Source organism: Argopecten irradians, chromosome 2 (assembly GCF_041381155.1).
Source record: "Argopecten irradians isolate NY chromosome 2, Ai_NY, whole genome shotgun sequence".
Taxonomy (NCBI): domain Eukaryota; kingdom Metazoa; phylum Mollusca; class Bivalvia; order Pectinida; family Pectinidae; genus Argopecten; species Argopecten irradians.
The window spans coordinates 58,572,321-58,716,499 of NC_091135.1; the positions used below are offsets into that span (position 1 = coordinate 58,572,321).

General features: G+C 36.1%; 3 protein-coding genes and 1 pseudogene across 6 annotated transcripts; all 4 read left to right on the forward strand.

Moving 5' to 3' along the window:
* The first annotated feature begins 11,306 nt into the window (after nucleotides 1–11,306).
* On the forward strand, nucleotides 11,307–33,276 carry LOC138316750 (transcription initiation factor TFIID subunit 1-like). The gene is made up of 3 exons (XM_069258408.1): nucleotides 11,307–11,400; nucleotides 32,045–32,326; nucleotides 32,462–33,276. The coding sequence occupies exons 1-3, from the start codon at nucleotides 11,307–11,309 to the stop codon at nucleotides 33,274–33,276; spliced, it is 1,191 nt and encodes a 396-aa protein (XP_069114509.1).
* Nucleotides 33,277–37,792: 4,516 nt separating this feature from the next.
* On the forward strand, nucleotides 37,793–110,265 carry LOC138316073 (PH domain leucine-rich repeat-containing protein phosphatase 2-like). 4 transcript variants are annotated; one of them, XM_069257557.1, is made up of 17 exons: nucleotides 37,793–38,041; nucleotides 80,023–80,708; nucleotides 89,576–89,710; nucleotides 91,125–91,306; nucleotides 92,376–92,551; nucleotides 96,017–96,163; nucleotides 96,450–96,907; nucleotides 97,458–97,518; nucleotides 97,969–98,064; nucleotides 98,484–98,642; nucleotides 101,374–101,571; nucleotides 103,297–103,459; nucleotides 103,825–103,955; nucleotides 104,308–104,442; nucleotides 104,711–104,905; nucleotides 105,714–105,945; nucleotides 106,235–110,265. In XM_069257557.1, the coding sequence occupies exons 1-17, from the start codon at nucleotides 38,001–38,003 to the stop codon at nucleotides 108,857–108,859; spliced, it is 5,820 nt and encodes a 1,939-aa protein (XP_069113658.1). In that variant the 5' UTR covers nucleotides 37,793–38,000; the 3' UTR covers nucleotides 108,860–110,265. The 4 variants fall into 4 exon arrangements, with proteins under 4 accessions (XP_069113658.1, XP_069113660.1, XP_069113659.1 ...); XM_069257559.1 differs by lacking the exon at nucleotides 37,793–38,041 and adding an exon at nucleotides 55,812–55,888; XM_069257558.1 differs by lacking the exon at nucleotides 37,793–38,041 and adding an exon at nucleotides 62,867–63,014.
* An 8,502-nt stretch (nucleotides 110,266–118,767) lies between these two features.
* LOC138317036 (tripartite motif-containing protein 2-like) lies at nucleotides 118,768–121,767 on the forward strand. The gene is given in 2 exon segments (XM_069258665.1): nucleotides 118,768–120,432; nucleotides 120,435–121,767. Coding segments are annotated over 2 exon segments (1,947 nt in total). The 5' UTR covers nucleotides 118,768–118,986; the 3' UTR covers nucleotides 120,936–121,767.
* Nucleotides 121,768–125,253: 3,486 nt separating this feature from the next.
* LOC138316074 (N-acetylglucosamine-1-phosphodiester alpha-N-acetylglucosaminidase-like) lies at nucleotides 125,254–142,899 on the forward strand (annotated as a pseudogene).
* Nucleotides 142,900–144,179: the final 1,280 nt, after the last annotated feature.

Consider the following 144,179-nt stretch of genomic DNA (forward strand, 5'->3'; position numbering starts at 1 on the left):
TCAACACAGCTATGTATTAAAAATCTGGCGTCAGATATTTCATTCGTAACGTTACTACTGGCATCATTTGACCAATGCACATTTGTCACAGTGGTATACGTATCATTACCCCGACAACAGTTACATTGAGAACTATTTGATGATAAACCATCTAAAACAAGGAATATTGGTGCATGATCGGAGTATTCCGTAAAGCTACCTACTTCAAAACTTTTAATAGATGACATCGAACCATTATCTGTCAATGCATAATCTATAACAGAACAGCCATTTGAATTCAAAAATGTTAATTTACCATCCAGATCGCCCGAGGTACGACCATTTATAATTTGAACTCCCGTTGTTTTACATAGATGTAGTAAATGACGACCAACAGTATTTACTTGTTGGTCCTCTGAAGTACGTGTAACTGTACATGGATCACGAGGATATAACTAATAAACCCATCAAGCTGACGTTGAATGCTATCATGCAACGAGTCAATAGGTATAAAGTTCGGATCTGTGCCGGTCCTACTGTTAAGATCGCCCATTACAAAAACCTTTCCTAATAAACTATAAGAGCCGATGCTGTTCTCAAGTACCAGGAATATATCCTCTTCGTACGAACGATAAAATACAGAACCTTCGGGAGGTAGATATACAAGCGATAAATAAACACTTTTCTGGTCAGGAAATAGTTTACCATCAATTTTTACCAATACAATACTGTCTAAAAGCACAGCCTCTAGAGTAATATAATCGTGCAGCCATGACTTATATAAACATACCAATCCACCCCCTTTACAATTTGATCTAATAACAGGTTTAAAGCATTTTAAAACCGTTTACATTGAGCTCATCCGTATCGCCTAACCAACATTCTGTTAGACAAACAATATCTGCTTCTCCAAATGTAGTACAGAAATCAGTGTTCTAGACTTTATTTATCAACCCCCTCTGAACGTTCCAACAACAAAGACGAATAGAGGTATTGGCCTCCTCTAACCGCTAATCGACCGATTTGACGCGAGTCTCATCGCGATCTGATGATTGTCCATGATTAGGCATGGGAGCATCCATAGGGCTGACGACTCGTAGAACCCTTCTGCTGACTTTGTTCGCCCTTGTCTGACCTGCCACCATCATTGTTGTCCTGGCGATCTGTGTCGGAACTTGCTTTGGAACCTGGCGAGCGCGGCGTGGAGGATTTCCGACGTCGCTTGGCGTCACGTCGGTCACTATAGTATGTACCAGAACTAGGTTGATCTGCTGCTACCGGCTCTTCACCAATGTATAGAACTCCATCCACATACATTTTATCTCTCACAAATTTAACTTTGTGGTTGAGCCTACGAAGCCGTTTTGCAACTGGATAAAGTTTCTTGCGGATTTCTTCCACAGCGGACGGAAACTGCTCATTTACGCCGTAACGAGTGCCTCTAAGGAGGTAAGTACGAGATAGAACTAAGCTATGCTGACTCTGGTATAAGAATCTGGCTACGATAGGACGGGGCCTGTCATGTTTTCGTTTACCAAATCGATGAACATTTCCAAACTCAACATCTTGAATATCAAGTTCATTATACAGAAACGATCGAATTAGTGCCTCTGTGTCCTCTTGCACGTTCTCACTCAATCCGGTGAAGACGAGGTTGGCCTTCATGGAGCGACATTGGAGGTCCGTTACTATTGACCTCAGCTCCTCTCTATCATTGCACGCCTTGTCTAATTCTAAAGCCATGGCCACAGAATCCGACCTCTCTACTTGGGTTTTGAGCTCACTGATATCATTACTATGCTTATCCGTCCTAGCCTTCACTGAATCAAACATTTGACCAATCGCTTCAGCACTGTGCTCTAGATCTCGAGTTTTACAACTTAATGTCCCAAACTTTTCTTCAATATCACGCACGCGGGATGATAATAAGGTGAGGTCATGTTGAACTTTGTCTATTTTATCGACTTGTTCCTCAATGTGCTTGAGTCTATTTTCTATTCGTGTCATAAAATGAGCAATGTCCAAATTACTAACATCAGTGTCTCTTGAAGCTCCCTCAAACAAAACCTTATGGGCATCGCCGATAACATTGGATGTTGGTTTATCAGTCATTTCGTGATAGAGCGCGTCAGCAGAGCGTGACGAGTTATGGTCGTGGGTCGCTCTTGTTTTATTTTTCAAGACATTTTATAGTACATTACATAATACAGGCATATACACATTCACTCCGACATACCATATACATTATACATGTATGTATAGTAATTGCAATCATACCGTCGACGATCTACACTGGACGCCGCCGATGATTTCTGATTGAACGGAGTGGTTATGATTACATACATACATTTATACATCTACTACATAGATTTTTACATTTTCTGGTTATTTTAACTTGATTATAGCAGTAGTTTTATTTTGGTTTTTTTTTTGTCTGTAAAAAACTGTTTAACATTTCTTGTTCTCTAAAATATATGTATTTGTAAGAGATTGAGTGCCAGCCAGGCGATATTGTGTATTATTACCATTTTTTTTACTTTTTTTTCCCGATAAAATGGGGGTAGCTAGCAGAGACTTTTGCATGATTATTCATGAAAATGCATATTCCAGGCAGCAATAGCAATTATGATGAACTCCTTGCTTAATTGTATGTCATAGGGACAATTATAAAATGCCACATTCAAGTTTTAAGTCTCCCTTTATTTAAGAAAATAGCAGAGTAATAGCCTAATCCTTCTCCATACACCAGGGGTTACTATTACTCAGGGGTTGGTTTGAAGTTGGGTGTCACTTTCTCTGTAATCTTGAAAGGAAGTCTATGCAGGACTCAGTTTTGAGGTCACCTGAGATGAAGTCTCCAGTGACCTAATCTAATTTTGCAGAGACCTTTCAAGGCCAAAGGTCAATCAAAATTGTGAATTATATGGTCCCCTAGGAACCTGAGGGTTGGGGCCAAAAGGGGTCAATTGGGCTAAAACTTCAACAATCTTCTTCTAAAATTCGAGAAATAATGGAATCAAATACTCTTCATAGATGGAATCATGTGGGGAAGGGGTCAAGTTTACTATAGTTTATTTAGGTAAAACACATTTTTGAGCATTATTTTGGTCATTTGTAATAGAAAATGAATCAGAATTATCAGTATGAAATGGTCAATGAATCATATTAACATATTTCCCATAACTGACCCCCAGGGGCCTGAGGGGTGGGGCTAAAATGGGTCAAATAGGATAGGCTTAAACTTCAAAAACCTTCATCTAAAATTGTGGAAATGGTAGAATCAAATACTCTTCATAGATGGAAAGGTCTTAAGGTCCTTTACAATAATTATGAATTATATATGAACCTTGGGGAGGGAGGGGTCAAATTTACTATAGTTTTTATAGGGAAAACACATTTTTGAACATTATTTGGTCATTTGTAATAGAAAATGAGTCAAATGTTGTCAGAATTATCAGTATGATATGGCCATTGAATCCTATTAACAAATTTTCCATGACTGACCCCCAGGGGCCTGAGGATTGGGTCCAAAAGGGGTTTCTTTTAATTCATAAATGTTTTTTAAAGATTTGAACCAACTTTGCAATGTTCTTTCTGTATCAGCACTCAGGTGACCATCAAGGCCTCTTGGGCCTCTTGTTTTCTTCTGAACTGCATCCAATTTTACTAAGAGATATTAGTCCATGGGTGGATATTACGTCAGTGATAGTAACCCCTGGAGTATTGAGGATGTAGCCAAAAATGATTTCTGCAAGCCTGTGATTGGTCAGTTTGTTTCTTCTGAAGTGGCTCCAAGTTACTATGAGATATTCCAAGAGTGGATATTACGTCAGTGATAGTTACCCATGGAGTTAGTATTGAGGATGTAGCTTAAAAGGATTTTTTCATTTTTTAATTACATTCCTTTATTGGTGTTTTTATAGACAATCAATTATGTTGTATCTTTCAGGTTAACTGCCAGTATATATTATACAATGAACTACCAAGGTTGTTTAAATAAATAACCTTGACCTTTATTCAAGGTCACAGGGGTCAAATAGACTAAAATCCTTAAATGACTTCAAGCTCAGGTATATTTTTAGGTCATCTGACCCGAAGGGTCAGGAAGATCTATTGTCATCATGCATCGTCCGTCATCGTGCGCCGTCTGCAGTCTGCAGTGCGAATCTTTTTCATTCAAATGAAAGGCCCAGGGTACTGATATTTGGCCTGTAGCATGCTGGGATGAAGGGCTACCAAGTTTGTTCAAATGAATGACCTTGACCTTCATTCAAGGTCACAGGGGTCAAATAGGCTAAAAGATTTTAAACAACTTCTTGTGAATAACTAAGAGGCCTAGAGATCTGATATTGGGTCTGTGGCATGCTAGAATAAATGGCTACCAAATTTGTTCAAACAGATGACCTTGACTTTCATTCAAGGTCACAGGGGTCAAATAGGCTAAAATCTTTAAATGACTTCATGTGAATAAATAAGTAGCCTAGAGACCTGATATTGGGCCTGTGATATGCAGAGATGAATGGCTACCAACTTTGTTCAAATGAAGGACAATGACCTTCATTCAAGGTCACAGGGGTCAAATAGGGTAAAATCTTTAAATGACCTCTTGTGAAGAGGCCTAGAGATCTGATATTGGGTCTGTCGCATGCTAGAATGAATGGCTACCAAGTTTGTTCAAATGAAGGACCTTGACCTTCACTCAAGGTCACAGGGGTCAAAAATGCTAAAATCTTTAAACGACTTCTTCTCAAGAACCAAAAGTCCTAGGGTACTCATATAGGGTCTGCGGCATGCTTGGATGAAGGGCTATAAAGTTTGTTCAAATAAATTATCTTGACCTTCATCAGGTCAAATAGGCTAAAAAATTTTAACGACTTCGTGTGAATAACTTAAAGGCCTATAGAGACCTGATATTGAGCCTGTAACATGAATGACTACCTTGAGACTGGAAATTGGATTTGCAGCATGGTGGGGATCAAGGGACCTTCATTCATGGTCTAATTCATTAAATATATCAGGACCTTCACTTCTTCTAATAAATGAGTTTTTTTTGGATTGCCTTATAACTGTGTGCCACTTCTTTATTCTTTGAGGTGTTGTATTGTGCCAATAGTCAGATGACCGTTAAGGCCCATCGGCCTCTCGTTCATAACCTAATAGAATTGGTCCCGTTTAAGGGTAACAACAAGAGTTATCTTCCCTTTCTCTTCTCTTCATTTCATCCGCGACACTCCTTCAGGTGTCGCCCAACTAGTAACAAATTGGATGGTCAATTTGTTCAGTACCTTCTTGCATCAAAACAGCACCAACACCTACATCACTGGCGTCAACAAACAGTTTAAACTGTTTATTAAAATCTGGAGCAGTCAGAACTGGTGAGTTTGATAGTATGGCTTTCAATTTCTCAAAAGCAGACTTACATTCGTCTGACCAGACAAATTTGACATTTTTCTTTAACAAAGCAGTAAGTGGAGCTGCTATAACAGAGAAATTTTGACAAAATTTTCTGTAGTATCCAGCCATACCAAGAAATCTCATCAGCTCTCTCTTGCTTCCAGGAGTTGGAAAATCTATAATTGATTCTACTTTGGCCTGAACAGGTTTAACCTGCCCCTGTCCTACAACATGGCCTAAAAATTCAACAGTTGCATGACAAAATTCACATTTCAATAAGTTTACAGTCAATTTCATGGTAGTGAGTCTCTCGAAGAATTCACGAATCCCGCGTAGATGGTCTTCCCACGTGTCGTGGTAGTTGATGACGTCATCAATGTATCCATCACAGCCTTCCAGGTCTGATATCACGCTGTTAAGAAGACGTTGAAATGTTGCCGGGGCATTCTTCATACCAAACGGCATAACTTTGTACTGGTACAAACCTTGCGAGGTTACAAATGCCGACACTTCTTTAGCTCTTTCTGTTAATGGCACCTGCCAATATCCTTTCAACAGGTCAAACTTGCTTACGTACTTGGCTTTGCCAACTTTGTCAATACACGAGTCAACTCTTGGAATTGGATAAGAGTCTGTTTTACTGACAGAGTTTACTTTTCTGAAGTCAGTACAGAACCGGTATGTCTTGTCTGGCTTTGGCACCAGAACACATGGAGAGCTCCATTCACTTTTGCTTGGTTCAATAATATCATTGTCCAACATGTATTGAATTTCTTTCTTTAAGTGTTCTTCTTTCAAAGGATTGACACGGTAAGGATGTTGCTTGACAGGTGGCGCATCGTCTACATCCACGTCGTGATAGATAGCATCTGTTTTGCCTGGTGTATCCGGAAACAAATGTTTATACTCAAGTATCAAATCTTTAAGTTCATTGCGTTCTTTTTCCGATAGATGACATAGTTTCTTGTCCAAGTTCGCGAGCACATCTGAATTCCGTAACTTAACACCACAGTCTAAATCTACATCTTGTACACCACCATCTAAGTCTAATTTACAAATATCAGCTGTACTTTCACTTTGTGATGGTACAGAGGCCAAAGTAGCAATAGGTTGAGAGGTCTTGCTCTCTTCTCTATCTACATATTTCTTAAGCATATTAACATGACATAATTGAGTTTTCTTGCGCCTCCCTGGAGTTTGTACAATGTAGTTAACATCATCAACCTTTTTCTCAACAATATAAGGTCCAAAATATCTAGCTTGCAAAGGCTGACCCGGTATTGGTAATAGAGCCAAAATTTTGTCACCTGGATCAAAACTTCTTGCACGGGCATCTTTATCATACCATGTTTTCATTTTGGTTTGAGAAACGGCCAAATTTTCTTTTGCCAATTCACATGCCCTTGTCAACCTTTGTTTAAAGTTAGACACATACTCTAAGAGATTCACTTTAGAATCTTCGTCCAGAATTTTGTCTTTCAAAATTTTCAAAGGACCACGTACAGTGTGTCCAAACACAAGTTCAAAGGGACTGAAGCCAAGAGATTCTTGTACAGATTCTCTAACGCCAAACAACAACATGTGTATACCTTCGTCCCAATCTCTTTTGTTTTCAAAACAATAAGATCTCATCATATTCTTCAATGTCTGATGAAAACGTTCTAAAGCACCCTGAGACTCTGGATGATAAGCACTAGACTTATACTGCTTGATCTGGAGCTGGTACATAACTTGTTGAAAAATACCAGACATGAAATTCGAACCTTGGTCCGATTGGACAGCTTTTGGAAGACCAACCAATGTAAAGAATTTAACCAAAGCCTTGACTATGTTAGGGGCTTTAATATTCCTGAGTGGAATGGCTTCAGGAAAGCGTGTGGAAGCACACATAATAGTTAAAAGATACTCATTCCCAGACTTAGTTTTGGGTAGAGGACCTACACAGTCTATAATGACTCTACTAAATGGTTCCTCAAATGCTGGAATGGGATGCAAAGGTGCCACAGGGATTTTCTGATTAGGTTTCCCTACCACCTGACACGAATGACAAGACCTACAAAAATCAGCCACATCCCGTTTCAACTTGGGCCAAAAGAAGTGATCTAAGATCCTGTTATAAGTCTTGGTCACACCTAAATGCCCTGCCATAGGTACGTCATGAGACAAACTTAGAATATCTTGCCTATACCTCGGTGGGACAACTATTTGATTGACAACCTTCCAGTCTTCCTCGGGAGACACATCAGGGGGGCGCCACTTGCGCATCAACACGCCTGACTTACGGAAGTAACAAACTGGGACTTTCTCAGCCTCTTCCTCACTCAAAGCCCGATTACACAGTAAGGAGATTTCAGGATCTTTTTCCTGTTCTACTATAAGCTCCTCTCTAGACAAAGATGATTTGCTCATCATGTCAGACAAAGAAGTACCCTTGTTAGGAACAACTCTATCACTATCAAAGTCTACAGGATTGCTCAAAAGATCACACTTGCTCCCGACATCCTCTATTATCATGAGCCAAGAAAGTGTCACCTAACCCTGGACTATAATGATCCTCAACTACTGCAACATCAGAAACCTTCTTACTCATTGAACGAGTTACAGCACAAGAAGGGAAAATACCAGGAAATTCCTGTTGAATAGTCTCAGCATCATCTGTTTTATCAGGGATACTGGACACTAAGGGATCTACCCTAACTTTCTCTCCAGCCAAGTCATTGCCTAAAATGAGCGACACGCCCTCTATGGGAAGTTCCGGTCTAACACCAATGGTGACAGGCCCAGTAACCAAGTCTGACTTTAAATAAACACAATAGAGAGGCACATTAACAAAACCTAACTCTACACCTTGAAGCAAAACACTACTACCAGATGAGGTCTCCTCAGACAAAGGCACTACACCATCTAATATTAAAGAATGAGAAGCCCCAGTATCTCTCAAAATCTTCACAGGTTTCAAGTTGGTGATATCACTAGTAAGTGAAACAAAACCTTCAGAAATGAAGGGAGAGTACTTCTCCAAGACGCTATCAGACTCTGAGCTCCTAATTTCAACAGACACTTTAGAATCTTCCACAATATCACTAAGTTTCTGACTAGGCTTTGACATAGCTAACACAGAAGGAACTGACTGTTTACGCCTTTGCTCCTTACGCTGGAGAGAATAACATTCAGACATAGTATGCCCTACTTTCTTGCAGTAATTACAAACAGGACCAGAAGGAGACCCCACACCCGCCCTATGATCTGTTTTAGAATCAGACTTAGTCTTATCACCTAATTTAGGTTTGTCGTTAGAAGGGCCACTAAAGGTTGGGTTCCTAGGCTGACCAAATTCACTAGTACCTGTGGTACTGTTTTTGTCTTGAGAACTGTTTTTAACAAATGAGCCTTTGTGGGTGAGAGCGTAATCATCAGCCATTGTAGCTGCTTCACTAAGGGTTTCCACTTTTCTCTCATCTAAGTGAGTTTTTATGTTTATGTGGACACAACGTTTAAACTCCTCTATCAACAATAATTGCCTCAATTTACCGAAATCCTCATCAATTTCGTTAGAATCACGCCACCTATTAAACAATTGTTCTTTTTCTCTGGCAAATTCTACATGAGTTTGTTCATCTCTCTTTCTCGAGTTTCAAAATTTCTGGCGGTAAGCCTCAGGAACTAACTCATAAGCTTTCAAAATAGCTTTCTTGACTACTTGGTAATTTGAAATGTCATCAACAGATAAAGAAGAATAAATGTCTCTAGCTTTACCAATCAGGACACTCTGAAGAAGCATTGTAAGCTTATCTTCAGGTCATTTCATACTATCAGCTATTTTCTCAAAATGCAGAAAATACTTGTCAACTTCTTTCTCTTGAAAAGGAGGAACTAACCTAATATTTCTACTGACATCAAAACCTCTGTTTCCTTGTAAACCCCTAAAAGCTAGATTACTTGAACCGTCTTGAGAAGCTAGTTCTAATTCTTTCATTCTAAGTTCTGTTTCAGCTTGAATTTTTTGCTTCTCTAGCTCTAACATCTGATCTCTCTCTTTTTCTTTTAATTCTTTCTCAATTTCTTTTTCTCTTAACTCCTTTTCTATTTCTCTTTCTCTCATTTCTTTCTCTTTATCTATCTCCATTTGTCTTAGTTTCATTTCATGTTCAAGTTCCATTTGTCTAATTTGAATTTCTGAACTGACTGTTTCCTCTATACTATCTAATGCACTAGAGTCAAATTTGCCATTGTCAACAAAATATCTTATAATTACATTCCTAATTTCAGCTTTCCTCAAATTAGTTTTGATAGTAAGGCCTAAATGTTTACCCAATAACCGTAAATCCTTCTTACTAACTTGCAAAAGAACTTCCAGGGATGGCGCTTTAACAAACTGTTCTACCTGCATAGTAGTCATATTTATCTAGCTGTTGGTTTCAAATGTAAACTCAAAGTTTGTACACAAATTTTGAAAATTTGTTAATTAATTTTTCAAAGTTAGATTTCACAAATTGAATATCGATCCCGGACGAGCCCCCAATTCCTGTTACATGAACGAATAACAGAAATGAGAAACCAGCAGCTAAATTCAAAACACAATTTAATTATATATACAATATTATACAGAGATGGATTACAATGTCTAAAGTAATTGGTGGTGGTACAAGACTAGTACGATGATTTAAAGTGTTACTTATCTGTATGCGAATGTCCTGGTATAATCCTTGATCCTTCCAGGTTTCAAATTAACAATAATCACAAATCCACAAGGAAATTGAATGTCCACCGATGATTTGTAAAGTTCCAGGCAATATGAATAAATCCACACAAAGTGTTGTAATAATCCACAGATAAAGTCACAATAGCTCTCCCAATAGAATCTTATATGGCGCTGTACAATTCTTGATATGTCTTATTACAGGTCTCATTACAGTTCTGATTAGCCTTGGGCAGCTGGAGTATATATAGCTTAACCCTAATTCAAGAATATTGGAGAACCTTCTACTTCTAGAAATATCTAACTAAAAGCAGTAAACAAATAAACACACATAACTTTCTGGAAATAGATCATTCTAGATCTCTACTTAAAATCAACATGTTTACAAACATATTTGTTTATATATGATTATATTCTAGAAAGTTCTATAACCTAGACTAATGATATGACCTTTATAGGATGTATTGATACAAAAAGCTATAGGAGTTATCTCCCTTATCTCATAACTACATGTATTTAGTGTCATACATAACAATTGGTAATACCATTTGTTACGTTCTAACACATTAACGTTAGATGGTGTTTAGGATTTGTAACAAACCAAATAATACAATTGCTGACTGGAATTCCTTATCAACTTCAGTAGCAATGTACATTGTATTTACTGTGTAATCTCTGTTATATTAAAGAAATATACATACATTACAAGTATTGCCAACTCACCCGATTTCCCCGGGTTGACCCTTTTTTTTAGACATTTTAGAATGCATAACCCTATTGACCCGGCGGTCATAACGTTATGATACTCACGTGTATGTAATCATGTAACCAGCAATAAATTGCATGCCACCTCCCGGAGTCAAATGCACTCAACCTTTGAGAACAGGAATGGATGCGCAATAATATGAGGCCAATATCTGGGCCTAAATATGCAAGCAAATCTAAAATGGGACACTCATGATCAAATTCGAGAAATCTGTAATAAAGCCATTTCCACTCAGGCTTCCAGTGGCGTAGCTACCATACATACTTATGCTTTTTCCCTTTCAAGTCGGTTCAACTTATTCAAAAAATAGTTTAACACATTCTGATAATTTTACCAAAATAAGGCAAATAAATATAAATAATTAACTTTATGAACATTGCACAGGATATACAATTTTAGTAAAAAATAGAAAAAGAAGACTTACAGAAGTAGAAGAATTTCCTCCTAGACAAATCCAAATTTCACAAAATGTCTGAGAGACCAAAACACAACTACTCATTAAACTCTCTCTGTGAACTGCCCACAGACAAAGGAAAGTCCTCCAAAGATTTTTGGAGGGAAAGTTTGACCAATAAAAACATACATTATTATATCTATAAACCAATAAAATCAATAAAAACAATCAGCTGACCAGCCAGGTAAGTCACCTGACTGGTACCTATCCACACCTATAGACAAAGAATGTGCTCATCCATCCATGCACTCTCTCACTCTTAACTTATAACTATTCATAAATACACTAATACTAATAAAATAAACTAATTAATTACTTAATTAATTACATAATTGATTACCCTGCCACACTAAGGCCCTTTAATCCGAAGGCCCAATAGTCCGAAGGCCCGTTAGTCCGAAAATTAGTAAATATTGCAAGTTATAAAGTTGTTATAATTAATGTACAGTTGTATTTTCATGAAAACATTTTTCTGCACTGCTTGTTGCCATTTCTTCATGGAGCATTGCAAGGTCAAAATTACATAAAAAGAAAAATAATAATAATAAAAAAGTTTATATGTTATTAGCTCACCTGGCCCGAAGGGCCGGTGAGCTTATGTCATAGCAGGCGTCCGTCGTCCGTCCGTCCGTCAACATTTCCTTTAAATCACTACTAGTCATAGAGTTCTGCATGGATTGTAACCAAATTTGGCCACAAACATCCTTGGGGGGAAAGAGAACAGAACTTTTATAAATTTTGGCTCTGACCCCCCAGAGGCAGGAGGGGCGGGGCCCATTAGGGGAAATATAGGCAAATCCTATAAATCGCTACTTGTCCTAGAGTTCTTCATGGATTGTGATCAAATTTGGCCACAAACATCCTTGGAGGAAGGGGAACAGAACTTGTATAAATTTTGGCTCTGACCCCCTGGGGGCAGGAGGGGCGGGGCCCAATAAGGGAAATAGAGGTAAATCTTATAAATTGCTACTAGTCATAGAGTTCTACATGGATTGTAACCAAATTTGGTCACAAACATCCTTAGGGGAAGGGGAACAGAACTTGTATAAATTTTGGCTCTGGACCTCCGGGGGCAGGAGGGGCGGGGCCCAATAGGGGAAATAGAGGTAAATCCTTTAAATCGCTACTAGTCAAAGATTTCTACATGGATTGTAACCCAATTTGGCCACAAACATCCTTGGGGGAAGGGGAACAGAACTTGTATAAATTTTGGCTCTGGACCTCCGGGGGCAGGAGGGGCGGGGCCCAATAGGGGAAATAGAGGTAAATCCTTTAAATCGCTACTAGTCATAGAGTTCTACATGGATTGTAACCAAATTTGGCCACAAACATTCTTGGGGGAAGGGGAACAGAACTTGTATAAATTTTGGCTCTGACCCCCCAGGGGCAGGAGGGGCGGGGCCCATTAGGGGAAATATAGGCAAATCCTATAAATCGCTACTTGTCCTAGAGTTCTTCATGGATTGTGACCAAATTTGGCCACAAACATCCTTGGAGGAAGGGGAACAGAACTTGTATAAATTTTGGCTCTGACCCCCTGGGGGCAGGAGGGGCGGGGCCCAATAAGGGAAATAGAGGTAAATCTTATAAATTGCTACTTGTCCTAGAGTTCTACATGGATTGTAACCAAATTTGGCCACAAACATCCTTGGGGGAAGGGGGACAGAACTTGTATAAATTTTGGCTCTGACCCCCTGGGGGCAGGAGGGGCGGGGCCCAATAAGGGAAATAGGGGAAATAGAGGTAAATCCTTTAAATCGCTACTAGTCATAGAGTTCTACATGGATTGTAACCAAATTTGGCCACAAACATCCTTGGGGGAAGGGGAACAGAACTTGTATAAATTTTGGCTCTGGCCACCCGGGGGCAGGAGGGGCGGGGCCCAATAGGGGAAATAGAGGTAAATCCTTTAAATCGCTACTAGTCATAGAGTTCTACATGGATTGTAACCAAATTTGGCCACAAACATCCTTGGGGGAAGGGGAACAGAACTTGTATAAATTTTGGCTCTGGCCCTCCGGGGACAGGAGGGGTAGGGCCCAATAGGGGAAATAGAGGTAAATCCTTTAAATTGCTACTAGTCATAGAGTTCTACATGGATTGTAACCAAATTTGGCCACAAACATCCTTTGGGGAAGGGGAACAGAACTTGTATAAATTTTTGGCTCTGACCCCCCGGGGGCAGGAGGGGTGGGGCCCAATAGGGAAATTTGATGTTAATATTCAAATTTCTTCAGAAAAGAAACAATGAACCTGTATTCAGAACATTACTTTGCATTACAAACCAGGTGAGCGATACAGGCCCTCTGGGCCTCTTGTATTTTATAAGATATCTCACAAGCATACGTTAGAATTATCTTACAAATATACAAGCTTTAAGATGTCCGATTGACAGGCGATTGTGTATAAGCCTATGTACACTGTAATTTTAATGCATTAGAATTAACGTTGCTCCATGAATTAATGATGTATATAATCAAATCTTATCGAAAAATGACCTTTATTATACCTACATGTAAACAACATTCGCAACATTTTTCGTATGAAATCTATAGAGTCACATACATGAAAGTATAATACCTTAGCAAATTTACAACAAATCTTTTGCATCGAAAACTGTAATAAATGTTTGTTTCATTTCGAGAATTGTTCGCATATAAATTCCAGTTGTATTATCTGTTTTTCGGACTATCGGGCCTTTGGACTCGTGGGCCTTCGGACTAGCGGGCCTTAGGACAAATGGGCCTTCGGATTAATGGGCCTTAGGAGTAATGGGCATTCGGACTAACGGGCCTTCAGACTATTGGGCTGTAGGGATATAAGGCGGTCACCTTATAGAAGAGGTCTTTCCATGTTTCTTTGTATAGAACATTGGTACCTTAAATAGCTGCTATGTGGCCCATCTAAGATTTTTGTTAAATTGGATAAATTTTTTTATTCCTATAATGGATCTTTCGTATTTGACACAATGAGCGCCCAGGGTGTTTTAAAATTTGAAAAAAATGAAAAGAGGCTAATAAGATAAAATTACTGCAATCTATGCAGTTTTGGTCTTAATTTATGCCTGGCCAATGGAAATCAAGGCCTCAAAAAGGGTGAGGGGCGCTTATTGGGTCAATGTATGTTGGATTCCCTTTGTCCTTACACTCATGCATTTTGAAACCTATCTCAAAACAATTCATGGCTTTAATACGACCATCTTTGATTATAATGTCATTTCTGAGAAAGCACTGAAGGGATATCTTTTCTCAAATTTTACAGGTTATCTCCCCTAGTCCAAAGCAGACAGCAGCTGGTGGAAATTGGAAAATTGGAAAATATACAAGCATTTTGAATTTTGGTGAGCTTTCATGTACAATTTCTCCATGTTTTCCTATATTTCAACGGAAAAGTTAAAAAACTGAAAGCAGAGAAAATGTCCTCTTTCATTTAAGGCCCACTATCTTTCCGAAACAGCATGTAAAACGAGATCGATAATTTTGTGAAGTCGTAAACGTTATTACCTACATTTATTATCTGATCACCTTCTGAACATGTTAATTAGAATTAATAAAATGTTAATTTTCATAACTCAGGTCATCTCATGTTTCCCGCCATCATCCTAAATACCACACTATAGTTGACTATCACTGGGCCAAACAGCAAAACAGCGAAATGACTCTCCACTGTTTGCATATATTACGCAAGAAATCTTGCATAAGTTTGATGTTGTAACATCATCTTAGGCCATCGGTATATATTTTCTGATGTTATTAATGATATTTAAGAAACCTTTATATTTCTTTATATTTATATTTATAAGATTCTCCAATGCTGATGAATGGCATTTTAAGCCCACCATCATCAGATGGTGGGCTATTCAAATCGCCTTTCGTCCGTGGTCCGTCGTCCGTCCTTCCGTCCGTCCGTCCGTCCGTTAACAATTCTTGTTACCGCTATTTCTCAGAAAGTACTGAAGGGATCTTTCTCAAATTTCACATGTAGGTTCCCCTAGGGCCCTAGTTGTGCATATTGCATTTTGGGACCAATCGGTCAACAAGATGGCCAACTGGCGGCCATCTTGGATTTTGATAGTTAAAGTTTGTTACCGCTATTTCTCAGAAAGTACTGAAGGGATCTTTCTCAAATTTCATATGTAGGTTCTCCTAGGGCCCTAGTTGTGCATATTGCATTTTGGGACCAATCGGTCAACAAGATGGCCGACTGACGGCCATCTTGGATTTTGATAGTTAAAGTTTGTTACCGCTATTTCTCAGAAAGTACTGAAGGGATCTTTCTCAAATTTCATATGTAGGTTTCCCTAGAGCCCTAGTTATGCATATTGCATTTTGGGACCAATCAGTCAACAAAATGGCCGACTGACTGACGGCCATCTTGGATTTTGATAGTTAAAGTTTGTTACCGCTATTTCTCAGAAAGTACTGAAGGGATCTCTCTCAAATTTCATATGCATGTTCCCCTTGAACCCTAGTTGTGCATATTGCATTTTGGGAGCGATCGGTCAACAAGATAGCTGACCGACGGCCATCTTGGATTTTGATAGTTAAAGTTTGTTAACGCTATTTCTCAGAAAGTACTGAAGGGATCTCTCTCAAATTTCATATGCATGTTCCCCTTGAACCCTAGTTGTGCATATTGTATTTTGGGAGCGATCGGTCAACAAGATAGCTGACCGACGGCCATCTTGGATTTTGATAGTTAAAGTTTGTTACCGCTATTTCTCAGAAAGTACTAAAGGGATCTCTCTCAAATTTCATATGCATGTTCCCCTTGAACCCTAGTTGTGCATATTGCATTTTGGGAGCGATCGGTCAACAAGATAGCCGACCGACGGCCATCTTGGATTTTGATAGTTAAAGTTTGTTACCGCTATTTCTCAGAAAGTACTGAAGGGATCTTTCTCAAATTTCATGTGCAGGTTCCTGAAGGGGTCTTGTGCATTTTCGGACTTATCGGTCATCAAGATGATCGACTAGTAGCCATCTTTGATTTTAATAATTGAAGTTTATTACTGTTACATATCTCAGAAAGTACTGAAAGGATCTTTCTCAAGTTTCATATATAGCATGTAGTAAAAGTTTGAAAAGCAGGGAAAAGATCCCTCTTTCTGTTATCAGACATAGATCATTCTTTGGTGGGCGCCAAGATCCCTCTGGGATCTCTTGTTAGATCATCTGATCTTCATTTAAGGTCACAGTAGTCAAATAGGCTAAAATCTTTAAACAACTTCTTATAAATAACTAAAAGGCCTAGAAACATGATATTGAGCCTGTGACATGCAGAGAAGAATGGCTACCAAGTTTGTTCAAAAGAATGCATGACCTTGACCTTCATTCAAGGTTACCGGAGCCACATAGGCTAAAATATTTAAACAATTTCTTGTGAATAAAGAGGCCTAGAGACTTGCCGTGCGTTCCATTTGCAGATACAACTGGAATGAACCCGCTGTATCTGTAATGGAATGCGCTGTACCAACCGAACTGAACTGGTACAAGTGGTTCGTTTTCAGAAGCGTATCACTTGTATCCAAGATGGCGGACCGAGATTCTTCATTTGTCACCGGAATGTTTTCTTTGTTGAAAACAAGGCAGAGCGTATTTATATCCGATAAAATTACATGGATTGTTTATTTCAATGTGTGCTGAAACTATTTCGGTATTATTTTGATATCCATTTCATTGTTAACACTGAAAATATTTATCTTTTATATTCGAAGCGTATCTTTCATATGGGTGCCGCCATCATGAAAAAATCCAAACGCTTTCCATTTGGTGGTGCCGTATCACTTTGGTGCAACTGGTACGAATCCGCAAATGGAACGCACGGATGATATTGGGCATGTGACATGCTGAGATGAATGGCTGCTAAGTCTGTTCAAATGAATTGCCTTGACCAACCAAGGTCACAGGGGTCAAATAGGCTAAAATCTTTAAACGGCTTCTTGTAAATAAGTAAGAGTCCTACCAGAAACATATATACATAGAGATTGGCAACTCCGCCATTTTTACGATCGGCAGATGTACCTCTGTATGTGCTTAGGGGTTTTTAGATAAACTCTTAAACAGTTAAATACAACAAAATAAATTTGATATGTTATAAACGTTAACTAATTTTCAGATGGTTTGAGTACGATTTTGGATAGAAAATTTTTTTTTAACTTATATTTTAATAAAATAAAATGCACTTCCGATTTTGAATGTCTGATTTTCGAAAAACCAGGTAAAATTGCTCATTTTCATGCTTTCAAAAATCATATTAAATAACATCAATCGAGAAAACTGGTCACATCAAACAATGATATAATGTTTAAACCTTGAGTTGATACAAAAATATTATGTTTAAAACAATATACTTAAAAGTAGTTAGCCAAGGGGAAATGCCTATAAACCAGAGGTCCCGGTGCCTGTCAACAAAGACAAAGAAGGAGTTTCCAATCTCTATGTATATATGTTTCTGGTCCTAAAGACTGGATATTGGACTTGTAGCATTGATGGGGACCAAGGGACCTTCATCCATAGTCTAATTCATCAAATATATCAGAACCTGAACTTCTTTTATTAAAAGAGTTCTTTGTATTGCCTTAATTGTTTTCCACTACTATATTCTTTGAGATGTTGTATTGTGCCAATAGTCAGATGACCGTTAAGGCCCCTGGGCCTCTTGTTTCTCTATCAAAAGCAGGAGCAGATGTTTAGGATTTTCTTCAGTTGCAAAAGTTACTTACTTTACACCATTACCACCATGGGAAAGTTTGAGCTTCTAATTTTACTTCAAAATAAAAATATTAAAAATAATTAATTACGCCCCGAAAAAATTCTGTTGCACTATGTCCTATATGGAATGAAATACTGATTGTACATGCATCAAAAGCAAAATAAATAATTTTATATTATATTTTGTGTTAATTAGACATATATAGACATGATTAAACACCAGTTACTACCGGTATTCAAATGATGAGTATTGTTTATGTTCTGTCGGCAGTGGAGCATATTTATAAGAACATTTGACTGATATATATATCATTCAATGGTGGGTGCCCTGATGGGATTTCTTGATGAGTGATTGCAGGGACTATAAAAGGACAATAGGTATAAACATTTACCCCTTAGATGCAGACTTAGATGCAATAGTCTACCATTGTCAGGCATTCGCCATCTGTCAACGTTTCCTATAAATTCCTGCTTCAGTTATACATGTAAGAGCTTTGGATGGATTTAAACTGATAAGGTCACAAAGACCTTTGGGCGAATGGAACCAGATTTTGTCCCTCCAAATATGTCCCATAAAGAAAAAAGGAAATATGGATTCCTTTAGTTCTTAGCACATGTACAATACAGAACATTTTAGCCTAATTTTGCTCAAAACATAATTGAGGATGATGATAACCTTTCTGCTTCCCCTCACCCACGGGTCTAAATAGTTCCTCACCCACAGGTCTAAATAGTGGCATGTGTATGACCCCTTTCTTTTCATCGTAATAGAAACACTTCAAGGGACACCTAGCAATGCTACATCTTCATTTCCACATTGCATGTTGTTACATTAAAAGTACAACATAAAATTTGTTGAAGAAATCTCTTTATTTTATAAAATGAGATTCAGTTTCGTGAAAAATGAAAGTAGATCAATGTGAAATAAGTGAATTTTCTTCTGTAGAAAAGCAGATAGTAGTGCAAATAGTACCCATGTGTGCAGCCAATCAGAATCCAATATTCTGTCACATGATGCACTATCCATATTTACTGGTCATCTCTCTTAATCCATTTGAGTGATGGAGGCCACTTGAGCCTTTTGTATTTAGACACAATATGTGCATTGTATTTGAAATCAAATTTTACAAAACAAAACATTACAGTACTAATGCAGATGATCATAAGGATACTACAGTACTTACATGCATGCTTGAGTGATCATAAGGATATCCTTTGTCTATTACAGATAACTTACAGTACTATGCTTGATGATCATAAGGATATCCTTTTGTCTATTACAGATACTTACAGTACTAATGCTTGATGATCATAAGGATATCCTTTTGTCTATTACAGATACTTACAGTACTAATGCTTGATGATGATAAGGATATCCTTTTGTCTATTACAGATACTTACAGTACTAATTCTGATCATAAGGATATCCTTTTGTCTATTACAGATACTTACAGTACTAATGCTTGAATGATCATAAGGATATCCTTTTGTCTATTACAGATACTTACAGTACTAATGCTGATCATAAGGATATCCTTTTGTCTATTACAGATACTTACAGTACTAATGCTGTGATCATAAGGATATCCTTTTGTCTATTACAGATACTTACAGTACTAATGCTTGAGTGATGATAAGGATATCCTTTTGTCTATTACAGATACTTACAGTACTAATGCTTGAGTGATGATAAGGATATCCTTTTGTCTATTACAGATACTTACAGTACTAATGCTGATCATAAGGATATCCTTTTGTCTATTACAGATACTTACAGTACTAATGCTTGAGTGATGATAAGGATATCCTTTTGTCTATTACAGATACTTACAGTACTAATGCTTGAGTGATCATAAGGATATCCTTTTGTCTATTACAGATACTTACAGTACTAATGCTGATCATAAGGATATCCTTTTGTCTATTACAGATACTTACAGTACTAATGCTTGAGTGATGATAAGGATATCCTTTTGTCTATTACAGATACTCAGTACTAATGCTGATGATCATAAGGATATCCTTTTGTCTATTACAGATACTTACAGTACTAATGCTGATCATAAGGATATCCTTTTGTCTATTACACATACTTACAGTACTAATGCTGAGTGATCATAAGGATATCCTTTTGTCTATTACAGATACTTACAGTACTAATGCTGAGTGATCATAAGGATATCCTTTTGTCTATTACAGATACTTACAGTACTAATGCTTGAGTGATCATAAGGATATCCTTTTGTCTATTACAGATACTTACAGTACTAATTGATCATAAGGATATCCTTTTGTCTATTACAGATACTTACAGTACTAATGCTTGAGTGATCATAAGGATATCCTTTTGTCTATTACAGATACTTACAGTACTAATGCTTGAGTGATATAAGGATATCCTTTTGTCTATTACAGATACTTACAGTACTAATGCTTGAGTGATCATAAGGATATCCTTTTGTCTATTACACATACTTACAGTACTAATGCATGAGTGATCATAAGGATATCCTTTTGTCTATTACAGATACTTACAGTACTAATGCTTGAGTGATCATAAGGATATCCTTTTGTCTATTACAGATACTTACAGTACTAATGCTTGAGTGATCATAAGGATATCCTTTTGTCTATTACAGATACTTACAGTACTAATGCTGAGTGATCATAAGGATATCCTTTTGTCTATTACAGATACTTACAGTACTAATGCTTGAGTGATCATAAGGATATCCTTTTGTCTATTACAGATACTTACAGTACTAATGCTTGAGTGATCATAAGGATATCCTTTTGTCTATTACAGATACTTACAGTACTAATGCTATGAGTGATATAAGGATATCCTTTTGTCTATTACAGATACTTACAGTACTAAGCTTGATCTAGGATATCCTTTTGTCTATTACAGATACTTACAGTACTAATGCTTGAGTGATCATAAGGATATCCTTTTGTCTATTACAGATACTTACAGTACTAATGCTTGAGTGATCATAAGGATATCCTTTTGTCTATTACAGATACTTACAGTACTAATGCATGAGTGATGATAAGGATATCCTTTTGTCTATTACAGATACTTACAGTACTAATGCTTGAGTGATGATAAGGATATCCTTTTGTCTATATATTACAGATACTTACAGTACTAATGCTTGAGTGATCATAAGGATATCCTTTTGTCTATTACAGATACTTACAGTACTAATGCTTGAGTGATCATAAGGATATCCTTTTGTCTATTACAGATACTTACAGTACTAATGCTTGAGTGATGATAAGGATATCCTTTTGTCTATTACAGATACTTACAGTACTAATGCTTGAGTGATGATAAGGATATCCTTTTGTCTATTACAGATACTTACAGTACTAATGCTGATCATAAGGATATCCTTTTGTCTATTACAGATACTTACAGTACTAATGCTGATCATAAGGATATCCTTTTGTCTATTACAGATACTTACAGTACTAATGCTTGAGTGATGATAAGGATATCCTTTTGTCTATTACAGATACTTACAGTACTAATGCTGATCATAAGGATATCCTTTTGTCTATTACAGATACTTACAGTACTAATGCTTGAGTGATGATAAGGATATCCTTTTGTCTATTACAGATACTTACAGTACTAATGCTTGAGTGATGATAAGGATATCCTTTTGTCTATTACAGATACTTACAGTACTAATGCTTGAGTGATGATAAGGATATCCTTTTGTCTATTACAGATACTTACAGTACTAATGCTGATCATAAGGATATCCTTTTGTCTATTACAGATACTTACAGTACTAATGCTTGAGTGATGATAAGGATATCCTTTTGTCTATTACAGATACTTACAGTACTAATGCTTGCTGATCATAAGGATATCCTTTTGTCTATTACAGATACTTACAGTACTAATGCTTGATATAAGGTGATACTACAGTACTAATGCTTGAGGATATAAGGATATCCTTTTGTCTATTACAGATACTTACAGTACTAATGCTTGAGTGATCATAAGGATATCCTTTTGTCTATTACAGATACTTACAGTACTAATGCTTGAGTGATCATAAGGATATCCTTTTGTCTATTACAGATACTTACAGTACTAATGCTTGAGTGATCATAAGGATATCCTTTTGTCTATTACAGATACTTACAGTACTAATGCTGATATAAGGATATCCTTTTGTCTATTACAGATACTTACAGTACTAATGCTTGAGTGATATAAGGATATCCTTTTGTCTATTACAGATACTTACAGTACTAATGCTTGAGTGATGATAAGGATATCCTTTTGTCTATTACAGATACTTACAGTACTTACATATCTTACAGTACTAATGCTTGAGTGATCATAAGGATATCCTTTTGTCTATTACAGATACTTACAGTACTAATGCTTGAGTGATCATAAGGATATCCTTTTGTCTATTACAGATACTTACAGTACTAATGCTTGAGTGATCATAAGGATATCCTTTTGTCTATTACAGATACTTACAGTACTAATGCTTGAGTGATCATAAGGATATCCTTTTGTCTATTACAGATACTTACAGTACTAATGCTTGAGTGATCATAAGGATATCCTTTTGTCTATTACAGATACTTACAGTACTAATGCTTGAGTGATATAAGGATATCCTTTTGTCTATTACAGATACTTACAGTACTAATGCTTGAGTGATCATAAGGATATCCTTTTGTCTATTACAGATACTTACAGTACTAATGCTTGAGTGATCATAAGGATATCCTTTTGTCTATTACAGATACTTACAGTACTAATGCTTGAGTGATCATAAGGATATCCTTTTGTCTATTACAGATACTTACAGTACTAATGCTTGAGTGATGATAAGGATATCCTTTTGTCTATTACAGATACTTACAGTACTAATGCTTGAGTGATCATAAGGATATCCTTTTGTCTATTACAGATACTTACAGTACTAATGCTGTACTAATGCTTGAGTGATGATAAGGATATCCTTTTGTCTATTACAGATACTTACAGTACTAATGCTGATCATAAGGATATCCTTTTGTCTATTACAGATACTTACAGTACTAATGCTGATCATAAGGATATCCTTTTGTCTATTACAGATACTTACAGTACTAATGCTTGAGTGATCATAAGGATATCCTTTTGTCTATTACAGATACTTACAGTACTAATGCTGATCATAAGGATATCCTTTTGTCTATTACAGATACTTACAGTACTAATGCTTGAGTGATGATAAGGATATCCTTTTGTCTATTACAGATACTTACAGTACTAATGCTTGAGTGATGATAAGGATATCCTTTTGTCTATTACAGATACTTACAGTACTAATGCTTGAGTGATCATAAGGATATCCTTTTGTCTATTACAGATACTTACAGTACTAATGCTGATCATAAGGATATCCTTTTGTCTATTACAGATACTTACAGTACTAATGCTTGAGTGATCATAAGGATATCCTTTTGTCTATTACAGATACTTACAGTACTAATGCTTGAGTGATCATAAGGATATCCTTTTGTCTATTACAGATACTTACAGTACTAATGCTTGAGTGATGATAAGGATATCCTTTTGTCTATTACACATACTTACAGTACTAATGCTTAAGTAATAATGATCATAAGGATATCCTTTTGTCTATTACAGATACTTACAGTACTAATGCTTGAGTGATGATAAGGATATCCTTTTGTCTATTACAGATACTTACAGTACTAATGCATGAGTGATGATAAGGATATCCTTTTGTCTATTACAGATACTTACAGTACTAATGCATGAGTGATGATAAGGATATCCTTTTGTCTATTACAGATACTTACAGTACTAATGATCATAAGGATATCCTTTTGTCTATTACGATACTTACAGACTAATGCTGATGATATAAGGATATCCTTTTGTCTATTACAGATACTTACAGTACTAATGCTTGAGTGATGATAAGGATATCCTTTTGTCTATTACAGATACTTACAGTACTAATGCTTGAGTGATCATAAGGATATCCTTTTGTCTATTACAGATACTTACAGTACTAATGCATGAGTGATGATAAGGATATCCTTTTGTCTATTACAGATACTTACAGTACTAATGCTGATGATAAGGATATCCTTTTGTCTATTACAGATACTTACAGTACTAATGCTTGAGTGATCATAAGGATATCCTTTTGTCTATTACAGATACTTACAGTACTAATGCTTGAGTGATGATAAGGATTATCCTTTTGTCTATTACAGATACTTACAGTACTAATGCTTGAGTGATCATAAGGATATCCTTTTGTCTATTACAGATACTTACAGTACTAATGTGATCATAAGGATATCCTTTTGTCTATTACAGATACTTACAGTACTAATGCTGATGATATAAGGATATCCTTTTGTCTATTACAGATACTTACAGTACTAATGCTTGAGTGATCATAAGGATATCCTTTTGTCTATTACAGATACTTACAGTACTAATGCTTGAGTGATGATAAGGATATCCTTTTGTCTATTACAGATACTTACAGTACTAATGCTTGAGTGATGATAAGGATATCCTTTTGTCTATTACAGATACTTACAGTACTAATGCTTGAGTGATCATAAGGATATCCTTTTGTCTATTACAGATACTTACAGTACTAATGCTGAGTGATCATAAGGATATCCTTTTGTCTATTACAGATACTTACAGTACTAATGCTGATCATAAGGATATCCTTTTGTCTATTACAGATACTTACAGTACTAATGCTTGAGTGATGATAAGGATATCCTTTTGTCTATTACAGATGCTTACAGTACTAATGCTGATCATAAGGATATCCTTTTGTCTATTACAGATACTTACAGTACTAATGCTGAGTGATCATAAGGATATCCTTTTGTCTTTGTCTATACTACAGGATATTTTGTCTATTACAGATACTTACAGTACTAATGCGTGATGATAAGGATATCCTTTTGTCTATTACAGATACTTACAGTACTAATGCTGAGTGATCATAAGGATATCCTTTTGTCTATTACAGATACTTACAGTACTAATGCTTGAGTGATGATAAGGATATCCTTTTGTCTATTACAGATACTTACAGTACTAAATGAGTGATGATAAGGATATCCTTTTGTCTATTACAGATACTTACAGTACTAATGCTGATCATAAGGATATCCTTTTGTCTATTACAGATACTTACAGTACTAATGCTTGAGTGATCATAAGGATATCCTTTTGTCTATTACAGATACTTACAGTACTAATGCTTGAGTGATGATAAGGATATCCTTTTGTCTATTACAGATACTTACAGTACTAATGCTTGAGTGATGATAAGGATATCCTTTTGTCTATTACAGATACTTACAGTACTAATGCTTGAGTGATCATAAGGATATCCTTTTGTCTATTACAGATACTTACAGTACTAATGCTTGAGTGATCATAAGGATATCCTTTTGTCTATTACAGATACTTACAGTACTAATGCTGAGTGATCATAAGGATATCCTTTTGTCTATTACAGATACTTACAGTACTAATGCTGAGTGATCATAAGGATATCCTTTTGTCTATTACAGATACTTACAGTACTAATGCTTGAGTGATGATAAGGATATCCTTTTGTCTATTACAGATACTTACAGTACTAATGCTTGAGTGATGATAAGGATATCCTTTTGTCTATTACAGATACTTACAGTACTAATGCTTGAGTGATGATAAGGATATCCTTTTGTCTATTACAGATACTTACAGTACTAATGCTTGAGTGATGATAAGGATATCCTTTTGTCTATTACAGATACTTACAGTACTAATGCTTGAGTGATGATAAGGATATCCTTTTGTCTATTACAGATACTTACAGTACTAATGCTGAGTGATATAAGGATATCCTTTTGTCTATTACAGATACTTACAGTACTAATGCTGAGTGATCATAAGGATATCCTTTTGTCTATTACAGATACTTACAGTACTAATGCTTGAGTGATCATAAGGATATCCTTTTGTCTATTACAGATACTTACAGTACTAATGCTTGAGTGATGATAAGGATATCCTTTTGTCTATTACAGATACTTACAGTACTAATGCATGAGTGATGATAAGGATATCCTTTTGTCTATTACAGATACTTACAGTACTAATGCTGATCATAAGGATATCCTTTTGTCTATTACAGATACTTACAGTACTAATGCTTGAGTGATCATAAGGATATCCTTTTGTCTATTACAGATACTTACAGTACTAATGCTTGAGTGATGATAAGGATATCCTTTTGTCTATTACAGATACTTACAGTACTAATGCTTGAGTGATCATAAGGATATCCTTTTGTCTATTACAGATACTTACAGTACTAATGCTTGAGTGATCATAAGGATATCCTTTTGTCTATTACAGATACTTACAGTACTAATGCTTGAATGATCATAAGGATATCCTTTTGTCTATTACAGATACTTACAGTACTAATGCTTGAGTGATCATAAGGATATCCTTTTGTCTATTACAGATACTTACAGTACTAATGCTTGAGTGATCATAAGGATATCCTTTTGTCTATTACAGATACTTACAGTACTAATGCTGATCATAAGGATATCCTTTTGTCTATTACAGATACTTACAGTACTAATGCTTGAGTGATCATAAGGATATCCTTTTGTCTATTACAGATACTTACAGTACTAATGCTTGAGTGATCATAAGGATATCCTTTTGTCTATTACAGATACTTACAGTACTAATGCTGATCATAAGGATATCCTTTTGTCTATTACAGATACTTACAGTACTAATGCTTGAGTGATCATAAGGATATCCTTTTGTCTATTACAGATACTTACAGTACAATTGACATAAGGTATCCTTTTGTCTATTACGATACTTACAGTACTAATGCTTGATGATCATAAGGATATCCTTTTGTCTATTACAGATACTTACAGTACTAATGCTTGAATGATCATAAGGATATCCTTTTGTCTATTACAGATACTTACAGTACTAATGCTTGAGTGATCATAAGGATATCCTTTTGTCTATTACAGATACTTACAGTACTAATGCTTGAGTGATGATAAGGATATCCTTTTGTCTATTACAGATACTTACAGTACTAATGCTTGAGTGATGATAAGGATATCCTTTTGTCTATTACGATATTAAGTACTTTGTCTATACTTACAGTACTAATGCTTGAGTGATCATAAGGATATCCTTTTGTCTATTACAGATACTTACAGTACTAATGCTTGAGTGATCATAAGGATATCCTTTTGTCTATTACAGATACTTACAGTACTAATGCTTGAGTGATCATAAGGATATCCTTTTGTCTATTACAGATACTTACAGTACTAATGCTTGAGTGATGATAAGGATATCCTTTTGTCTATTACAGATACTTACAGTACTAATGCTTGAGTGATGATAAGGATATCCTTTTGTCTATTACAGATACTTACAGTACTAATGCTTGAGTGATGATAAGGATATCCTTTTGTCTATTACAGATACTTACAGTACTAATGCTGATCATAAGGATATCCTTTTGTCTATTACAGATACTTACAGTACTAATGCTTGAGTGATGATAAGGATATCCTTTTGTCTATTACAGATACTTACAGTACTAATGCTGATCATAAGGATATCCTTTTGTCTATTACAGATACTTACAGTACTAATGCTGATCATAAGGATATCCTTTTGTCTATTACAGATACTTACAGTACTAATGCTTGAGTGATGATAAGGATATCCTTTTGTCTATTACAGATACTTACAGCTTGAGTGATGATAAGGATATCCTTTTGTCTATTACAGATACTTACAGTACTAATGCTTGAGTGATGATAAGGATATCCTTTTGTCTATTACAGATACTTACAGTACTAATGCTTGAGTGATCATAAGGATATCCTTTTGTCTATTACAGATACTTACAGTACTAATGCTGATATATTAAAGGATATCCTTTTGTCTATTACGCATACTTACAGTACTAATGCTGCTGATCATAAGGATATCCTTTTGTCTATTACAGATACTTACAGTACTAATGCTTGAGTGATGATAAGGATATCCTTTTGTCTATTACACATACTTACAGTACTAATGCTGATCATAAGGATATCCTTTTTTCTATTACACATACTTACAGTACTAATGCTGATCATAAGGATATCCATTTGTCTATTACAGATACTTACAGTACTAATGCTTGAGTGATGATAAGGATATCCTTTTGTCTATTACAGATATTAGTCAGTGGACCATGGTGTGCACTTACATCTCTGGGATCTTGTATCATTGACACGTCCTTGTGATGATTCCAGCATTTGGGGATGGAGACAGAATACAGTTAATACAGAGTTTTCATTGGTAAGGAAGAACTTATAAAAATCTCAACGATAGCCTTGTAATTTGCAAGCACATACATCTTGACAAACATGCTGTTTATTTAACTAATGTAGAATGATTTGAATCATTTTTTTGGTTGTCCTCATTGTCACTGAAAAGAAGGATATTAATTGAGTTTGTCTGTATTCCTTTTGTTCTCTAAAAACCATTTGATATTTTAGGCCTATTAAATTGGCTTACAATTTTCATCCTTGCTTATAATATATGCATACTGCTTATAGTACATGCAATTATGAACCTTCAAATCTGATTGGCTGATTTATTTCCAACTAAATTTCGTATATATTTAAATTTTAAGGAAACCATGTAACACTTAATGTATAAAGAGGTTTATAATTACAAGTCCCTGTTTTATCCCATTTATTCTCAAATACTAAAAAGCTGTCAAAAGACCGATAAAAAAACTTTAGAAAGATGAAATTAGCACCATATTTCTGTATTCCAAGTAAATGAATTGTCCCAAAGTTGCCTGAATTTTCTGTAATACATGTATAGACTTTATCTTGTTTGATTTATTTAAAACATATCACACATTTTATTAAAAAACAGCTTTGATCTAATTTTCCTATAGAACAACCATACTGTGGTGATATATTGCTAATGTGTTTTTTGTCAGTTCATGTGTGAAAAATATTAAAAGTTTTTAGAAGATTTTGAAATAATTTCTGAACCTGTTTTACTAGTGTTAATTTTATTGCTGATTTGAATTATATAAGAAGATGTCTTGAGGGTGCATCTTCAGGATAAAACAAGGTATTTGATGTTACAGAACTTGTTATACTAGTATGATAAGTAATAAGTATACAAGTGGTTAGTGGCACTTAAATCATATCTCAACAATAGAAACTGCTTCGGTCACGAGGTGCGGAACAAATGGAGACATTAAAGAAAACACTATAAATCTAAAGTAATGATGATGTAGCATTAATACCAAGTGAGTTTTTTTCATGACATATTAATATTATTTTATAAACAGGTCCATCATCTTGGTGAAGCTAGTTTCATTTCTTTAATCTAATATAATACAAGATGACCTCGCCCATGTTTATATATAAAGTGGAACTTCCCTTAACCGATCATGGTCGGTGCATAGAATTTTGGCCGTTTTAGAGAGGGTTCGGTTTGGAGAAGTGAACAGAATATCGATCATTACAATCAGGATTTTATTGATCGGAAGTCATTTTCTACACTACACTGTACTGCCTAGTGTTCGTTATAACCGACCAATACTAATTGTTAATGTAAATGTTATCAAAAAAGAGAAAATCATACGATTAAAATAAATGGATTACAACAATCTTGACCTTGTTACCGCATGAATGTTCTTGTCTGAATTAACCTACATATAGCCGCTTCCAGTTAAGTCAAGAATCAAATCAAATATGGTCTTATTACACGATGATCAGTCGATGCCGGGCATTATATGAGAAAACAATATATGGCTTCGGCTTCTTCATACAGATACTTTTAGTTATTTGACAACTATATAAATAAATAAATAACCCGTGTGAGACTCTCAGAGTTGGATAAGAAACTTTAATTTCTGTTTATTACTAGCTCTGCTTATTTTCCTACAGTAAACGAACGGCCAGTGGTAGACCTTCGTTAAATATCTAAACAATAGACATGATTAAATAATTACACCACCATCTCTGGTATAATTACCGTGTTCATATAGCCTTCACACCTGTTAACATGCCCCAGGACATGCGACAACTATGGATACAGGTGCTTTGAATTCACTAATATCAAAATCTAATGTTAAGGGTTGTGCAAATTTATTAGGGTACTTTTATTTATAACATAATTGAGGCATGAATTACAGTTTTTAGCTCACCTGGCCCGAAGGGCCGGTGATTGATGAGCTTATGTCATGGCGCGGTGTCCGTCGTTCGTCCGTCCGTCCATCCGTCGTCAACATTTCCTTTAAAACGCTACGAGTCATAGAGTTTTCTATGGATTCTAACCAAATTTGGGGGAAGGGGAACAGAGTTTATATAAATTTTGGCTCTGAACCCCTGGGGCCAGGAGGGGCAGGGCCCAATAGGGGAAATAGAGGTAAATCCTTTAAATCGCTACTTGTCATAGAGTTCTGCATGGATTCTAACCAAATTTGGCCAGAAATATCCTTGGGGGAAGGGGAACAGAGTTTGTATAAATTTTGGCTCTGAACCCCCTGGGGCAGGAGGGGCAGGGCCCAATAGGGGATATAGAGGTTAAGTATTTAAATCGCTACTAGTCATAAATTTCTGCATGGATTCTAACCAAATTTGGCCAGAAATATCCTTGGGGGAAGGGGAACAGAGTTTGTATAAATTTTGGCTCTGAACCCCCTGGGGCAGGAGGGGCGGGGCCCAATAGGGGATATAGAGGTTAAGTATTTAAATCGCTACTAGTCATAAATTTCTGCATGGATTCTAACCAAATTTGGCCAGAAACATCCTGGGGGGAAGGGGAACAGAGTTTGTGTAAATTTTGGCTCTGACCCCCTGGGGCCAGGAGGGGCCTGGCCCAATAGGGGAACTAGAGGTAAATCCTTTAAATCGCTACTTGTCAGAGTTCTACATGGAATGTAACCAAATTTGGTCAGAAACATTCTTGGGGGAAGGGGAATAGAGTTTGTATAAATTTTGGCTCTGACCCCCTGAGGACAGGAGGGGTGGGGCCTAATAGGGGAAATAGGTAAATTCTTTAAATCTCTACTAGTCATAGAGTTCTCCATGGCTTCTAACCAGATTTGGCCAAAACACCCTTGGGGGAAGGGGAACAGAGTTTGTATAATTTTTGGTACAGACCCCCTGGGGGGCAGGAAGGGTGGGGCCCAATTGGGGAATTAAAGGTAAATATTCAAATTCCTTCAGAAAAGAAACAATGAACCTGTATCCAGAACACTGCTTGGCATTACAAACCAGATGAGCGATACAGGCCCTCTGGGCCTCTTGTTGGCTCACCTGCCCGAAGGCCCTTTGTTTTGAAGAATGCTGTATTGAATTGTTTCACCTCATTCTTACTTCTAAGATATAACATTAAGCAAGAGAACTCAATGGCAGGAACCATTTAACAGTAGAACTCAATGGCAAGAACCATTAAACTGTATAACACAATGACAAGAACCATTTAACAGTAGAACACAATGGCAAGAACCATTAAACTGTATAACACAATGACAAGAACCATTTAACAGTAGAACACAATGGCAAGAACCATTAAACTGTATAACACAATGACAAGAACCATTTAACATTAGAACACAATGGCAAGAACCATTAAACTGTATAACACAATGACAAGAACCATTTAACAGTAGAACACAATGGCAAGAACCATTAAACTGTATAACACAATGACAAGAACCATTTAACATTAGAACACAATGGCAAGAACCATTAAACTGTATAACACAATGACAAGAACCATTTAACAGTAGAACACAATGGCAAGAACCATTAAACTGTATAACACAATGACAAGAACCATTTAACAGTAGAACACCATGGCAAGAACCATTAAACAGTAGAACAAAATGGCAAGAACCATTTAACAAAAGAACACAGTGACAAGAACCATTTAACAGTTAAACACAATGGCAAGAACCATTTAACAATAGAACTCAATGGCAAGAACCATTTAACTGTAGAACACAATGGCAAAAACCATTTAACAAAAGAACACAGTGACAAGAACCATTTAACAGTAAAACACAATGGCAAGAACCATTTAACAAAAGAACACAGTGACAAGAACCATTTAACAGTAGAACACAATGGCAAGAACCATTTAACAAAAGAACACAGTGACAAGAACCATTTAACAGTAGAACACAATGGCAAGAACCATTCAACAATAGAACTCAATGGCAAGAACCATTTAACAGTAGAACACAATGGCAAAAACCATTTAGTAGAACACAATGGCAAGAACCATTAAACAGCAGAACACAATGACAAAAACCATTAAACAGTAGAGCACAATGACAAAAACCATTTAACAGTAGAACACAGGGACAAGAACCATTTAACAGTAGAACACAATGACAAGAACCATTTAACAGTAGAACACAGGGACAAGAACCATTTAACTATAGAAAACAATGACAAAAACCATTTAACAGTAGAACACAATGGCAAGAACCATTTAACAGTTGAACACAATGACAAGGATTATTTGACTATAGAACACAAAGACAAGAACCATTTAACTATAGAGCACAATGACAAGAACCATTTAACAGTAGAACACAGGGACAAGAACCATTTAACAGTTGAACACAATGACAAGGATTATTTGACTATAGAACACAATGACAAGAACCATTTAACTATAGAGCACAATGACAAGAACCATTTAACAGTAGAACACAGGGACAAGAACCATTTAACTATAGAACACAATGACAAAAACCATGTAACAGTAGAACACAATGACAAGAACCATTTAACAGTAGAACACAGGGACAAGAACCATTTAACAGTAGAACACAATGACAAGAACCATTTAACTATAGAACACAATGACAAAAACCATTTAACTATAGAACACAGGGACAAGAACCATTTAACAGTAGAACACAATGACAAAAATCATTTAACAGTAGAACACAATGGCAAGGATTATTTGACAGTAGAACACAATGACAAGAATCATTTAACTATAGAACACTATGACAAGAACCATTTAACTATAGAACACTATGACAAGAACCATTTAACTATTGAACACAATGGCAGGAACAATTCAACAGTAGAAAACAATGACAAGAACCATTTAACAGTAGAATACAATGACAAAAACCATATAACAGTATAACACAGGGACAAGAACCATTTAACAGTAGAACACAATGACAAGAACCATTTAACAGTAGAACACAGTGACAAGAACCATTTAACTATAGAACACAATGGCAAGAACCATTTAACATTAGAACACAATTGCAAAAACCATTTAACAGCAGAACACAATGACAAGAACCATTTAACTATTGAACACAATGACAAGAACCATTAAACAGTAGAACACAATGGCAAAAACCATTTAACAGTAGAACACAATGACAAGAACCATTCAACAGTAGAACACAATGACAAAAACCATTTAACTATTGAACACAATGACAAGAACCATTTAACTATTGAACACAATGACAAGAACCATTTAACTATAGAACACAATGACAAGAACCATTTAACTATAGAACACAATGACAAGAACCATTTAACTATAGAACACAATGACAAGAACCATTTAACTATTGAACACAATGACAAGAACCATTTAACAGTATAACACAGGGGCAGAAACCATTTAACAGTAGAACACATTGACAAGAACCATTTAACAGTAGAACACAATGACAAAAACCATTTAACTATAGAACACAATGGCAAGAACCATTTAACAGTAGAACACAATGACATGAACCATTTAACAGTAGAACACAATGATAAGAACCATTTAACAGTAGAACACAATGACAAGAACCATTTAACTATTGAACACATGGACAAGAACCATTCAACAGTAGAACACAATGACAAAAACCATTTAACTATTGAACACAATGACATGAACCATTTAACTATAGAACACAATGACAAAAACCATTTAACTATAGAACAGAATGACAAGAACCATTTAACAGTAGAACACAATGACAAAAACTATTTAACTATTGAACACAATGACATGAACCATTTAACTATAGAACACAATGACAAGAACCATTTAACTATAGAACACAATGACAAGAACCATTTAACTATTGAACACAATGACAAGAACCATTTAACAATAGAACACAGGGACAAGAACTAATTAACAGTAGAACCCCAGAAAGAGAAACCTTCAGCAATAGAATGTACAGGGACAAGAGACATTTAGAATGGACAAGAAATATTGAGCAATATAACACAGGTGAGAAACTTTTAGCAACAGAACACAGGGATGAGAATCATTTAGCAACAGAACTAAAGGACAATAAACCTTTTAGCAATAGAACAGAGGGGCAAGAAACATTAAGCAATAGAACAGAGGGGCAAGAAACATTAAGCAATAGAACAGAGGGGCAAGAAACATTAAGCAATAGAACAGAGGGGTAATTTAACAATAGAACACAGGGGTGAAAAGCATTTAATAATAGAACACAGGGATGGGAAACATTTAGCAACAGAACACAGGGATAAGAAACATTGGCAAGAAAATATTTGTTGCTGGTGTTTTCTCCTATCACAACTATTTAATATGATGTGGTGCTGTAGTATGTCCAGTTCCATCATATTTCTTTTTCCCCCTAAATCTGAATATTTATCTGATTACTTATCCCAGAAGATCCATACAATTTATAATCAAATGTCTGGACTGAAGCTGTGTATCAGGTTTTGCTTCATTGCATTTTAAAAATGAGCAAGCCTAAAATGAACATATTGATGCAAGTTGAATTTCCTATATATGAAATTCCATCAGCCTTCAATCAGCTAGATGTTGGTGACTTTCTCTTTTCAATTTGATCCATCCTTGTACTTTGTCATGTAAGTCAGGGGTCGATTTTGTAGCAATGTAATGATACTTTGTAGTATATCAAATGGCTTGAGATACAATGTCAAGATATTATGAGTCACTTTCAACAGTTCATTTTGTGTCTTATTTTTAACTGTATGAAATTACATGATGACACATAGGTGTTTTTCATATTCATGTTTGTATTAATCAACAACTCATTGACTTGAAACATTGCATGCTGATGGAATTTAATTGGCTTAAGGTTTAGTTTGAACTAAGAAACCTGAAGGTGTGATACACGACTAGTGTATTGTGATTATTTAGACTGCCATATCTAATTTTGCAAAATTCATTTGAGAATACTTAGTATCTGTAAAAATGAAAAGAAATTTGATGCTAATCTACAATCAAACCTTTAGGAGTACAAGTAGATTTGTTATGGCTATTCTTGACTTTTGTATCTGAGTGATAATTAATTGAGAGTCTTCTACCAATAGTAGATTTGCCTCGTGTAATAACAGTAAGGGGTACAAATAGATATGTGACAGCTATTCCTTATTTTCGTATCAGTGATACTGATCTAGAGAGTATCAATAGTTGATTTGTCCTGTACTACAACTTCTCTTTTATATTAGGCTGTAATACTTTACTGATGTTTGATATTGTAGGCTGCCACTCTGGGAAGGTGTGAACATATGTTGGGGCCCGAGGCTACTCATCGTCCAATCAAATTAATTCATGATGCGTGGAACACGGTAATTTCTCCTGACAAAGTTTAGATATTATGAATGAAAATAGTCGCTTTTCTGATCAATCTTGTGTCGTTGTTCATGGATGTCTCACTCAGAGGTCTCTGAATGGTGTCGGCGGTGGGAATAGTTCCCAATGCTATATTGATGTGATTTAAATGTATTGTGGTAAAGTTGTGTAGAAGTTAGTCCATAAAGATATCACTACCCAACAACAACACATACCAGGAGGACCATAGGTTTTCATTGTAAATTAGGGTTTTCTTCTTTAAAAGATATTTTTTTAGTTTTCTCAATTATCCAATAGTTACACATTTGTGAGGCACTGGTAGGGGATGTATAAGTATCAGTAAATTGGTCATTAACTTCAATCAGAAATATGATATTAATTGTCTTCACTTCAGAATCAGGAATAATAGGTTTGCATCAAGAGAAAAAAATATTTCATCCTTCAGTCAGTGTTTATAATTTGACCTATATACTTAAAGTGTACAGATACAGATATCATTAAGATTAGATATTATTTGAAACAATCTTTTTTTTTGTGGAAAAATCCAAGTTTGACAGAAAATGTTGAAATTTGTGTGTTGTCCTTTAGTTTACAGTCATGAATGAAAATAGGGTTTGTTATGGTTCAGAGCTGATTAGAGAAGCCAAACATTAATGTGATCGTTATGAAGGGAACACCAATAAAAGGAATCCTTTGAACGACATTTAAGTTGTAGTTAATGTTAGATAATAAAAAAATTGTTTACCGCCTTGTCACATGTGATATGCTTCAGATTCCTGACATAAATTTGCAAATATCTTTATATCGATGCTAATATTGGCTTTGCCTAGGGTGCATGTACTCTTATAACTCAAACACCTGTTTCTGGTAGAAAGATAGAATCAAGATGTATAAGAGAACATTAGTTTTCTCCCATGTAGGAGTCAGGAACAATATTAAGCCCTTTTATATATAAGATATTATTACACTACATATTGCCATATACAGGTTTACTCCACCTTCTAACTTAATTGGCATGTTCTTGAATGACCTTGGCTGTAAAATGAAATAAACCAAATCCCATCCTGTTGATTTTTTAACAATGGTTGAAATCTAAATGTATAAATGCATATACATTATATTGTATGTCTAGCTACTAGGTTCTAGTAAAAAATATCCTTCCATTAATATTGTCAACATTCGATCATTTGTCATTGTAATAACCTATTCAGTCAAATTTCTTGATTGTCGTTTTCTTCCAAAAATTTTATCCAGTGTAACATCTGTGAAATTTTACTTTTTAGAATGGCCACATTTTCACAAAATCACAGTATAGAATCTGTGATTAGTCTATAATGAAACAATCCTTATGTACAAATTACATTACTTTTAAGTTAAATTGATCCAATATTATTACAGGAAGTATGTTAACGTTTGGATAAAATCTACATAATTTAAATTCCTTGACATTAAATCACATTGCAAAAGTGGATGATCTTGATGTCGCCTGTATTTAAATTAGGCGATCATGATGTCACCATGTATTGCCAAAAGCTAGTTTGTAGGTGTTTTTTTTGTTATGTCTGTATAAATCGCTACCGTTGAATGAGAAGAGATGATAATCACCAAAATGGCATTAAATCAAGACTTGTCAGCTTACTAACAATTTTTGGATAATTTTAACTTTTGATGATTTCAAAATTTAAAAAAAAACATAACAGGATTTACCATTCTTTAAAAAAAAAAATTGACAATTTAGATGAAACCATAAATTTATATTGGAACAAGTTCTTTAGATTTAAAGAAGTAGTTGAGACATCTTTTCTTTGAAACCTGGTCAAGTTTGCTGATCTCTGATTTGATGAGAGTGATGTATAATGAGTATTAAATGTCTATGGGAACTATATAAGGTAAAACTTTCCTTTCTGGTAACTCCGACATAAAGTGTGAATGGTTAATCACAAACTGAATTTTATACAGAATTTATTCAGATAATGGGAATACTTGTGAGCTGTTGCCCCATCAGTGTTTATTTATATAGCTATTGTGGGTAAGAACACTGTACACCTGTATCATGTGACCAGGTAAATACTGCTACTACTCGACACTGATGACGGTCGCGGGTATGTAGATGCCTTTATATCCGTGTTATTGTGTTGCGTGACGGAGAGTAATACATTTGTCTGTGACCTGAAAACTCAATGAATTTGAGGGATATTTGTTGAGTATAATTTCTAACTGTATAGGAGCCATGTTGAGGTGCCTGGTACCACAGATATTGTAAAGCCCTGGGTATGGCCACAGAGGAGATGAGGTCAGAATCAGAGCTAGAATTGTAAGTAATCAGCATTATCTAATAGTTTCAGCTCATTATTGATGACATGTGATTATACAGCAACAGAATTATTTCAGCATCATTGATCTGGAGGTTTGTATCCGAAGTGTTATTTCAATACTTCTGTATGGCAGTAAACGTTACCAGTATCTACAGTAGTTCTACAATTATTTAAAAAAAAACATCACTTCCGGAGTAATGAAAAATGGCAGAAGTTATGTGTGAAAATTGGAAATGTTCAAGAAGATTGATAATCTTCTACATTATAAATCAGAAATGTTAACTGTGAAGTAATTAGGCCAATTAAAATTTTAGAAGTTAATCTTGATTATTGATGACCCTGTGGGTGTATATGTTTTGTGAGTTTATCATTAGGCCTATAATGAAACTAATTTATCAATCATGATGCAGGAGCAATGTTTAAGCTAGAAGAAAACTGGATGGTAAAATAAAAACAAAAAGATTGAAATATTGACGTTAACTGATGTAAAAGGTATATTCCTATCTAAACTTCTCTCAGGAGATAAAATCCTTGTGTTGCGTTTAGAAGTGTACACAATGTCTGTCGATTTTATGCATGGCTAATTTTACGGCTATTTTTACACAGGCTGTCTGCATATCACAACTGTAATTATTCATTCAACTCTTTCCAAAGGAAGGATTATTATGTTTGTTTGCAGTGTAGAGTATTCATTATTATTCTTAACATAAGTTAGAAAGAGCACCAAGCTTAAATTATTGTTTATGTGGTACATAACACCTGCATCAGTAGAGGAGAGTTGTTATTCATTATAGACAAATTATATCCTGATAGTCCTTAAAGTGTTAAAAATACATGATTATCCCATAAACTAGAGTCTTCTGTCCTGATCCTAAAGTTCATAGAATCATAGTGCTTATAATTGCAGGGTAAAACGAAAATGAATTCAAAAACAGTTTTGGGAATGATAACAGATCATCTTGGTACTAAAAGTGGGGTTTTGTTTATTCTCTTATTTGGTTGTAAAAATTAAGGTATCCCCATTATCTTCAATAAGATGATCTTCTCTTCCCTTGGGTTATACTCCCTTGGCCGATCTTTCCTTCCCATGGGTTATCTTCCCTTCCATTGGATTGTCTTTCCTTCCTTTGGTTATCATTTCTTTCATTGGGTTATCTTTTCTTCCATGGGGTTATATTCCCTTCCATTGGGTTATCTTCCCTTCCATGGGTTATCTTTCATTCTATTTGCTTTTCTTCCCTTCCATTGTGTTATCTTCTCTTCCTTTGAGTTATTTTCCCTTCCATTGGGTTATCTTCCCTTCCATTGGGTTATTTTTTCTTCCATTGGATTATTTCCCTTTCCATTGGGCTATCTTGCCTTCCATTAAGTTATCTTGCCTTCCATTGGGTTATCTACCCTTCCATTGGGTTATCTTCCCGTCCATGAGATTTTTCATTCTATTTGCTTATCTTCCCTTCCATTGGGTTATCTTCCCTTCCATTGAGTTATCTTCACTTTCATTGGGTTATCTTTCCTTCCTTAGGGTTATCTTTCCTTCCATTGAGTTATCTTCCCTTCCATTGGGCTATCTTGCCTTCCATTAAGTTATCTTGCCTTCCATTGGGTTATCTTTCCTTCCATTGGATATCTTTTCTTTCATTGGGTTATCTTCCCTTCAATTGGGTTATCTTGCCTTCCATTGGGTTATCTTTCCTTCCATTGGGATATCTTTTCTTTCATTGGGTTATCTTCCCTTCAATTGGGTTATCTTCCTGTCCATGAGTTATCTTTCATTCTATTTGCTTGTCTTTCCTTCTATTGGGTTATCTTTCCTTCCATTGAGTTATCTTCCCTTCCATAAGGTTATCTTTCCTTTTCCTTGGTAATCTTCCCTTGAATTATCTTCTTTTGGAAGGAGATGTAACTGCAATTAAAATAAGGAAAATGCGATATTGATTAAGATGCTAAGCTGATGTTTTACAGTTACTGTCAACAAAGATCACAACATACATGACATATATCATCAAAGGAAAAAATATGTATATCTGAGGTTTTGTATTCTCATGTTACCTCTGCAGGTTTAAAGTGTGGAATTTTCTTTTACTTGATCTGAGGTCATGGATGTAACTCCTGATGATCCTGGACAGTAATGTGAGTCACGACAGAATAATTACTGGGTAGATGTGATAATTGGTGCCAAAGATTAAGGATTTGTTTGCTTGATTAACATTCTGGTATTCCACGGTAAAAGTTACCTGTAGCGACAGGTGAGATTGTAACCTGTTAAAGGTATAGACAACATTAGTAATTAGTAAGAGCTCCCAGTATGGAGTATTTTCATGCGTAATGCAGATCGAGTTACCTTCCCTTGGAAACAAGTATTGTTTGTTACATTTTTTCACAAATTAATGATGCAACTTATGAATGGATTAGGAGGACTGGACTGGTTTGCTATTTGTCAGTATAAAATTATTTGGTGGAGTGTAATGTTTGGTATCTTTAGCAGTGAGATATAACACTAGAAAATGGGATAAAGTTTTACTATCACAAAAAGACAACATGAATATACTACAGTCTCGTAAATCACAATAACTCACTGCATGCAATGTAGCCTACATGCTTCATGTATACATGAGGCCAGCATTAAGTGACCTTAGCTATTAATGTTTAGTATAACCAACCAATCAATTGATCTGACAACCTGCTGACTATTAGGCATTGATACTTTGTTGAACATGTTGAAATCAAGGTGAGAATTAGATGAGGAAATGAAAGTACTGTACGGTAGCATTATAACAAGTATGGAAATGGAGACAAACATACTGTATTTAAATTGCAGGTTCCAAAAGCACACACTCACAATATGTAATAATTTTCTCATATTTTAGCTCATTATGAAGATTCCTAGTTGAACAGATATTCCTCTTTGGAAGCTGAGAATTTGTGAACCAACTGAATGTTCCACTGCTTGAGCTACCCTGTCACTGATGATTTATCCAGTACAATCCCTGTACATACTTCTTTGTACTTTTTTCAAGGACTTGCCCTCAAAGACAAAACCACTGGAAACCCAAGCTAGAGTATCCCCCTGTACTGTAAAATGTTCTCCCTATGCTTGAAAAAATGTCTGGGACTCTAACTTATTCTGTAACAGGAAAATACAGCAGCTAAATATATTGATAAACAGGATTCGAACCTAGAACCTCCAGCTGTATGATCTGCAAATTATCATAACAGGTCAACAATGATTGACCCAGTCTTATGATTCTCTTCTACACATAGGTATATTACGATGACCAATATTGCAAAATGAACAAAAAGAGGTTATAGACCCATTTCATATGATGTATAGACCAGTCTATTTATAAAAATACATCACGATCTCTTTGTGGAACATTTCAATCAATTTAGAAATTTTGATGTGTCATTCAAGGTAAAAAAAAAGTACATCATGCATTAATAGGTCCGTGAAAGTAAAAGGCGATTGAATTATGGTCTCTGATATATATGATTTATATGTATAGATCAAACTCCAAAAACTATACAGTAATTCAAGATAGTCACAGTTAGATTTAGTACTTCAGAAAATATATGTAGGTAAAAATGAAAAGATCGACTGTCAAGTAAATAGGCATGCTGGGCCATTAGTGGTTGTAATGACGAAGACATTTTTTTTTTTTTACAAAATTGGAATTTTTTCTGACTTATTGACGAAAGCTATACTGATTTATTGCAAACATGATTTTGTCATCTGTTTATTGAAATAATTATTGAGACGTCATTTGACTTTGATGACGACTCAATGACACAGTACAAATTATTAGGTAGAATCGCCCAGGGACATCTAACCTTTATCGATGTGAAACACCTCTATATTTAGTACTGTACTACTTCATGCTTGACCAGTCCCCTACAATACCTGCTACACATTGTATACTTGTAGGTGGTCAGATAAAATCAAATTCCTGGCCTACTGTAAAATCTTTTGTTCGCTGAACTGTATAATTGAATTGTTGTCTACAGTTGTTTAGGAGATAAAAAGTAGTTAATAAGATCAAGGGAGATTACTCAACAAGTCCCACTAACTCCCAGGGGCTCCAAAAGTGTGTTTACCTTGTTCAGTGAGCTGTTGATGGGGTGTCCCAGACTGGTATAATCACAGACTTAGTCAGATGAGAAACAGGCAGTAAGTTACCTGTGTACACCTATACATCATTAAAACTCCATTTTATCACATATATTCATGTGGTCAGTTATTAAGGAAAACATTCTCAGAAATACCTCGATCTACATCAATTTTGTTTGGGTAGTTGTTTTTTGTATGGTATAATTGTTTTGCAGTAATGTTTGTTCAGTTGGGAAGTGAAAATATTATTGAAAATCTTGCTTAATTGACATAAATGCTTAAAAGCAAATTTTCTGGTTCCAATTAGCAAGGATATGCAGGCATTTTTCTGGACTTTTTAAAACTGTTTTTAAACAGTTGATCATCCAAAAAGTTCTCTTATGACTACTGCTGATTTCTTTAAAGATGATAATTAAAAAATGTAATGATTATGAAGTTTGGTTTTTGACTGAGAAATGTTTAAGAAAGTGTAATGTTTCATGTATAAGATTGTGTACTTATCATACTTAAGTGATGAACCTGTCCATCTGTATCTGTAATTAGATGCTTCGTGTATAAGATTGTGTACTTATCATACTTAAGTGATGTACCTGTCCATCTGTATCTGTCATTAGATGCTTCGTGTATAAGCTTGTGTACTTATCATACTTAAGTGATGTACCTGTCGATCTGTATCTGTAATTAGATGCTTCGTGTATAAGCTTGTGTACTTATCATACTTCAGTGATGAACCTGTCGATCTGTATCTGTAATTAGATGCTTCGTGTATAAGCTTGTGTACTTATCATACTTAAGTGATGAACCTGTCGATCTGTATCTGTAATTAGATGCTTCGTGTATAAGATTGTGTACTTATCATACTTCAGTGATGTACCTGTCGATCTGTATCTGTAATTAGATGCTTCGTGTATAAGATTGTGTACTTATCATACTTTAGTAATGAACCTGTCGATCTGTATCTGTAATTAGATGCTTCGTGTATAAGATTGTGTACTTATCATACTTAAGTGATGTACCTGTCGATCTGTATCTGTCATTAGATGCTTCGTGTATAAGCTTGTGTACTTATCATACTTCAGTGATGTACCTGTCGATCTGTATCTGTCATTAGATGCTTCGTGTATAAGATTGTGTACTTATCATACTTTAGTAATGAACCTGTCGATCTGTATCTGTAATTAGATGCTTCGTGTATAAGATTGTGTACTTATCATACTTAAGTGATGTACCTGTCGATCTGTATCTGTCATTAGATGCTTCGTGTATAAGCTTGTGTACTTATCATACTTTAGTGATGTACCTGTCGATCTGTATCTGTCATTAGATGCTTCGTGTATAAGCTTGTGTACTTATCATACTTTAGTAATGAACCTGTCGATCTGTATCTGTCATTAGATGCTTCGTGTATAAGATTGTGTACTTATCATACTTAAGTGATGTACCTGTCAATCTGTATCTGTAATTAGATGCTTCGTGTATAAGATTGTGTACTTATCATATTTAAGTGATGTACCTGTCGATCTGTATCTGTCATTAGATGCTTCGTGTATAAGCTTGTGTACTTATCATACTTCAGTGATGTACCTGTCGATCTGTATCTGTAATTAGATGCTTCGTGTATAAGATTGTGTACTTATCATACTTTAGTAATGAACCTGTTGATCTGTATCTGTAATTAGATGCTTCGTGTATAAGATTGTGTACTTATCATACTTAAGTAATGTAGCTGTCCATCTGTATCTGTAATTAGATGCTTCGTGTATAAGATTGTGTACTTATCATACTTAAGTAATGTACCTGTCCATCTGTATCTGTAATTAGATGCTTCGTGTATAAGATTGTGTACTTATCATACTTAAGTGATGTACCTGTCCATCTGTATCTGTAATTAGATGCTTCGTTTATAAGATTGTGTACTTATCATACTTAAGTAATGTACCTGTCCATCTGTAATTGGATAAAACTTTGATGAAATATAACACCTGGGAATGTCACACATAAATCTCCCACCATAACTTACCTGGCAGGTAGATAGACAGGTATTCATTAAGGTTAATTAACCAATAAAACCATACTGAAAAAAGTAATTTCCTCCAAAGAAAACTCATCAACAACTGTCAACAATGACAGATTATCTTCGTTTATTTACAGGCCTCTATAAATCATTGTTTTCATTTAAAATGACTTTTAATTAAATGATAACAAGTGTTTCTAAGGTAAATGTATCGATTTTCATTTTTTTGTAAGAATTTTCTGATTATAAACTTAAAATAATGAAGAAGAATTACATGTACATGCACAAAAAGCCACTTACCGGTAAATGGATTAATTAGATTGTTGCTGATTTGGATGTAAGGTTTTAGCTGGTATGGGGAGATGGAATGGCTGTAATATGCTGATCACTGAGGGTGGGAGCTAGATTGCTAGTGATGTTTGGTCCATTTGCTTTAGGTTGGATGCTGTACGTGGTGCTTTACACTAAGAGGTTGAAGAAGGAGATGCTGCTTTGAGTTAAGATTTGAGGGGATGCAATTCTTTTGGTTACAGATCGGTAGGGATACGTAATATAGATCAGTGTTCCCAGGGAAGGAGGGGAGGCGCTTTCTTCTTTGGGTCAGATATTAAATACACTTCTTGGAGTATGAGTCTTTAGATAAGAAATTTTAGGGGATATGGTTTGTGCATCTGTGATTTTTGGTGCTTCTTATCAGAGTTAGGAATATTGTAGGAGAGATGGAGAGGTGGGGTTGCTATATTAGGTTAGAGATTGTGGTTATGGTGTATTCTTTTTGTAGGGAATTTGTGTCTGGCATGAAATTGAGAGGGGCTGCTTTGGGTAAGACATTTAAGACAATGTTCTTTATATCATAGTATGCTTATAGAGTGGGCGCATCATTACATATCTTAATTAGTAAGTTTCAGAACAACATGTACCTCTATTGGACAGATTAAGTTGTCTAAGTGTTTGTTGTTAGCGCATCTCAGGGAGAGAGGATATGGTTGAAGGCATCAGCATCTGTTAATTGTCATTATATGTTGAAATACTATTATCCTTTAAACAACTGATAGTGATTACTGCAGTAGTGCAGGATGACAATTAGTTTGTGTTGTCATTTCAATGTAGAAAACACTGGATTTCGCGAATTTCAAGATGCCTAAATAAACTAGCTGCTTAAAGCAGGTTTTAAGCAGCTCTTGCTTATTCATTTCATATGAACCTGTTTGAAATATCTATTTGGAACTCTTTAAGAATTCTTCCATTAGGTGATCATGAGTGACATATCAAATTGTTGAACTTGTTTAATAGTAAATTCCATATTACATAGTAATATATTGGCAAAACTTTCAATTTTGTTTTAATACAGTTGCAATGTGCCGTTTCCATTGACCGAGACAATCATACAACATTATGTTACATGTATATTGGTGATAATGACGTCATATTGAATTATAATGTCACAATAGTGTTATTACGCATGTATGAGATATATGACTTGGTTAAACAGGCCAGTCATGTGATAAATAGGTGTGCAATGTCAACAACAACCTGTGGTGAGTGTTTATTTCTAAACCCTTATAGCTTCTATAAAGGTATGTATCATGGCTTCTACATACTGAGACATTGAGATGTGGAAAGATTTGATACTGTATACAATATGTCACTGTAAAGGTTCATGTAACCTGGTCTAATGGAAACAAAGGACAACTGGCAGACCCTAGCTTGACATGGCGTGAATGTCAGTCATTACATGTATCAGAGACGAGGTCGGGAGTCCATTAATTCCCCATTTGATTTGGTGAATAGACAATTATTTGTTACTAAACAATTGCGCCAGACCTACCTGTTTTGATTCTTTGTCAGCTTCACAGACTCCTGGTGTCCTTGGTTTAGGTCGGATTGAATTCTGATGAATATCATAGATCTGTTAGTTATGGTGTTACCCCAAAACAAGCAATAAATATGCTATAAATTTAGTTATAAAGAAAAAATTACTTCAAAATAAAAATTTATTTCAAAAACAAAATAGATTAAAGAACATGCAGCTAAAGCTGTGATATTATTTCTTTAAATAGCTTCTTTTTAAGGCAAAGCCAGATACTAGAAATTTGGACTTCTAGCATACTGTGTAGAAAGGCGTTTTATTTAAAATGACTGCAGACCTTAAGCCTTCATTCAAGGTCATGTGACACATTTTTAGCTCACCTGGCCCGAAGGCTTATGTCATGGCGCGTCGTCCGTCGTCCGTCCGTCGTCCGTCCGTCCGTCAACATTTCCTTTAAATCGCTACTAGTCATAGAGTTCTGCATGGATTGTAACCAAATTTGGCCACAAACAGCCTTGGGGGAAGGGGAACAGAACTTGTATAAATTTTGGCTCTGACCCCCCGGGGGCAGGAGGGGCGGGGCCCAATAGGGGAAATAGAGGTAAATCCTATAAATTGCTACTTGTCCTAGAGTTCTGCATGGATTGTAACCAAATTTGGCCACAAACAGCCTTGGGGGAAGGGGGAAAGAACTTGTATAAATTTTGGCTCTGACCCCCCGGGGGCAGGAGGGGCGGGGCCCAATAGGGGAAATAGAGGTAAATCCTATAAATCGCTACTTGTCCTAGAGTTCTGCATGGATTGTAACCAAATTTGGCCACAAACATCCTTGGGGGAAGGGGAAAGAACTTGTATAAATTTTGGCTCTGACCCCCGGGGGCAGGAGGGGCGGGGGCCCAATAGGGGAAATAGAGGTAAATCCTATAAATCGCTACTTGTCCTAGAGTTCTGCATGGATTGTAACCAAATTTGGCCACAAACAGCCTTGGGGGAAGGGGAAAGAACTTGTATAAATTTTGGCTCTGACCCCCGGGGCAGGAGGGGCGGGCCCAATAAGTAATCAAATCGGGGACAAATAGAGGTAAATCATGGGATGTCTATAAATCGCTACTTGTCCCAGAGTTCTGCATGGATTGTAACCAAATTTGGCCACAAACATCCTTGGGGGAAGGGGGAAAGAACTTGTATAAATTTTGGCTCTGACCCCCCGGGGGCAGGAGGGGCTGGGCCCAATATGGGAAATAGAGGTAAATCCTATAAAACGCTACTTGTCCTAGAGTTCTGCATGGATTGTAACCAAATTTGGCCACAAACATCCTTGGGGGAACAGAACTTGTATAAATTTTGGCTCTGACCCCCTGGGGGCAGGAGGGACGGGGCCCAATAGGGGAAATAGAGGTAAATCCTATAAAACGCTACTTGTCCTAGAGTTCTGCATGGATTATAACCAAATTTGGCCACAAACATCCTTTGGGAAAGAGGGAAAGAACTTGTATAAATTTTGGCTCTGACCCCCTGGGGGCAGGAGGGGCGGGGCCCAATAGGAGAAATAGAGGTAAATCCTATAAATCGCTACTTGTCCTAGAGTTCTGCATGGATTGTAACCAAATTTGGCCACAAATATCCTTCGGGGAAGGGGAACAGAACTTGTATAAATTTTGGCTCTGACCCCCCCGGGGGCAGGAGGGGCGGGGCCCAATAGGGAAATAAAAGGTAAATATTCAAATTCCTTCAGAAATGAAACAATGAACCTGTATTCAGAACATGACTTGACATTACAAACCAGGTGAGCGATACAGGCCCTCTGGGCCTCTTGTTAAAATAAATTTTGACTTGATAATCAAAACGTGTTTCATAGACCTAATATTGCCAAGTTTTTAACACATTTAGAGAATTCTGATTGTCTATATACTGTCATGGTAGACCTGTTAATGATATTAAATAAAAACTTCCTGGGAAACATGCAATATGTGGGAAATTCTGTAGAAAATGACATATATGTAGATGATATCAGTAACAATTACGACCTATTATGGCACTTTTTGTCAATGTTGACCTCAAAACTAACATGTAGATAATATTTATATCTACATTTTGATGACAAGAAAGAGATAACATTCTGGTCACTGCATGAATGCCCAGGGTAAATAAATTAAATTTATCTTTCTAGAAGAATCAGTCAACTTTTCGTAGGGTTAACATGGATTGTAAAGTATGGTAGCTTTACTACACTAAATATTTCACATATATTGATTAATATTGATTTATTTAGCATAATACACACTTTTTTGCTGATACTTTTTCAAGATACCATCTTTAACATTATTTTCAGATTTTTTTTCCAAATACGAAAAAAATTGGGATAATTTTCATTATACTTATAGGTTAAGCTAACAATACTTTTTAAAGCAAGGAACCTGTAGTTGATTTAGATAGATAGGGATCTTTCATAGACAGATGTTGTCATCCTAACATTACATGTGTGTATTGTGTGATGTTATCTTTGTGATGTAACCTCTCATCACTCTGTATAGATGTAGGAGAACAACACTATCAACAGGGGGACGTCAGGGGGACGTTTTAATACCATCATGATTGTAAATAGTCTGGCATATAATTATTAAGTTAACTAGTGGGCAGTGTCTTGTATACCAAAAGTAGGTCACTGTGACCTACATTTTGATTTGAAAATGTTTGTCTAGTAAGAATTTTATAGCAATATACACTAACTTTAACTAATAAATGTTGAAGGCTAAACTATTTAGGTTCTTCAGTGAGTATGGTACTTAAATTGATGATTAAGATAATTGAATTTATCTAGAATAGATGTTGGCTCAAATGGACTTTTTAGTGGATATTTGATGGTCATTTATATTTGTTGTCTGTCGTCCATTATCTGTTGGCAAATACTTCAGTTTTTTGGCCATGCAAAGCGATTCCAAATTTGCTTCTTGCAGTGAAGCCCTAGCTATCATAATTATTTAAATCAATTTCCCTGAACATCAAGGTAGGAGTTCAAAATATGGTAACATCTTTTAACAACTTATTCTTAATAACTAGAGACAGTCAAAGATTTTAGCTATGAGAGAAACTAATAATTTGCTGATTACAAAGAGGACATACTGTTTAGTTTTTTTCTCACCCAAAGCTAAACTTGCTGCATTTTGTTGTAGTGTTAAAAAGTTCATTGTTTTTTTATCAAAACTTTTTAAAGCTTGTTTCAGAACTAGCCTTTTCTTACATTTTGGAATTTTGTGTACTGATTTCCGAGGTAAACAGATACTCCGGTATGAGGAGACCAAACAGATCTGTGATAAAGAGATGGATCGGGGCTGTACAAAGACTAGAACTTACACCCAAGCTTTGGTGAACATTAGATAAATGCATAAACAGGTTTGAATATTTCACTAAAGAGAAGCTTGGTTTGGGTACCATGTAATTCTGTAGTACAGTCTACATTATGTCAATGAAGGCTAATTAATGTTAAATCTCTGTGACAACAGTCTATGTTGGGGATGCTATAGTCTCCTAAATACCCAGTCTATTCAGCATTTAGTCTGGCCCTATATGTCTATAGCCTTACCCATATATTGTCTCTCTAGTTTCATTAGAGTAAACATGTCCACTTTTAAGCCCACTCCGACTCTCATTGTATCACAGCACACAATTTCAATGCCTCTGAAGATACTGTGGTTGAATGTGAGGATTCTGGACTCCAATGAGATTCATATGAGGCGATCTCTTTAACTGAGAGGTAGACTGCAGTTACATGTAGGACACAGCGGGCACTTCATTTGGAAAGTGTAAGTAAGTCGTGTTAAACTGACATCTGTGTGTCTTCACCATGAAGTAATAATTTGGGGGGAGAGGACATACATTCTGATCTACCAGATGTACTTTGATGCCTTTACAATTGTTTCTGTCCTACTTCCCTTCCTTACTGTCCTTTGTTTTACTCTGTCACTAATGTCTGTCCTAGACCGTATCCTTACTGTCCTTTGTTCACTCCATCACTCCATCACTAATGTCTGTCCTAGATCCTATCCTTACTGTCCTTTGTTTCACTCCGTCACTAATGTCTGTCCTAGATCCTATCCTTACTGTCCTTTGTTTCACTCCATCACTAATGTCTGTCCTAGATCCTATCCTTACTGTCCTTTGTTTCACTCAGTCACTAATGTCTGTCCTAGATCCTATCCTTACTGTCCTTTGTTTCACTCAGTCACTAATGTCTGTCCTAGATCCTATCCTTACTGTCCTTTGTTTCACTCAGTCACTAATGTCTGTCCTAGATCCTATCCTAACTGTCCTTTGTTTTACTCTGTCACTAATGTCTGTCCTACATCCCTTCCTTACTGTCCTTTGTTTCACTCTGTCACTAATGTCTGTCCTAGATCCCTATCCTTACTGTCCTTTGTTTCACTCTGTCACTAATGTCTGTCCTAGACCCTATCCTTACTGTCCTTTGTTTCACTCTGTCACTAATGTCTGTCCTAGACCCTATCCTTACTGTCCTTTGTTTCACTATGTCACTAATGTCTGTCCTAGACCCTATCCTTACTGTCCTTTGTTTCACTCTGTCACTAATGTCTGTCCTAGACCTATCCTACTGTCCTTTGTTTACTCTGTCACTAATGTCTTCCTAATCCTTACTGTTTCCTTTTTTCACTCTGTCACTAATGTCTGTCCTAGACCCTATCCTTACTGTCCTTTGTTTCACTCTGTCACTAATGTCTGTCCTAGATCCTATCCTTACTGTCCTTTGTTTCACTCTGTCACTAATGTCTGTCCTAGATCCTATCCTTACTGTCCTTTGTTTCACTCCATCACTAATGTCTGTCCTAGATCCTATCCTTACTGTCCTTTGTTTCACTCTGTCACTAATGTCTGTCCTAGATCCTATCCTTACTGTCGTTTGTTTCACTCTGTCACTAATGTGTGTCCTAGATCCTATCCTTACTGTCCTTTGTTTTCACTCTGTCACTAATGGCTGTCCTATCCCATCCTTACTGTCCTTTGTTTCACATAGTCACTAATGTCTGTCCTAGACCCTATCCTTACTGTCCTTTGTTTCACTCAGTCACTAATGTCTGTCCTAGATCCTATCCTTACTGTCCTTTGTTTCACTCTGTCACTAATGTCTGTCCTAGACCCTATCCTTACTGTCCTTTGTTTCACTCTGTCACTAATGTCTGTCCTAGATCCTATCCTTACTGTCCTTTGTTTCACTCCGTCACTAATGTCTGTCCTAGATCCTATCCTTACTGTCCTTTGTTTCACTCTGTCACTAATGTCTGTCCTAGACCCTATCCTTACTGTCCTTTGTTTCACTCCATCACTAATGTCTGTCCTAGATCCTATCCTTACTGTCCTTTGTTTCACTCCATCACTAATGTCTGTCCTAGATCCTATCCTTACTGTCCTTTGTTTCACTCGTCATATTCTGTCCTAGCCATCCTTGTCCTTTGTTCACTCTCACTATGTCTGTCCTAGATCCTATCCTTACTGTCCTTTGTTTCACTCTGTCACTAATGTCTGTCCTAGATCCTATCCTTACTGTCCTTTGTTTCAGTCACTAATGTCTGTCCTAGACCTATCCTTACTGTCCTTTGTTTCACTCTGTCACTAATGTCTGTCCTAGATCCTATCCTTACTGTCCTTTGTTTCACTCTGTCACTAATGTCTGTCCTAGATCCCTATCCTTACTGTCCTTTGTTTCACTTCACTAATGTCTGTCCTAGACCTATCCTTACTGTCCTTTGTTTCACTCAGTCACTAATGTCTGTCCTAGATCCTATCCTTACTGTCCTTTGTTTCACTCCGTCACTAATGTCTGTCCTAGATCCTATCCTTACTGTCCTTTGTTTCACTCCATCACTAATGTCTGTCCTAGATCCTATCCTTACTGTCCTTTGTTTCACTCCATCACTAATGTCTGTCCTAGTCCTAGAATCCTATCCTTGCTGTCCTTTGTTTCACTCCGTCACTTATGTCTGTCCTAGATCCTATCCTTACTGTCCTTTGTTTCACTCCATCACTAATGTCTGTCCTAGATCCTATCCTTACTGTCCTTTGTTTCACTCCGTCACTAATGTCTGTCCTAGATCCTATCCTTACTGTCCTTTGTTTCACTCTGTCACTAATGTCTGTCCTAGATCCTATCCTTACTGTCCTTTGTTTCACTCATCACTAATGTCTGTCCTAGATCCTATCCTTACTGTCCTTTGTTTCACTCGTCACTAATATCTGTCCTAGATCCTATCCTCACTGTCCTTTGTTTCACTTCATCACTAATGTCTGTCCTAGATCCCATCCTTACTGTCCTTTGTTTCACTCCATCACTAATGTCTGTCCTACTTCCCTTCCTTACTGTCCTTTGTTTCACTCCATCACTAATGTCTGTCCTAGATCCTATCCTTACTGTCCTTCACTCCATCACTAATGTCTGTCCTAGATCCTATCCTTACTGTCCTTTGTTTCACTCCATCACTAATGTCTGTCCTAGATCCTATCCTTACTGTCCTTTGTTTCACTCCGTCACTAATGTCTGTCCTAGATCCTATCCTTACTGTCCTTTGTTTCACTCCGTCACTAATGTCTGTCCTAGATCCTATCCTTACTGTCCTTTGTTTCACTCCCGTCACTAATGTCTGTCCTAGATCCTATCCTTACTGTCCTTTGTTTCACTCTGTCACTAATGTCTGTCCTAGATCCTATCCTTGCTGTCCTTTGTTTCACTCCGTCACTTATGTCTGTCCTAGATCCTATCCTTACTGTCCTTTGTTTCACTCTGTCACTAATGTGTGCCCTAGATCCTATCCTTTCAGTCCTTTGTTTCACTCTGTCACTAATGTCTGTCCTAGACCCTATCCTTACTGTCCTTTGTTTCACTCCATCACTAATGTCTGTCCTAGATCCTATCCTTACTGTCCTTTGTTTCACTCCTCACTATGTCTGTCCTAGATCCTATCCTTACTGTCCTTTGTTTCACTCCTCACTATGTCTGTCCTAGATCCTATCCTTACTGTCCTTTGTTTCACTCTCACTAATGTCTGTCCTAGATCCCATCCTTACTGTCCTTTGTTTCACTCCGTCACTAATGTCTGTCCTAGATCCCTATCCTTACTGTCCTTTGTTTCACTCCATCACTAATGTCTGTCCTAGATCCTATCCTTACTGTCCTTTGTTTCACTCCATCACTAATGTCTGTCCTAGATCCCATCCTTACTGTCCTTTGTTTCACTCCATCACTAATGTCTGTCCTAGATCCTATCCTTACTGTCCTTTGTTTCACTCTGTCACTAATGTCTGTCCTAGATCCTATCCTTACTGTCCTTTGTTTCACTCCGTCACTAATGTCTGTCCTAGATCCCATCCTTACTGTCCTTTGTTTCACTCTGTAACTAATGTCTGTCCTAGACCCTATCCTTACTGTCCTTTGTTTCACTCTGTCACTAATGTCTGTCCTAGATCCTATCCTTACTGTCCTTTGTTTCACTCTGTCACTAATGTCTGTCCTAGATCCTATCCTTACTGTCCTTTGTTTCACTCCATCACTAATGTCTGTCCTAGATCCTATCCTTACTGTCCTTTGTTTCACTCTGTCACTAATGTCTGTCCTAGATCCCATCCTTACTGTCCTTTGTTTCACTCCGTCACTAATGTCTGTCCTAGATCCTATCCTTACTGTCCTTTGTTTCACTCTCATCCCATCCTTACTGTCCTTTGTTTCACTCGTCACTAATGTCTGTCCTAGATCCTATCCTTACTGTCCTTTGTTTCACTCCGTCACTAATGTCTGTCCTAGATCCCATCCTTACTGTCCTTTGTTTCACTCCGTCACTAATGTCTGTCCTAGATCCTATCCTTACTGTCCTTTGTTTCACTCCGTCACTAATGTCTGTCCTAGATCCTATCCTTACTGTCCTTTGTTTCACTCCATCACTAATGTCTGTCCTAGATCCTATCCTTACTGTCCTTTGTTTCACTCCGTCACTAATGTCTGTCCTAGATCCTATCCTTACTGTCCTTTGTTTCACTCCATCACTAATGTCTGTCCTAGATCCCATCCTTACTGTCCTTTGTTTCACTCTGTCACTAATGTCTGTCCTAGATCCTATCCTTACTGTCCTTTGTTTCACTCTGTCACTAATGTCTGTCCTAGATCCTATCCTTACTGTCCTTTGTTTCACTCCGTCACTAATGTCTGTCCTAGATCCTATCCTTACTGTCCTTTGTTTCACTCTGTCACTAATGTCTGTCCTAGATCCCATCCTTACTGTCCTTTGTTTCACTCCGTCACTAATGTCTGTCCTAGATCCTATCCTTACTGTCCTTTGTTTCACTCAGTCACTTATGTCTGTCCTAGATCCTATCCTTACTGTCCTTTGTTTCACTCTGTCACTAATGTCTGTCCTAGATCCCATCCTTTCTGTCCTTTGTTTCACTCCGTCACTGATGTCTGTCCTAGATCCTATCCTTACTGTCCTTTGTTTCACTCAGTCACTAATGTCTGTCTTAGATCCCATCCTTTCTGTCCTTTGTTTTACTCCGTCACTGATGTCTGTCCTAGATCCCATCCTTACTGTCCTTTGTTTCACTCTGTAACTAATGTCTGTCCTAGATCCCATCCTTACTGTCCTTTGTTTCACTCCATCACTAATGTCTGTCCTAGATCCCATCCTTACTGTCCTTTGTTTCACTCTGTCACTAATGTCTGTCCTAGATCCCATCCTTACTGTCCTTTGTTTCACTCTGTCACTAATGTCTGTCCTAGATCCCATCCTTACTGTCCTTTGTTTCACTCTGTCACTAATGTCTGTCCTAGATCCTATCCTTACTGTCCTTTGTTTCACTCCATCACTAATGTCTGTCCTAGATCCTATCCTTACTGTCCTTTGTTTCACTCCATCACTAATGTCTGTCCTAGATCCTATCCTTACTGTCCTTTGTTTCACTCTCACTAATGTCCTTCCACTGTCCTTTGTTTCACTCTGTCACTTATGTCTGTCCTAGATCCCATCCTTACTGTCCTTTGTTTCACTCCGTCACTAATGTCTGTCCTAGATCCCATCCTTACTGTCCTTTGTTTCACTCTGTAACTGATGTCTGTCCTAGACCCTATCCTTACTGTCCTTTGTTTCACTCTGTCACTAATGTCTGTCCTAGATCCTATCCTTACAGTCCTTTGTTTCACTCTGTAACTAATGTCTGTCCTAGACCCTATCCTTACTGTCCTTTGTTTCACTCATCCACTGTCCTTTGTTTCACTCCATCACTAATGTCTGTCCTAGATCCCATCCTTACTGTCCTTTGTTTCACTCTGTAACTAATGTCTGTCCTAGACCCTATCCTTACTGTCCTTTGTTTCACTCCATCACTAATGTCTGTCCTACATCCCTTCCTTACTGTCCTTTGTTTCACTCTGTCACTAATGTCTGTCCCAGATCCCATCCTTACTGTCCTTTGTTTCACTCTGTAACTAATGTCTGTCCTAGATCCTATCCTTACTGTCCTTTCTAGATTGTATATGTATATGCAGTTGTGTCTTACAGACATTCTTAAATTACTATATAACAATATCATATCGCACAAATACACAGAAATAAGTGACAAAGCAAAACATGTGGTCCCTTAGGCATTTGGCAAGAAAACAATGATTTTATGTTTATAGGATGTGACTTGTTTATGATAAAATTTAATTAGGAAAATCTAAAAAGATATTTTTGGCAGATGATTCACACTTTGTTTACATTTTGGGAATGTGTAGGTGTTCAAATTACTTTCACTGTCAATTAGATGACATCCTGAATGGGTCCAATAGCACCACTGTCAAAGCCGTGTTATCATTTTACCTTAGTATAGTCTGTACTCTGTACCATGAGATGAGCGGAGGTAACATAGGACGTGTTGAGGTATGTAATTCAAGTTAAGTACATACTAATTGAAAAAGGGTCTTTAAAAAGACGTTTGTTTTGTAATACAATTCTCTTCTCTCAATTTCTTAATTCTCTTTGTGAGTATTTTGGATGAGTCATCAGAAAATAAAAATGCTATAAAAAGTCACGTTAGTCCTACTAATGGAACAGCTGCTCTATTTCTATAGTTTGATTAAATATCTGATCTAATTCAGGGAAAGTAAATTCACAACTTAGTACAGTTGATTCATGGATCAGTAGATTTGTAAATGTAAATCATTTAGATTACTCCCACTTGTATAATTGTAGTGTTACTCAAAAGTTGTTGAATCATACTAAAATGTATCAGTATTTCCTAATGGTTTGTTGGACTGTGACATGAGATGACACTGCGAAACTGTTCTTTGCCAATATTTGTGATATATAGCCGAGTTCTGTACTACTTTTGGAGTGACGTTTTTTTGTGACTTGTCCCGAACCTGGTTCTAATGTTCCGATCAGTAGTTGGACAGTAATCATGGAAGCAGAGCCAGGTATTACCGAAGTCAGGGTCACCAGGTATGTCGTTTTGCTCACTTAGGTCATTTTATGATCACATTCAAACTTTCACTTCAAATGGAACACTAGTTTTCAAAAGAATTATTGAAAAAAAGTATTTCTTTTGGGGCAAAATATTGATTATAGAGGCCATTGATTACCTACCATGAGTTATTTTCAGTAAAAAAAAAATAAAAAAAAAACATTTAAACTTTTGGGTCAAAGCGGTCAAAGAACTTTTTATAACAGGCCTATACAACTTCTGAAAGTGAGTTATCTCCCTTGATATGTAAGCGGGGTGAAGTATGATACCCACATAATAACAATAATTCCAAGGAATGCATGGTTTTAGAATAACAATTTGTTTCAAACTGAAAATCATTGTTTTCTTTACTTAAAACTTTTATCAATATTGGCAACCACTTGACATCTGTACTATGATACTAACTTATTTTCTCATGCTTCATTGGGAAAGATAAAAATGGGCCTGCATTTTGAATGGCTCTATATAATAGTTATATGTAGTAACATATAATTACTGAGCATTAAAATACTTACTAGGAGGTGAAGTTATTGACTTTTTATTGCTTTAGTCTAATATGTTGTGTGAGGAAAACTTCTTTGTTGAAACTTAAATTATTAACTCATTTAAATTCACTTTTCAAACAAAGATTATCTTTACACAAAAAATTAGGACTTTTAATTGCTTCTGATACTTTTCTTGTGTGACTTGTGAGTTCATATAGCAGGAGCTATCTGGAGGCTGTGATGGATGTTAGAATAGAATTGATACGGTATGACAAAACATGATACTGTATTTATATGCCCTGGTCTCTGTAATCACACAAACCAAAGCATTACTTGGGGTACTGTTGACATTCACTTTTGATCTATTGTACTATGAGTGTAGTAAATGTATGCATGGTCAGATTTTGGGAGAAGTAATTATACTATTCTTTGAATTTAGGACAATTGAAACATTTCATATCCATGCATGAACAATTGGCACATGATTATTAATTGATGTAACAGGATTGGACGGGGTCGATCATCAGTGACCAGGTAGCTTAGTCGGTAGAGCACTCGGCTAGTGTTCTGAGGGTCCCAGGTTCGAATACCGGTCTGGTCGATTCATTTTCTCCTCCCCTGTTACAGAATTGGCGCCCCACTAAATAAGCCATGTTGGTGGTGTTTGGAAGGGTCTCGTATGTCTTCGAGGGCGAAGACTTCCAGAAAGGAGGAGGAGTGTAGCAGGACTGAACTGGGTCGATCATCTGTGACCAGGTAGCTCAGTCAGTAGAGCACTCGGCTAGTGTTCATAGGGTCCTGGGTACGAATCCCGGTCTGGCTGCTCTCCTGTTACATTGAATTAAATATTGGCAAAGGTTATCCAGTGACTTGATTCTACTTCAAGATAGCCAGAATTAAACCTCAGTATTGTTACCATGGCAACAATTTTTTATTATAAAAATCGCATTTTTCATAACCATTCACTGCCTTACTTATCTATTATGGCCTGGTTGAGAGGGTACTATTGCCTCATAGTATTGTCGAGGGATGGAATAGTGCCTGAGTCGAGGGCGAGGGCACTATCCCATCATGAGACAATACTATGAGGCAATAGTGCCTATTCAACCAGGCCATAATGGGTTTAGTACATCACCTTGACATAAGACCGTTTTCCATGTCATCGCAATAGAAGCACGTCAAGCGATACCTCGCAACGCTATCTTCATTTCCACACCACGTTGTTAAAAGTACAACATATGAATTGTCGCAGAAATATGGGATTCTATAAAAATGGGATTCAGCTTCATGAAGATTAAAAGTAGATCAATATAGAACATTAGTGAACTGTCTTCTGTAGAAAAATAACATTTACTTCCATCCCAGCACACAGCAGTCTGTCCGCCATCTTGACGTCTTGGTCGAAGCGCAATGTTATAATGACGTCATGTAATGGTGACGTCATGACGTCATGTAATGGTGACGTCACAATACATTCATGTTCAATTTGAGCCAGTTCAATAGTGTCTGATTGCACGGGCACTATTGCAAATAGCACCCATGTGTGTAGCCAATCAGAATCCAGTATTCTGTCACGTGATGCACTAAATATAATTATATGACTAACACCATATGGTATTATGAAGATATTTTGTTGTCAAGATAGGAAAGCATCAAGTACAGGTGTTTTAAATGATGTGTGCAGACACATGCTTTTGTCTTCAAGATGGTGACTTATTATTAGTGTGGAAGAAAGTGAGAAAATTGTGCCCACACATATTTTAACATATCTCTGAAAGTCATCTTAAAGTATGACTAAATGAAGACTGTATATTGTTTCAGTACTATTTATGATCAGGCTATCAGTAAATCAGACATTCCTTTTCTGAGGTTTTTTGAAGAAATGTTATTAACTTGCACGATCCTTTTTTTAGTTTACATGTTGAGTAAACCTAAGTCTTGTTACCGAATCCAGCTGTGTACAGTTATCAGGGAATCCATAAACAACAATCATAGCAAAGCAGGTTTAGTATTATGTTACCATTGCCACAAGAGCTTTCCATTTTAGAGTAGAATTTTTTTACTTGTCAGAATCTCATATTTACTACTTGTATTGTCAAAAAATATCACCTATTTTTTTACTTGGACAATACAAGCAGTCATAAATTATTAGTGTTTAACAAAATGATTAAAAACATTTCTGCAATTTTCAAATGTTGAATTTAGAACAAGAATGACAACTTGAGAAAAAGATAAAATTTTCTTGACAAGATTTTTATTTGAGATAGCTTTGTATTACGTACGGTAGTGATTAGTGTCATGTGACCTCTCCCACAATGCACTAGTCCTGATGACCTACATTGATGTAATTTGATCTATTTTTATCGCAGAATCTGAATTTTAAACAAGCCAAGCTGTAATTACGATATAGCGTATGATTGCATATCTAAAATTTCGGAAATATTATGGTATTAGTCCTAAACCAACAACGTTTCTATCCTAATTTATCTCCATAAATTATATAATTCAAACACATATATAAACAATTTCTAAATTACTGATTCTGTTATGTATACATGACTAATTTTGTGAAATCTTTTTGAAGATCGATTGACAGATTGACAAATTGGGTGGTTTGAGTGTTAACAAATATACATAACATGAAAAGTACAAAACATTACTACTACTAGCTCTCCATGAATTGAACAGCACAGCATTGGTTAATAGGTAAACATATACATTCAAAATACTTGTATTTGCAGTATTACAATTATAAGTGTGAGGTACAACAATATATATATGAAATCTATTGTCCAGATAATTTTATGGAGCCATAAAATGTATAATTTCTCTTTGACACTACAGTGAGGTCGAAAAAATTATAAAATATATGGCATGCTCCAAAAACACAGAAAAGCAATTGCAACTTGCATACATACATGCACCTGTATATATATATCGGTATATTATATGTACCGTATGTACGTGATGTAATATCAATGTCACCTGACGTTTAGCCTTGAGTGTACTTTTCAGGAGGGACCCTTAAAATTGCCTCCATTGACAATTACAATAATATAGTGCTACAATTATATGTAATTTAAGAAACTTGTATCTTTTTATGTGTAAGCCGTGCCAGATTATAATACCAATTTCTTTGAGGGAATCTTAACCTTGGACGATACACTGTGGATTAACTTGCTGTCTCTATGAATGTCTTTGGTGGTTGACTTTGCCCTTGATTGATCCCGACGGATTACACATAAATTACGTACTTGTCTTTTCTGTAAAATTCAGAGGTGTTATTAAAATATGACAGTCTCAGTGAAATAGGGACGACTAAGTCTTTTCTTGAATGTATAGGATTATTCAATATTTCACACTCTGTGGTTCGGCAACAACGAACACCAGAGCGCTTTCCCACGACATCTAAAATTATGTACATGCCATGCACCACTTCATGTTAAATAGACACTGCGTGTTCATATACTTCAAAGTTATACTTTTATGATGGTGTTGTTTCTTCAAGTGTGATGTAAATGTTATGGGTTGGAGAGGCTAGGCTTATAGGTATTATGGGTTGACGGAGCATGAAGATAGCTTAATTGTGTTATAAATACATATCAGTTCTGAATGTTATTTATAAATGCTTAAAATCAATGATTTTATGAGAAAAAAATGGAATTTAGTAATCATCATGTTAAGTATAATTGTATGGTGTTTACTTTAACTTTAATGATAGATTTTTTTTTTTGTAAAGATATCTAACTTACTATGTTTGGAAGACTAAGATAAAGTATGACCTTTCAAAGATCTGCAAGGTTAAACAAATTACCTCCCATGCTACTGAACTATTACAGCATATCTATATGCTACTGAACTATTACAGCATATCTATATGTTTAGATTAAAGTTGTATTTCTGGTAATTTTCACTGTAACGATATATTGCTTAAAGTGAATATTCGGGCAAAGAAAACCAGTCTAAATGCGTTCATTGGCCTTCCAAAAGTTCTCATATATTAATACGACGATCAAGTTCTGCTTACGTTTCCCAGTTCTGACTATTAAAAGAAAGAAAAGTTGAAAGCATTGAAAGCGAGGCTGCGTGGAAATGTAACCACGGACATAGTCAGCCGGGAGGACGTTTTAGGATTCCTATACTTTAAATTTATTTCTTTTTGCGCAGATAGATTCTGACGAGAGATTTTATTTTTCTATATCATAAGATATTATACTGGATACATTCACACCATTTTTACCGACTTTGGCCATCCTTGCCCGACTGTTCACTTTAAACATTTGATATTTGAACATGCATATGTAACTTATTGATTAAGCTCCCCAAAAGAATATGTCGGCCTATAAGAGCTCCGAAATCTAGGGATCATATATTCCTGGTTTTGAATACAGCGCCTTCAATCACCGCCATGTTCAGTACCTTTGGCTTTTGTCGGAATTCCGAATCGTACCACGTGACTTATGTCCACACGTCCTGCACGCGGTGATCCAGGTAACTAGCATAAGCGCACATGTGTTTGTTAACGTTTTCCTTCTGGCTAATATGAGCAAATCGTGCTGGTATATGTCCACAGAGCGAGTATTTGAAACATCTAATTCACACATTGCCATAATTCAATATTGTGTGTATCAAATATTGTAATGTGCAAGCATCATTTTCTTTGTAGATCCAGTCTGCTGAGGTCAACCGCATGTTTTGTTTATGAAAAAAATTGTTGACATTTGGTTTCACAACTCTCATGTTACTTCGAGATTGTCGCGATGATGTTCGGAAGAGTTCGGAATGATTTGGCATCTTTCGAGCTTATTTTTGACGGGTACACGTTAAACAGATTTTTTACTTCTATGATTAAAAATACTTCCAGTGCTGCAACTTCAGAAAAAGTGGTAAAAGTAGAAAGTTTAAACCTCGGACAGACGGGGAAAAATGTGTATAACACTTAAACAGTTTTCACTATGACAAAAAGAACGAAAGTGATAGACCATACAACTTTAATTATAATACCACCAAATTTTATTTTACAATAGTAAAACAGGACCTTATAGGATACGAGGTGAGAAATGAACTGGTCCTATCAGGGATTTTATAATTTGCTAAATGCAATTGGCAGGAAACTTTACTTGCATTTGTTTAGGACAATAAATTGCCTTCTGTCCCTCAAATGATCATTGTTGTTAAAAGTGGCCAAAGCTTGAAAATGAACAAAAACAGTTCATCTGTTTTTAAAAACATTTCAGATATATAAATATAACTAATCACATAAAGAGGCTATGTAATGTACAGTCTAATAGTATACATTTCAGATACATAAATATAACTAATCACATAAAGAGGCTGCTATGTAATGTACAGTCTAATAGTATACATTTCAGATACAGAAATATAACTAATCACATAAAAAGGCTATGCGATGTTAGTCTAATAAAAAAAGATTGTCTGCCATAAATAAAGTGATAAGAATCAAAAAGGTATAATGGAGTTTTAAATTATGTTGAGAGCTTGTCGTTATTTGATAGAACGAGTGTCTAGAGACATATACCAACACCAGCATCTAAACGTAAACATCACATCTCGGCCCACGTCACCGTCTCAGATCTACCCGTCACTGAGTCATTCCACATTTACCGGCCAATAAATAAAATCTGTTATGTTGAGTTTTGTATCGCTGGTCACTGGCGACCACTCACACTCAATAGAGACATTCGTCAGTATTAAATATGACCAGTGGGGAGAGATATGCCTGACACCCTAAGTGTCCTCCGATCTGATAACTGGATTTTAAATGACTTCTTAGGAGTCTTTGTTTGTCCAATTCTTATTGATATAGGGTGAAATGTCAATGTTAACCCTGCTGTGTACTCATATTTTACCTATACATCGTAATATTTGTAGCGGTATATGAAGCGGAATTCCAAGGATAACATATCGGAAAGGATCAATTTCACCTGTATATAAATCATATGGAAGGACGTAGAGTGTCTAGAGGCATTTTATCGGTGTTGTGACGGGCGCACAGGCCTGGGGGTAATTCGTACCTGTGTCTTTATCGTCTGGCAAGGTGAGATGTAATTAACAATGTCACATAATTCATGTGAGACTGAATACTGTGATTCCTGTATTCATGTATCTTATTGTAATGTTTATAATTTATTTTCCTTTTTGATTCCTCTTAAAAACATAAGATATTCATCAAGATGAATCATTTATTCAATCAAAACAGTAACCAGGCAGTGATAGAATATTTAAATTCATAGATAAAATAGTTTTCATTAACTAAGGCAAAAGAACTTAAATTTTGAAATTTCTGTTATTTGTTTGAACATATCATTAGCAAATATGATTGTATGATGTAAGAAAGCGAAGGTTATTGGGGAAGCAGATCTAGACCTGGTTTTGATATGGTTTGGTGGACAGTGGGTTTCAGGTCTCTGACTGCCATATACCTTACTGTAAACAGGGTGATTATGGAATTAGGGATATAAAAAATGGAAGATCGGAAGTTATCGCAACAGGCACAAGAGAGCTCATTGGTTCTTCAATTTATTGAATGTTAGATGCAATTAAAAGTAAAAGGTTTCAGGGTCAATGATTTATTAGTCTGTACATTTTGTACACTGTAAAAAGTAATTTACAAACAACGAAAATATCAATGAAATTAATTAATAGTATATATAAATAAAACTTTACATAAAAAAAAACTAAAAAACATTGTAAAAAAAAATATTTTATGTATAAAAACTGACTGAATTTGTCTGCAGATTGATCGTCTAAATTTTCGTACTGATTTCTTTTAAGTTCAATAGCCTTACATAACCTCGAAAATATCAATCTGGGGGTTTAATTCAACACTATTGATCTGAGTTACGGTTATTTGTCAGAATGACATCTAGCATTTTGATAGAAACGTAAAAACTTTTGGATTCATTTTGTGTTGATGTTTAAACTGGACATGATTAAGGAACTGCAGAACCTGAGACCATGCCCTAGCTTTAGTGTTATTATTTTGGCCCATGGAATGTTACAGGCCACTGTAATAGAGTGCATGATTATCTCTTTCTCTGCTAGGGATCAAACTTTGGACCTTTGGCTTACTTGTCTAAATAAAGTGTAAAACAAAAATTATTCCATCCTTGTATATTACAGAGTTAACTCCCTTGATGGTAGGTATCAATTGCGTCATCATTATTATGTTAGCAAAATTGATGTCATTTTCTCTGAAAAGTGTGATGTTACGCTCACAAACACATGATGTCACAATCAATACCTACTCGCAAGGGCAGATAACTCTGTGAAATGCAAATACAGAATAGATGACATTATAATGTATCAGGAGAAATTGTGACAAGCAGATCGAGAACCTCTGAAGAGTTGGATAGTCTATAGATTGAGATACAATGGTGATCAACCTAGCTATTTCAGTTCACACTACACTTCTCACTCATTTCTAAAAGTCTTTGCATCCAAGACACACAAGACTACTATATCACTGCTATGGATATTTAGGTGGATGCCCTGCAGTTCTGCAACAAAGGGAGGAGCAAATGTATCCGCCATACTGGGGTTTTGAACCTGGGACCTCCAAACACTACTACTGAATGAGCTAACCTGCCTGGTTGATGAGAGTATTTTCTAATGTAAGGTTATGGTCTCCTTATATATATATATAATTGTTGTATCATCCGATGGTAAAAGTAGTATATTACTGATCAATTCCTAATTGTACATCATGTGTCAATCATTGGCATGCACATAAATACAGTACTAAAACTTTATTCATGAGGTCTGGCTACCTGTGTGACAGGTTTGTTGTCCATACTTATGTTGATATGATATGTTTTTACCTGTAGAACTGTAAATTGATTTGGTTTATATAAAATAACACCAGGTATATAGTTGGTAGCAGAGTTTTTTCCCCTCTGACAGGATTATAAAAGCTGTTTTGACCGTTTGTACTTGTATACCTGTATCGTCGTTACAGGTGTGACCTGGCAGTGTACCTCAATGTCGTACAATACAGGTGAGGTGTCCCTTTGTAGGGACCAGCGGGGGTCCTTCTAGCCTGAAGGACTGAGGAGGACAACCGTTACTATCCCTACAATTATACCACTGTGGACCTGTCGTCAGGCTTTTACTTCTGGCTGACGGTCCTCCTAATTACCACAGGGATTTCTACAGCTCCTTGATCCTTCCACCTTGACTCCTCACCTGGTCTCCCAATAGGGCAACCATATCATTTCCTCCAGGTTAATCCAGCCAGACTTATAGCTTTGGCACTGCTACTTTGAAAAAAAATGTTTTGATAAATATAAAGTATCTGTTTTATTATATAGCTAATCCAAGTCTGAGGGATAACTGCAGGCTTAAAAACACTTTTCATCTATGGCAGTTATAAGTGAGTGTTCAAATGTAAAAGAAAAGAAATGCACTGGTTTGTGCTAGCTGACATATGGTTTGATATGATCTTAGCCAGGGCATTTATAATTCTTTTATTACTTGCGACTTTACGGAGTAGACCTAACACCCAACTTCAATTAGATTGTTATTCATTAATGAAGGTGTAATTGAATAGTTCAGTTGGTTTAAAATTTGATAATTTGGGCTCTTATCTTTTTGTTTGTTTGATTGAATTAATGTCCTATTACAACCAAGGTCATTGAAGGACCAACACCCATGTATGTGGTGTGAAAAGTGTGGTACATGTTTTGGGAGACTGCAGTATATTTGTGATGTGTGTTCATGTAAAAGATAAATTCTTGCTCTTTTTAAAGTGCTATCTCACCAAAGCATGCTGCCAAAGACATCCAACAAGTACACCTCATTGGTTACATTATACAGACAACGAGCAAAGACATCCAACAAGTACACCTCATTGGTCACATTATACAGACAACGAGCAAAGACATCCAACAAGTACACCTCATTGGTCACATTATACAGACAACGAGCAAAGACACCCAACAAGTACACCTCATTGGTCACATTATACAGACAACGAGCAAAGACACCCAACAAGTACACCTCATTGGTCACATTATACAGACAACGAGCAAAGACATCCAACAAGTACACCTCATTGGTCACATTATACAGACAACGAGCAAAGACACCCAACAAGTACACCTCATTGGTCACATTATACAGACAACGAGCAAAGACATCCAACAAGTACACCTCATTGGTCACATTATACAGACAACGAGCAAAGACACCCAACAAGTACACCTCATTGGTCACATTATACAGACAACGAGCAAAGACACCCAACAAGTACACCTCATTGGTCACATTATACAGACAACGAGCAAAGACACCCAACAAGTACACCTCATTGGTCACATTATACGGACAACGAGCAAAGACACCCAACAAGTACACCTCATTGGTCACATTATACGGACAACGAGCAAAGACACCCAACAAGTACACCTCATTGGTCACATTATACGGACAACGAGCAAAGACACCCAACAAGTACACCTCATTGGTCACATTATACGGACATCGAGCAAAGACACCCAACAAGTACACCTCATTGGTCACATTATACAGACAACGAGCAAAGACATCCAACAAGTACACCTCATTGGTCACATTATACAGACAACGAGCAAAGACACCCAACAAGTACACCTCATTGGTCACATCATACGGACAACGAGCAAAGACACCCAACAAGTACACCTCATTGGTCACATTATACGGACAACGAGCAAAGACACCCAACAAGTACACCTCATTGGTCACATTATACGGACAACGAGCAAAGACATCCAACAAGTACACCTCATTGGTCACATTATACAGACGAGCAAAGACACCCAACAAGTACACCTCATTGGTCACATTATACGGACAACGAGCAAAGACACCCAACAAGTACACCTCATTGGTCACATTATACGGACAACGAGCAAAGACATCCAACAAGTACACCTCATTGGTCACATTATACGGACAACGAGCAAAGACACCCAACAAGTACACCTCATTGGTCACATTATACAGACAGCGAGCAAAGACATCCAACAAGTACACCTCATTGGTCACATTATACGGACAAGGAGCAAACCAGTCGTCCCACTTCCTTTATGCTGATTGTTACTTAATTCATCATCAGTGTTATCATGATCATTCCAATGTGGGCCAACATTCTGTTGACTTTCTAGGTGGTCACATTGAGGTCTTAGATACAGTACGATATGGGTCAAGAGCTTGTAGTGTTCATCAGGTGACTACTATGGTATTTCCTGCTCTGGACAATTAATGTAATTGCAAACGTTCTGAATGACAGTTTTATCAGAGAGAAATACTGAGGCTAGATAACTGTTGTACTGATCACTTACTGACTAACATACAACATCTAGATAATAAAGCCTGGCTGTACAGGAATTGTTGATCTTGTTTACTCATGTAGTTTATCCTTTAATTTGGTACAGATTAAATGGAATAGACCCACATTTAAGACACATGAATCTGTATATATATTGTATCAGATTGGTCTGGTTTGCTAGCTGTCTTTTGACTGTTAATTTAAAAAAAAAATGTTGTGATACTTACCATCCATTTTAAATATGATTCTAGAAAAATGAAGTTGGAAACTAAGGGGAGATAATTATATAATCAAGTTAACAGTGGAATTTAGAAAGCATACAATCTTCACATACACTTCGTAACCATGCCAGTAATAAGATGCTTAATGTCTTAAGGTTTGGATGTTATACTGGAATCAAGGTTAACATTTGTAGATGATGTATTAGGTTTATTGCTGAGGAATCTTTGTATTCAAACATTACTACCTGTACTGTTGTACAAGTCATTCAATCTTGCAGGTGTTTCTAATTATTACAGAACCCTGGTTGGCAAAAACGGTTTTGATATTGATCAACAGTTATTTTGTAAAAACATGCATTCTTATTTGTATTGCTATCAAGAGCAATTAATTTGTTGCAAGAATTCCACTTTATTTGATTTGTGGAGGTCACTTGTGACAGGTTTCACTGCTGTACTGAGGTGCCATGATGGTGAAGGCTGCCCTAAGATCAGTGTATTAATTATGTCATTATAATGTATAACAGAGTCATTGTGACACCCTTTATTCTGCTGGTGTGGGGTTTGTTCCTATGAGTTATGTCCCTTTGATAGTGTGACAATGTCATTTTCACTTAGTGTGACAATATCATATCAACTTTTCATTGGAGTGGTGTCATTAACAAAAACTCAACATTACTTGACATTTGCCTTATTACATAAACTTAATTAAGATTCTGTTATGTGTATTTCATCAAACCAACCAGTTTATGATTAGAAAAATGAAGTATTTATCACCAGCTACCGTTCTTCAAATGCGTGTTTTAAGTTCTAAAACATCGCACAGTGATCCAATGATTGGTATCAATGATGTGCGTAAGTGAAAGAAGTTATTAGAAAAATGTTCTTGTACTATATTCAGAAGGTTAAACGGTTCAAGTGACAAAACATATTTGTACAGGTTTTCAGATTTGTCTGTAGAATTCATTGTGAGTTCAAACAAAATGAGCCCATTTACCTTTCACCATCTCCCCATTATGGTAGTTCTATATTAGCAAATTGGTTTGATGCGACTTTTGAATTTGGTAATGTAAATATTTGCCCTGTTAAAGCTGTTTATCAGGACCTAGACGCCTGATTTATAGACTGTTGTTAGATTCTATAGGTGATGTGTATCTATAAGATTTACTGTTAAGTGTTCCGCGGTGCATTTCTCTGTCCCCTCTATTGTCAGACGAGGTGTTGATATGGGCGTCCCTTAGAACATAATCCCTCCAATGGAACTAATTCTGTTTTCAAACAAAAGAGGGTTTCTTCTCGAAAAGACAATTAGAGACAACCACTTTTCCTTGATAGAAAAACTAAATGGTATTCTACCCGATGATCCCAAAGTGAAACAAGGTCACTAGTGTCGTCAGCTTAATTGATTTTCTAAGATTGAACAAGCCTGGATATTTAAGATGTTCATGACATTTTTGTTAGAATATAAATGTTCCAATAAGTACCAGTATGTGGTACGCGTACCAATACATTGTGATACCAAGTCAATATTAGATACTCTCAAATCCTGAAATCTCTGATTCTCAAATACATGTACAATCAAGTCATTATATAATATGCAATATTTGTATAATAAAATATGATATATTATGAAGAAATGAATAGAGCCGTATATAGATGACCAAATAAGTTACAGCAACCTAATATGGTTTGGTTAAGAACAACATTGTTTTTGTAACAAAAGATAAAAGTCGCTAAGATAAAAGACATTCAACTCAATGACCATGGACTATAGATATGAAGATTTGTTGCCTTATATTTCTGTTAGTTGTTACAGTATCAGATATATGGGTAGGTGTAAATATATTTAACAGGAGAGGATACAATTTAGCGGTCAGACTGGCATTCAAACTCAGTACCTCTAATCAAAAGCCGAATGCTCTACCAATTGAGCTATCATTCTGGTTATCTTGTCACCGATAATTGACCATTGCCAGTTCCACATCCCCCTTCCTTTCAAAAATCTTTGGCATGGAAAACTTAACCATTTACACATATCTGTCTCAGAGACTGGGGAGAAGATATATATAGCTGACAGATCAGGGTTCAAACCTTCAACCTCCAAACACTAGCCAATGCTCTACTCATCGATTGAGCTATTTGTCAAGGATGGTCAAACTAGTTTTGCTACAAATGTTCCTGTGAAAAAATTGTTGCTAGATGTTCATTATACAGTAATTATGTAACTTTGTCCCCAAGAAAGCTAGATAAGGAGTTTAAAGGTATGTACTCAAAGAAACAACACGGGCTATAAAGACTGGCTATCCCTGTATAACCTACTACACACAGTATCAATGGTACACGTCTTGGTTTACCAAACTCTACCTAAACATGGATATCATGTGTTCATTTACAGTAGTTAAGTTGGCTATTCCAAAAGGGAAGGGAATCTCAAATATCTACACAGTTATGGGATATGTACACTATCAGAAAAAATCTCGATAAAAGACTACAGTTTAGGGGAAATATTTGTGAAAAGTAGAGATCTGTTTATAGATGCCGGTAAACACAGGTGTTCACGAAAGACAAAATACAGAATTTTACATCAAAGTAATACATTGTTCTGAAGAACTTAAGAGGTATTTTGTAAAAAGTAATGTATTTCTAAAGCTCAAGATATATATTACTTCATCTGTAACAACGGGTATAAGCATTCAAAGGGAGACTACCATGTGTGATGTTCGGTGGGAATTTACACACAGATTTCACATGAGATTGTCACCAGCTACTGCATGCAAATTAATTAATGCAAGGTACCTCAAAACAACCTGGCCTCGATTTCTCAAAACAAAAGTGCAGACTTAAGTCAAAACTTAAGTTTTTTCTCCTTATGTAACTTATATGAAAACTTATGACTTAAGTCAGTTTTGGACTTAAGTTTGTTTTGCAAAATCGGGGCCAGGATCCTTACAATAAATTAAAACCCAAACTTATAAAGCTGTGAAATTTCATTTACTAAATTCATAAGCAAAAATTGAAAATGCAAGGAAGTTTAAACAACCTGTAAGATTATGCAGGTAATTCTTTCAGAATATAAAAGAAGCTAGACAGATCATAATATACAAAAAGAGAAACCTTTATCATTTAAATAATATTTAAATTCCAATAGACTCAAGAAGAATGCGGATATATTTATTATCTATGAAAGGCTGTGTATATGAAGGGTATTGAATTACATCATTCTGTGAGAACTATGACAGCTTTCTTGGTCTGACAAATTCATTCATTCTGTCCCGCATACACCAGTGTGTCTAAACTCTTACAAACAGGGGCCGCGGTGGCCGAGTGGTTAAGATGTCCCGACATATTACCACAAGCCCTCCACCTCTGGGAAGCGGGTTCGAATCCCATGTGGGGCAGTTGCCAGGTACTGACCGTTGGTCGGTGGTTTTTCTCCGGGTACTCCGGCTTTCCTCCACCAACAAACCTGGCACGTCCTTACATGACCCTGGCTGTTAATAGGACGTAAAAATAAACAAACCAAAAAATCTTACAAACAATGGAGTTTTAAAAGACTTCAAATGCCTTTCAAATCTCTTCATTGTGGCATGAATGTTTTCTCAGTTGTGAAATTATGAATTTTAATATACCATTTGATGTATCACATAGTGAAACTGATCTTGTGGCGTAATGTACAATGTAAAGGCTAATGTTTGTATTATAGAACTGCATGTGGTGCCATGAATAATGCAGGTTGTGTAGATTCATTATATGTTCCAGGTATTTTGCAGAATTGCACAAATTTGGTTTAGAAGTAGTATATATGTCCATTTTATGTACCGTAATAAAAACCAACTTGTAAAAAAAATGACCTTCATTTATGATCATTACCAAAAGGTGAGGTTTTAAAGAATCATGATTAATTGGTAAAACAAAATCACAGTACTCTGTGATGGTATGGATATAAGCTGCAGCTGGACTTAAGTAAAATAGTATAGTACATATATATATTAATTTATATGGATATTAAGAGGAATATGATATTAACAGACACGATATCAAGTGAAATTTGAGTTGATATTATTCATTATTTATTTGATATCAATCAATTATGGATAAATTACTTAACCAGAAAATAGACATACATGTACAGATGTTTTGATATTTAGGTTATTATATGCTGGTTTGCTGCCTTCATGACTCTTCCTATTATATGTATTGATATATGTGAAGACAGGTAAGATATAGATCAATATGTTGGAAGATAGGTAAGGTATATATCAATATATTCCTATACATGTAGTATATTTAGACAGGTATATATTGATATCTGTCCACGATATATCATCCGTGCCGACTGTGACCGATTGGTCTGATATTACCTCATCTGTCACTGTAGACTAGAGTCTAAGCAGAGTGTCACTTAGCTTGCCTGTTTGTGTATTCAGTGACACAATTCAAACATACAAACAGGTTTTCAGTTCCTAAAAGCTTTTCATGGGTCAATAAAGTGACCAATGTTGAATAGATACTTTCTCTAATGAACTGTGGCGCTTCGTTGGTCGCTTAAAGGATCTTTGTAAGACGGCCTGCAGGTCAAAGGACTGTTATATTTGAACAGGCTAACATTAGTATTTACAAGTTTTAAAGTAAACACCGGTCGGATATTCAATGTTTAATTACATAAGCTTTCAATTATAGGGTTGATTGGCGCTAAACTCCATGTTTAAAAGTCTAATGCATGCAAAGAGTGTATTTTGATTTGCATGTAGTGGAATAATTAGTCTGGGAACAGGATCCTTGATGAGAAATCGTAAAAGGAGAAAATCTTATAGATGGCTGCTGTGTATTGTGTGATGTGTGATCGCTGAGGCATAACGATATTTTGTGGTGAGAGTAGGTAGACTAATATACAATGGATGTCGAATCAAATTCCTTCATGTCGCGGATCTGTCTGTAACAACAGTGACAAAACTGTCAAGCTATGCCACAAATTTATGGAGGTGGAATCGATTAATCGGCTGCCAAACAACACAGTTTTTATCTTCGTTATAGGTGTACATCATAATATCCCTGATCTGTACCTGTTCATGTCTGTGACACAGAGAACATGTAATATTGTCGCACGCCTGTGCACTAAATAAAACCACAACAGGTTGCTTCATTTCAAATGACCAGTATTTGTGGAGACTAACAAAATGTCACCTTCGATCTGATCAGAGGATTTAAACATTGAATACCTGTAGTTTGTCACACACTTAAGTTTAAAAAGTACATAGATAATCATTGAGGACTTATTAATTATATGTATGATTGGGAAAGCTTTTATGGTGTAGTGTTATTTTTAAAGGGAAGTATTAAGTCTAATAGATTACCAGTGAACCTATTGAGCGACCGGCCAGGAATTTTAAAGACACTGTGACGCTACAGTCTGATTACCTGGGTGGACCGGGTATAGGGATGAGAAAGGACATGCTCTGGTTACTTACCTACAAAACGGTGGATGTGTATCTCTTCCTAGATCACCTTACGGAATCCTGACAATGTTTACATTGTAGGACACCCAACTTTTAATTTCAATTTTTATTTTCTGAGATATTACTGTGTGTTGGCAGTGCTCTGTACATGTAGGAAGTGATCAGGACTGAGGATAATTAGTGGAGCTGGCGACCTCTTGATCTCTAATCTGGTCATCAAGTCCTACAATATTTGGTACAAAGGATTATAGTTATTGTGCGGAGGACATAGGAACGTCCACCCTACTGCTCTCAGGGTGGTGACACATTGGCTGCTATTGTCATCTACTCATTTCTCTGTGGATACCTGTTCCTTTCTTTGTTGGAAAATATGTGGAGTGCATGAAGGTGTACAGAGTAACGGTACACATACCTGGTGTGTGAATTACAATTAGCTTAATGTTGTTTAGGGAGAAAGTGTGAAAAGTGTTCACTGAGTGTGTGGTGGCTGGGTAGCAGGGTCAAGGACTGGACAGGTACCTGAGTGGATCACCTCAGTGGAATTATCACTTCTACAATCATAATGGATATTGGTGTAGTCTAGAGCTTAATGGACGACAGCAAGATGGTGGTATAAAGTTGCTTTACCGCCGGGAGAAATTCCTGGACAAACTACAACATTACTGTTTTTCACACTAGACAAGAATCTAATATTCATAATGACACTGGTGACATTCGCAGGGTGACCATTGCAAATTGTCATGAGGAAAGAGGCAGATTATTTTACCAGTTAGCAAAGATAGAAATCAAAAACTTGCCGAGGAATCTGTGACACGGGTATTAATTTCTAGTGCAAAAAGGAGGTGTTAAAAGCAATCATAAGCTGATTTAAGTGAGGATTCTGTGATACAAGGAAATTGATACAGCAAGGAAGAATGTAGTGATTGTAAAGGTTGTGAGGAGTTACATGTAGAATTTACAGAAGGAATGAGACCATTTATAGAGAGGATGTGAGGTAGACAGTTGTCGTCATGGATATGGAGTCGGAGGATACAGTGTCTCCTCTTCCTTCCTTACCTGGCCGTTCCTATAACTACAAACATGTTATACTTCCCTTCAACAGGCGGTAAGGCTCACCTTTGGTTTTATAAAGTAAACAAAGCAAAGTATAAGGCGGTGCCATTTGATTAATGATTTATTAATGAAGTTGAAATTGATTCAGAACAAAGTTTATCAGATAATCTAAAGTCAATTTTCTAAATGAGTTAAGCTAATATTTCATACTAAAAAAAAGTAACAATGTTGCCATTATTTTGGACTTCACTAGATTAGGATTCAATAAATTAATATACCAGAGGGGATTCTGTAGACTTCCTTTTTATGTTGACTTTATAAACATTCAATGTGTGTGGGGCAGTGATACAGGATGGTACAGAACAACACAGGCTTAAAATTTGGGAGGGATGATGATGATGATCAACGATGGTGATAGTGATGATTGAAAGACATGCAGTCATTAACACCACAATCAATTTCTACCATGTACTGATGTCATACTGTTTTCTTGTTAAGTGGGATATCATACTGATATACTGTTTTCTTGTTTATTGGAATATTATACTGATGTCATACTGTTTTCTTGTTTAGTGGGATATCATACTGATATCATACTGTTTTCTTGTTTATTGGAATATTATACTGATGTCATACTGTTTTCTTGTTTAGTGGGATATCATACTGATGTCAGACTGTTTTCTTGTTTAGTGGGATATGTCTAATGGAGAAATCCTCAGACAATGCTGTTTTACAATAGATAACGGTGGGATGTAAAACCACAAATATGTGTGAATCATTGTTTACAAGATGTTTGTAAGACTGCTATCCTCTGGGCTTTCACCCACCCAATATATAAGCTTCTTAATGATCACCAAACATTATAAACTCTCCAATAATACTGTGATAAAAATGTAGAAAATTTAATTTCCATGTTTGTGTAAAATAGAGGCTGTTTAACTTGCTTGTTTATGTAAACATTTAAATACTGTAAATGTAAGAACTAAACAAGAGATAAACCTGTAGTTTCCAAAGTGTTTTCAGGAATGTCAGTTATATATTGTAATGTTGAGAGTTTACAGTACCTAAAGAGGTTTAAAAGGTCAAGGCCACAGTGAAATCATTCATTATTTAATTTGTTTGAAATAGAACCAATCCTTGTGATATTATTGCTATTCTTTATGACAATATTGTTCATTTTGCACTGACAAAGTTAAGCATGTGACTCAGTGTAACTGTGTTGATATACCATATTAATATATTCTACAAGCAATAAGAGGCAGTCAGGTTCAGTTAAATTATTTACATGAGTCAGAATGTGGTTACAATTTTATGACCTTTTTGTTAAGTTTTTACAAAAATACAGCTATACATGTGTATAGACCTGACTTATGCTACATGTATATTGGATATTTTCATTGTCATTTCTAAATAACACAGGTGAGGTTATATCATTTTACAGAAATGTTAAAAGCAAATTTTAAGATGTTATTATCCCCAACAATCATCCAGAAACCTGTTACGGATTTTTTTTACTGGAATAACAACAACATGACTTTAAAGCTTTTGTTGCAGTAAAGATGTACAAACATATTTTCTTTCCTTTTTTGAGGTTTCAACAAGAAATTATGAATTGATCAGAGTACATACAACACAATGTTCCTGAGTATGTTGATGGAGTTATGTTTGGCAGCTGTTAGATTGATTTGCATTTCGTCATGGGTTTTGTCATTGGTAAAAAAACAACCCAGAATATTAAAATGCTAATGTTGGTTGTAAGGTATCAATTCACAGTTTCAGAAAGTACATGTTTTCTGTTACTTACAGCTAGTAAAAGACATGTTAGTATGTATATAATAAAAAAAAATTTGAACCAAAACTATACCCATGCATAGACCAAAAGAAAATATCTTAACATTCATGCTAATTTGAGCTACATGACAGAGGGTTAAGTTCCTTGGCTTTTATAACCTTGCAGATAGTACCTTGAGAGTTATGTTAAAATGGCCCTTGGTTTATAGATTCTGAGAGAGTTATGGCCCTTAGTTCATGGATTATAAGAGAGTTATGGCCCTTGGTTTATGAATTATAAGAGAGTTATGGCCCTTGGTTTTATGAATTATAAGAGAGTTATGACCCTTGATTTATGAATTCAGAGAGAGTTATGACCCTTGATTTACAGATTTTGAGAGAGGTATGTCCCTTGGGTCACAACGCTCTTAGAAAAGAGTTATGACCTTTGCTTTACGTAGCCCTACAAGAGTTATGGACCTTGGTTTATGAATTATAAGAGAGTTATGGCCCTTGGTTTATGAATTATAAGAGAGTGATGACACTTGGTTTATGAATTCAGGGAGAGTTATGACCCTTGATTTACAGATTTTGAGAGAGGTATGTCCCTTGGGTCACAACGCTCTTAGGAAAGAGTTATGACCTTTGCTTTACGTAGCCCTACAAGAGTTATGGACCTTGGTTTGCACAGCTCTATGAGAGAGTTAAGGGCCTTGAATTACAGATTATGTGAGAGTTATGTCCCCTGGGTCACAAAGGCCTTAATTACAAAGCAGTTATAACCTCCTCATGCAGTTGGCAATGAGCATTACTTAAAGCTATACATGTCACTATCGTTTTGAATTTGATTATTAAGCTCAAACTAGTTTATAGAATAATGACCTTTTGTTTTCTAAACAACATCAGGCCATTGTATTTAATCATATAATTTTATTAATTATAATGTTAAGTCCAGATCATAGTTACAGTCATCCTTTAGAGCAGGTATGAAAGGATATGTAACTGTCATGTTAATTTCATTAATATTGATATAGATAAAAAACACTTGATGAAATATTTTGAGAACAATGCTAAAAGGATATCATTGTCCTACAAGCACTCAATGAATCATTAAAAAACCAGGTGATTATTATTATAATATTTGGAAACAGTATAATCCTAAGTTATATATTGACCTTACTTAAATTCAGACAGTGAAGTCATTATACTGCAAATTGAAGTTTGAGGTGGTGAGTAATATCATGGAAATGTTTGACCTTAGTTGTAATATTCAGGTTAAATATTGAGATATTGGTACGATAGAAGGCCTACGGTGTGACACATCAGGGTTTGTGGTAGGATAGTTGTGACCGGCCAGGGTATCGTAAGTCTGTTACCTATAGATGTAACACCTGACAATAAATATCATTCCCTTCTGAATCATCTGGCTGTACCTTTTTAGCAGTCTGTCTGTTTACCACATAAGTAACCTGCTGTTTTACAGTATTTTCTCAGATTCTCCAAGGTGAGTCACCAGTTCGTGGGTGTGGATAGTGGGTATTAACTTGTTGATGAGGCTAATATTACAGTCTTATTAAGGTCTTTATATCCAGACAGTTAAAGTTGGTGTGTTTTATACCTATAGTTATACCTACCTTGGCTACCAATGAGCTGAAGAAGCATGCTCTGGCAACTGAGTAACAGTGACCATGTATATTTAACACTGTACAAGCCACATTAACCCGTTCCTTTTATACATTGACATACATTTAATTGAACTTTCTGATGATTATAGTCAATACATGCAATGTTTATCAAAAACATTTTACTATTGTTCATTGATGACAGCAATGAAAAAAGATCTTACTATTAAATTAAAAGCATACAGGAATCAATGAAAAAAGATACAAGGAAATGAAAAACAAAAGCTCAAAGGTCTTTCATTTCATATGTAAATGAATCCTAAATCATATAGGTGAATTGAGCTTCAAATGAATATTTCTAAAATTAATCAATGGTTTGTGTGACCTCTCGTTGATAATTCCAAAGGCTTGCTGTTTTAATGTTGTAATCCTGATTGAAACAGCAGACTTTTTAAAAATATTGTATGAAAACCCCTTACAATCAATGCTCTTTGCTAATTTTGATTGAGAATGTGATTTCATTTAATTTCATATGAAGAATGTTCTTATTTCTGTAGTGAAAAGATTCCATAAAAATATCGTCTTTCAACTTTTACAAATTCCTGTATACAGTAGTCTTTTCAGGGATGGCTGGCCATGGTGTCAACATTATACATACTATAAAGGATAACTTTAACGGTTTATTCACAAGGAAATGTTGATTAATATCAAATTGGAGACTTGGAATGGCTTAAATGAAAAAATGGGTCAAATGATCTGGCTCGGATATTTCATATATAAAAAAATGGACGATATACAATATAGTTTGTCTGTATTAAAAACTATCCACAATAGCTAGGTTGTATTTAGAAGTAAAGCAAATTCTATTCCACAAATAAAACACCTTAGTAACTATATACAATTAAACATGTTTATAATGAACATGCTTACAATGAATTCATGGTTATAACTTATTAATTTTCATTTCCTATTAAGGGACGAAAGAAGTTTATGTGTATTACAGAATCTGCTTATAATGAAGTGATTCTGTTGGTCCCAAAAGGTTTGTTATAGCCATTTTGTTTTGTAGTACCTGTTTCATTGAAGAACTAATCATTGCAAAATTTAAATTAGAAAAAATCTGAAGAAAGTGTTATACCTGGTAATACCTTTTTCATGTACATCATCTTTAAAGATTGTGTTTCTGATATAATGGTGGTGCTATGAAGGGGAAAACAGTTTAGGGTTGACATACACAACTTACATGGGTCTGAATCAAACTTTAAAGAAGCAAGAACATAAGTTATTTTGTAGGTCAGCGTCAAAGTTCAAAGTTGGAAGTATGCAGTAATATTTTTAAGCTCTTGGCCGGCTTATCCTTTTTTGCAATAAAGTGTAATTAATAGTCCTTACAGTGGCCTTGTGTCACTTCCCACAGATATTAGAGTATTATAGCACTATAAGTAGATCCTAGTCCAATCCTAGTCCAGGTCAGAGCTCTCCCCAGGCAGGAATTATACACGAGCTCTATATAAAGACTAGCACCATGTGTAATATACACTATTTATATTGAAAACAGGATCTAGTGTACTCTTAAAAAGGCGTACTTCTGAAAAATTGACAAAAGAATTAGGTAGAGGATGATGTAGATTGTATAGAACATTGATAAAGGATGGTATGAAGTAAGGTATGGGATCAGTTATTGGACCAGTAATTTGTGTTGTATGTATCTCTAGACTTTCTGTCTTCATATCACTGTGTGATTCCCTATACTCAATACTGTACCTGAACTGAGTCGGTACGTCACCTGTCCATTTATATGTGTAATTATAATATAATGTAATGGCTGATGTGTCTTAATGCATGTCTGTAGAATTAAGATGTTTATGCATGTCTGCAGGTAATGAATTGAAATGTCATCAACTTATCTTTTATACTTAATTAATATTTCATTAAGTATACCTCTCCTGCTTATGTATGTTGTCTGCAACAAGCTGTGACTGCCACCTGTATAATTAAGATTAATTAATTGATCTGTACCAATTAAAATGATACTCAAGCAGGTCTGTGTTAGCATTATCCATCAAAATAATATAACCTGAATTATTTCTAAAGTGCTGTACATTGCACTGTAATATCATATCTATATACTTGATTGGATTACCGTATAGAACCAATCAAAATAAAATGAGCTGTGAAACACTGCTGTATGATTGCATTTTACACTTGTATCTGCATGCCAGCATGATATATATAATGTAAGAGGTTTTGATCCTCTTTTTGATAGAGACTGTACCTAATGCTACTATATTTGGCTCAATAAGTGCTTGTTCCCTATAAATGCCCCTCCCCCATTTGGGGCCCCAATTCACTTTCATTGTCAAAATGTATGAAAACCATGTAGGTTTCTCTATTTGATATGTATTTGTAAATTGATTAATGTGCAATAATTTTATAAAAGATTAGGTCAAGGTTGGTCATATTAAGTGCCCCTTCATTTTTCCCCCCTATTTTTAGCGGCTTTGGGCACTTTTTTGGTCGAATACGATGTAAGACCAAAGTGGATGTTGTTTCAGAATTGCACTATGTAATTAGGTATTTTGCCTTGTATAAAATGTTTACCTGATGTATGTTGCAGGACCAATGTAACCTTGGACATGCCGCGGGGCAGTGATAGCTCCCTCAGCCAAGTCAGTATCAGCAGCCATTCTAGTTCCCAAGGGAGCTACGCCAGCCAGAGCACAACGCGGGGTCGTAACGAGGACTTGCATGGCTTCAGCGCCCCCTATCAGGGAGCGGAGGCATGGTGGAGCGTGGGCGGGTTCCTAGATCAGGGACTCACTCATCAGAGTGTTGGGTTGTCCCTCCACAAACACGGAGATGAGGACACGTGGGACCTGTCCGACTCGCTCGCTGACCTCTACCACGAGGTCAATAAACGGGACAAGGAAGCTCTTGACCAATCAAATGAGGAGGAGGAAGAACCTGACAATAATAATAAAGTGTACAGTATTGACAAACAGTGGATAGACCAAGACACAAGTAATGGATTTATCCGTGTGTTCGATTCCAACTCGGAATCATCCAGACTTTTCCCATCCACATTGTCAACCACAGCACAGAAAATATGTTTTCAGTGTGGGAGACCACCAAACTCCCTCCATATTCAGTTTAATGGAGACATCATTCGAAGGCTGGAACCTTTTGACAGTCCCCTAGCTCTACAGAACGAGTACCTACAGAAAATTGGATATAGAGATATACACAAGATTCAGGAAATGGGGTCTAACGACTGCTTACCATGGCTTGTCAAGTTTTATGCAGGTAAGTTACGCTTGGTATTCATTATAGGATCACCAAAACCCAGTTTCATCAACAATTTCCCATAGAAAAGCATAACAGAGGATAAGGAAAAAAACTTCAGTTTTAGGAACATTCCTTTACTCCTGTAATACTTTCCTATGGGAAATTTTAAGTTATGGAATTACTGTTCTAGACTCAGTTTTAAATATAATGTGATCTGGCCTCAGTTTCAAGAACAGTCCTTAACTGATAATTTTACATGCATGAGAGCGCATAGCTGCATTATCGAAGTTAAGAAACTTCCTTATCTTTCGTAATGCTTTGTCTATGGTGAATTTTAAGTTAACCCTAGTGAGATGTACAGCATGCCTGGTGGTCTTTGGTTGTATGATTCAGTGAGGTAGCACTATAAAGTAGGCTATCACAAGGAGACATCAGATATAGGGAAGATGTCTTTTTACTGGAACATAATCATTGAAGACAAACCAACCAAAGCATTAGTATGGTAGGTAAGTTCCTATTGTATATATGTATATAGCAACAACTCTCCAGTTTGTGAAAAGTGAGTGATATGCATGCCTGTAATCTGTTTTATGTATTGTAGTCAGCACAACAGATTTTAGTAATTATATACCAGAGAAAAATGTGTTTGAGTTGTGTAATCAGGAACCACACCCGTCACATATCATTCCTGTCAGACAGACTTCACTATTGAATTTATTGACAAGAGTCCTTGAACATGTTCCTAAACATGACATCAAAATATCTAATATTTACCTTAGCAAATAAAGGAGGTGTAAATAGAATTGTCTGTATGGTTTGTTAAATGAAAATAAAAAGTCTCCCACAAGAAATCTTGCAAAATCTGGCTTTACAATTTGTTAAATGACTTAGGTATATTAGTAGAGCAAGAAATAAGTTTTTTCTGCTGTTGTTTAAAATTCACTGGTGAAAAATGGAAACAAAATGGCAGAAAAAATATTGTATCCTTCGTATACATGTGTGTATTAGAGCTACATAACCTGACAAACTTGACTTGGGAAATTAAAGGAAACTACACATCAAAGCTTTAGGAAGCTGGAAATGATGAACTTAACATGATATAATCAAATTTCACATTTTTCCATAAATTCTGAAAAAGAGATTTTTCATAATTATTTTCATTATATGGAAAGTGTTTTGGTATGTGACAGCAGAACTTATTATGGCTGGGAAAACCATTATCATTATAAGAATCAGTATAGGGTTATAAATTCACAGTCAGTTTCAGATGGATGACTTATAGGCATTCCATATTAAATGTAAATAAACAAGTTGTCAGTCATATTTCTGACATTTCAATTAAATATTTTACCTGCTCAACCTTTGACCTCAGAGCTTGAGGCATATAGCGTGTGCAGGCATCTCTCTAGTCCGCTAAACCTGCCTATATTATTAGGCTTAGTCTCAGGTGACCTATTCTAATCGCCTTTTGTCCGTCATCGTCCGTCGTCCGTCGTGCGTCGTCCGTCGTATGTCCGTAAACAATATACATTTTCGACTTCTTCTCCAAAACCGCTGAAGCAATTTCAATGAAATTTTGCACAAACCTTCTAAGGCATAAGGCCAATCAAAATTGTGAATTATATGGTCCCCATCCCCCTGGGAGCTATGGGAGGGGCCAAAAGGGGTAAAATTGACTAAAATTTCAAAAATCTTCTTCTCCACTCACAGATGTGATGGAATTAAATACTCTTCATAGATAGAAAGGTCCTAAGGTCCTTTACAAAAATTGTGAATTATATGACCCTGGGGTCTCTAGTTTCCCCCTGGGGAGGGGGTTAAGTTTACTATAGTTTATATTGGGAAAACACATTTTTGAGTATTATTTGATCATTTGTAATAGGAAATGAGTCAAATATTGTCAGAATTATCAGTATGAGATGGCCATTGAATCCTATTAACCAATTTTCCATGACTGACCCCCAGGGGCCTTAGGGGCGGGGTCAAAAGGGGTCAAATAGGCTATAACTTCAAAAATCTTCTTCTGAAATTCTGGAAATGATAGAATCACATACGCTTCATAGATGGAAAGGTCTTGAGGTGTTTTATGAAAATTGTGAATTATATGACCCTTTAGTAGAGCAAACGGCAGCCAACCAACTTCGCTTCCGGTTTTATTTTTAAAAAAACACGTGTAGTTGAAAGATAAACAAAATGCTAGCCAGTTAGAGTTTTTATAGTGAAATTATGGTCGACATACACGACATGTTGTCAAATATTCTAATTGAACACGACTATTGCTGGTACCGCATCACTTTCGCGATATTCACGGTGCATTTACATGTAGCATATACACAGTTGAATTTTGTTTATCTTTCAACTACACATGGTTTTTTAAAAATAAAACCGGAAGCGAAGTTGATTGGCTGCAGTTTGCTCTACTAAATGTGTATACGGCGGCCATTACAAATATGTGAAATAGAAGGGTCTCGGAAGTATTTCATTGTGAAGAGTTGTTTAATTTCATAAATGGGATGTGACATGGGGGCAGTGGAGTACATAAGATCCCAATATATAGGTATGTGTATGTTTTCCCGGCATTGCATGGACGATATATTAGAAATATACCGCTGACGTAGCGTAGGCCAAATCTGGCCTACGATTTCACATTTTTAAGAGGTACCGCGAGCTGACTATATATTAGGCAAAAAAAAAAAAATAAAAAAATAAAAAAATCCTAATAATATAGGCAGGTTTAGCGGACTAGCATCTCTCATGAAAACATGGCTTATTATAGGGTAATCTATATCCAATGAAATGTCACTTTACTTCCAACATATTGCGAGTTTGTGAATCACCTGATTGTGTTGATCATTTAATGTATTGCATGAAAATGGTGTCTCTGTCAAAATTTATTTGAGGAATGATGCTATAAAATGTTATATGAAGTTGTTAACAGTGTTGATATGGAAGACTTGCTGTTTCAAAGCCCCAGGTTATAACAAAACAAAAATATCTAACCTAGTATATCTACACCAGCATTTCTTGTCCATTATAATAGGTCAGACTTCACCTCTAAAGTGTATCTACATATAAATTGTAGTCTTATTTGTCCTTGACCATTTAAATTTGCTTTTAATCTTTTAGATTATTATAAATCTTGATACAATTTCTATTTTTGATGGATGTTAATTGAATATATATTTTGGTTTGTTACGTAGATGTATCTTTTCATTTCGAGGGATGGATTTTATCTGGCAGTGTTTAATTAGTAAACATACAATAGTAGCTTGTGGCAACAAAAAATTCTAGGGTGGCCCAATAATCGTTTGGGAAAATAATTGTGGAGAGCAACGAAGGTCAAAAACCTTACAGTACAAACCAGTTCATTTCTCCATGCATTTTAAAGGCACAATCTGCCATGTTTTTGGTAAGCAAGCATCTGAAGATCGGAGAATGATGTCCATCGCGATATCTGAATCTTGGCTAATATGAGCCCAAAACAGTGTTCTGATCTGTATATTAAAATAAATTAGAGTGCATGAAGTTAAGGTAATTGTGGCCATGCATGGCCACATAAGTAAGTTATTATAGGTAAAAAGTGCACAAGAGGAAATGCAGTCCCACACAGTCCGACAGTACCCAACAACAACATTGATTATATATACAGTATAGACATGTTTATACCCCAGATAAATCATCCAGTTGTACTTACAACACAGACACATAAAGTGCATTGGACTTAGCCTGAACTGTAATGAATCATCCAACACCTAATTTAAAATTAATATTGTGTATCTTTAACCACGAGAGTGTAATGCACTTCTGATTCATTTCAATGTTCTAATTGTAATACAGCATAATTAATCAGGTGGTAGTATAAACAGTTTTCATTTCAGCACAAATGTCAATTCTACATACATTTCAGCTGTGAAATTAAAGCAATTAAACCAGTTATGAAATATAAACCTATATTTTGCATACAAAAATGCTTCAGCGTCTTAAGCAGCACAATCATTTGTCAAACTTAGGTTAAATAATAGATCAATGGATATATAATGTACATGTGCTATGAATCAATTGTTAGTCTGGTCAGACAAAAACATTTAATAATGTGCATGATCGTCTTGTCAATACTACATGCAGTTTCTAATTCTGGTATAAAATGATGTGACGTTAACTCAGGAATAAAATGACACCACTTCTTCACTTCATTTCCTAATAAGTCACAAATCATGACTCGTTTTATTACCTGACATCAAACGAACAAGATTTACCTGTTCATCTGGTAGAATTAAATGTTCCTGTTTTCATCTTCAAAATAATTTACTGCAACAATGAGATAAAAAAAATCTATAGGTCGCTTTGAGAAAAATATTGTACAAACATATTAATGTTTTATATTTTTGATGTTCAAGGAATGACTGGTCTTTTGTATTTTATAATGTTATTGTGGCAGAGTTGTTGACTTTGTGGGAAGCTGCTGAATGTAGCTTAGGAAACAAAGAGGAAGTGTGGAAATAGTGAAACAATACTAAATACAACTTGTACCAACTAAATATCCGCATGCATGTACAAATGATTACCGTATAAATCTTTTCAGCAATGGGCACACAGACAGATAATTATAAATAATAATAGAATAACCAAATCAAGTCAAATGAATATGTCCAACTCCAAAAGTACAATTACCAGATTAAAATTATTAAAATGAGGTGCACCTTTGACAAGATCCATTGCTAGGGTTTTAAATTGAAAAGAAATTTGATATTCAAATTCCACGGCGAGATAAATTATGGAAAACTGTCACATATAGCTATAACCATGATTGGATATAGGCCATTTTGATGTACCGATCTCTTTGTACTGACGTCTTCACATGTGTAATTTGATGGTGTAAACGATGATTGGGGATATAGGTTTGTGGTTAGTGTAATTTGATGGTGTAAACGATGATTGGGGACATGTTTGTGATTAAGTTAGTGGTATATGATTGACAGGTATGACAGTGGTGACGTACACAGTTAAATGTCCACAGACATCAGTAGGATAATCTACAGATATATTGTTAGTGTGTTAATACCTACATGTGTGGTATATAACATATCTACAATAAGTCCACGGGGCCCAAACATTACCTTAAACAGATATCAAGAGGACTACTGCAATACAGCACACTTATGGTCAACATACTACTGCAATACAGCACACTTATGGTCAACATACTACTGCAATACAGCACACTTATGGTCAACATACTACTGCAATACAGCACACTTATGGTCAACATACTACTGCAATACAGCACACTTATGGTCAACATACTACTGCAATACAGCACACTTATGGTCAACATACTACTGCAATACAGCACACTTATGGTCAACATACTACTGCAATACAGCACACTTATGGTCAACATACTACTGCAATACAGCACACTTATGGTCAACATACTACTGCAATACAGCACACTTATGGTCAACATACTACTGCAATACAGCACACTTATGGTCAACATACTACTGCAATACAGCACACTTATGGTCAACATACTACTGCAATACAGCACACTTATGGTCAAACATACTACTGCAATACAGTACTTGCAACTTATGGTCAACATACTACTGCAATACAGCACACTTATGGTCAACCAAGACTACTACAGACTTATGGTGCAATACAGACACTTATGGTCAACATACTACTGCAATACAGCACACTTATGGTCAACATACTACTGCAATACAGCACACTTATGGTCAACATACTACTGCAATACAGCAACACACTTATGGTCAACATACTACTGCAATACAGCACACTTATGGTCAACATACTACTGCAATACAGCACACTTATGGTCAACATACTACTGCAATACAGCACACTTATGGTCAACATACTACTGCAATACAGCACACTTATGGTCCAGCATACACTGGCCAATACAGACATACTACTGCAATACAATGGTCAACATACACGATCTTATGGTCAACATACTACTGCAATACAGCACACTTATGGTCACAACATACTAACAGCTATGCACATTATGCAATACAGACACTTATGGTCAACATACTACTGCAATACAGCACACTTATGGTCAACATACTACTGCAATACAGCACACTTATGGTCAACATACTACTGCAATACAGCACACTTATGGTCAACATACTACTGCAATACAGCACACTTATGGTCAACATACTACTGCAATACAGCACACTTATGGCCAACATTTGTTAATATTTTTATTAATGGCAATAATTAAAATGTATGAGAAAACTGGATAACTAAATATACAACATGTATATAACAAAGGGAGAACAATTTAAAAAAAAGATAGAAACCTATATTTGCCTTTAAAAATGTAATCCACAAAAGTTCGGAAGAATTTGATATTATATCAAAATCTTGTATTGTGGTCAATAGTAATATCAAACCAGCTGTTGGTTGCCAGGGAACAAGCTTTGTAAGACATCAAATATTCTACTAAATCTGTAATTTAAGGTTACATAGTCAAATTTAAAAGTATTTCTTTTATGTTTGCATCTGTTGCTACTTGTATTCTACAGCATGGGACATAAAAATGTCATTATTCAGGTTTTCAATAATTCAAGGAAAAAAAGCCAATGTGTGAAAATTGATTTCAATGAAACTTGGTTTAAAGATTATAATTAAAGTTTGGGTATATGGACATTAAATCTGTGTGCTTCCTTGATCCATTAACTTGTGTCATGTCGACCCTGGGTATTTAAGGTTTAAAATTGAACGGTCAGGTATTCTGGAGAACTTTTAGCTATACATTTATTACAAAGTGATTGTCCCTTCTCATCCTCCTCTACATATTATACATTTAACAGCTTCATAAATGTCACTTACAATACATGTGTGAACCATCACAATGGTATACACATACAGGTATCAAATGTTTGTGTTAAAGATTTACAGAGACAGTTGTGTATCTTCCTGGAACTCTTTGGTGTCAGAAACACAAAAAGATTCAAAAGCATTTAAAAAAATTTATACACAAATGCATGTGTCTTTATTATACAGCTGATGTAGTTTTGCAACAATTAGTATGATGAAATCTTTCACACTTTTATATCTTATCAATTACCTGATGGTCACTGGTACTTATAGATGTAATTATAGGACTATACAGTTAGTTCCTGGTTATTAAATGAACCAGACCTGATCTTCCAGTTAGTCTCTTTGATTAATTGTATCAATACAAATGAATTATTTACATTGTACTTACTATAAATCCTAATTAGCTATGGTTCAGGCAGGTTTCTTGTTATATAGAGATGATTCACACCACAAAAACACACTAAATCAGCCGATCTGTAGGTCAATGTTTTATTTAGTATTTTATCTACATGAATGGTCTTTTTTTTAAATCCATTTATTCAGCCATTAACTTGTCATAAAACTATGATAAAATCGTTTACACTATTATATCATATTATTAACGGACGATTACTTGTACTTTGATGACCATATAGTGACCTGTATTGTAATTGTGGTCCAAATACTTTATTTAGGTATAAAGTCTGCTAGAATTTGGGTGGATCTCACGTTAATGGTCTAATAGACTGTGTTAGTTACCATCAACATGTCTGAGGTAATGACAGGGTTAGAACTGTGAACGGTGAACCATACCGACCTGTGTGAACTAAAATCAGGACTTATAGCTAGCATTGAGATATAAAAATAAAAAAAACCAGACCAATCATGAATGTTATCGATGTTAAATTGACAGTAAACACATTTTGTTCATGGATCAAAGTTCTCATTTTGGATGGAAAAATTTAAGGTTTCTATCTTCATCAAGAACTGAATGATTTGTTGTTCGTTATCAGACATTTGATCTCAAAATCAATAAATGAAAATAGAGCGTGTTGTGTGAATTATTAAATGGATGTTTAGTAAAGTATTTTCTCATCAGCCAGAAGGTATAATTCACCTTCACAAGTTCGTTAATTCACCATCAATCAATATAGAGTTTGTAAAACAGCAAATCTTCTAAACAACTCAGAATAAAGAATCTTATATATTACGCTATACGTAATCTTTATAAAAGTTTCCTTATAACAAGAAAGTTTAATAAAAAGGGGGAAAATTCTATAAAATAGATATTGAACAATATTTACAAGAGATTGGCAACTCCTCCATTTTTACAATCGGCATGCAGATGTACCTCTGTATGTGCTTAGGGGTTTTTAGATAAACTATTAAATAGTTGAATATAGAAGAATAATTTTGATATTTTGTAAAAGTTCAGTAATTTTCAGATGGTTTGAGTACAATTTTGGATAGAAAAAGTAATATTTTTACTTATTTATTAATAAAACAAAACGCACTTCCGGTTTTGAATGCCTGATTTTCGAAAAACCAGGTAAAATTGCTTGTTTTCATGCTTTCAAAAATCTAATTAAATATCATCAATCGGGAAAACTGATCACATCAAACCATGATATAATGTTTAAACTTTGTGTTGATGCAAAAATACGATGTTTAAAAGAATACACTTAAAAGTAGTTTGCCAAGGCAAAATGCCTATAAACCAGATGTGCCTCTGCCTGTCAACAAAGACAAAGAAGGAGTTTCCAATCTCTATGTATATATGTTTCTGGTTCTACTTAGTTCGTCACTATAAGAACACTAAGGATCACCATTTCTTTGGTTTTCTTTGACTCTTTGGTTTTCTTTGTAGTAGCTGGTGACTTTGTAGTAGCTGGTGACTTTTAAGATCATTGTAAAAAGTGTAGGTGAGCTAGCCAGCTGCTTTTTCACATCCAGAGTTGTCTCTTAACGGGACAGAAAGCATAAAAACTGTTGTTACTGTGTATGCAAAGACTGTACATGTGTCCTTTTGCCCTGTACAGGGAAGCCAATATCTGATAGCACCTATTCTCGGAACCAGCTGTCCGCGTACACCATGGTGAGGAAGGGCAAGTTACTCCACCAATGGGTCCGCAGGCTCTGTGTGGTGTCTGGTACCCGGCTTCAGATTTACAGAGGTATGTGTAATATAGATAAATCATGATTAGTACAAGTCAATGTAAAATTTAATACAAGTCAGCAGTCTAAGATTTAAAATGGTAACAAATTATATCTTCCTCAGAGGCACGTAGAAATGCTTATATTCATTTAACCAAATAGTTCTAAATTAGCTTATTTGAGTTGTTTTCCCTTGTAAAAAAGAAATGCAAAATAATCTGTGATAAGAAAGCATTGTGTGAAATTTTTGAGCTGTTGTAAAAAGACATTTGATATAAAATTTATGTCTTATAAACAAAATATCAAAGTGTTCTTGAAGTTGTCCATTAGATATTGCACTATTGTTACCTGCAGTAGATAAAAAAAATTAGGAGACTGAGATTGTGTCTTTATGTTCCCTTCTTTCTTTTATTTTTCTTTTGGTCATGCAACAAACATTGGATCTATCAAAATATTTAATGTGGGTGTTACAGGAAATGTAGGCCAAGACTTACATTAGATATACCTGTTATTAAATGTTAATAGCACTGTAAAGTTAAAACAGACTTTTATGTATTTCACATCAAATTAAATTCTTTACTGTTTGGATCTTATATGACAGTCTATGTTAGAAATCCTGTAATACAGATCAATGAAAACCTGGCTTATGTCTCAACACCTGATTATTTAAATTTGAATTAAAATTGATCTTGTTTGGTCTTGACAGTTATACAATTAAAAGGCCACTCCAATTCAGACAGTATTTACACTAATACGCCACCGTAACAGTCACTGAACCTATAGCATGCTTCAAGTATTTCGACTTCCATCAGAAGTCACACATAGAAATAATCTCTAGTACCTATATACACATTCCTCAAGGAAATTTTCTCACACTACGCTCAAGAAATTTAATGAGGTTTGATATCAATGTCGGGTGCTTTGTCACATTTGTTCTGTCTGTATTAAAACTGGCACGAGGTCAACCAACATCTCGGTTCAGGTCACACACACCCATTTGAAATTTTAAAGGATTAAATGAAATACAGAGTATCTTATTCTATTTCTCCTGTCATTTCTATAAAAATTGATTTGTAAAGGTTTACAATGTACCTAAGCAGCTTAAAGAATCATGAGAAACTCATAATCCATGCAGTTTTCATTGTATTTAAATGGAAATTCTTTTTTTTTTCTTTCTTTTTTTTAAACAAACAAAAATAGAAATAAATAAAAATCAATGCAAAATTTGGTGTTGGTCAGGATATAACATAATTTTTAATGTTGAATATCTGAAATACCTTCAGGTAAGAAAAAAAGTTTCTGGAATATTTTCCTATTACTATGTCTGAATTTGTGCCCTCAATGCCTTTCCTTGTCTGCTCATATTGTAAATTGGTATCTCAGTTGACATTTTCTCCAGAATTTTTTTATCTGTTTATCAAATCCATTTTTCAGACAAAAACAAAAACTCCAAACCAACAGTTGTGCAACTAGCCAAGGGGTCAGTGGAGGAGGTCCAGGTCAAAGGTCATGAACTCTGTCTGAAGTTGACTTCATCACTTCAAGGTGACAGATCAGTGTATTTGGCATTTGCTGATGACAACACTTATTCAAAATGGCTTCGGAAAACAAAAAAGGTAAAGTTTCATAGGGCAAACTATTGGGCTTCAAAGGAGGGGTATCACTTTGGGCCGTTTTATGGCCACTCGGTGATAAGCAAAATATTTTGCATGAAGATTCACAGTGACCTAGTGAAGCATTTATTCTATTTTAGCATTAAAAATTTTAATATTTTTGCTTTAAAGCTCTAAACGTCACTCTGAAGCTATGGAATGGATGAAAATGGATACTATTTTCATCTAGGTAACAATGAAATTAAGATTCCAAATTTAGTCGCCTTTCACGATCATGGAGTGGGACAGCAGGCATAATTCTAACATCCTACCTCAGTGAAGGCGTTACTTGAAATAAAGCTCATAAAACAAGTCTAAATAATTTTAATTCCTGCTTTGAACATTGGAAAACAGCATATGCATAGTGGATAGATGATACCATTCATTGAATATGACCTAATGTATGCACATTGACCTAGCCAATGTGAACCTAGGATGTAATCATCATAAGCAGGTCATGTCAAGATCCTTATGCAGTACTAAACATCAATTTCAAGCTATCAATTTCAAATCGTGAAAAATCTTAGTTTTCAGTAAAAATATTAAAGTTTAAAAGGTTAAAATAGAATAAATGATTAACTAGGTCACTGTGACCTACATTTTGAACTTTTCATCAGTATTCTGAACTTAACTTCACAAACCCAATATTTACAGACAAATTCTGCAAAAAATGTTATCTCCATTCTAATATTTGATTAATTAGGACTTAAACAATAAAAATATGAATTTTCACCCTTTGACCTTTGACCTCTGAAATTACCATGAGCGCAAAAAAAATAGATATTCTGAATAGCATACAATATGCAGCTGACCCTAATGTACCTTCATGCAAAATATTTTGCTTATCACTGAGTGGCCTTAGAACAGCCCAAAGTGATACCCTTCCTTTATTTCGGAATTAATAGATTCAAGTTATCTAACATATATAGTTTCTGAGGTTAAAGAGTTTATCAAGGAGAGAGCCAATATCTAATTTTTATTGATCCATGATGTTAAGAATATTGTTTGATTCCTTTTTCTCATGTGTTTCCAGGCCACAGCTAAGCTACCATCGAAAGCAGACCTGTCAAATTGCCACCTCGAGTTCCTGCCAGAAACTGTGTTCATCAATGAAGATTTACGTATCCTCAATCTCCGCCATAATGCCCTCAAAGAGCGACCGATAGAAGAGGATATCTACACGATTGGCTGGCTTGATGATCTGCCTAGGTAATAATGACAAACCAAACATATCATCAGTCAGTACTGAAATAACAAAGTAATCAGTAACAGTATCAGGCCAAATTGTTATAAAGATGCTCCACCGCTGACAAATGGTATTTTTTTACTATCTAAAACAGGAGCAGACGATTAAGTAATTTTTTTCAGTTACAAAAGTAACTTACTTTACACCATCACCACCATTGAAAAGTCTGAGCTTCTAATTTTACTTCAAGTTAAAAGTATGAAAAATAATTAATGGCATCCCGAAAAAATTCTGCAGCACTAGATCACGCATGCACTAAAGGCAAAATAATTGCGAAGGAAGTGAGAGAGGAGTTCCTTCGATCTGACCTGGAGGTAGTTGTGGCCTTGGCCTTGATGATAAGATACCCAAACGCAGGAGTCGTGGCAAAGACATCAAAATCACAACGGATGAAGTTACTTCAGCTAGGAGGAGGGGAGAAAGACCACCAGGCTCCGACAAGAGTTTATTTAGAGAACGTGAAAGTGTACCTAGGTCAGATGAGACACGTCTCATGTTCGCGTTGGCCTTGGAAGAGGGGATCAAAATAGTAATGAACCACCATACTTACACGTTTCAGGGAGACTTATACCACCAACAGAAAGGAGGTCCCATTGGTCTTAAATTATCTGGAGCGTTAGCCAAGATCCATATGATTTTCTGGTGCCGACAGTTCAGGCAGAAAATGGTAGCAGCCACGGTGTCAACCTTCCTTAACCACCAGGTATACGTACACAAAGTTTATGTGGATGACCAGAACCTTGTTGTAGAGGCGTTACCACCAGGTAGTAGGTTTGTTGAGAGCAAGATCGTTATTGTGGATGAATTGGTGGAGAGGGATAGAATAAGACCAGCAGATGAGATGACGGTGCAGATAATTAAAGAGGTTGCCAACTCAATATGCCCCTATACAAAAATGGAGGTTGACTACCCCTCGGCCCATAATTCTGGATGGATGCCGTTGCTGGACATTCAGGTCCAAATTCGCGACACGGATGGGTCTGTGGACTGGAAGTTCTACAAGAAAGAGGTTTCCAGCTCACAATTCATCCTCAATCTCAGTGCACTCCCTGTGTCCGTGAAACACCAATCCCTAATTCAGGACGGCATATGCCGATTGCGTAACACCAGGCCATCTTTGGTACCAGAACTGCGCCAAGAGCTTATGGAGGATCTTGCAGAGATGATGCTTATCTCAGGATACCCAGAGTCTTTTAGGGCCAATGTTATCATTGCTGCCCTCAGAGGCTATGCCAATCAGGTATCCGCGATGATACGCCCCTATATCGGTATAGATCTTGGAAGGAGAATGAGCGCAGGTCAAGGAGGAACATGAAAAAGGCATCGTGGTTTCGGCCAGCTGACACCGTAATTTTCGTACCATCAACTCCTGGTGCAGAACTTGCCAGATGTGTACGAGGGGTGACAGCGGTACAGGGGCCCAGACTTGGCGTGAATATCAGGGTGGTTGAAACTGGTGGGCAGACGATCAAGCAGCAACTTGTTCGTACCGACACTAAATTTAGTGATAAGTGTCAACGAGGAGAGTGTGTGCTATGTCAAAGCAACCCTGGTTCTGGTGGTGGGTCATTGCATTTCCGGTCCGGTGCGCTGTACAAAGCCACATGCAAAATCTGTGCCAAGCACAACACAGTGGCTGAGTACATTGGTGAAACCGGCCGAAATGCATATACCCGGTTCCAGGAACACAGGCGCCAAGTAGAGAGCGGTAATCTCTCTAATGCTCTGGCTAAGCACTTGCTCGAAGAACACCCAGGAGACGAAGGTGACATTAGAAACTTCAAGCGTGAAGTCCTCAAGACCTTCTCCAAGCCACTCGAACGACAAGTTTCAGAGGCGGTTGCTATACACGGATCAGTTGCTGACAAGCTCCTCAATTCTAAGTCAGAATGGGAGCAACCTGCCGTAGAGAGATTGGTGGTCACTAGGGAACCACGGCTGTGAACAGCAATATGTGATAGGCAATCTAATTAAAATACAGATATCTTTATGGCCACTTCGGTGATTAGAGGATCTGACAGCGTCCCATGGGGGGTCATGTCATGTTCAAGTGACCTTTATACCACGTGTACTCACGACCACGTGTTGGTTCTGCACATTGCTGCATCAAGTGTAAACGACATTTCGTCCCAGTATACATATACGGTAAGCTATGCTGTGCTCTTGGGGCGAGATGACTTCGTCAGTGTCAAGATTTTGCAGGCAGCAATTTGACTGGTCTTTATCAAGGATCACGTGGACGTGGCCCCTAGTGGGATTTTCTCTGATCCTTTTATCAATTAACGTAATGGTAATGGGAATCTGTGTTTTATTTTATTAGATTTGATGTGATAGGCACTATGTTTACAGAATAGTATGAGGTACGAGTTGTCTCAAAATATAACATACCCTTAGTCGCTTGTCAAACTTTTCGACCGCAATTTCGATTGCCACCTCGAAAAGCTGATATATCCTACATTTCGACCGTGCATGTGATTGCATATAATATCCCCCTTTTGATACGTCAGTGTTATGTTTATGGCTACATGAGTCTATCTGATAAAGTATCTTGTGGTTATGACCATAGTTTAAACACTGGGGTTGATTTAGTGCACATAGCATGTTGGGTCGAAATAACCCGCCATATACATCAAACCGGCCAAGATATTTCGTGCCTGCGCACTATAGATGTAAACAAACATACAGACGAACACGTTGTGTTAGTGTTATTTCGGACTGAAGAAGGCCCTATAGTGGCTGAATAGATATTCCATTGACATGATTTTGATTTTACTTTGAATTTATTTTGGCCTTTTATTTCGGATTATTAATATACTAGCTTTATACCGTTTTTACCTAATTATGCAAAATAAATCATTTTATTATTATTTTTATGTTAATTAGACATATATATACATGATTAAACATCAATTATTGTTTAAATGATGAATATCATTTATGCTCTGTCGGCGATGGAGCATCATTAAAAAGTTGAACGTTTCAATATGAAATTTAGTTCTTGAGCAAAAAGAGATCTAGATTGTTATAAGAAATTTGTTGCACGCCTAACAGTAGATCCGATAAGAATCTATCTACCGGTAGGAATTTGGGTTCAATAATTGTACTTTTCAATAAAATGTACTATAAAAGGTATCATTGAATCCTTTGCTCTCCTTGCCTTTATTACATCTTTTGGAAGTCTGGTAAGTCTGATTGGGTCAATTTGTGCAACATCACGCTACAATTCCACATACTTCCAATGTGATATTTTGTCAGGGGTGAATTTTGATGATTATAAAAATAATTTAATTGATAAGATGTGAATCAATCCAACCAATTAGCAGATGATAGAAAATTTAAAATGTACTGATTAATTAGGTCTGGGTAAGATGTTACAGTATATTGTGAGTATGATGCAGTGTTACCCAGAATGCTCTGTTTTGTTGTAGATTCAGTAACCTCCGAAGCCTGAATCTGGCCGACAATGATCTCCAATGTTTTCCGATATCCGTTTGTAAGATGAAAACTCTTACGGAACTCAATGTAGCTAGTAACAAAATCCCAGAGATTCCTTCGGAAATATCTGAACTCACAAAGTAAGTTAAAAAAAAAAAGAAGATATTTTCCTCAGCAAAATGTTAGCTGATAAAGAAAAAAGCAAAATCTTGGATATTCCCTTAAACGTATGAGTAGATATTATGTAAAACAATGCAAATTGTTGATCTTCTGAAACTGCAAATAACATGTACCATAAAAGCTATCAAATTATACTAGTTAGTGAAATTGTTTTCAAGATTGAAAAATTAATCTAATCAAAGATTGTTCTTCTTTTCTTATCTAAGCATCATAATACACCATTGATAATCAATGACGTATTTGTAGTTTACAGATGCTGCATGCCCATAACAACCACCTGACATGCCTACCTGACAACATGTGGGAGATGAGGTCACTCAAGGTCATCGTTCTTGCCTTTAACCACTTCACCACGGTGCCCGACATCCTGCTGGAGAGCCACCAGACTGTGTTCCATCAGAACCTAGACAGTGTTATCATGGCAGGAAACCGCGTAGAAAGACTGCCACACGAAATCCTCAGTAAAATGAGGCATGTGAAAAAAATTGACCTACGTATGAATTCTCTGACATTATTACCAAGTGAAACGGCTAAATTCCACATGTTGGAAAATGTGACACATCTGGACGTGCGAGACAATCATATTCCTGACTTGGATGTGCGATCATTAAAAGCGTTGGAGTATTTAAACTGTGAGAGAAATAAAATGCATACTCTTCAGATTAATGGAACATCTCTAAAAAATCTGTTGGCTTCCAACAATGGTAAGGATCATATCAACATGATTATTATCAGTCATATCAATCGCTGTAATTTATTTGGTAAAACAATCCAGTTCTACTAAAGTTACACATCTATTTTTACTCCCTTAATGAAATGATCAGGTTCAATTTTATGTTAGTCAGTTAATTTCTGTCCAATCAAGATTTCATACGTGGGTGGGGGCATGTACTGTATAGCTGGTAATTTTTGTGAGGATGATCTTTTCCCAGTTCCTTTGGATATTGATTGTAAGTTGTGAAAATTAAGTCTCTGAAAAAAATTAGTACAATGAAACCTTTTTATCAAGACCACCCAAGGTAAAAGTGTTGTCTATAGTCAAGTGGTCTTTATGGTCATTGAGGACTCTAATAATGTAGTCATAATAAGGAGGTGGTCGTTAAGGAAGGGTTGACTGTACAAATGTAATGGGTAAAGCAGATATTTTATAGCCAGATTGCAAAATTTTTGACCAGCAAAAAAGGGACATTTCTAGATTTACATATACAGTAAAATATTGTTTGTATGACTGTAAAAAATGTCTTGTTATTCCAGAACTGCAGACTTTTTCTATCAATCCAAAACCAGAATGGCTAGTAAATTTAGAAATAGCTCGGTAAGTGTTTGGTAAAGTTTTGTTTCTGACAGGCAATTACATCTATGCATGTTGTACACAGAATGTATGATTTTGGTTTTATTTGATGTCCTATCAATGACCAGACTCATTCAAGACCAATTTAGGACAGGACTAGTGATAGAATATCATTCTGTTGTTATTCTACTAAAACTAATTAGATTGGCAAATGTTGACCCTCACTTTCTTGAATTTCATGGAAAAACTGCTTCTTGTAATTGTTTCAAAACTGTCTACTATGATAAAATACCAGCTTGTTCTTGATTTCTTTTGTGGAATTTCTTGATGCATATAGCTAAATGTTCTCATATTTCGGGACGTAAGGGTTTCTGTTTATATATGAAAAAAAAAATACACAAAGAATTGTTTAATCTCTAAATGCAAAAGCAAACTTGATCAGAGTAAATACCATGTCAATGTTTGATCTTTCAGCAATAAACTAAAGGTGCTACCCCTGTGGGTGTCCGAGTGTTTCTTCCTGGTGAAGCTTGATGCCAGCCACAACAGACTACAGAAGCTTCCAGACAAGTAAGACAGCTTCTTTATATCCCTGTCACACCTCTGACTCACGTTGAGACTAAAAATAACTAATGAAATAAAATCTTTATTTATATCTTTAAGTTTTCCCAATCCCATGATGCCTTATCAAACTTCAAATTAAATAACAAGTATCCTGACTTTTCTAGTACAAAGTAGTTAAGCAATAATTAAATTAGATGGAGTTAGACTGTACCTTAGAATGGACATATTCTGTCTCTATATTTTGTGATACACATTCTATGGGTCTATGAATGGTTTTGGGACAAACAATTTTGAATATCATACAACATGACAGTCATTTTTGATTTCTGAGCTATTTCATTTCACTGTCAATAGATTGAAATATTTTACTTCTCTGCTTTTAAACTAATCCTTGCATTGATAATACATAACTACTTGTATTTCAGACTGTTTGTGAATGCACGAAAGTTGAAGATCCTGATGCTTGGCCATAACTGCCTGACAGATTTGCCATTGGAGATGGAGTCCACAGTGATTGAAGAGCTCCATCTACAACATAATGAGCTCACAAACCTTCCGCAGCAGCTCCTGTGTCGCGCGTCAAGGTAGGGTAGTCACACCATATACAGGGTAGTCACACCATATACAGGGTAGTCACACCATATACAGGGTTGTCACACCATATACAGGGTAGTCACACCATATACAGGGTAGTCACACCATATACAGGGTTGTCACACCATATACAGGGACACACCATATACAGGGTAGTCACCCCATATACAGGGTAGTCACACCATATACAGGGTAGTCACACCATTTACAGGGTAGTCACACCATATACAGGGTAGTCACACCATATACAGGGTAGTCACACCATATACAGGGTAGTACACACCATATACAGGGTAGTCACACCATATACAGGGTAGTCACACCATATACAGGGTAGTCACACCATATACAGGTAGTCACACCATATACACGTAGTCACACCATATACAGGGTAGTCACACCAATACAGGGTAGTACTCACACCATATACAGGGTAGTCACACCATATACAGGGTAGTCACACCATATACAGGGTAGTCACACCATATACAGGGGAGTACACACCATATACAGGGTAGTCACACAAACATATACAGGGAGTCACACCATATACAGGGTAGTCACACCATATACAGGGTAGTCACACATATACAGGGTAGTCACACCATATACAGTCACACTATACGGAGCCTATACAGGAGTCACACCATATACAGGGAGTCACACCATATACAGGGTAGTCACACCATATACAGGGTAGTCACACCAATACGGACACATATACAGGGTAGTCACACCATATACAGGCACAATACAGGGTAGTCACACCATATACAGGGTAGTCACACCATATACAGGGTAGCGTCACACCATATACAGGGTAGTCACACCATATACAGGGTAGTCACACCATATACAGGGTAGTCACACCATATACAGGGTAGTCACACCATATACAGGGTAGTCACACCATATACAGGGTAGTCACACCATATACAGGGAAGTCACACCATATACAGGGTAGTCACACCATATACAGGGTAGTCACACCATATACAGGGTAGTCACACCATATACAGGGTAGTCACACCATATACAGGGTAGTCACACCATATACAGGGTAGTCACACCATATACAGGATCACACCATATACAGGGTAGTCACACCATATACAGGGAGTCACACCATATACAGGGTAGTCACACCATATACAGGGTAGTCACACCATATACAGGGTAGTCACACCATATACAGGGTAGTCACACCATATACAGGGTAGTCACACCATATACAGGGTAGTCACACCATATACAGGGTAGTCACACACCATATACAGGGTAGTCACACCATATACAGGGTAGTCACACCATATACAGGGTAGTCACACCATATACAGGGTAGTCACACCATATACAGGGTAGTCACACCATATACAGGGTAGTCACACACCATATACAGGGTAGTCACACCATATACAGGGTAGTCACACCATATACAGGGTAGTCACACCATATACAGGGTAGTCACACCATATACAGGGAAGTCACACCATATACAGGGTAGTCACACCATATACAGGGTAGTCACACCATATACAGGGTAGTCACACCATATACAGGGAGTCACACCATATACAGGGTAGTCACACCATATACAGGAGCCACCATATACAGGAGTCACACCATATACAGGGTAGTCACACCATATACAGGGTAGTCACACCATATACAGGTAGTCACACCATATACAGGGAGTCACACCATATACAGGGAGTCACACCATATACAGGGTATCACCCATATACAGGGAGTCACACCATATACAGGGTAGTCACACCATATACAGGGAGTCACACACATATACAGGGTAGTCACACCATATACAGGGTAGTCACACCATATACAGGGTAGTCACACCATATACAGGGAGTCACACATATACAGGGTAGTCACACCATATACAGGGTAGTCACACATATACATATATACAGGGTAGTCACACCATATACAGGTAGTCCACCCATATACAGGTAGTCACACCATATACAGGGGATCACACCATATACAGGTAGTCACACCATATACAGGGTAGTCACACATATACAGGGTAGTCACACCATATACAGGGAAGTCACACCATATACAGGGTAGTCACACCATATATACACATAGTCACTACAGATCACCATATACAGGTAGTCACACCATATACAGGAGTCACACCATATACAGGGTAGTCACACCATATACAGGGTAGTCACACCATATACAGGGTAGTCACACCATAATACAGGGTAGTCACACCATATACAGGGTAGTCACACCATATACAGGGTAGTCAACCATATACAGGATATTCACACCATATACAGGGTAGTCACACCATATAAGGTAGTACACATAGACAGTCTCAGACATCATCTGGGAGTAAAGCATTCCAAAAATTGTTCATCATTTCCAAAATCGTTGAGTGTTTATGTGTAACTAAAGTCGGCCTAGTTTGAAGTTACATTTGCTCCATTTTTTATTCATCTTTTATCTTTAGGCAGTGTAACAGATTTTCAATCTCTCTGAGACTGTCCTTTGTATGTCCTTTTTTACCATTCTTTATGTATTAAAATACTGTTTTATCAAGAATGAGATTTTATATAAAATTCTTGTTTGGGAAGCCTGTTTAATCATTTTTATCAGATTACATAAGAGTTGGAGTTGATAGCACATACAAAACAAAGTTCTTATGAGTTTTCACCTTGTGTTAAACATAAGTTTGTGTGTTCCCAGACTGCGGTACCTGAACATTACTATGAATGACCTTGAGGACATGCCACCATTCCCACATGCAGACGGCATGAACCGGCTACAGGAACTGTTCATGTCGGGGAATAACTTAGGGAATGCTGCCCTTCCCTTCGCCTGTACCTTCCCTCGACTAAAGGTCTTACACATAGCTCACAACAATATCACGGACCTCCATAGCAGGTAAACTGTTTTGTGGTTCTGTGTACAAACACAGACACTCAGCTAATGATGCTCTTATTTAAGCATTGAAGTCTCTATTTTTAAATTTCATCGGGGTATGAAATAAATTTTGTTTGCAAACTTTTGTGAGAATCCGCTACGCGGATTCACACAGTTTGCAAACAAAATTTATTTACTTCAGTGCTTTAATAATGTAGCCGGGTCAAATCTACATTCAATTGCCAAAGACTGGTGTTTCCACATGTACAATAAAACTAGACGATATTATACATGTACACTTCACGAAATATCTTTCTCTGTAGCGGTTACGATTAATGTTACAACTTAGCGTAAATAAACATACATTATTCTGTCAATGATAAATTACAGAATTAAGAAAGGAAACATAAGTAATGTAATATGTACATTACTTCTATTTTACATATAAAGCTTGACAAATTACACAATGTACATACCCTATCAGTCCGACAGGGGTTATGAAGGGAACCGTACAAGTTCCTTCCGTCTACATAGTTAAATAGTATCTGTGGAAAGAATAATTAAATTAGTTTAGTACACGTAAATTAATACTGGTTGTCATTGTAAAAACCCAATGATGAATTCGAACCACGCCTGAAATAAACTGATAAAATAAAGACAATTTAACTTCAAATGGAAAAGGTATAATCCTTATAAAGGTTAGATAATTTATATAATTTCATATAAATTACAAATATTACTACAGTCCACTTACTTTAGAATAAACTGCTGCTCTCGGCAAAACTGTATATAAAATATATATTTTGCTGTAGATAGCTATATAATGTTGGTACGTCAAGACGGTCTCGTGTCGTGTGCGGGAATGAGATACAATTCACAGGTACACGGTACGTACGAGGACACAGTCACGTGATAACACAAAACATTTACATTAAAGCATAATGCACATGACAAACACTCTGATGGACACAAACTAGACAGACAGGTTTGACAAGTACATGTATTAAAATAGACATATGACAGGTAATGATGACGGCGAATTAAAAATAATATAAAAGTGCAAAATACTAATATTGCCAATCCGGTAATATTGAAAATCTGAGAAGGTTTTTAATCAAACTTTATTGAAACTAACAAGCGCTACCACAATAAGAGAATATTATAATTAATTTTCCAGACTACTTTATAAAATGAAAGACGTTTACACGTACGATTCCATTGATTTTTTCCTAGGGATTATTTTTTCCAAATCAATATGCAATGTCAATGTTTGTATTGTGACGTCATGATAACGTCGGGTTTCCGCGCCATTCTCGGATTTTTTTTTTATCGTGGAATGAAAAAAATGAATAGGCCTATCAGAAAGCCAGAAACAAAGAGAAAATTAATTATATGTATATAAAGGAGGTCATGAATTTGTGTCATTGTAACTGCTATCAAACAAGCTTCATAGAACAGTGAACCTGTAACATACATGTTAAACCTACTGATTGACAGGCTCTACTAGCATTGTTAGAACAAGCTTAAATGAATTTTTAAATGCATTTCACCTTTCATATTGCAGTGTTATACCAGGGTACATTTGTACTTTGTTTAGCAATGAAGCTTGATCTGATTTTAAGGAAATACAAAAAAACACACATGATTAACTAATGCTTACATTTAAGTACAATTTTGTACATGTATGAGTCTTAATCGAATATATCATGTTAAATATTTAAACTAATCTTGACTTTTATATTCCAGGGATATCAATAGGCTTGAGGTGCTGCAGGAGCTGAATATATCAGGGAATCTGTTACGATCTCTCCCATCAGCTTTATGTAAACACCCTAAGTTACAGTGTCTCAGGGTCAACGCCAACCTCCTCAAGGAACTCCCCGACTTCAAAAAGTCACCCAACCTCAAGGTAAACATATGGGTTATAAAGATATAGTCCCAGCTTTATAATGTCAGGAAGTATTTATAGGTAAGATCAAGGAGAAGTATAGTTTTGTCAAGATATTACTGTTACTCATAGTCCTAATAAAAGGATAAATGTGAGCGCAAAGATCAAAATTAAAGGATATTGTCGAAAACCCAAACAGTAGCTTTCATGGAAAGTGCATTTTCTGGATAAAAACATTGGCAACTAAGATCTTAATATATGAAAAATAATGTTTGAGTGCATACATTTTTAACATGATGACAAGCTGGTGTTGTAAACATATAAACTTGACTTTTTGATGTGAATGGTTTTCCCCTTGTACATACATTTTGTTTTGTGTTCTATAGATTCTGGATGTAGGATCAAATCGTCTGTCCGAGTTACCAGTCAGTAAGCTGATGGGGTCACAGGTCAACCTGCTGGACATCTCTGGGAACCCTAACTTGATGGTGGACAGTGGAGAACTCAAGGGCATCAGGTACAGTGTTTTTTTAGAGAATCTCGGGTGTATCTATCTGAGATACATATTGAGTTCAAAAGAAAGGGTTTGAAAATTGGACGGTCACACGCTTTAGGGAATTAGACAGTGGTGGACTCAGAAACTGACTAAAACATTAGAAAATAGTGTGTGCTGTATATTCATAATAGATAGGTTCTATAAGGACCAATGGTTGTCTAGTTAGACATGTATTTATTCTCACTAAAAGTTGAAAACTTTGTATATGTTATCCAATAAGTAAAGGTTAAGAATCTTCCATGTAGTTTTAAAAGTTAAATGAATTTGAACTCGATAAAGACCCTATAACTCTCATCTATGGCTATGTTTCCAGTAACTGGAAGAAGATCAGTATGGTGGACATGAGGGGACAGAACCGTTCCCTCCTCGACCTTCGTCAGGCTCCGTTTGATGACGTTAACCAACCATGGCAGTCTGGTCTCTCTCAGACATCGGGCATGAGAAACAAGTAAGGAGGCACTATTTTTACCATTAATATGTTTATAGTCATTTACAGATTTTGTAACAGAGTGCAGGATTTTATATAAATCACTCTCACACTCAGACAAATAAGCTAAAGAGAAGTTCTCAGAGAATCATTCTCTCTGGAGATGAGATATATTGGTATTTAAGCTGAGAGGTTTATTACGGCTAGTATTCATCAGGGTTATAATGTCATATCTTTTCTAAAGCGAACACAAGTTTGTAAAACCTGGTGATTTGTATGTGATTTTCAGATTGTCTGTTGCCATTGTGAACAAGCCGAAGTTCACCAATGAAGTGGAGGGACTGTTTGGAATGTTTGACGGTGGCCGTAACGACGAGGTCACCAAGATCCTAGGGGATATCATATGTGATACCTTACTGGGGGAATCTAAAACGATAACGTCACAGAAAGATTGCATGAAGTACACCATGCTGGCAGCGCATACGTACGTATTGTACATGATCTTTGTTATTTCAATCAGAGAAAATATTCTGTATTGTATATTAAAGTTTGTAAAGCCTTAATACAGCGAAGTGCGCTCAAGCGTCCAGAATGGGCTTTCGGATAGTAAAAACCACAAAATCACGTGAATAGTTTCAACTCCTCCCCCAAATGCTTTAGTATCATGTAGAGACAGCCAATAAAAAATTTGGGTAGACTCCATGTGGTGCTGCACAAACAATGTTGACTTCAAAGGAAACTACTGAATTGATATGAAGTGATTATCCCATCTCTAACTTGCAATGGTAATTGTAATAGAAATATTTAGAAGCCTTCTTGTATAAGGACCTACGACAGGCTTCGTTTTTTCACATATTTTTACATTAGATACTCTACATGGACTGGGAAATATTGGTCCAAATAATTATATTAAGTGTTTCTCGGGTCTTTGAGATTTGTGGTGTGAACGATCAGAAAGCCCATTCCAGATGCTTGAACGCATTTAACCTATAGCCATTCATATGCTCCCATGAAATGTGTGGTAGTGTATACAATACATGCTACCGTTGTCTGTCAAATCCTGCCCTGTCAGATGCCTATATGGAGGCATATACAAACATTTCTAAAGATATTCTGAAAGGTTTTTCCCTACATGTATGAATGAAAGATATCGGGACAATTTATTTAGGTATATGTATCATGTTAGAGACACTATCTTAGATGGTAAAAAACATTTTGGTTTGATCAGACAACAAGTCCAGATGTCCTTGTTGTATCACAATTTAAAGATGTAGTTGGTATTTGTTAAACAGGAAGCTGAAGAGCACAGGTCAAAAGGTTGGAGCAGCGGCAGCCTTGTGTCATATCAAAAAGGTTGTAGAGGGAGCTACCACAAACCACCTTCTCAACGTGGCCAATGTTGGTGATACAGAGGTGGTGATTAGTCGGAGTGGTGAGGCTGTGCCACTCTCCCGTCTGTTCCTCATCCAATCAAACACGGACGAGAGCCAGAGAATCTGTAGATCAGACGGCATCATCACAGAGGTAAAGAGCTTCGTGTTGTTTAAATGCCGATTCTTGATAATAATATTGCACTATTGTATTAATTTTCTATTAACTATTTAACTAGAGCATACATTCCAGTTTGGTATTCTGACACATTGTATGTTTGCAAGTTCACAGTTTAATAGAATTAAGAATGTACATCCTGAACAAAATCATGAAAAACTTATCATACGTTTATGTACAATGTGATTTCGTGTTGTAGGATTGTTGTGTGCATGGAGTGACCTGAATGTTTTAGTTAGACTTATTTTCTTTGTCTGTGTTTTAGGATGGTCGTGTGAGTGGAGTGACCTTTAACACCAGACTACTGGGATGTAGCTACCTGTACCCACACGTCCTACCAGATCCGTTTGTCACTAGCATCAACCTCAGACAAGACGACCAGCTTCTTATCATCGCCAACAATGGTCTGTGGAAGTATATGTCCTACCAGGAGGCTGTAGATGAGATCATTGACATTCCTGATCCAGTGCGTGCGGCAAAACGTCTCCAGGACCTGGCTCAGGGATACGGATCAAAAGAGAGCATTGGGGTGCTGGTTGTCAGGCTTTTATTGTCTGACGCTGAACGTCTGAGGATGAAAGACATCCTTGAGGAACAATATAAGTATGAACAGGAACTTTTGAGTGAGATTGCCAAAAGAGATGCAGCTCGTGATGAGGAAAGGCGAAGGAGGAAGGCGAGAAAAGCTCACGAGGAAGACGCTGTCCCAATGGACATTTATAAATTCCGTGAGGAGAAAAGACAGCAAAGAAAACAGGTTAAAGAAGTGTTTAATGTGCAACAAGGTGCAGAGGAAAGTGGGGAATATGTGAGTTTGAAAAGCATGAGCTCAGATTCTAATAGTAATTCTGTGAATTCTACAAACTGGGAATCTCTTCTGCAACAGAGACTTACGAGTGAGGTGAAAGACAAGGAGATAGAGATGGTGTTTGGGGAGGACTTAGATGCTGAGTTTGGTCCCGAGATGGACCAGGTGGACTCTAACTGGGTGCAGCATGGAGGTGGTAAATATCTTGGTGATAATGCCTACCATCTTGGTAGAGAAATAGTTAAACCACCAACACCATGCAGAGATACTTCACCAATTCAGTTGGAGCCCTTCATGGGCCCTGTGTCTAGACCAGTTTCCATAGAGTCCATTGAGTTTCAGAAAGAATATACACAGCCATTTGACATTGATAGAGACGCCATATTGTTTCATCAGATGCAGCTTGCCCGATCAAAGAGTCGGGGAGCTAGCATAGATAGTATGGACTCCACACAGTCTGTTCCTGTCAGTGGGTCGATCAGACAGTTCGACCCTCCGATCAAAACCTCATCACACAGCATCGAGGTCCTCATCCATCGAACAGCATCCCTACCAAAGAAGGCAGAGTTCGGGACCACCTTGCCTGAAACGCGGAGGCCAAAGGGTCATAGAAATGATGGCGAGGGTGAAGGTTCTGATGAGGACTTAGAACCTACAGGGGAGAGCAGACTTGATGAAAGGGTGTCCTTGTCTGACGGGACTATAAGGAGAGGATCATCCAAAAAGAACAAACCTATTCCATCCAAAAGATTATCACAAGAAAAGGCACGGAGAGTAGAAAAGGAAAGTGTGGACACAAACAGTACTAAAACATCAAACCATGGACAACACATGTTCAAATCATCAGATGGACACACTTGTGTTTCAACAGAGTCCGTAGAGCAAGTTTTTGATTTCACAAACTCGGAGGAAAGTATCAAATTCCCTCACATTGAAGAAATTGGTAGATTCTCTAAGTCTGAGGAATCGGAAGGTGGCATAATTGCTTATGTAGAGGAAGCAATTGAAATAACGGATGATTTAGATCAATTTGTTTCCTACAATAATGATGAGGAAATCGTTCTTGTGGATACATTCAGTCTTTCTGACGATGTGCCAGATGATTCGAAGGAGAATCAAAAGCCTGAGAATGCAGACTTGTATGAGATCCCTATGTACTTGGGAGATAATACAGACAGTGATCCAGCAGTACACGTGTTTAAGTCTGATATCCTAGACGAACCCCAGGAGGATTTGTCGGTGGTTAGTGGATACAAAGGCACAAAGAAAGATCCGAAAAAACAACATGCACCTCCCCCTCCTAAACCTTACCTCCCTCCACGAACAGTACCATCCAAATTTTTGAAAAACGAAATTTTGATTGACTGGAAAGCATATAAACCAAAGAAGTCAAGGAAAGCGCCATCACCACCTCTCCCTCCTCAGAGACCTTCATCACCTGCCATACCAGAAAGGCCAACATCTCCAATACACAGATCTACTCCCTCACCGGTACCCTACGAGGCATCGGCTCCTCCAGCTAAAACTAGCAAGAAGATGCCTCCACCTAGGCCACCATTGCCATCAGACCATAACACAAGTGTTCCTTCAAAACAGAACTCCAGTAAAGCCATAAATGGCCAAAGGGAGAAAGCTTTTCCATCAAGACCGCCCCCTCCCCAACCTCCTCATCGAAACTCTAGTCTGGTAAGTAATGGTCATCACAATGTTACGGCCATTGAAGATCTGTTTGCCAAAGTTGATAGGAAAAGTCCTCCTGAATCTCTGAAGTTAGCTCAAGAGTCGAACTCACTCACTAGTCTCAAGGAACTCTATCAGATGATGGAAGAAGAGGAAGAGGCAGAGACGAATGTCGAGGACTGGGGTCAAAGGCCAAGTAAGGGTGTGGCAAAGGCAGGAAGTGGACATTCAAAGCAAACCAATATGGATTACAAAGATCGGAAAGACAATAAACTGAAATCTAGAGATCTTAACCACCAAGAAAAGATACCAAAAACGGTGTCCTGGGATTTGTTGACTTCATCTGGTACACAGCTGAACAAATCTCTGTCAGAGCAAAGTTTGGTTATAACCTACCTATAACACTAGATATTGGTGTGTGTGATGTATTATGCTAGGGTGTAAACAACAGCTGCTTATAATCAATTGTCACATTTGTAATACCTATTATTTACAGTCTCAGTAAGGAAAAAAATGTTATAATTTACCCTTGTAATAAAATGTCTTCTAATGGTTATAAGGGATTGGGTGGGGTGACTTGATTTCCAAATTGATTACTCATATGTCGTGCAATCATTTACTGTGGGACTTTCATAATGAAGCAGTCCATTCTGTAAAACGTTGAAGGCATGGATGAGAAGTTTTAATAAAAAACATCACCTTCAATATGTTACAGTCTGTATCTATTACAGTTTGGTGTATAACAGAACTGACATAAGGAATTCCTGAAATGTTTGGGAAAGGTAAGGGGAGGTAACTTATTTCAGAATAATGAAAATTGGTGCTCAAAATATAAAATCCTGTATAAATGTATTTAGCATTCAAAGAATGCAGATGTCTGGTATGTTGTGAAAATTCTCATTAATATTCAATCATGCTGCTTGTAAGGCAGACTAACTCACAAGATCTTAATTAATTACTGATTAATTAATTATTGATATGAAAGTTGATTTAATATGGAGATTGTATTCATTATGTAAGCCTGTAGTTAGCCATACAGATATAGTTTTAACTCATTCAGTCCTATATTTTTGTAATAAACTGTTCCAGCTTTAGGTTTGAGAGATTTCAAATGAGTCTGCATGGGTGAATGAGTAGATAATACATTATACTGTTTATGTTCTTTGTATGGTTCTCTTGTACATTACTATGATGACTGACTTATATATTATAAATTCCAATTTTTAAAAAGTGCTTAAAAAGCAAAGATTTGATATTACCTTTCTATATTCTGTATATTAATTGCTTCATAACTCAATGATGTCCAGTAACTCAAACATCAGGTAATTCTTAATTATGTTTTATAAAGTATTTATAAACCAATAACATTTCTATGAATTTTGTAACAATATTACTAGACCTATATATTTGTAAATATGAATCTAATATGTCTGTAGGTAAAATGCATATATTTTTAAATCATTTGTGAAAGTTGTTTTGCTATGGTGCTTTTCCCCAGAAGGTGATCTGGTTTATATTCTACGAGTAAGAGAATAAATGAGTTCGTATGTGGTTATGAACATTTAAATTCCACACGCTATCCTAATGATACATTAATGTATTTGTACAGTTCATAAGTGTGTACCCCTACATGACGTGCAATAAGTATCTATCCAGATATGTATAATTATAAAGTTAATTCTCCATCAGGGTTAAATATAATCTTGTACATGTCCTCTACTAATGAGTTAGTATCCTGGTAACTTTTTCGTTTCTGATAACTTACTGAAGTTTGCCATTGTAAAATTTTAGTTGTATGAGAGCCAAAATGTGTTGGTGTTGTTTTTTTTTGTTTTTTTTGTATATGAAAAGATAACGTAATTCAAGTATATATACCTGACAGCCTGCTATATTTCGTGGCCAACGGCACCATTATCTGTCTAGAAGCCTTGATTCCTCTATCATGGCAATACGATCGTTCTGTTGGTATATTAAGGGAGACAACCTGAAGAGAATTATGGTTTGAAGTAGACCAATTATGAGATACATCATTTAATGCCAAGACTAAACTAATCTAAGTAATTGATAGGCTTCAGCTTCCTAATATCCTGGTAAAGATCACAGAGATTTGTCATGATTTATAGGCTTCAGCTTCCTTATATCCTGGTAAAGATCACAGAGATTTGTCATGATTTATAGGCTTCAGCTTCCTTATATCATGGTAAAGATCACAGAGATTTGTCATGATTTATAGGCTTCAGCTTCCTTATATCATGGTAAAGATCACAGAGATTTGTCATGATTTATAGGCTTCAGCTTCCTTATATCCTGGTAAAGATCACAGAGATTTGTCATGATTTATAGGCTTCAGCTTCCTTATATCATGGTAAAGATCACAGAGATTTGTCATGATTTATAGGCTTCAGTTTCCTTATATCATGGTAAAGATCACAGAGATTTGTCATGATTTATAGGCTTCACTTCTTTCTGGTAGATCACAGGATTTCATGATTTATAGCTTCATTCTTTTCATGGTAAAGATCACAGAGATTTGTCATGATTTATAGGCTTCACTTCCTTATATCATGGTAAAGATCACAGAGATTTGTCATGATTTATAGGCTTCAGTTCCTTATATCCTGGTAAAGATCACAGAGATTTGTCATGATTTATAGGCTTCAGTTTCCTTATATCCTGGTAAAGATCACAGAGATTTGTCATGATTTATAGGCTTCAGTTTCCTTATATCCTGGTAAAGATCACAGAGATTTGTCATGATTTATAGGCTTCCAGTTCCTTATATCCTGGTAAAGATCACAGAGATTTGTCATGATTTATAGGCTTCAGCTTCCTTATATCCTGGTAAAGATCACAGAGATTTGTCATGATTTATAGGCTTCAGCTTTCCTTATATCCTGGTAAAGATCACAGAGATTTGTCATGATTTATAGGCTTCAGTTCCTTATATCATGGTAAAGATCACAGAGATTTGTCATGATTTATAGGCTTCATTCCTTATATCATGGTAAAGATCACAGAGATTTGTCATGATTTATAGGCTTCAGCTTCCTATATCATGGTAAAGATCACAGAGATTTGTCATGATTTATAGGCTTCATTCCTATACATGGTAAAGATCACAGAGATTTGTCATGATTTATAGGCTTCAGCTTCCTTATATCATGGTAAAGATCACAGAGATTTGTCATGATTTATAGGCTTCAGCTTCCTTATATCATGGTAAAGATCACAGAGATTTGTCATGATTTATAGGCTTCAGCTTCCTTATATCATGGTAAAGATCACAGAGATTTGTCATGATTTATAGGCTTCAGCTTCCTTATATCATGGTAAAGATCACAGAGATTTGTCATGATTTATAGGCTTCAGCTTCCTTTATATCATGGTAAAGATCACAGAGATTTGTCATGATTTATAGGCTTCAGCTTCCTTATATCATGGTAAAGATCACAGAGATTTGTCATGATTTATAGGCTTCAGTTTCCTTATATCATGGTAAAGATCACAGAGATTTGTCATGATTTATAGGCTTCAGCTTCCTTATATCCTGGTAAAGATCACAGAGATTTGTCATGATTTATAGGCTTCAGCTTCCTTATATCATGGTAAAGATCACAGAGATTTGTCATGATTTATAGGCTTCAGTTTCCTTATATCATGGTAAAGATCACAGAGATTTGTCATGATTTATAGGCTTCAGTTTCCTTATATCCTGGTAAAGATCACAGAGATTTGTCATGATTTATAGGCTTCAGCTTCCTTATATCATGGTAAAGATCACAGAGATTTGTCATGATTTATAGGCTTCAGTTTCCTTATATCATGGTAAAGATCACAGAGATTTGTCATGATTTATAGGCTTCACTTCCTTATATCATGGTAAAGATCACAGAGATTTGTCATGATTTATAGGCTTCACTTCCTTCGGTAAAGATCACAGAGATTTGTCATGATTTATAGGCTTCAGTTTCCTTATATCATGGTAAAGATCACAGAGATTTGTCATGATTTATAGGCTTCAGCTTCCTTATATCCATGGTAAAGATCACAGAGATTTGTCATGATTTATAGGCTTCAGCTTCCTTATATCTGGTAAAGATCACAGAGATTTGTCATGATTTATAGGCTTCAGCTTCCTTATATCATGGTAAAGATCACAGAGATTTGTCATGATTTATAGGCTTCAGCTTCCTTATATCATGGTAAAGATCACAGAGATTTGTCATGATTTATAGGCTTCAGCTTCCTTATATCCTGGTAAAGATCACAGAGATTTGTCATGATTTATAGGCTTCAGTTTCCTTATATCATGGTAAAGATCACAGAGATTTGTCATGATTTATAGGCTTCAGCTTCCTTATATCATGGTAAAGATCACAGAGATTTGTCATGATTTATAGGCTTCAACTTCCTTATATCCTGGTAAAGATCACAGAGATTTGTCATGATTTATAGGCTTCAGCTTCCTTATATCATGGTAAAGATCACAGAGATTTGTCATGATTTATAGGCTTCAGCTTCCTTATATCATGGTAAAGATCACAGAGATTTGTCATGATTTATAGGCTTCAGCTTCCTTATATCATGGTAAAGATCACAGAGATTTGTCATGATTTATAGGCTTCAGTTTCCTTATATCCTGGTAAAGATCACAGAGATTTGTCATGATTTATAGGCTTCAGCTTCCTTATATCCTGGTAAAGATCACAGAGATTTGTCATGATTTATAGGCTTCATGATTTATAGGCTTCAGCTTCCTTATATCATGGTAAAGATCACAGAGATTTGTCATGATTTATAGGCTTCAGCTTCCTTATATCATGGTAAAGATCACAGAGATTTGTCATGATTTATAGGCTTCAGCTTCCTTATATCATGGTAAAGATCACAGAGATTTGTCATGATTTATAGGCTTCAGTTTCCTTATATCCTGGTAAAGATCACAGAGATTTGTCATGATTTATAGGCTTCAGTTTCCTTATATCATGGTAAAGATCACAGAGATTTGTCATGATTTATAGGCTTCATTCCTTAATCCTGGTAAATCACAGAGATTTGGTAATATCTGGTAAAGATCACAGAGATTTGTCATGATTTATAGGCTTCAGCTTCCTTATATCCTGGTAAAGATCACAGAGATTTGTCATGATTTATAGGCTTCAGCTTCCTTATATCATGGTAAAGATCACAGAGATTTGTCATGATTTATAGGCTTCAGTATTCCATTATAACATGGTAAAGATCACAGAGATTTGTCATGATTTATAGGCTTCAACTTCCTTATATCCTGGTAAAGATCACAGAGATTTGTCATGATTTATAGGCTTCAGCTTCCTTATATCCTGGTAAAGATCACAGAGATTTGTCATGATTTATAGGCTTCAGTTTCCTTATATCATGGTAAAGATCACAGAGATTTGTCATGATTTATAGGCTTCAGTTTCCTTATATCATGGTAAAGATCACAGAGATTTGTCATGATTTATAGGCTTCAACTTCCTTATCACAGAGATTTGTCATGATTTATAGGCTTCAACTTCCTTATATCCTGGTAAAGATCACAGAGATTTGTCATGATTTATAGGCTTCAGCTTCCTTATATCCTGGTAAAGATCAGAGAGATTTGTCATGATTTATAGGCTTCAGTTTCCTTATATCATGGTAAAGATCACAGAGATTTGTCATGATTTATAGGCTTCACTTCCTTATATCCTGGTAAAGATCACAGAGATTTGTCATGATTTATAGGCTTCAGTTTCCTTATATCATGGTAAAGATCACAGAGATTTGTCATGATTTATAGGCTTCAGCTTCCTTATATCATGGTAAAGATCACAGAGATTTGTCATGATTTATAGGCTTCAGTTTCCTTATATCATGGTAAAGATCACAGAGATTTGTCATGATTTATAGGCTTCAGCTTCCTTATATCATGGTAAAGATCACAGAGATTTGTCATGATTTATAGGCTTCAGTTCCTTATATCATGGTAAAGATCACAGAGATTTGTCATGATTTATAGGCTTCAGTTCCTTATATCCATGGTAAAGATCACAGAGATTTGTCATGATTTATAGGCTTCAGTTTCCTTATATCATGGTAAAGATCACAGAGATTTGTCATGATTTATAGGCTTCAGCTTTCCTTTATATCATGGTAAAGATCACAGAGATTTGTCATGATTTATAGGCTTCAGCTTCCTTATATCCTGGTAAAGATCACAGAGATTTGTCATGATTTATAGGCTTCAGCTTCCTTATATCCTGGTAAAGATCACAGAGATTTGTCATGATTTATAGGCTTCAGTTTCCTTATAACATGGTAAAGATCACAGAGATTTGTCATGATTTATAGGCTTCAGCTTCCTTATATCCTGGTAAAGATCACAGAGATTTGTCATGATTTATAGGCTTCAGTTTCCTTATATCATGGTAAAGATCACAGAGATTTGTCATGATTTATAGGCTTCAACTTCCTTATATCATGGTAAAGATCACAGAGATTTGTCATGATTTATAGGCTTCAGCTTCCTTATATCATGGTAAAGATCACAGAGATTTGTCATGATTTATAGGCTTCAGCTTCCTTATATCATGGTAAAGATCACAGAGATTTGTCATGATTTATAGGCTTCAGCTTCCTTATATCCTGGTAAAGATCACAGAGATTTGTCATGATTTATAGGCTTCAACTTCCTTATATCCTTGTAAAGATCAAGAGATTTGTCATGCATACAATATCAGTAGAGATTTAGTTAGTAATTACTCTGATATCAGTAACAGTACTATTATTTTACAGAGGATATGTTTGATTGTGATATACCTGTCTATTGTTAATATTGATGTTATTAAATGTTTTCATACGGACTCATTAATATTGATGTTATCAAATGTTTTCATACCAACTCATTAAAACTTACAACAAACATTTTGATGTTGATGGTGTTATATTTATGCAGAAAAACCGTCGTTGTTTGGATATAGGATGGCATGAGCATTTCCGTTTCGGACACTCGTTTTCTTTAAATACCAGAAAACATGGTATTGCTATTTCTAAATATATTCAGAAACATATACTTAAAGACTGTTAATTCCTTCGTTGTCTTTGCTAACGGTTGTTTCCCTTGGCTAACTGCTACATTGCTTTCAACATGATATTTGTGCATACATATTAAGTTTGAACATCATGATGTGATATGACTAGTTTTTAGGTCACCCGAGACGAAGTCTCAAGTGACCTATTCTAATCGCCCGTAAACAATTTACATTTTCGTCTTCTTCTCCAAAACTGCTGAAGCAATTTCAATGAAATTTTGCACAAACCTTCTTAGGCATATGGCCAATCAAAATTGTGAATTATATGGTCCCCACCCCCCAGGGGGCTGTGGGAGGGGCCAAAAGGGGTAAAATTGAGTAAAATTTCAAAAATCTTCTTCTCTACTCACAGATGTGGTAGAATCAAATACTCTTCATAGATAAAAAGGTCTTAAGGTCCTTTACAAAAATTGTGAATTATATGACCCTTGGGTCTCTAGTTTCCCCCTGGGGAGGGGGTTAAGTTTACTATAGTTTATATTGGGAAAACACATTTTTTCTTATTATTTGGTCATTTGTAATAGGAAATGAGTCAAATGTTGTCAGAATTATCAGTATGAGATGTTCATTTAATCCTATTAACAAATTTTCTATGACTGACCCCCAGGGGCTTTAGGGGCGGGGTCAAATAGGCTAAAACTTCAAAAATCTTCTTCTGAAATTCTGGAAATGGTAGAATCAAATACTTTTCATAAATAGAAAGGTCTTAAGGTCCTTTACAAAAATTATGAATTATATGACCCTGGGGTCTCACGTTTCCCCCTGGGGAGGGGGTCAAGTTTACTAAAGTTTATATAGGGAAAACACATTTATGAGAATGTTTTGCTCAATTTTCATTGGAAACGAGTCAAACATGGTTAGAATTATTAGCCTGAGATAGCATTTTAATATCATATCCACATTGGTCCTGGCCGACCCCCTGGGGGCAGAGGGGTGGGGCTAAAAAAGGGTGAAATAGGCTAAAACTTCAAATATCTTCTTCTGAAATTCTGGAAATGGTAGAAACAAATACTTTTCATAAATAGAAAGGTCTTAAGGTCCTTTACAAAAATTGTGAATTATATGACCCTGGGGTCACACGTTTCCCCTGGGGAGGGGGTCAAGTTTACTATAGTTTATATAGAGAAAACACATTTATGAGTATTTTTTGCTCAATTTTCATTGGAAACGAGTCAAACTTGGTTAGAATTATTAGTCTGAGATAGCATTTTAATATCATATCAATATTGGTCCAGGCCGACCCCCTGGGGGCAGAGGGGCGGGGCCAAAAAAGGTCAAATAGGCTAAAACTTCAAAAATCTTCTTTTAAAATTCTGGAAATGGTAGAATCAAATACACTTTATAGATGAAAAGGTCTTAAAGTTTGTTTATAAAAATTGTAAATTACATGACCCTGGGGTCTCCTGTTTCCCCTTGGGGAGGGGGTCAAGTTTACTATAGTTTATATAGGAAAAACACATTAATGAGCATTTTTTGCTCAATTTTCATAGGAAATGAGTCAAACTTGGTTAGAATTATTAGCCTGAGATAGCATTTTAATATCATATCCACATTGGTCCTGGCCGACCCCCTGGGGGCAGAGGGCGGGGCAAAAAAAGGTCAAATAGGCTAAAACTTCAAAAATCTTCTCAAATTCTGGATATAGTAGAATCAAATAATTATAGATGGAAAGGTCTTAAGGTGTTTTATAAAAATTGTGAATTATATGACCTTGGGGTCTCACGTTACCCCCTTGGGAGGGGTCAAGTTTACTTTAGTTTTTATGGGAAAAACATATTTGTTAACATTATTTGCCCAATCTTTGTAGGAAATTAGTCAAACTTGATAAGAATTATTAGCCGAAGATATAGCATTTTAACATTCATATCTGTCCTCGATGACCCCTTGGGGGACCAGAGGGGCAGGACCAAAAAGTGTCAAAATGATTAAAATTTCAAAAAATACTTCTAAGTTCACAGGTTTGATGGAAGCAAATACTCTTCATAGTCTAAAGAGTCAAATTTATAAATCACTGACCAACTTCAAGGCCCAGCATATAGTGTTTATATGTCTTTAATTTGTTTCATTATTTATTTCATTATATATTCTAACTCAGGTGACCGTTAAGGCCCATGGGCCTCTTGTTCAGATTAACATGTTTTTATGTGATTTTTGGAAGCTTGAAAATAAGCAATTTTACTTAAAATCATACATTCAAAACCAAAAGTGCATTTTAGGCAAATGCAGATGTACATCTCCTGATTTTAACATTGGTGGAGTTGCCAATCTGTCTTATATATAATATATTACTTAAAATTTAACCTAATGGAGTGACACACTGACTAGACTCTTTTTCTTTCTTGAAATCAGTAACACCACAGTTTTCAAATGCATTTTTTGAAATTCAGAATACGTGTTTCTAATGCAACCTAAGTAAATCCTCAGCAGTATATTACAATCGGGACATTTGTTGTCCGTTGATAAGTGAAGGTTATAATAAATAAATGATATAAGTATATTCCATACGTTAAGGGTAAACATGATCGATACCTGTACTTTAATTTTAACAAAATTTTTCATCACATACCAATGTATATCTGCGTCTGGAAGGGTTACCTTTAACGCTTTGGGTGATAAACTATGCTACAGTGATAGGTGTATATTAAATGTGTGTTTATTTTATCGACTTCTTACCTTTATCGATGAGTTTCCATTTAAATGTCAACATTGAAAGTTTTCAATAGACTTTAGTATTTAAACAAACTAGAGTCTGATAAAACAAGTATAGCCTTCTTCCTTTGATGACCGATCTTTCTACCAATCTTCTGTATATTAAATCGTTCAATATTGCAAAGATATAAGTGGAGTGAGTAATGAAGTATTTTGACTTTTCTAGTGAAAGAAAGCAGGAACGAATCTGTGATTAAGGACGTCTTAAATCGTTAGTATACTTTTATCAAGTATGATGCCCACAATCCACTTAATATTGTTCCTTAATTTACATAAAATATCAATAAGACGATCATCTATGTCCTATGATATATCGGAGTTAAGCTGTATTGCTGTTTGTGATAGTCGCGAACGTTTGTATGCCTATCTAACGCCAGTGTTTATTTCAGCTGTTGGTAACTTGCCCATTTCGACTCGAACAGCTCGATACTCCGACTGAGATAAGTTAGTTGTGGATTGCCATCCTGTTGCATGTGTGGCTTTTAGTCCAGTTCTGTACACATTTACAGGGAAATATTTCAAATTTGTTTTAATATTTTTCAACTAGGAATGTTTTCGTAAAACGTACGGCATTTGTATTATCGAACATTGCCGTTTGATCACTTGCTATGTAGAGCATTTGAATAGCTCTTGCAAACGATAAAGGAAAAGAAAACATTATCAAGTTACTGATTCCGATTGACGATAGGAGGACGACGTATCTAGACTCAGTACGTGATTTGAAACATGGATTTGCCGGTAAATTACGAAAAACATGTGATCATCTGTCAGCTGTGTGATAAAGTGTTGGTAAAACCGAAGAGTCTTAAATGTTTGCATTCCTTCTGTGCGGCGTGTCTCCTTGCTTACCTCAATAAAATACCAGACGACAGCCGGGCAGACTGCTCCTTCCACTGTCCATCATGTAGGGCGATAACAAAATTGCCTGTTTCAGACATCCCTATAGACTCCTGGTTACCACTGCTCCCTAACAGCACCCTACTCACGACGCTCATTGAGAAAGTCTCCCTTGGAGAAGCGAAGACGTGTTCCCCGTGTACTCGTGCGGACGTCGTTACTACCCCATTGTCGTGGTGTTATGATTGTGGCGAAGCCCTCTGTGAACAGTGTGTAAGCTATCACCAACGGATGAAAGTCTTGATGGATCATACTGTCTTAAATCTAGAGGAAATCAGGAATAAACCTGGAAAGCTGGCGGAAACTGAGGAGCTTTGTGAAACCCACGCCGGAAAGGTGGTGGAAGCCTTCTGCTTTGATCATGATCGCCTGTGCTGTTTGGATTGTGTGACATACGACCACAAGAAATGCAAGAAGGTAAAGTCATTAGAGGAAATATCGACTGGTATAAAAAGCCAAGGTGCCGTTAAGTCAGTGGCTGATAAACTAAAATGGGTTGAGGACCATACTGTCGCTGTAATTAACAGTCGATCAAGCACAGTGGAAGAACTGGATCACAAGAAAGAAGCTATATTATCCCAAGTTGCATTGTTACGCGAAGAAATCGAAGCACTTTTACAACAGATGGAAATTAAACTAAACGAGGAGTTAACAAAAATGCACGCAGCAGTCGTCGAACGGCTCAATATCCAAAAACAGGATTTCGATTATGTATACAAGGCAACCGATAATGGAAAGAAGATCCTTGCGGTGTCCGAATACTTAGGTACGGAAAACCAGGTTTTTGTGACAACTCAGAAACTCAAGAAAATATGCGAGGAGTATGAAGAGTTTGTGAAATCTGAAAGCAGCAGAGTGTACGACTACAGCTATGAATTTGTAGTCAATGAAATCATAAACGAGTTTACCAAAAACGTTCTTTCTATTGGCAGAATCAACTTACTGCGGGCACCAAACAACATCCTCCCGGCTTATATGAAAGACATGCGCATTGAGAAGAATTTGGAGATAAACGGGAAGTGTCCCGGGGACACAAACCACTGCTGGTTTACAGGCGGGTTGTTCACGTCATCTGAGTATCTTGTCCTGGCAGACTACAGAAACAAAAAAGTTAAGTGTTTCAATCAATCCGGCAGCCTGGTTTCATCACTGGAGCTCCACGGGCAGCCGTGGGACATTTGTGAGATTGCAAATGGAGAATTAGTCGTCACCTTTCCAGATAGAGCATCCATTTGTGTGTTAGAGATAGATCAGGAAGGAGGAATCACAAACAATGGCAAGGTGATCGAAGTAGGAGTGTCGAAGTAGGAGTGGGATGTCATGGAATTCAACTTACTGAAGAAATCTTGGTAACCGCATGTTCCAATGAAATACGAGTCATTGGCCTGGACGGTATACTACAGAGCACTCATCCACTGGAAGAACGCGGCACGAGATATGCTATGGCACATAAGGATAACTTTGTTTACACGGACAAAGTTGGCTTAACGTCGAAAGGCTTGTCAGGTGTCTCCGTATTCAAATACAGGCACCGCGAATTACGATCTCCTCGCGGATTTACACGTGATCATGAAGGTAATTTCTACATATGTGGTATGGATTCCAACAACGTTCATCAAATCACAAAGGATGGCACAATCAGCAAAGTCTTGCTGACAGCAAAAGACGGCATCCGGAATCCTTACATGCTGCGATTCCAGAGTGAAAGCACTAAACTGTTTCTCACACAGATGGACTGTGACATAGTTACTCTATACAGACTGGTAACAAGATGGTGAAACGGGAATCAACATAGTCCGTACAGATTAGTGGTGACAAGGTGGTGAAGTAAGCTACATAATCTGTACAAATTGATGCCATGGTGTTAATCAAGCTAGATAGTCTGTACAAATTGATGCCATGGTGTTAATAAAGCTACACATTCTGTGTAAATTGTTAACAAAGTTGTGAAACATAATCCGGATCAGGAATCAAGGATACGCTTCTGGACAAGCGAACATATATTACCACTGTTCTGAATAGAGTCATTGATTAAATTCATTAGTATTGCATGTGTGTTAATCCCGAGAAGATTTATAAAAGCACTGTATTTTAATAATTAATTAAGAATATCTCAGAACTGTATCAGAATAAGCGTTGCCATTGTTACCCCCTAACACCAGTCTAGGATGTAAACCTTTATACCTAGTTATCAGTGTTTAAAAATATCGCACGCTTATTCAATATGTAACTTGCATGCATTTAATTTTGGAATGTAAGAGGGGTTTGTTTGTTTTTATCAGCATTAAAGTATGTTCAAATGTTATGATGTGGCTGAAAAACATTTTGATATGACAAGGTTAAACACAATTCACGTTTTACAAATCAATTCAGCTTACCTACGATAACAGTAAAGGGTAAAAGTCATAGGTTTGAAGGTCAAGGTCAAACATTTCCTAATGATATACTGATGCAACAAATTGCTTCGAATTATATTTAACATTGGTATAGTTGTATGAATTTTTCATCTGAATATAACAAAATATTTGCAAGCTTTTGTGAGAAAAGTTTACACGAATTCTCACTAAAGTTTGCAAACGATATTTTTTTATAGCACAATGAAAAAAAAATAAATAGAAAAACCCCCCCCCCCCCCCCCCCCCCCCCCCCCCCCCCCCCCCCTTTAAAAAAAAATAAAAACATAACCCCCCCCCCCCCCCCCCCCCCCCCCCCCCCCCCCCCCCCCAAAAAAAAAAAAAAAAAAAAAAAAAAAAAAAAACTGACAATGTCCATAATTAATTATGTGGACTATTTGATCAAATAGGATACGTTTTTATCTACGATTCCTGTGATTTTTCAAGGTTTCCTCAAATCAATAGCAATGTCAAATTGTATTTTTCCATTTAATCAGGAATGCCAATATTTTCAGGATATGAAAGAAATGAAACAAACTGTGAATCCGCGTATTATTTTATTTCTGTAAGGTAGGATTGTAAATAATTCGACCAGAAATTAACAAAGTCAAGGTCATTGTATCAGTACTTGTAATTGATAGAGAATCAGATGTTAGTGATGGACAGATGCACACTCATTCAAAAAACATTTAAAATAAAAATCGACATTTTAAAGGATCTGCTGTATGGTAAGATTTAATTACGATAATTACATAAGGAATATTATTTTTAAGGAATTTTGATTTGAATATTTCAAATATCACACCGGAAGGATCGTGTACAAAACACCGATAGCCGAAGCCATACTTTTTTGAACATAAAATGTACAGATAAAATTAGTAAAATGGAAGAGATGCACACTCACAGCATGTGACTTATAAAGCTGTTATAGTTCTTTCAAACGTGATTTATGTAGCGAGAATAGAATAAATATACGTATATATCGGCTGTTTTATTTCTTAAGTAATTAAAAGAGTCTCGAGTGTTTATTTGATCTTTTATTCCTTTTATGAAACCGTTTTTTTACTCTATAGCTTCTGTGATAGATGTTGGTAGCTGAAGGTTGAACTAGATAACATGCTGGTTAGGTTACAGTGGCACATGTTTATAACTAAAATATTTGAATTCATTGAGATTTGGCAGCATAGTGTATGTGAAAAGCATTGCTTAGATTTGTATGATTGTTTTAGGTTTGAGTAGGTATAGGAATTCGTAGTGTGTTGGATGTACAGTGTAATCTCAAATATACAGTAAGATAGTGTAGTGAGCTATGTATGGTAAGATAAAGTACTGAGCTATGTATGGTAAGATAAAGTACTGAGCTATGTGTGGTAAGATAATGTAGTGAGCTATGTATGGTAAGATAAAGTACTGAGCTATGTATGGTAAAATAATGTAGTGAGCTATGTATGGTAAGATAAAGAGTGATTTATGTATGGTAAGATAATGTAGTCAGCTATTATGTATGGTAAAATAATGTAGTAAGCTATGTATGGTAAGATAACTTAGTGAGCTATGTATGGTAAGATAATGTAGTGAGCTATGTATGGTAAGATAATTAGTGAGCTATGTATGGTAAAATAATGTAGCGAGCTATGTATGGTAAGATAATGTAGTGAGCTATGTATGGTAAGTAGTTAGTGAGCTATGTATGGTAAGTAATTAGTGAGCTATGTATGGTAAAATAATGTAGTGAGCTATGTATGGTAAGTAATTAGTGAGCTATGTATGGTAAAATAATGTAGTGAGCTATGTATGGTAAGATAATGTAGTGAGCTATGTATGGTAAGTAATTAGTGAGCTATGTATGGTAAGTAATTAGTGAGCTATGTATGGTAAAATAATGTAGTGAGCTATGTATGGTAAGATAATGTAGTGAGCTATGTATGGTAAGTAATTAGTGAGCTATGTATGGCGGTATTTTGTTATTAAACACATATTTGCCTTTTAGTTTCAAAACTTTTATTTTTCCAAGTTATACGGAGGATCTGAATAATAACAGTATACCGAAATATGGTTTAAATCAAAATTACTATTAAAAGGATACAGATTTCGAGAATCTGTGGTTTAAGAAGAATAAACTTGACAAGTTTTCTGTGTATTAAAGCCATCTGTCTCTAAAGATATGTAGGATGTGTTTTTATTGACAGATGTGAAAATCAATAGTGTCTGCGGGCTCTACAATTATAGTTTATCTCAGAAGATTTATCTTGAATTTATGAGAATACAAACCATGGCTGATCTCAGTCATGGGAAGTCATGTATAACCAGATATCCTTTGTATACACAATTATACTACATTCCCCGTCCCCGCTGGCCCTGTAGAAACTGAATCGGCTATGGAATGTCATAGTGAACATCAGAGTTATAGGGTCATCCTCGATACTCAAGAACTAGTCTAAACAAAAACTGTTCGTCAAAAACAGCCAAAACAGTGGTACTTACCTGGAAAATGTCAATAACGTTTTGGCACAAACGGTACAAAATGTACATGAGAAACGGTATAGAGTCGACTTTCCAGTTTACAACTGTACATTTTCTGCGCCTGTTTCGATAGAGTCGGCGTTCCAGTATACAAATGTACATTCTCTGTGCCTGTTTCGATGGAGTCGTCTTTTCAGTATACAAATGTACATTTTCTGCGCCTGTTTCGATAGAGTCGGCGTTCCTACTCTTTCCTGCCGTCAGTATGCTGCATTTTTTTTAAAACATCTACATGACTAACGTGGACTGTATCCTAGTTTTCAAGTTTTCTTTTATTTTGGGATGGCTTCTATCTTTATTACCCCATGACCAGAAGTGTTAGCAGACCTTTAAGTTTTACAAGTTGATTTATACCCATAGTGGAAACCTCTCTTTGTCATTATTGAGCACAGAAAATTTTCCATTCATAATTGATTCAGATAAATGTATTGACATTATTATTAAACATACATTTTAAAACTATGTGTAATACTACAGAAGCATTTCCATAAATATATCTCCTTTGTTATATTTGATATGATTCAATTTTGCTTGTTACGAGCATTTTCATTGGCTTAAAATTATTTTATCAGCCAATAAAGGAAAAAATGGCGTCGCCGTTTTTGAAGTTGCTTCTGATTGGCTGAGATGACGGCGTAATGATTTCCTAAACAAAAGAGTCCCAAAATGAATTTTGAGTATTGAAGATATTATCTTTAGTAAATTGAATTATAAGGATTAATTTGAATAGATTTTTTATGTTATGGAGATATAACACAAAAATCTGAGTGTACTCTCATCATAAACCGCTTAACGGTTTATTTAGAGTATACTAAGATTTTTGAGTTACATCTCCATAACATAAAAAATATGTTCAAGCTAATCCTTAAATATAAGTTTTTGGACCAAATCCAATATGGTGGTCATCGGAATGGCATTATGACTAGAAGTACCTGTAAACTAGGGAAGTATCGATCAATAAATCGATCCCGTTTTAAGTAAGAATTATATATAATAATCATTTGGCAACCAAATGCAATATTATATGTTGTTTGTGTAATCGGTAGCCCGATATTAAAGGGTTCATAAAAACATTTGGTCGTAAAATATCAGGTGTGGATATACGCTCAATTTGACTGACGGACCAATAGTATTGTAAGTCATATCGTAGGAAGACAAGTAAATTTTCGCTTTAAGAGCTCCATAACTTATCTGTCCAGGAATTATAATACCGTGTCCTGTGTATAGCACTAAGTCATGCATGACTATGAGGTTAGTCAGGGTAGTTGTGGATATGATATGGATGTGATAGGAATACAGGGATTTGAAGGACTGATTCTCGCCTGGTAGGTAACGTATACACAACGTAAATAAGGGTTATGGGATTATATTCGAACAGATGCTGTGAATGTTTAATTGTGAAATGAAATAATGAAGTGTGGCATGCACAAGAGACAACGCTGGTCGGTGCACAGACACATATCTGCACCCGATAATACAGGGTCAAGGTCTGTATGACTCGGCCGGTGTAACGTTGAAAATGGACCTCCGTTGAAAATTGACCTCGGGTCAGTTTTCAACGTTGAAAACGGACCCCGAATGCCGTTGAAAATTGACGGTGTCTAGGGTCAATTCTCAACGGCAGGTCTGTTGAAAAATGACCGTTGAAAAATTACCTTGGCAAACTATCAACGGATGGTCTGTTGAAATATGACCCTAGTACATTCACATATATAACTGTTGCACAAACCAGAAACATATATACATTTATGATAGGCAGATGTACCTCTCTATGTCCCTAGGGGCTTTTAGATAAACTCTTAAATAGTTAAATACAGCAGAATAACTTTGATATGTTATAAAAGTTAAGTAATTTCAGATGGTTTGAGTACGATTTTGGAAAGAAAAAATAATATTTTTAGCTTATATGTTAATAAAACAAAATGCACTTCCGGTTTTGAATGCCTGATTTTCGAAAAACCAGGTAAAATTGCTCATTTTCATACTTTCAAAAATCATATTAAATAACCATCAATTGGATAAAATGATCACATCAAACCATGATATAATGTTTAAACTTTGTGTTGATGCAAAAGTATCATGTTTAAAAGAATACACTTAAATGTAGTTACCCAAGGGAAAATGCCTATAAACTGGATGTCCCTCTACCTGTCAACATAGACAATATATGTTTCTGCACAAACATAATTCTCGAATTCTGTTATCGCCATTTCTAATATAAGCGACCCTTCTGTGCTGGTATTTAAATTACGTAATCACCTCGATTTGAATTGAAATTTGTTATTGTTATCATCGTATAAAAAATACCTCATTTAAATATTTTGTATGTTTATTATGGAGAATACAAAACTTTAATTTTTTCTATAGTTATTTTGTTCGCCCGTTTAGATAATGTTAATTTAATTGTTCTCAGACTGAGGAATTGCTATATGACACTGAGGTAACGTAGTAAATATAAAAGGAATTGTTATGTGGTGTTCACTTCCGAGTACCAGTGGATAGTGTTACAAAACTATAATTATGGGATATTATTAATTTATTTCTTAATGATTTTTTATGATTATATTTTCGACGATTTTACGTTTGTCAGACATTGTTTGTTGTTTTGTTGTTGTGTGATGTTGTGTTGTTATGTTATGTGGTGTTGTTGTGTGTTGTGTTGTGTTGTGTTTTAAACGGGGGTCCATTTTCAACGTTACACCGGCTATATGACAGTATCATCACTAACAACCTGTAAGATATGACAATGGAAAATACTTTAAATCGACAGACAGATAATTTAACTATAATTTTTATTAATATATGTGAGACAACATATATAATGATATCTTTCCTGAAGGCGTAAAAATATTGGATACGAAAGGTATATTTCCTTTGTGCATCATTTCGTACCATCTATTTATAACTGTGTATGCAGATACTTGGCAGTCCTCTTACCGAGTGACTTTACAACAGTCAATATAAACGTTTTCATACAATTCGCTATTTGGTTATTTGGTAATCACGAATGAATGAATGGTATTCGAACAATTTGGTAAAATGTTTGTCCAGAAATATATATGAGAGAGAGTGACCATTTTTATGACCAGTAGATGTATGTGCCTAGGGATTGTTCCCTATTCTCCTAAAAAGTTATATATATGAGGATGACTGATATATCATTAATAGTTAAATAATTATCAGACGATGTGAGAAAATTTTGAGAACTTATTCAAACATTCAACTGCTTTCTTGGAGGATTTATTGTCCTATAAATCTCCTAGGATTGCAGACAAATTAAATAGTGCGTTCTCCATACATATGTCGAAAACCAGGTACGTAAAATCCTCTAAGTATTGTTACTCAATATGGAATAGGATCAACAAGATCCAAAATTATTATTTATGCCAAGACTTAAAAAACTGGACACAATAATACTTCCACCACTTTCGAAAATCTACACGAAAACGTTTACATATGTGGGGACCCCGGGTATGTGGTATTGATCCATTCACTGGTAGATATAGGGATAAGTTTTCAATAGCAAACAATAGCACCACTCAATAGTGATTTGTCCTCACTTTCTCCCATTGGTCCCAGCAGTGCTAGTCCTCATTCGACTTTTTATAACACGAATGGAATCTCGCTACAGAATTTATGCCTTTTCATAGATGTATTATGTAAATATTACATCAAAAAATTTAAACCTTTTTCCATTTATTTACTGCATACTTCCCAACCATCTCACTAATGGGAAAACGTATGGTGAATAAGTATGTCACTTGCTACCCACAGTTGTGTCCACACATAATCCCATTTCATGGTCAATAAGTAAAGTTTATTACATGGGTTTCAAGTAAGAAAGGATTTATTACAACCGAACGACGAGAAATTATGCAATTAAAAAAAATATTTGATTGAAAAATACACACATTTCCATCCCTATACCCTATTTTCCCATTTTTCTTTGTTTGATTTACTTGTTCGTACTATGTTTGTGAGTACCTTTCGATACTAGGGGTTGGCTTAATATTGATACAGATTTTTTCATTACCATAGTAAGGAGCACAAGAATATTTGGAATATAAAGAGTCTGGGAAATACTGAACCAACATATTTTTGAGGGATATGTACTGTATGAAACAATTGTATCATAATCAAGTTTTGATCAATTATTAAAAGAAAATAAGTAAAAACAAGAAATTTTTGGAACCTTTAATTGTGGAAGTAAATTGTATCTAAAATCTTATGGGATCTCTCATAGTGTTATTTGTTGATATAGGGGTTCATGAAGTAAATCAAACACTAATTAGCCATAATAGTTAACCATCTTTATTTTAATGTCAGATAAGATATATACCCAGTTCGCCATTGACCATGTAACAGGGGTTCTTTTTTGAAACTTAAAGAAATTCTCAAAATATCAAATAAAAACGCTCAATTGATTGTGTATTATAACAAAATAATAACATGAGCTTCTGCGTTGTAAGTATAATAGTTCAATGCTAACCCCAAGTCTATGCGGCGATATTGAGGATTTCGGTAGAACCCCATAACGAATTAAAACAAGAGGCCCAGAGGGCCTGTATCGCTCACCTGGTTTGTAATGCCAAGTAATGTTCTAAATACAGGTTCATTGTTTCTTTTCTGAAGGAATTCGAATATTTACCTCTAATTCACCTACTGGGCCCTACCCATCCTACCCCCGGGGGGTCAGAGCCAACATTTATACAAGTTCTGTTCCCCTTCCCCCATGGATGTTTGTGGCCAAATTTGGTCACAATCCATGCAGAACTCTAGAAACAAGTAGCAATTTATAGGATTTACCTCTATTTCCCCTATTGGGCCCCACCCCTCCTGCCCCCGGGGGGTCAGAGCCAACATTTATAGAAGTTCTGTTCCCCTTTCCCCAAGGATGTTTGTGGCCAAATTTGGTCACAATCCATGCAGAACTCTAGGACAAGTAGCGATTTATAGGATTTACCTCTATTTCCCCTATTGGGCCCCCGCCCCTCCTGCCCCGGGGGGTCAGAGCCAAACTTTATACAAGTTCTGTTCCCCTTCCCCCAAGGATGTTTGTGGCCAAATTTGGTTACAATCCATGCAGAACTCTAGGACAAGTAGCGATTTATAGGATTTACCTCTATTTCCCCTATTGGGCCCCGCCCCTCATGCCCCCGGGGGTCAGAGCCTAACTTTATACAAGTTCTGTTCCCCTACCCCCAAGGATGTTTGTGGCCAAATTTGGTTACAATTCATGCAGAACTCTTAAGACAAGTAGCGATTTATAGGATTTACCTCTATTTCCCCTATTGGGCCCCGCCCCTCCTGCCCCCGGGGGGTTCAAAGAACCAAACTTTATACAAGACACTGATTCTTTCCCACGTCTCCCCCAAAGGATGTTTGTGGCCAAATAGGGGGCGTTCTAACAATCCATGCCAGGACTCCTAAGGAGGGGACCAATGTAGCGATGTAATCAGGTGCTTTTGTTACACTCTATTTCCCTATGGGGCCCCGCCCCTCCTGCCGCCCGGGGGGGTCAGAGGCCTAAACTTTAATACAAGTATCTGTTTCCCCACCCCCCAATGAGATGTTTGTGGCCAAATTGGTTTCTATCCCCCCCCCCCCCAATCCAATTGCAGATGACGCTCTAGGATAACAAGTAGCGATTTTTAGGAATTTACCTCTAGTTTTCCCCCTATTGGGACCCCGCCCCTCCTGCCCCCAGGGTGGGGTCAGAGCCAAACTCTTATACAAGTTCTGTTCCCCTTCCCCCAAGGATGTTTGTGGCCAAATTTGGTTACAATCCATGCAGAACTCTAGGACAAGTAGCGATTTATAGGATTTACCTCTATTTCCCCTATTGGCCCCGCCCCTCCTGCCCCCGGGGGGTCAGAGCCAAACTTTATACAAGTTCTGTTCCCCTTCCCCCAAGGATGTTTGTGGCCAAATTTGGTTACAATCCATGCAGAACTCTAGGACTAGTAGCGATTTAAAGGAAATGTTGACGGACGGACGACGGACGGACGACGGACGACGGACGACGGACGCCGCGCCATGACATAAGCTCACCGGCCCTTCGGGCCAGGTGAGCTAAAAACCCAACAACCGTGTTTAAAGTATAGATTTTTGTTTTATGTTATGTGTTTGAAGTCAATGCATGTTATAGTCTAGAAGATAATCAAAGCAGACTTTAGGTTATACTTTACTGCACAGGTAGTTTAATGAACTGACAAACACTGGTATGATTATTGTTTTATAATGTTACCAAATAAAATCATATCTTAATCTCCACGCTTGTTTGAAATATTTTATCTTGTCTGATATGATGTGTTGAATTCTTTTTTTGTAATATTATATATTTTATTCACAGTTTGCTGTCATCACTCCAGATTGTTAACGCACTACACAACAATTTGAATGCGACACGATGTTCACCGATCAAATCAGGCCGAGTTTCATCCGCAGTCGTTCGGTCTAGTGGATTCCAGTCCATATCACTTCAATTTCCCCTCGTCAACTATCGCTACACCTACGAGAACGCCGGTGAACGCCATCTTGTTGTACGTCACGTGCGTGTGAACTACCCATACCAGACCTTGTCTGTCCTAGAACCTTGGTTTCCGGCGGCTGTGACGTAAACCGCACGTTTGTTTCCAAGACAACGGAACTGAAATCTTGCTTGGTTGCTATGAATGCAGGATTTTTCTATGAGTTTGGTGCTGGAGCCGGCTGTTACGGTATGTTTACATATTCTGAATAAGATAAACTAGGAACTTGGATTTAGCCATATACCCTATTTAGGAAAAAAATCAGGAATTTTCAAAAAAAAAATTTTTTTCAAAGTTTAAAAAGTTGTCATACAAAGATATTATTCTCAGTAGAAAATTGGGTGTAATAAGTTATAATGCTACATCCAATGTTCTTAACAAATTTCGATGCAATCGTTATACATTATAAAAAGGTTTGTTGTCGGGAATCACGTGACCACAAAAGTGTGCATTCCAATAATAAAATATGGTTGAATCAACTAAAGAACGTGAAAATCAAGATTTAAACAACTTCCCGCTCTTGGTCAAATACTTCATAATACTGAGTACGCCCTGCGACCGATAACGATATTATATTTATGTGTACCTTCCTTTTGCCTGAATGTGTCGTAGAATTAGATAATGGTAATGCCAACATGAGCGTTTTCGTTATGATAAAAGTCATTAACTATAAAGATATGTGACTCCCGGCTAATTTTTTACGAAAACGTTCATGGTCTTATTGACGAAAAATTTAGTTCAGATCTGAAACCATATTGGCGTCTTGTTAAGCGTTTGATGAAGACTGGTCAAACATCTCAACAAATTCCAACTCTTGTAGATCCTGAGTCTGATTCCCTGGCTACGTCTGACATTGTAAAAGCTAATGTGTTAATCAACTATTTCTGTGGCTTTACACGTTTAGATGAACAGTTCAAATTGTATCCGTGGTCATAAGTGTGAGAGTGCCTATCATTTTTCCCAATGTAATAAGTATGTGAATGGCAGAATTATTTTATTAGATAACTTAAGAAACTTGAATGTTGATTTATGTTTTACTATGTAGCAGCAAGCTATATGCTGATCATATAAACAAAAGTATTTGAGACACGTGTATCAATTCATAAGTCCAAAAAAAGTAAATTTTGTATTTAATGTTATTTATATTGTTTAAGTCTATTGTCTCTTGTTTCGTCGTTGTATGTAAGGAGAAGGCTTTTATAAGTTGTAATAACTTTTGTCTGGTCCTTTTGTCTTTTGTATTGACAATTAAATATGTTTGAACTAAACTTTAATTTAGATTACATCAGTCACTTAATATATAAGTATTATCAATCATTATATATCAATGTACTGTTGTTTTATTCACCATTCACATTTCTATATTATCAATCATTATATATCAATGTACTGTTGTTTTATTCACCATTCACATTTCTATATTATCAATCATTATATATCAATGTACTGTTGTTTTATTCACCATTCACATTTCTATCGTGCATCCTGCTTATAAAGGTCAGATTTGTTTTTTTACTTTTCATGAGACAAAATAAACCTTGAGTGAAAAGTTTCTTTGAAAACAGCAGGCAGTTTTGGATTTATTTGGAATCTTTTACCTTCCCCATCCCTTCTTTCTCACTGCACCATTGTTACACCAGATTAAAAATATCTAATTGTGGATCGATTCCATTTATGTGTTAAAAAGATTTAGTTTGTTAGTACCCGTCAATTTATCAAGACATATTTGCATGGAGTATTTCGATGTGTATACACTACAGGACTACAGGACTGAGATAGTAACAATTACAGGAATCACTTTTGACATCTATCATAGTTTGGATTAAGATGTTGTTATATCGTCTTTTGAGTAAATATCAATAGTGCTATGATATTTTTTATAATTCTAGTATAGAGGTTTTTTCTATCACTGCAAACAAAATTAAAACTCTCAAGTAACACTGTTAATACATAGTCAAAAAAATGAATTACAAACAAAGATGTGATGTTTATGTTATATCTGATATAAATACTCATATTATCATTTAACGACCGAAGTTATTTTAGGCCAAAATACTATGTTTTCTTCAGCGATCTATTGAAAACCACCAGGTTTGGTGAATTAGGCTGTGAAAATCATTCAAATGGACAAACATTTCTAATGCCTTATACACACTGGTTTCAACTCCGAATTTGTGTACTGTATAATTCGTTATGCTTTATATATGTTAACATGAAAGCATACAAGCAAAAATCACTCTACAATTACTAACAACACTGTAAAAATGTGAAGAGAAATTGTACAGCACAACTTGGCTTCATAATATGACTTTATCTGTGTATGTACTCATTTCACTGCGCTGTAGATGTAAATATGATTTTTGTGAGTACTGCCAAAAAATCATTTCAGCTCTTATTTGTACTTGTAAAACTCAAACCTATGCATTTTGGTATTCTCGTCCTCAAAATGTATAGTGAATAAGATATTAAAAGTTCTTTTTGATTCGTGAATATGAAAAGTACGGCACATACAAATTAAAAAAATATTATTATGAAGATATAATTTATTAACTTATGGGATAAAAATGTATGTCTTATAAGAGTTGACTGTAGTGGAATTCAATATCTCTATTTCTATTTTGAGCATAGTAACCATATCTTAGGGGTACAGAAGTTGCCATTGGTAGCATTCGTTATGTGAAAAACCGTCTTAATGCTAAAACAGAAATGATCGTTTTACTTGATTTGCTTCAAGGAATGTTATCATCGTTTACAGGAAATATTGTAAGTGATGGAAGGTTCGTCCGTGACTCTGGCGGGATACAAAATGTCCACTTCGGAATTAAGAAAAATGGCGACATCTTTGTAGGGTAAGTGATATTTGTATAATCTTTACTTTTTGCTATAATTTAAAAAAAGATAGATAACATCCAGCATATAGAACTCTCTAGATTTCGTTAACCTCAAGTCGATTGGATTATAGTAATACATGTAATTGGTAATTTTGGTATTAGTTACTGATATACTTTATCAGAAACATTTATCAGAATATGTTTGATGCAAATATACAACAATTGAACTGTATTAATTATCTCTTGTCAGAGAATTTTTCTCGAGAGGCAAACTGCAAAGTAACATATGCAAGTCTGTGAAGGGATCTCATGGGAGTGATCAATGAATCAATGACCGTTGTAGTCCAGAGAGAAAACTGTAATAAATAGTTTTGATTGTACAACAGTCTTACTTTAATCAAAGGGAATCCCCATTATACGATTACAGATTTAGTCGTCTTCTCCGAAAATTAAGAACACAACCAAAGGCTATCTACATCTTGATAATTTATCATTGGAAAAAATCATAAATATATCATTTCTAGTCGTGTTACTGCTTCATCAAAAATAAAAGTCATCCTAATGTTTGCTGTTAAGATAACAGGGATACATCTGTAAATAGTTTATTCTATAGCAGGACATACCTGTACGGTGCAGCCATAATTGATACAGTCACAGTTGAGTTTGTAATCCTTTGTGCTATCGTTTTTGTTGACACGGCTTTCTCCCAGCAGGTGATTGGTACATTCCACAGGCATCAGTGTGAAAACTGAGTATGCTTTTATTTTGATATACAAACCTATGTTAAACATTAAATGGACAAAATAATAGTAAAAAATAGAAAAAAAAGTTATTTTAGGTCTTGTTTTCATCTTCAAAAATCTTTTGACGTACATAACTGATACTTTTACAATATTTATGATCTGAATTTATATATGAGAATAGGTAAAATAATAGGCAATAACAGTGGATTTGAAAAGATAATGACTACATGTGTTTGATATACGAATGTGTGAACTTAAGTTGGTACTTGAAAATATAATAAAACAGTAAACATGTTAATTACTATATCGCCTAATATTGGTATAATAACTGGTTCACCACCAGATATGAAGCATGCTTATGAGATGATATTGTTTATACGTCTATAGTTACCTAACAGCGGATGACATGAAGAGACAAAAATTCACCCAGCTCGTCAGTGGAGTGATCTGGCTTATCAAGGACGGCAAAGTTAACGTCAACGACAGTTTGGGGTACGAATGTTTCGCGCCAATCAAAGGTATGTGGCCAAATACGCAGATACTCCAAGGAAATTGTGGAAGAATAAATGCATTTAAAAGGAATCTTAATGGAATGGTAATATATACTTAATTGTATGCATATTTTGTCTTAAAACAACATTAATTGTGCTGAGTAAGACATTAGAGCGCCTGATTTATGAGAGATGTCCCAAGTAGACAATGAATAACTAAATGACATCTTTAAGTTAAGGGGAAGTAATCCTATTATCAGTAGCGTCATTATCATTACTTCGTCAATATGTTAAGTTGGGTAGTTTGTTTTCGTGTCATTCTCATAGATACCACACTATTTTAATCGATTCGTTATGTGAACGGAGCAGTAAAACACAGTGTGCTAACTGTTTAAAATAATGAGTTTGATACATTGGAAAATTCAATGAAACAAAGTAACATATCAACGACATCCTTTTATATAAAACAATTTACAAAACTGAAAAAGTTTCGTTCACGGTAAGTCTGCTACCTCATGGGTTTTATCACCGTATGAATGTTTCTTCTACCCTAGCATCCATTTATCACCGTATGAATGTTTTCCTACCCTAGCCCCCAGGTACAACTTCACGAACTCGCCGTCTGCCAGGTCAGCTATTGCTGTCGACAAAGACGGCAGGGTGATGCTGATACAGATTGATGGAAACACGAACGAAAGAGGGTAATGTTTGTATTCAGACTCCGCCATTCACATTAGTTTTCAGTCCTTAATAATCAATTGATTGTACTTTTCATTAATTCATAAAATTCAATACGAAGTGGAAGCTAAACTATACATTTTGGACTCAGTCCAGTTAATTACAATGGAAATTGTCAACCATAGAATCATGTTGATTTGTTAGAAGAACATAATGACATCTTTGTCTGGGCGTCAAAGTTTTACTTCGGAAAACTGAAATCATTCATATAGTAACGACCGGTTCATTACCCATAAATCAAAGGGAGACCATGCATATTGTCATGTTACAAGCTTAAATTCTACTTTTGGAATGGAAATAATACTGATAAAGATACTTTGTTGATTTATTTTATAGAATAATACTGTCAACAGAACATTAGTGTAATGTGTGTTATAAATGCGTTAGATATTGATGACTCATTGTAGGGTTAACCTGCATCAGTTTGCTGATATTCTGTTGAAGTTTGGCGCGGTACAGGCCGTGAACTTAGACGGAGGAGGCTCTTCGTCACTACTGATAAATGACACGATGATCAACAACCCTCCTGATATCTGGTGAGACTGACATACCAAAAATCACCCAATAAATATTAGGGTTTATAACTCATCTTAATTTTGTTATTACAAACTCATTTGATAGCTACATATTGTCCATGCAGTTAGGGTGTAAAAACCATGAAAGGCGACCAAAAATAGGATACTATAGTTTCTCTTTTTTCTAGCTGGCTTTCTCCTTCCTAATTTCCGCTTCACTTTTGGCCATGAGTTGGACGCTCGCTCTTGGGAGAGAGGCTATGGGGTCTATCCCCTGGTGGAGACACAAAAGAATCTATAAAAGTGGTAGTGTTTTCTCTGCTATAGCGCTTCGCATTTGGAGTGGGACGACCAGTTTGCCCGTTGTATATTTGTCAGTATGATGATCTCAGATGGGATGAATTAATTGGTCTGTGATCGTAATATTAAAAGGGCAAGAGTTATCATACTACAAAACGTTATAACAAGAACCACGCACCACACACACTTCACACGCATACAACAATCGCATACACGCTAGGTCGCCTTTAAATGACCCTGTTTACAAATAGGACGTTAATCTATTCAACCGTGACAAGTATACCATTTCTGTTCAAGTAGTTACCGCAAATAAGAGTCTGGTGGTAACAATCTTTGGATTATAATTTGACCTTAGTTTGATCTTGATGTATGTATGTGACAAATGTCAACGACAAAAGCAGAGACGCTCTCACTTCCGTATCATTGTTTTAGTGAGGACGATCCTCGGTTTCGATGTCCACGTACTGTATCTACGGTACTCTGTATACATGAGCCGACCTGTGAACGTGAGGACTGTTCCGGTCATGGTCAGTGCATAATGGGAAGGTGTAACTGTCACTACCCATGGGGTGGACAAGACTGCTCTCAGCTTTTATGTTATAAAGGCTGTTCCTTTAATGGAAAATGCACTCCAAGTATGTCAAATAAAGATATTTAGTATCCTTACCTTAAAACCACATAGCAAACTACATGTATAATATAATTAGAAAGCCAGGATTTTAACCTGAAAGAAAACTCAAATGTCTCTTCAGCAGATATATTAAAGCCATAGTTGCTTGTTTATAAAAAAATATTTTGTAATACATTTCTTAATAACTTTGTTGGTAAAGTATAATCACACTGAGGATTTCACAACAGATACAAATAGGGAAAGCTAATTAAATTAATTTGTATACATCATTGAACGTGATCAGGTGGCTGTGTCTGCAATGCTGGGTTCCATGCAATAGACTGTAATAAACGGTGTCCAGGGGGGTATTATGGGAAAGGATGCACTAAAGTATGTGCCTGCCATAATGGTGCCACTTGTCATGCTGTGGACGGTTCGTGTAGCTGTGCCCCTGGATACAAAGGCCGAACATGCGCAGAAGGTAATTTAGTTTTGTGACTTACCTTGGTCAGAGTAAAACCTTATAACAATAAGGGAGTATCACAACTATAATGATAACACATCACAACTTTGTTTTTCGACTAGGAAAAAGTATGAGGCGGTTACATAGATGAAATTATCATAACAAAGTCTGGTCTATTATCAGAAAAATATCCTTAGGCGTATGATCTGTATCAAAAAAGAGAATATTGTAAAAAAATTAATCCACCGTATGGTCATGACACCGGAAGTAGGTACCCCCTGAAGCGAGAGTGAAAATCAGGATTTGAACAGAGCTAAGATTGTCGCTTTTATCTGCATTTTGAGACGTTGTTTTGGATACTGACGTTTAGTACAAGTGTTTCCCAATGTATATAAGCCACACAAAGATATATAAGTGGTTTTCGAGAAGTGTCCCGAAAAAACCTTGACAGATGTAAACATGCACCACACCAAGGGAGGTACCGACATAATTAGAACAGATGCGGGAAAAGATCTTTTCATCGCCCATAAATACATAATTCAGTACTACATTACTCTATTATTATATATTAGGATAGATTCACAAGCAAAATACTTCTCAGCCCCATCTATTTGTGTTATGGAAGCAATGTAAAATCTCGGTGGTGTACGGCTCATAACAAACGAGATGTATGGCTTAATTATAGTGACCTCGATATTGGTAATTACCATAAAGATAATAAATGAAGCGTAAAATTCTAAAAACCTATATTTTTCAGTCATATGACATATAGCACTATAATTAAGCCATATCAAGTGTTTCGCATCATAAGTTATTGAAAGAGATATATAGATATATATATCACATAGATATATATCTCTTGAACAATTCATTAAAACCAACAGTAAATTAAGATTGTAAATTTATTGTTTAATTACTTAAACCATAATAGTTATTTTACCATGTTGGCATTAACACAAAGCTCAAAACTCATACAACTGAGGAAAATTGAAAAGGTGTATAGGAGGAAAAAAGAACATGTCTGCGAAAAACGAAAATGCGCGAGCGGGAACTCATCTTTAACGATGTCTTTCTAGATAATGTAATAACAGAATGTACATGTACTATCATTACCTGGTAATTTGTCTATTTTAAGCCTGTAACTATGGATACTACGGTGACGACTGTAGCCAGGTGTGTCAGTGTGAAGACGGCTGTTCGTGTAACCATATCACGGGGAGCTGTAATGGGACGGACAGGATAAAAAAACTACAAGGTAGTGACAGTATATCCAGCCTTAGATATCACTGACTGTAAACGTACTTCGCAGTCCGCTTTTAGCGCAGATGGGAAAATCTGTAAATTATATTTATTAGCAATTCAGTGGTTCCATATTGGAAATACCCCAATACTAACTTTCGCGCTGTACTTAAATGTAGTGCTTCAAAGACAGCGCGAAAAGCGCTGAAATAAAACTACCGCTAAAATAGGTACATGTTCGTTTATAGTGTATTAAACATAAACCCTGTCTACTTATGTAACGTTTCATTCATTACGCTATTAAGATAAAAAGGGAAATTTAACTTTTGAATCAGCAAATAGCTGGTTCCTACATAGCACAATGAGATACTTATGTGTGGGATTGCATGCATTCGAAACATTCTAAAAATACATTTAAAAAAAAAAAGATTTATAAAATATATCAAATGATAATGGGCCTTTTGCAGTTTGTAATTGTGTTGCCGATGGAATTCTTAAAGACGAAATGCAATTAAAAGCAGACCAGCGGACGAAATATGAGTAAGTGTTAGACAAATGTTTCATGAAACTCAGAGTTTAATTTAAAAATATTATAGTAAAGCTAAAGGAAACATTATTTTATATCTATAAATGTAAGCATAAACACATAAACATGGAATATCTACATGAAAATGAAACAATTTGGTGATACGAGGTCTGTAAATGAACAAAATGTATAATTTTTTTGGAAATACGGATGTAGAAGTACATACCAAAGTTGAAAATGAAATAAAAATGATATGACGGTGTGCTTCATTTTGAGCTACTATGAATAAAAAAGCTATTTGACGCCAATTGTGATTTTACCTGAATTTCACTGTTTTGACCATGCATACGGCAACATTAAGCAATATTTTCCAAATGAAAGATATTAAAACCTTAAATCGACTAAGAATGGTTTGGGCCCATTTTGGCCTCCAAATCCGTAATTAACGTAATTAACGTTTTCTAATTTTACAGCTGCAGTTGCCATGGTAACCATCCGAAATATGCATAACTTATGAAAATGAGAAATCTTGACATTTACAAATAACAAACTAAATATTTACTGAGAATATGTATGCACCTCCGATTTGTCTTTAGAAGAAATATAAAGTTTTTGTCAAAGATGCGCTATATGGTTTGTTAGACAGAAAAACAAATGACCAAAATTGTGAAATATTCCTCATTTTCATAAATTTCACGGATATGGGAGGCCAAAATAACATAGAAAAATTATGTACTAATAAATAAACGTTCACTCATCATGTCTTATGCAAAAAAAAAAAAAAAAAAAAAAAAAAAAAAAACAATGCAGAGGTATTTCAATGAAATCATAATGTGGATTAATAAACAATCATAAGGTAAGGCCGAAAATATATTGTTATCTCTCCTAACAAAAAAAACTATCAACCACAGAAATATTTTTGTAAGATCCGATATATGTAGACATATCAGTATTGAAGTTTAATTTTTGTGACACAGGGACATTATATCATAAGCCTTTATCCTGTTTTACAGTTGAACTACATTTTATAATAACATGCGTATATATTAACGATAGGCTTTGACTACTGTAACCTAACAGTAGTAATATAGGCGTGTCTTTATACAAAATGGACTGATACTTATTATGTTACTTATGGAGTGATAGGACAGCAGAAATCATCGAACAGTTAACTGTTTAATCTTCTGATGTCAGCATCAGGGAATATGTCATTCTTGAAACTTCCTTCCCTTTCTCTCTCTCTTCCTCCTCCCCACCCCTCCTATCTGTATATCTTTCTGTGCCTGTGATCTGCCTTCTCTCTCTCTTCCTCCTCCCCACCCCTCCTATCTGTATATCTTTCTGTGCCTGTGATCTGCCTTCTCTCTCTCTTCCTCCTCCCCACCCCTCCTATCTGTATATCTTTCTGTGCCTGTGATCTGCCTTCTCTCTCTCTTCCTCCTCCCCACCCCTCCTATCTGTATATCTTTCTGTGCCTGTGATCTGCCTTCTCTCTCTCTTCCTCCTCCCCACCCCTCCTATCTGTATATCTTTCTGTGCCTGTGATCTGCCTTCTCTCTCTCTTCCTCCTCCCCACCCTCCTATCTGTATATCTTTCTGTGCCTGTGATCTGCCTTCTCTCTCTCTTCCTCCTCCCCACCCCTCCTATCTGTATATCTTTCTGTGCCTGTGATTTTTTGCCTTCTCTCTCTCTTCCTCCTCCCCACCCCTCCTATCTGTATATCTTTCTGTGCCTGTGATCTGCCTTCTCTCTCTCTTCCTCCTCCCCACCCCTCCTATCTGTATATCTTTCTGAGTCTGTGATCTGCCTTCTCTCTCTCTTCCTCCTCCCCACCTTTCCTATCTGTATATCTTTCTGTGCCTGTGATCTGCCTTCTCTCTCTCTTCCTCCTCCCCACCCCTCCTATCTGTATATCTTTCTGTGCCTGTGATCTGCCTTCTCTCTCTCTTCCTCCTCCCCACCCCTCCTATCTGTATATCTTTCTGTGCCTGTGATCTGCCTTCTCTCTCTCTTCCTCCTCCCCACCCCTCCTATCTGTATATCTTTCTGTGCCTGTGATCTGCCTTCTCTCTCTCTTCCTCCTCCCCACCCCTCCTATCTGTATATCTTTCTGTGCCTGTGATCTGCCTTCTCTCTCTCTTCCTCCTCCCCACCCCTCCTATCTGTATATCTTTCTGTGCCTGTGATCTGCCTTCTCTCTCTCTTCCTCCTCCCCACCCCTCCTATCTGTATATCTTTCTGTGCCTGTGATCTGCCTTCTCTCTCTCTTCCTCCTCCCCACCCCTCCTATCTGTATATCTTTCTGTGCCTGTGATCTGCCTTCTCTCTCTCTTCCTCCTCCCCACCCCTCCTATCTGTATATCTTTCTGTGCCTGTTATCTGCCTTCTCTCTCTCTTCCTCCTCCCCCCCCTCCTCCTATCTGTATATCTTTCTGTGTCTGTGATCTGCCTTCTCTCTCTTCCTCCTCCCCACCCCTCCTATCTGTATATCTTTCTGTGTCTGTGATCTGCCTTCTCTCTCTCTTCCTCCTCCCCACCCTTCCTATCTGTATATCTTTCTGTGCCTGTGATCTGCCTTCTCTCTCTCTTCCTCCTCCCCACCCCTCCTATCTGTATATCTTTCTGTGCCTGTGATCTGCCTTCTCCATCTATTTCTCCCTTTCCAAAATGTAAATATATAGTCATCATCTTAATGTGTACAAACGTTTTTAGAAACTGTATTGAGATAGGGCTTAAAATAAGTTGGACAACTTCCCATTGTATATACATTTGTACATTTACTTGAACAATAAAATATGTTTAAATCAATACTTATGTTTATTTACAGTTTAATGACAGTGGCTATTGTGGTTATTGGACTAGAGGCGTCCATTAGTACCATCCTGAACTTAGTCTTGTTGTACAGAGTGTCCAGCCAGAACAGTACGTCAAATGAAAGATATAAACAACCATAAATATCCTGACAAATATTTGCATGTTTAAGAAAAAGATGAGCATAATACATGTAGTACACTGTATTTTTTAAATCGTTATAATATGTGTGCTGTTTTGTTAAAAGTCCACTACCCATCCAAAACAAACATTAAAGGTTTCCTAAAAACAAAAAGGATATAAGAACTTTTGTATTAATGGCCTAAGATGAGGTTACAACACCAAACGAATGCAATATTCCATGCGTGATATATAGTAACAGTGAAGATTGATTTCGCTGTTTTGCCGTTTGACGTTGAAAGTCAATCAATGCGTAGTAATAAGGACGATGGCGGGAAACATAAGACGACCCGCGTTATGAAAATTAACATTAAATTTATCTTAAATAAATTGTTAGAATGCGATGATAAGTGTAGTATAAGCGGTAAGCTAATAACCTTTGCGTCTTTCTAAAATTATTAATCTCATTTTACTTTCTTATCTTAAACATTAAAAGCTGTTTCGGAAAGGTAGTCGACATTTACTTAAGGTTTGTTGAATGATACTTTCTAGTATCTATATATGGATTTTATGCTCGCAATGTTAAAGCATAGTAATTCAACGGCAATATAAACAACAGAACAGAAACAATAAAATGAACAAATATAAAGTTTTTATTGGGTACAGGCCCACTCTCCTCAGTTTATACTGTTTTTTGAACAGGCAATGCTAAAAATGTAAAATTATCGGTTGTTAGTACGATAGCTAACTTATCCCCAAATTAGATATATGTTCGTGAAAGAAAACTCTTTCATTATGATTTGTGATTAATTTAAATGCTCGGCTTGAATGGCTTACATTGTATCTCTGAATCATCGTTCCAATGTTGTTACCTTATACAAACTTTTAATAAAATATGGAATATTGAACCGTTTTCTGTCTTTTTCCTTTTTCCATTATGTTGATTTATTATATTTCAGTATAATATACCAATGCTCTGTCAACATTTGTTCAGAGTGTCTATTAAATACGATGACATGTACTCATTAATCAAGTATCATCTTACCTATCCATTTGGACGTATGGCGTAGGTTGTTTTTATTATCTTAGATTGCATGGCGTCCAAATTTGGATTATAACCACCATCAACTTTATCATATCATTACATACATGTAATAGGGTGGCAACGTTTTAAAAATAATTTAAATATTAAAGGAATGAATTTATGTGTGTTGGCGCGGTATTTCACCATCACATATCTGTTAACTTTTCTGAGACGGCAATAGGTAGCTGCTTATTTCCGTTGATAATGGCGCTAAAGAATTATATCCACCGCTACGTCATTACAGCGGGAAGATTACAAAGGGTTACGTTCCATCACCACTGGAGATATTAGTCCCGCACAAACATTATCGGGTATCACGTGGTACATGGATTAGTGTCATTTTGGTGTTTTTGTCACAAAATTGTCGACATTAAAGCAGATTTATAAAATTTAATCACTCTATGTTCATGTTTAAAGAATAAACTTTATATTAGGCAAAAAAAGTCTGTTTAGGGTTAAATTGGCAAAAAAATAGGGTCGGTCAGTCGGGAGAATTTTTTTTAGAATTTATTTTAGTGTCTTTCACTCTAAAATGATGGCCGGAACCGGAGTCGGAGATCGAAATCCCAACTTTTTTAAATGTTTTTTTTTCGTAGAAAAGTGGAAACAACATTAGGGTCGGGGAAAATAAATTAGGGTTGGTCGGGTAACCCTAAACACACATATTTTCTTTTTGGTCTAACGTACATGTATTCTGCTGGATAATGCTGGTATAATCAATCAATATGCATTATTTTCATTTAAAATGTCAATAATTTGATGAACAAATATAAAAGAAGGATTCATAATTTACAGAATTGTTTACAATAGAATAAATAGATAAATAATTATCTTTTGGATATATTAGGAAACAATATTGTCGATATGATTAATTATTCTTACAACAATAATTAATAACCCACATTTATCATAAATTATCATATTCACAACTGTAAGATACATTCATCTCCTACTCTTTGTAAAATATAGTTTCCCGTTTAACTGACAGACTCAACTCTTTCAGAATCAATTATTAGTATGTAAATGCGATGTACATGTAAACAGTAGAAAATGGAAATAACTGCCTGTGATATATTATACATTTATTTTTGAATAGACAAGAAT

Coding starts and splice junctions, on each gene's coding strand:
- LOC138316750 (XM_069258408.1), top strand. CDS start 11,307: ATGTCTGAGAGACCAAAACACAACTACTCATTAAACTCTCTCTGTGAA. Junction 11,401..32,044: donor CAAAGATTTTTGGAGGGAAA/GTTTGACCAATA, acceptor ACCATTTAACAG/TTAAACACAATGGCAAGAAC. Junction 32,327..32,461: donor TTCAACAATAGAACTCAATG/GCAAGAACCATT, acceptor ACCATTTAACAG/TAGAACACAGGGACAAGAAC.
- LOC138316073 (XM_069257555.1), top strand. CDS start 73,971: ATGGATATGGAGTCGGAGGATACAGTGTCTCCTCTTCCTTCCTTACCT. Junction 91,307..92,375: donor GGCTTCGGAAAACAAAAAAG/GTAAAGTTTCAT, acceptor ATGTGTTTCCAG/GCCACAGCTAAGCTACCATC. Junction 103,460..103,824: donor AAAAGTCACCCAACCTCAAG/GTAAACATATGG, acceptor TGTGTTCTATAG/ATTCTGGATGTAGGATCAAA.